The sequence below is a fragment of the Dermacentor andersoni genome, chromosome 7 (assembly GCF_023375885.2).
Source record: "Dermacentor andersoni chromosome 7, qqDerAnde1_hic_scaffold, whole genome shotgun sequence".
NCBI lineage: Eukaryota > Metazoa > Arthropoda > Arachnida > Ixodida > Ixodidae > Dermacentor > Dermacentor andersoni.
This window is the reverse complement of record NC_092820.1, coordinates 53492256-53607432: the sequence shown is the minus strand read 5'-3', so window position 1 is coordinate 53607432 and position 115177 is coordinate 53492256. Positions and strand designations below refer to the sequence as shown.

At 45.9% G+C, this 115177-nt stretch overlaps 1 protein-coding gene across 2 annotated transcripts; it reads right to left on the bottom strand.

Annotated features, from left to right (window-relative positions):
• Positions 1-21501: 21501 nt before the first annotated feature.
• LOC126534889 (glucose dehydrogenase [FAD, quinone]-like) lies at positions 21502-100903 on the bottom strand. Of its 2 annotated transcripts, XM_055072901.2 has the most exons (12): positions 100747-100901; positions 99567-99877; positions 83597-83799; positions 77912-78101; positions 69538-69669; positions 68664-68791; positions 52186-52353; positions 49885-50029; positions 45970-46127; positions 34970-35147; positions 28227-28443; positions 21502-21654 (listed from the first exon to the last, which is right to left on the bottom strand). In XM_055072901.2, the coding sequence occupies exons 2-12, from the start codon at positions 99715-99717 to the stop codon at positions 21519-21521; spliced, it is 1806 nt and encodes a 601-aa protein (XP_054928876.2). In that variant the 5' UTR covers positions 99718-99877; positions 100747-100901; the 3' UTR covers positions 21502-21518. The 2 variants fall into 2 exon arrangements, with proteins under 2 accessions (XP_054928876.2, XP_054928877.2); XM_055072902.2 differs by lacking the exon at positions 28227-28443 and having other exon boundaries at positions 100747-100903.
• Positions 100904-115177: the final 14274 nt, after the last annotated feature.

Sequence of the window (115177 nt, the reverse complement as noted above, 5' to 3'; positions counted from 1 at the left end):
TTTATCCTTCAGTTCAGTAGCGTCCATTGTGTGCAGCCGAACTCAGCTGCCAGGCTTATTCTAAACTTTGTTGGAAAGGAACCATCTCAGCGAAGGTGCTCGGCGAAAGCGAAAGGTTGGGCATTTGAGCTTCAGAAGCTTTTCATTACTTTAATGAGTACAGCTAACACAAATGATGGAAATAAACTTATCTAGCTCTGTTTTCGGCGTCAGTATCGATCAGACACCGTCTTCGTCGGGCCCCTTCGAATGCGTTCAAACTACTGTGGAAGGTGCTTTGGCTTTGTGTAAACGGTACCACAAAGCGTCAAGTTAAAGTTGTCTGTCCCGTAATGACCTACAAACCGCCAAAGACTGCGTTAACATCATCATAGCGACACCTCAGGGATCCGACATTTACATAAGAAGGGTGGTCAACGTGCGCGGAATCAAAGCATACGGTGATTCTGGGTAATAGCTCTCGTTGATGCTGCCTGCATAAAAAATGAAGAAAGAAAAAACTACTAAGCAAGTAGGTACCTGCGTTCGCAAATTGTGGTTAAACAACATAAAAATTCGCAAATTCTGAATGAAAAGCTCACTTCTGTGTTGCTTATGGAAGCATTAACGCGGTCTAGCAGCTCATGCCCCTTCATTCCAAGCTCGGCAATTGAAAAGAGGTTTGTAGCGGTCCAAATACATCTATATTTACGTCAGGAGAATAGAATATCCCAATAATATGGGATCAAGCATTTCCCGTTCAACGACATCGGCTCGTTACGCAGTACCTAAAACAGGAACACGTGCGCGATAATTGCCGCCCGCACGTGTTGCTGTACGCACCAGTCAACCCTAACAAGAACCAGCGCGTTTCCAGAGCCTCGCAGTGCGCCCTCTTCCATTGCAATCCAGCTCTTCTGAGGGGATCGCACCGGTGATCCAATGACTCCCAGCAAGCACCAGTGTCGCTAGGGCAATGCGGTGTCAAAGAGCAGGCTTGCCTCACGCTTGGAGGCGCTGGAACACGCTAGTTTCCGCCATCTGCAGAAGTTTGAAGTAAAGTTTTCATTGGTGCCGGAGCAATCAGTGCTGCCCCTCGAGGCAGTTCGAGCCTTTCTTTGAGAAGGTTGAGTCCTACCACCAAATTTATTTTTTGGCGTGGCGGATCATGGTGGTCTCTCTAGCCTTTTCTCATACAAAATTGTTCTCCCTGCTCACTGGAGATGCACCCCTTCATGAAGGGGTGTCCTTAATGCATCCATGAAGTACTCCAATGGTATGTTCCAACAAAATAGCGCTTTCTTTCTTTGTACGTGACGAGCTACTACACTTTCGTCTCTGTGAAAATTTGGCCGCATAGTTGACAGAGTTTATCCACGTTAGCGATGTTGACAGAGTTTATCCACGTTAGGGATAACGTAGATGAAATGAAAATCAAGACAAACGTCCAATAGTGAGCGATGGTAATCCATCGAGTTAAACGATAGCGCTAGCAGACGAAGCTACGTGAACATTAATTCGCGTAGCAAGTTTTTGAAAATTATCATGTCGCAATAGGACACACTTCTATCTTAAGCTATCACGCTGTAATCGCCGACGACAGCTTACACATGCCCGAAAGTAATGTGGCTTCCTCACACCTCTATGTTACATATACCTCTTTAGGCATGATTTATCTTTGTTTCATTTTTTGCCACGTAATATCGTGCTGGGGATCCTGATCACCAGAAGAAAGGTGACAGAAAATTGGCCGCTTTTGTTGAAAATAAAAGCTCAAAATTGTTGCATTTTGCCGTCGATAGCTTCTGAGGAAACAACCTGGAAGTTCACAGTGAAGATCTAGAACAAGGTAAGGACTGCGAAAAGAGCAATGGAATGCAAAATTCTGGCCGCAACGCTAAGAGACAGGAAACGAGCGCTGAGGTAGAGATACGAATGCGAGAAAGGCAGGGAGGTTAACCCGAGGTAAAACCTCCGGTTTGCTACCCTGCACTAGGAGAAGGGAAAGTAAAGACGGAAAGAACAGCGTGAGAAAAATAAATGCGTGACAAAAGATGAAAAGGGACGAAATGGTCTCATTATAGTCTTTCTAATAGGCCACTGTCACGTAAGAAGGTCAACAAAGCCTTGACCGACTTTCGGTGTGACGACAGTTCATGTCGGCATTAAAAGACTGACTGTTATGAAAGTGGCCTGTCGTCAAGGCGCGCCAACGCGGTCGCTAGTGACAGCCGATGCGCGCTGTATCGAGGACAGTGGCAAAGTACATGTTCTATGGTCGCCTCGCCGCCGCAGTGACTGAAAGCCGAGCGGTGTTGATCAGAGAGCAAGTGTGGATAGCCGACATTCTAGCTGACGTTAAGAGAAATAAATGGAGCCGGGTAGGTAGGCTTGTAATGTGTAGGGCAGACAACCGTGGAGCATTGGAGTTACAGAATAGGTCCAAGGGAGGGATATTGCCTTCGAGGACGGCAGAAAATTAGGCGGGTGATCAAATTGAAAATTTGCACGCGCAAGTTGGAATCAGCCGGCTCTAAGGATAATTGAAGATCGCTGGAGAGGCCTTCATCCTGCAGGGGTCATAAAGATAGGCCGATGATTATTATAAAACTGCAGAGTCATGAGATTTCACTTACACCTAAAAGCTTGCTACCTCGCGTAATCTTTACTTCCTACAGCTATCTAATAATTTGCTATACGGATCGATGTTTTCGTTTTCGGTAAAACTGAAACATGGTTTTCTTTCCTCGCTAGGTTTTATCACCACTTTGCAATCGCCTAATTTCCAACTTTCACTACCAAGAAAGGAGATGTTCGTGACTGAATTTTGAGATTGGGTAATGGCCTATGCGCCGGGTGGGAAATAGAAAAAAAGATGGTTCAACAACTTCAATTTAATTGAGTATTCTTTGAAGCCGCTGCTACATCCTGTCATCAACTTGTTTATTGTCATATTACGAAATTAGCCAAAACCGTACGAGCAATGCCTCGTGATTGCCAATTGCACTCTCTCGTCTCCCTATCTGATCACCGCAGGCAGCTGCTTGCATATATTTTTTTTTTAGTTTGCTGCCCATATCTAAAGATATTATATCTGCGTTGTTGCCTTGATTTAGTGCCACACTGATGAAGGTAAGTTTACTTCACTGCATTATATTGCCGCAATCGCCTTTAGAGATTTTAGCGGCAAAGTGTTCTCTGTGTTTCCAAATAGAAATGCAAAGATACCTCAACGAACCATACCACCGTCAAAAGCAGCCTTAAGTCAGACGGAACTTCAATTTTTACTTAGGTGGTCGATGCCTGTATGGTTTGCAGTTTGTTCTCTTTGTTACCATAAAAGAACAATTTGTACAGCATACAGAGCCATGCGGTTCGACACTCGAAAGCTCAGACTGAGAGCCATGCCAGTGCCGAGTTCGAGTGCTTTCTTTCCGGAGACCTATGACCTATTGCTTACGTTTTTCAGAGTGCAATGCGGCGTTTCACGCATATCTCCTCTCCTAGCTCTATTTTCGAAGACGCAAGACATATCTGAAAGGCTACTGTGAAGTATTCAGCATTTTCGGGATCTCGAAGTGTCTGCAGTATTCCTTACGCGGAAAAAATTCAGGTTGGCCAAAAAGCCGTCGATGTTTGTCGTGCACTATAATATTGCTATGTTGAAAGCTGCAGACAGGAAGCTATACAGAAATACATGTTCAAATAGACAGGCTACACCGACCAGATGACAAATTCCTGGGCTAGCTTTAAGGCATTGTCTGCTGTTTATACATGGCTAGCTTTAGCATGCTTCATGCCACTGGTCTGTAGCATTATCATAGTGCACCATGTGGATTTATTTATTGGCATCCTTAACATATTGAGTCGGCAGCAGGTGTAATAACATCAATCTAAGAGGGACGCTCTATGCAATCTAGGATCCGTGACTGCGTGTATGCATGCGGCTAATAAATCGCTTAATATGCGTGCGATAATAACTCCCTAAATCGGATAATAAATCGCTTGAGAATATATATATATATAGTGAGCTATTTTGCTGGAAACCGGTTTTCCGATATGATAGTGCTTTCTTCAGTATCCATTTTTTTTTTGTTGTTGAGCAAGGCCCAGAATAGATGGTCGAATAGCCGTCACAGCCCGTACGCTAATCAGCAAACATTCAAACCATCTTTTGATTTGCTACCTTTTTATTGCATAAGGATGCCGTAGCAGGCAATAACAACTTGCGTAATTTTAAAATGACCCTCATTGTTCAGCTAACGGCGGACAAAAATTTGCCATATGCCACGCCCATACCAATATAGGGTGCGCCAATCGCACTGGCAAGATTGCCACGATATCCTTGACGCTGTCATAACGTAAAGCAGCTTATTACGATGACCTTGTGAGGCGTTCAAACCGTTATCGCGCCTGTGTACCAAAGTGACGCCAAATCGCCGAGGCAAGGGCTTCGGGAGGAAAGTGACAAGAGCCGCATGCAGTGGTCATCCCGTATAGGTAAAGAAACCTAATGAGGTAGGAAGGACCACCTGGGCAGTTTTCACTGCTGAAGTGGGAAAAAAAATCAAATTTCCTTTACTGATATGTTAACGACGGATGGTTTTTGCAAGGCCGCGTCAAGGACTTTTCTTTCCATTCGCGCGCTCCTCCTACACTCTCATTCTATCGTGGGTGTTACAACCAGCAATTACAAAAGTCAATTACCCATTACTCATTCAGCGAACGGATTGCTACGCTACTGGACCAGCATATCCACTGAGCTGAAGAGCTACTGGTGACCTAAGCTTCATTGAATCTAATAATTACTTGAAAGTAAGTCCCCAATATAATACGTCTCCGGCTGTGCCCTAGAACAGTGAACGCATAGAAAAATATAAAAAAAGGATCTGAATTCAAGACGCCAATAATTCACCTACCGTCGGTCGACATGCATTGCAAGCTAGTTTTGGGGTTACTGCACTCGATTATTCAAGTGTTTGAGAGCGCAAACCTTATGCGCATTCACACTGAAACATCCACGTCTGTAACGTTGCGGAACCCAGTTCGGCGGCGGCGAAGTCCGCAGGAATAAACCTATCTGCGTCGATACTTCCTAGACCCACTCTTGCTGCAGCTGCTGCCGGATTTGGTCACCGGGGACCAATCGGATCGTGATTCAGAAATTTGAAATGTGGCGGGAAAGTGCGACGTGCTCGTCATGTAGCAGTCTTTAAATTTGTCGCGACATCAAAAATGCTCATCCTATTGTTGCGTTACCAACCCGTATTTTTCGACAAGAAGCACGCAAAGCACAAGCAGAAAGTGCTAGAGGTTACCTGTGAAACACGATCGGTCACGAACCTCCACCGCCGCTGGCATTGTCTCTTCGGCGAATGATTCTTCTGAGTGTCAAACATCGCCAGAAAGGTATTTGCCAGCAGTCCTAGCAGTTCTGCCTCCTCTTGCTCAGGGTTTCTCGTCTTCGTTGAACCAGTAATGAAGAGGCGCAAGAAAAAAAACAAAAAAAAACACGCGAGCTCTACACGAGCGGAAATAACTGCGCAGTTTCAAGCCACGGGAACGTCTGGGACATCCTGAGCTTGCTTGGAGGTAGCACTTTAAACTGTAGATGGCGCTGTATGGCGTTGCGCTAGCATGCGGTTCTTTGCTTTAAATCAGGGGTACAATCAGGACTCGATGGGAACCAAAAGTCAGTGGGTCGCCTCGCATTGGGCACTCACGGGAAGACTACGAATGAAGCTGTGCAGGGTGATATAGGCTGGTCTAACTTTCAAGTGAGGAAAGATAGCAGTAAAATTGGGTATGAAGAACGACTGAGGAATATGGAACATTGTAAATGGGCTGGGAGAGTGTTCAGGTGTCTGTATAGGAAAAACAGTGATTCACAGTGGAGGATAAGAACTAGGAAGCTTACCAGCAGACATGCGGCCTGTAGGGTGGGCAACACAGCAACAAAGAAGGTCAAGCTGAAAGTCAGACAGGCTGAAATAATCTCATGGGTGGCGTCAATGGAACAGAAACCTGCAATGAGTAACTACTTAGGAAGAAAAAAACGAAATCAGTAATGAAACAATTTAGGATAGCTCAAAGGGAAGCTCATTACTTTTCGAAGTGAGATCGGGATGCTTTAGAACACGCACATATAAAGCGAGATATAAGACGGCAGAAGAAGCTTGTGCTTGTTGCGGTAAAGCTAGGGAGACTATGGAGCATGTTTTATTAGAATGTGAAGACGTCTACCCAGCGGTCAATTTAGGCACCACCGGCCTCCTTGAAGCCTTTGGGTTCAGCCAGAGCCGTGGAAAAGTAAACATATCCGCAATAAGCATTAGTAAAAGGCTATTGGAGGATTGGTGGAATAAAAGTAGGGAAACGACAAAAGACGGAGACGTACAAAAGCACAGTTCGAAATAGGGGATCAGAAAATTTGGGTGTGGTAGTTCATAGTGTTTCTTTTTCTTTTTTTATTGTTTAACCTATCTAGGACATTAGGCAGTATATTAGCAAGAGCTTTATGGCGCAACCCACCGCCCCGTTCCAAAGGGAACGCTTATAACATCTATCCATCCTAGCGCGGTGGGCAAGCAGTGTGAAGAGCGCGAACTTCGGCGACTTCAGAATTCCGTTTGCCGTAGACGCCAGATTCTCCAATGTGAAAGTTCTCTTGAGCAACCTTTCCTGCAGTGAGGGCCAGCATCGTCCCTCTATTTCTTCGTAACCAAACAAAGAGCACAGCGTAAGGATGAAACAGCGAACAAGGAGCACGAATGAAAGACCGCGATAACGAAAAGAGCGCGAGGTGGAAAGCGGAGGAAGCGGGTATGGCGAAAGCGTGAGAAGAAAAACGTAGTGCCACGCAAGACGGCCTCTGCGGCGACAATGGTTACGGAATGGCGCCAGAATAGCGCACGTTGCCTGTATGGAAACAAAGTGCTGCAGCGGTGATCTGTCTGTGGTGGCTGCTGTGAACTTAGCGCTCTTTCATCGCGCCGTAAACTTGCTTGCATTTCTCTTTATCGCGATTTTTTTTTTACAGCTTACCACCCGACAACGTATTCATCCGCCCATCTCATCATTTATTCCGTCCCTCTCATCCCAACGCCGTCTACCCCCAGCGCGCCCATACCTCAACATTGCAAAAAATAATTTTTATCCGTACTGCCTTGGACTGGAACGAGCTGCCCGGCCACATTGTTTCCCTAACAGATCTTCGACAGTTCAAACCTGCCAACAAAATTCCTTTTTTTTTGTCGTAACTGCAGTGGTCCCAGCCCAACCGTCATTTATTAGCCCTTAAAGGGGAAGACCTAAAAATAACTAAATAAATGGGGGTGTGCAGCACTGGGTATTTGCGCTAACGTAAGGACAAAACGTATGCTAGGAGCTAACTTAAATAGAGTACTTGCTTGTTTCATATATCATTTTCTTTACCAAAGGTAATTAAACCCATTTAGGAGAGAGTACAAGAGCGCCCCCTGAAAGAGTTTAAGTGCTATTTTACAAGAGAGGACCTTAGTGTTCAAGCAATGAACGACAATCTTATGGGCATCATTAAGGAGTGTGCTAGAAGTCAGTGGTATCTTCGTTAGACAAGATACCGGTAAGCTATCGCAGGAGACGAAAGATGTTATTAAGAAACGCCAATGTATGAAAGCCTCTAGCCCTACATCTAGAATATAACTGGTAGAACTTTCCAAATTAATCAACAAGCATAATATATCTCACATAAGGACGTATAGTACGTATAGAATTGATGATGCTTTCAGGAACGGAGGAAGCCTAAAAGCAGTGAAAAAGAAACTAGGAATAGGCAAGGATCAGATGTATGCGTTAAGAGACAAACGCGGCAATGTCATTACTAATATAGATGAGATAGTTCAAGTAGCTGAGGAGTTCTATAGAGATTTATACAGTACCAATGGCACCCACGGCGATAATGGAAGCGGGAATAGTCTAGAGTAATTTGACATCCACCAAGCAACGCCGGAAGAAGTAAAGAAAGCCTTGGGAGCTATGCAAAGGGCGAAGGCAGCTGGGGAGGATCAGGTAGCAGCAGATTTGTTGAAATATGGTGGGCAGATTGTTCGAGAAAAACTGCCCACCCTATATACGCAATGCCTCATGACCTCGAGCGTACGGGAATCTTGGAGTAACGCCAACATAATCATAATCCATAAGAAAGGGGACGCTAAAGACTTGAAAAATTATAGACTGATCAGCTTACTGTCCGTTGCCTGCAAAGTATTTGCTAAGGTAATCGCAAATTGATTCTGCAAGCAAACGACAAAGCAGGATTTCGTAAATGCTAACATATTGACACTATCAATCAGGTTATAGACAAATGTGCCGAATATAACCAACCCTTATACACAGCTTTCTTTGATTACGAGAAAGCGTTTGATTCAGTCGAAATCTCAGCAGTCAGGCAGGCATTACGGAATCAGGGTGTACGTGAGCCATATGTAAAAATACTGAAATATATCTATAACGCCTCCACAGCCAGCGTAGTCCTCCATAAATAAAGCAAGAAAATCTCAATTTAAGAAGGACGTCAGTCAGGCAGATACGACCTCTCCCATTCTATTCACAGCGTGAGGCGTGCGTTGGGCAGAATTGGGGATAAGTGTTCATGGAGAATACCTTAGTAAGTTGCGATTCGCTTATGATATTACCTTGCTTAGTAATTCAGGGGACCAATTGCAATGCATGCTCACTGACCTGGAGAGGCCAAGCAGAAGGGTGGGTCAAAAAATTATTCTGCAGAAAACTAAAACCATGTTTAACGTGCCGGAAGCGAACAGCAGTTTACGATAGGTAGCGAGGCCCTGGAAGTGGCAAAGAAACACATCTACTTAGGGCTGGTGATGACCGCGGATCCGGATCATGAGACTGAAAAAATCAGAAGAATAAGAATGGGCTGTGGTGCTTTTGTCAGGCATTCTCAGATCATGAACTGCCGGCTGCCATTATCCCTCAAGAGAAAAGTGTATAACAGCTAAGTCTTACCAGTAATCACCTACTGGGCAGAAACGTAGAGGCTTACGAAAAGGCTTCTACTTAAATTGAGGAAGACGCAACGAGCTATGGAGAGAGGAATGATGGGTGTAACGTTAAGGGCTAAGAAAAGAGCAGATTTTGTGAGGGAAGAAACGCGAGTTAATGACATCTTAGTGGAAATCAAGAAAAAGAAATGGGCATGGGCAGGACATGTAATGAGGAGGGAGATAACCGATGGGCATTAAGGGACTGACTGGATTCCAAGGGAAGGGAAGCGTAGCAGGGGGCGGCAGAAAGTTAGGTGTGCGGATGAGATTAGGAAGTTTGCAGGGACAACATGGCCACAATTAGCACACGACCTGGGCAGTTGGAGAAGTATGGGAGAGCCCTTTGCGCGTGCACCGGGCGTAGCCAGGCTGATGATGGTGAAAATGATGATGATTACAAGAGAGTGCTAGTAATCTCTTGCAAATGGAATACTACTAAGTCTCCCCTCACCCCCAAATGACTGCTTGTAGTCTCTAAACAGACCGCCTCCTACTCCTTTAGAACAGAGTTGTGGCAGCCCTCCGAATATTGTGAACGCGCTCTCGATCATGTGCAACGGTTAGCTATAGATGGGTGTCGGAGAACTTACATGTCAGTTGTGTTTAATTTCTTTATTCTATTCTTGATTTCGTCTCAACATATAGAATTATAATGGGGGTAGCAATTACGTCTATGGGCACTCCAGGCTCACTTCTGCCATCGGCGTCGCCGTGAGCTTCTTCATGAAGTCCAAGGGTGATAAAATTGCTACCACTTGCCATATGCTGTATGTTCGAGTGAAAGCGTCTGAGGGTGAGCCACCGATCGCGGCTCAATCTCGCGTAAGCCACGGAAAAATGTGGGAGGAAGCGCGCCAAGTCCCGCCGCGCGCAAGGCTTTGGGGTGAGGGTACCGAGGGAGTACTCGTTCTACTCCGGGTGGCCCGCACGGCCGGGCCACTGTATCTTGAAAGCCACCTGCGAGGGCTACAGAGTCCACACTGTGCTGTGTTTTCGCGGCGTAGTTGGCGGTAATGTGAACGGCTCCACGAATGTCAGTTCGCTCGCTGCTGCTGCAGCGTTTCCTCGCAGCATTTTGACAGCCTGTTTACGCGGTCATCGAGTGAGATGTGTTGGAGTTAACTTGTGCGCGCGCGACTCCATGGTTGCTAATTTAGTTAGTATGCCTATGTTGACATGTTTAAATGGCCGATAAAACTACTATCCTTACTTCGTATAGCTGCCCACTAATTGCCTATCACAATCAATACTTCATCTATTGAACTAAACTGCGACTTTCTCGTACACCCGCAGGTGTCGTGTAGCAGAGGATTTCAGCCTGCATGCATGAGTGCAAAAAAAAAATCGTGGTACCTCAGGTCCTGTGACTTTCTCTCACGATTGTACGCTACTTAAGGCGTCACTCATGGGGTCCGTGCTTCGTTCAAACTTTACGTGTTTGTACAGCGAGCCTTCGCGGCTCTCGCGCCCCCTCAAACGCACGCTGGCACTATTGGCTGACACAGTCCATTCAGGTTTCACACAAAAGTACCGATAGCTTGTTATCTAGCTTAGTATCGACAGGTTAGGAGGTCTCCTGAGGTTCGAGCGATGATCAGCTCGCTTGGCCGTAAAAGCGACAAAGGCAAATTGACGCGCATTCAGGCTCCACTCAATGAGCTCTACTGGAACAGCTTTCTGGCTTCCGACACTTACATGGCGGTTGTGCGTGCACACACAAACGTTCCAGCCGACAAGCTGCCACTGCACGATGATGCATGTAATATTGGGAGCGGAACACATAGTAAACGTTGAGTTAAGTCTATCTACCTTTAATGAGGCTGCCACAAACGCGCACGTTTCCTATCGGTCTCACCTCGGCAGAAATCAGTGATTAAATCCTGTAATGGTGCGGACAGTGTCTCTCAGGGCACCGCTGTGATACATCTATTAATCTAGTATCTGCTGGGGCGCTGCACATCCTGCACAGTAGCGGTTTTCTAGCGGGCTGCGTCGCGTCATGTCGGCTAGGATATAAGTAAATACTACGGCAGAAACTACACTGGAGTTCTGCACAATAACCTTTTCTTGGGCGTGTTGGGGTTTCCTGAACGACAAGGTGTTGTAGCGCAAAAATATGAAAAAGAAAAACTGTAGGGACGTACGGAAAGGAAAGAAAGACAGTTGTGAGCGTAGTGGCATCTTTCCCTTCTCTCTGTCCCTTAGAATCTTTCTTTTTCAGGTTTTTGTGCTACAATACGAAGACGCACACTAGAGTTGTCTAAGCGTGCATAATAAGCATTGACCCACTGGCTCATCTCCACGTCCCCAGTGGTATCATCAATGTTATCAAACGAGATCCCATGTGCATTAAGCCTTGTCAACCCTCGTCGGTCATTATCAACTTTATGGGGCTAGATGGGGCCCTCATCAACCTTTATTGGTTGTTAGCCAACTTATCGGACCCGATACGACCCTTATCAAGCTTTCTCAGCTGTTATCAACCTTATCGCAATTGATGCGATCCTTATTAACCCTTATCTGTCCTCATCAACCATATCGAACGTGATCAGACTCTTATCAAATCTTATCGGTCCTTACCAATCTTATCGGACTTCATTTAACCGTTAGCAGCTCTTATTGGTTCTTATCAAGCTTAACAGAACTGGTCCGTCCATAATAAGACATTGTCGCTCTTTAGCGCCTTATCAATCCGAGTACAACCATTATCAAACGTGATGAGGCCCATCTGATCTCTCATCGCCCCTTTTCAACCTCATCAACACAGTGACTGCATATCTGTCTGTGATGCGCGACGCGAAGCTCATGAGCCCTCTAGATCAGCGGTTTTTCATTCGAAGAAAGAACGGCCCAATGGAAGGCGCATCCCCCGACTACCGAAACGAACTGGGTATGTGGTGTGTTTGGCATTAAATTTTCGCAAAAGCGGAATTTTTCTGATGTCTACAACGCTCTAAGACGGGTCTAGATGTGGTCCTAGAAATGGCTGCTATTCAGCCGTCTCCAAGTTTTCCAACACAGTCTCTATAGAAACTGTTATACGTTGGCGTCTTCTTTTTTTTTTTTGTATGGACGGTACAGCACATTTTAGGTGGTTCAAATATATTCACCTTCTGCAAGCGTGGGCGTTCAACCCATGTGAAGCGTAAACACTATGAACATAAGCAACAAGGAAAAGAATAGTACATACGATGCAGACATAAGCAACAGATTCCCTAAAAAGCGCCGGACTGGATGCCCTTATTGGGCCCTTGCACCTGCTTCGTGCCTTGCTGTAAATTCTGCTCCCGTCTAATAAAAACGAACGCGTGTTTAGCCCAGGGGATGAGACACTCGGCTTCTGAGAATGGGAAACTCACTAGAGCCAAAGTCTTTCCTTCCGAATTTCTTGTTTTTGTTATGCATTAATTTTATTAGGGCGATTGTTCTTACGTGACACACGGACGTGCGGGTTTCCTCGTTGGGTATGGATAGAAATGTTACGGTTTTAAAAACTGTGTGAGGCGTGGGATTGCAACTAAGGCGAATAAATGTCTTTAAATCTTCAACATGTTTTGGGGGTGCTGGACCTTTCCCCGCCGGTAGAAAGGCGCCAATGGCATGAGACCGTGCTTTCCTGCAAGCGAGTTGCGGCGAACGTTTGTCGAGGAACGCCATGTACTAGAGCTCCTCGAGACGCACGTACTGGTATGCGAAAGCTTCGGCGCGTCCTAAATTTCTGATGTTGTCGGGAGCACTCCGAAAGAGCAAACTATCTTCTACTACCTCCCTAATCCCCTGTAGAAGCTGGGGAAAACGAAGATGGCTCTCGCCTTCCACGTTGGTGCTCACGCCACCGGGTACAACCTTGGGTACAATGCGCATTTGTTCCAGCACAAGTTTTTTTTTTTTTTTTAAGACGTACTTTCGTCCCTAGTTTCCCTGCTACTTTAGATGTCGTCGCGGTGGTAATTGTCGTCATTGGCTGTCTGGCTTGGTGGAATGCGTCGCTTGCGGAGGTTGAATAGTCTCGAAACGCCTCGTGCGACTCTGTTTACACGACTAATAGCGTTTCTGACATAGTGTAATGAGCTCTCTGCTTGACACAATGTCAGCAACCCTCTTGGACATCTTTGTCAGCGCGTCCCTTGGCCGAATCTATGCAAATCACGAGAATGTCCGAAGTAATTGCTCGAGAATAATTTTTCTGAATAAAACTGACCTATACACTGCAAGGTCGGCCACTGGTACCGGTGAGCGCTACAGAGCACGTTCGGCACATAGAAGTCACAGGCCTGCGCGGCAGTCACAGTGTAAGTTGGAAGCTCTCTTCCATAGGAGATCCACTATCGGCAGCATGCACTAGAGGGTTCGAACATTGCGAAGTGCCGCCATAATGTGTATCGATGGGTAAACGCAGGCATCGAGAAAACGCGGCGCACATGTCACAACCCTTGATATGCGGCACGATACGATGCCGCTGCTACTGGCGATAATGCTCATTTCTTTTCATCCCCTCTGAACCGAGGAGGCGACAAAGAGTCACTTAGCCTGCTTGAGTTGACCAGGTCCAGCTACATGCAACATATAACTGGTACATGCAACTGCTACATGTCCGAACACTTGGTGGAATACAACGCAACTGCAATGCTAAACTTGCACGTCTAGACGCTACGCGGCACGCAGGTCAAGTTGGTAAAATTGATACGATTTGATGCAAATCATGTTGATGATGATTTATTGGCATGGCCTTTGAAGCGGAGTGGGCACACAATCACCTAGCTTGTTTGATTTACTCAGGTATGACGTACATGTTTTTCGTTTCAGCACTTTTTTATGCATCCCCTTAATCTTATTTTTTTTCTGAAATTTTCGCTATCTCCCTTGTACCCCTGCCTATTGAACTCCGGCATGGCGTGCCACCTGGTGTAATAGTGTCAGGCTGTAGTGACCGTCCCGAACGCCGCAGGAAAATTTTTAATGGCGAAACTATATCTTATAGGGCGAACTTGAGCCCTCAAGAGCAAGTGACAACAAAACCAGCACAGAAGCGGTGAACGAACTCGATGTTCGTCGGAAATCTGGTCAGCGGATCAACTGCGTCGGCTTTTATACATGAATCATCGAAGGTTCCAGAGAAATCGCTGGTGCCCGCGTGTCTTCCAGAAAGCACTGGACGTGCCCGCACTTGCGTCTTGCGTCGCCCGTGCACGTGCTTCCTCCCGCACGTGCAATTAGATTACACAAGATCCGGCGGTTAAAGAAAGCGGATAGAACCATCGAAAAATAACTAAATCGTATTCGAGAAAATTCCTATACATGCAGGCGCACCCTGCACTGAGCGATAACATTTGTTATCCGGTGAAAAACTATCACCGGGGAAAGATAAACAAGTACACGGGTCAAAACCGCCCTCTCAAAAAGCACCGTTCCAGTGCTGAAACAAAGTGAAAGTAAAAAAAGAAAAAAAAAAGCACCGGTAGTAAAGAGACAACCAAATGAGAAATGTAAATAATTAAATTATGGGGTTTTATGTGCCAAAACCACGATCTGATTATGAGGCACATCGCAGTAGGAGGCTCCGGAAAGTTGCACCATCTGGGGTTTTTCAACCTGCACCTAAACCTAAGTACACGGGTGTTTTTGCATTTCCCCATAAATATGCGGCCGCTTTCACCGGGATTCGATCCCGCGACCTCGGGATTCGCAGCCAAAATAACAAAGTTCGTCAGCGGCCGTATAACGCCTTAAGACGCGCAACGTGGACCACTTCAGATCACGCATAGCGCCGCTGTCATTGCCTAATGCCGTCCGGTACTACCTCATAGTCAAGTGCGCCAATAGGTCGAATGATCTTGTAGAGCTCGACATAGCGTCGTAATAGTTTCTCGCTGAGCCCTGGTCGGCTTATCGGGGTCCAAACCCAAACACGGTTGCCGGGATCACATTCCAGGCAGCGTCGTCGAAGAATGTGGTGCCGGCTGTCGGTCCGCTGCTAGTTCTTGAAAGGCAGGCGGACGAGCGGTTGGGCTTCTTTGGCGCGCTGGGGATAGGCGGCGACGTCGACATTTTCTTCGTCGGGGACGTGTTGCAGCATGGTGCCGGAAGTAATCGTCGGGTTCCTTCTGTGAACGAGCTTGAACGGCGCGACCTGTGTTGTTTCCTGCACTGCCGTGTTGTATGCAAATGTGACATGAGGAAGCACGGCAACACATGTATTTGACGTCAACGTACATCGCCAACATGTTGGCGAGCGTCTTGTCATAACTTTGATGAGCTGGCAACCAGCCACCTCTCCGGGAGAATACCGGTGCCGCAGATGCTGCTGAAGCACTCTAGGAGGCGCTACAGTACCTGTTCCGAAGCACCACAGACGCACCCAGCAAGGTCACGCCCCACTGTGTCGGATGTAGCAGGCAGGAGTAATTCTTTTACGTTCTTTCTCAAGACCCCATTATCGCAAATGTATCGGGTGGTTCGCCACGATCTCCTCAAGTTTTCGAGCAGCCGCATATAGAACACCAATAATATTGTCACGTAGTTATTGACGGAGAAGAACATAGTGGCAAAACTACGAATGCCTCAACTTTTTATTGCGAGAACCTGTGGCCACGAAAGCAAGTTACATTCAAAGCACAAACACAGTCGGCAATTGTCACAATCCGATCAGCGGGACAAGCGCGTCCTTTTTTATACACGAGTCGTCGGAGGTCGCAGAGTAATCGCTGGTGCGAGCGTGTCATCGAGAAACTACTACTAGCAAAGTCTCGGGGGGCTTACAACAAAGCTTGAATTTATTAATATGCCTTTATCACCGGCAATAGTAACACGTACACTGCGTCATCTTGAGGCCAAATCTAAGAATTACATTTGTATATTTTGGTCATCGCCAGAAGCCTGTAGTTCTCAATAGCATTTACAAAGCACTAGCGTTTCGCTTACGCAGCTACGTAATAGTTCAATCTTCAATGGTAATTTAAACGGTCTCCTTTTTCTTCTAAGCCATAACGCAGGCATCCCCTAGACAACGTTTCCACCATCAAACTTATTGAATAACCATAATGCCTCACTTCATCCTAACCCTACAAGCGATGAGCAAAACGAGAACAAGGTGAAAGCAAGATCCAACGTTTCGAGAAATGGACTTGTCTTCTTCAAGGCGACATATGCTTTCCTCGCCACAGTATATATAGGTGGAGATCTTCTAACACCAGATTCTGGCAGACCGCCAGCCTGTATAACAAAATATTCTAATGCACTTCCAAACATAAGCAACTTCCCACGAAAATACCGCCCAATATTATCAAGTAACGAGCGTCTGAGAAAAGCGTTCCCGAATCTACCAAGGGGTACCTATCGCTGCAACATGAACTATAAGACATGTTAGTGCGCGCAAAAGTCAGCCAACATTATTCCTCCGTAACAAGAGCATGCTGTCGCCCCAGGTGCAAAACCTGCAGGCACCTTCAAAGCGACAAAAAAATTAAAATCATCGCGAATACCTATACACACGAAATCAAATGTAGCTTCACTTGTACATGTTCGGATGTAACTTGTATGCTTGAATGCTCCTTCTGTAAGAAACACTATATCTGTGAAACAGGACAATAAATGAACGTCAGATTAAACTGAAATCGCGCGGACACAGCTAAAAAGCTTCCCAAAGCCGTCGCCGAGCATTTCAACCAACGGGGTCATAAATTTGATGAACTTCAACTCTACTTCTTACAGTCAAATTTCCGTTCTGGACGAGAAAGAAAATGCAGAGAATCATACTTTATGCATAAGTTCAAGACATTGCGACCAATAGGCATAAATGTTTCAAAAGGAGCTTTAGAATCTATTATCTTTGCTAAATTTTAAGCTACAGGCATCAACACTTAGTTTGGTTTCTTAGCGTTTCTTTTTCTGCTTCTTCTTTCCGTTTTTGCCATTTCAATACTGTTTATTCTTGTATTATAATTTCTTTACGAGCACCCGTTTCTGCCGCTCCTTCTATCATCTCTTTCAGAGACACGCTAGCCACCGACCACCAGCGAAACAGGTAATAGAGGGGTGCTGTGCACGCCATTGACACGCCGGCTGACACGCGCGCGTTGACACGTGATTGAGAGATGACTGTGTCCCTGACCTGGTGCGCAGCACTCCTTTATTCTCAGTTCTACACCCTCGCCACTAGCACTCTTTCGCTCGTTGCCGCACCCACCCGCCTTACGCCTTCTCCCCTTCACAAGAACTCCAGCTATATTATACTTTGACGAGAAAACATATGTCGCCTCGAAGACAAGTCCACTTCTCGAAACGTTCGCTCCTGCTTTCACGTTGTTGTCGTTTTGCTAGTTGTCTTGAATTTCCATCTCCCGCCTTCCCCGTGTTAAGCCTACAATGGTCGTTTACAACCAAATCCTAGCGATACTTACGCAGTAGGTCGACCATGCGCTTTGCGACCACGCACAAATAACAGTTAATATAGATTACTATACAGGCAGCTTAGTCGCACTTTACATTTGATCATGAAATAGACGGATTCTTACTCACTAGTGTAATATAATTGTTCATTTTATTATTATACTTATGTTTTTGATGATTTCTCTTGAATACTGTATGATATGTATATTTATGTTAATTTCTATTCAATACTTTTTGCTTTGTATACATGCTAGAAGTTCTGATATTACTCCTACTGCCATCGCTATTTGCAGCTTATTTATTTATTTATTTGTTACCTACATTTCGACTGAAGATATTAAAGTAAGAACAACAATATAAAATATTGCACTAAGTGAGACGAGGCTTTGCATCAAAGTTCTGCAAGTCCAAACACAATGTTCGTAGAACCTTTTACACTGTCTGAATATAACGGTCTCCTGTAAAGAACAAACAAACAAAAAAGTTGCAAAAGAATTGCAGAAAAATTCAACCTCATTTGTGCATAAAGAATACTACCATAACGTAAACAAATGCTCTGGTATGATAATAACTGCTGATGACAATTTAGCGCATGTGTAGTAATACGTAGTCTATTTAGTCATGTGTAGGTTGAAGGACGTCGATAGTAATTTATTCATCATGCAAAAAAGAGGTGAGGCGTGCAGACAGGACACAAGAGTAGAGAAGTGGACAACATGACGACAGGCGTTCGTGTTGTCCACTTCTCTACTCTTGTGTCCTGTCTGCACGCCTCACCTCTTTTTTGCATAATGAATCCTTACCAACTAGCTCAGCTTTCTGTCGTTCTAAGTAATTTATTCCACTAAATTTTATTAAGCGGAAAATGAATTGATAAGCAGAGGCTCGAGACGATATCGTCTTTATCTTTGGGGGGTGGTCACAGCGCAGTGAAACATGCATAGGAGTGTGTATATAATGATTTCTGTGGATCGCACTGCATTTTAAATGTATGTCCCACAAGAAATAAAATCCATGAAAAGGCTATCGCGTGGACAGGTCAGGCGAGTTAATTTGCCCCTTTATCTCGCACACGCTTCTCTGACATCTGCAGGTTGCGTCGTAAAACTTCTGCATTATTCTTTATTACTTCAAGACATTTTATTGCTATAGCAAATATATGTCCACTCCAGGTACATTTCTGCCGACATTGTTCAGTCCATCAAGTCATCAAGTCCAAAGGCGATAACATTGTCACCACGCGTCGTATTCTGTATGTGCGAGCGAATGCGTGCGAGGGTGAGCCGCCGTCGTCGGCTCTCCCTCTATTTTGGCGGCTCCTGCGTATGAGGCGGTCATGCTCCGCCCCGCAGGTCCTATCTTGAAAGCGATCTGCGACGGCGACAGAGTTTGCTGAGTGCTGATAGCTTCGTGTGCACTGTGTTTTCGCCACTTAGCTCGCGTTCAAACGAGAGGCAGCCCAAAGCACAAGTTGCTTGCTTCCGCCCTTGCTGACTCCATCGTCTTGAGAGCGAGTGTCTGCGCTCATCGAACGAGGTTGGTTCGTGTCTGCATCATGCATCATGCTTAATAATTAGGTTAGCAAGCGAATGTTTACAAGTTCAGGCATCCGTCAAATTCTTACTTGGCACAGTTCACTACTAATTTGATATCGCAATTGATGCTGCGGCTTTCGGACGAAATTGCGGCTTTTTTCCGATGTTTGCACAATCGTATAACAAATTATGGACGCATGTTCAAGTATTGGTAGAATATTGGTTTTGCAGAGAGGATTCTACACTTCTTGAGGGAGAATTTTTAAAGTTTGTTTTGATAAAATTGAAGACGTGGCCGGCTTTTAAAATTATATATTCTGTGTGAGAAATCCAGGTTGAATCAGAGGAAAATGTTACGTCTAGATATTTTACTTGGTTTACTTCCGCAATGATTTCATTGTTTATGCAGTAGGTTGAACCACAGGTTTCCGTATGGACGGAAAATGAACGTAGTTACATATAGACGCACTTAGTGACATAAGCTACTTTTGATATCAGGAATGTGTTACATTTTACATCTCTGTGTATCGGTACCCTGTTGACTTCGTGCTTCACTGATCACATATAATATCGCCTGCTTAAAGCCTTATTTTAGAAGTTATGCTTATGCCGATGTCTGCAAAACAAATTAAAAATAAAGGTGGACCCATGAAAGATCTCTGTTGAACACCTCACGGTACTGAAACATGGGCAGATTGATCAGCGTTAACGACTATTTCTGCATATGACGTGTTAGTAATTATACAGCCTCGAATGAACATTAGTAGAGAAACCAATGAAAGACAGCTAGCGCAAAATAACAGAATGACAGACTCTATGAAATGCCTGAAAATCAAGGAGATTTCAGTCGGCGTCCAAACCTTTATTGAATGAGAAATGTACATTGTGAAAAAACACTTTATAATGGTGTCACGCGTAAATGTACTCATCAAAATACTTATTGGTATTCCAAATAAATATATTGATTTCGAGTTTTCGGAATATGCTTGTGTAAATACCGTGTTCAGGGACCTTGCGAAAGACACTAGTTCGATATGGGGCCTGTAATTAGTCACACTATCCCTAGACCTGCTTTTATAATCTTGAACAATGTTAGCAGTATTCCAATCGTCAGGAGGTTCATGACTAGTAAGTGATTTGTTTGGATTACTGATAAGTAATTAGACATGATGTCATCGAAGAATTTCTGGACAAAACTGGAAACACCATCAGACCCGGGTGCTTAGATGTGTTTTACTTTTTGAGGTAAGTACGCTGGTGTGAACAACAGAGAGATCAGTCCTGAAATTGTTAATCCATGCGGTTTGGAAAGACAAGGGGGCTCGTTATTTGCAAAATAGAGTAATACTGACTACAAATACTTGTTTATGCAATGAGCTTTGTGTCTGCACCATTGCTAATAGGATTGTTGTTGCATGTAAGAGGCGGTGTGCCGACGTTATCTTCGCCATTTGTTTTAACCATGTTCCAGAGCTGTCAAGGGATTATTTTTGAGATATGATCTCAGCGAGTCAAAGAAGACTGCCTTGTTTTATTGAAACGTTGTATTCAATTTAGATTTCTATATGACTGTTGCTACTTTCACCAAAATTGCCTCCGTGTACGTATTCTGGACATCATTATTTTCTACAAGGCAATTGATTTCTGAAGACGAGTGCCAGAACAAGGGCGTACTTAAAGGTGTGTGTGCACTCGGACTTCTATTTCGGTTGTACTATGTACACCTAATAGATTTCATTGTGATTCTTGTAAGAAAGAAGAATCGCACTGCGAAGTCCCGTCGCCATGGTGCGTCTCTGAGTCATAATAGGATCGGGCCGCAAGAAAGTGACGTAGCCATCACATGTCGCGCGGCCAGTTCGCCGATCTACCAGAGCTATCAGTGCTGCCGCTGTGGCACTGGCTAACGCTTGACAAGTCCGATAAACTTTGTCACACTCTTTATATCTGCGAGACGAAGGAAAATTGAGTACGGTAGAAATATTTTCGTATCTTACTACCTACGCCTGCTGCCGAATACACATAATCATCGACTATCAAAACAAAATTGCGTGTCTTATGCTGTCACTCGGTTCATTATGACTACTTGAAGGCTGTTCACGTTACCATCACCAAGTGATGAGCTAGCCAAAAAGTATATTGTGACGGGCTACCTGTTATCGGCGCTCTGGAAAAATGGAACCCACGAGCAGAATTTTTATCGGCCACAACTTCGCGACATATGACTTCGTACTCGACGTGACGTCTGGAAGTACGGAGCCATATACGAGGGGTGCTATAGTGGAGCGCTCTGGAATAATTTTTTGCACCTGTGGTTGTTTACCCTGCAACAGAAGCCCCGTACACAAGGGGTCTTTCATTGTGCCGCCCCCCCCCCCCCCCCAGAGTTCGAGAACCGGCACCACGATCAAACCTACGACCTCGTACACAGCAGCGCAACGCCACAGCCATTGGAGGGCCCCAGCGGATTTAAAAGAGCACGCGTTTCGGTAAGGTCGCGAAAAAATGTCGAAAATAAATGTAAAATATCTTTCGAAATGAAACAGACACGCTATGAGACCAGCCGGCTTTATTTGTTGTCCTCCAAAATCATGGCAGCGCCCTTCTCCCCAATCATATAGACGGCTCCGTTCGGATTGCCTGTCACAATGTCGGGCATTACGGAGGCGTCCACTATGCGGAGTCCAGTGATACCACCGTGGACTCTGTAAAGGAAATCGTTGATATCCGTTTTAGAGGAACTGGTAAGCGCTGAATCAACATAGCCACACAACGTATTGCGACCGTCAAAAAGGGCTTATCAGTGCCGCCGCCGTGAGGCCTGGAGTGGCATCCCAAATATCGGGCGCAACTTTGCGCGCGAACGTTAAGAAACGCGTCATGCGAGATACGGGCTTTTCTCTCGCGCTTCTTTCTGGACACGCTGCACCGTCTGGTGGCGTTGCCCAGAAGTCCGCCCGTAGTATCCGAGATATGAAGCGTGGCACGCTAGAGCCTGCGAACGCTTATAATTATTCTCTCGCTTGCCTCACATTGAAGGGCACATACTCAATTACGCAAGTTGGTGAGACGTTTATTGAAGAGCGGCCTTCAAGTGCATTCACAGCACAACTAACTAAAGCATTGGCCTAAAGCGCATTCATTGAAAAGCGGCTCTCATACACGGTGCACTTGGTTCCAAGCCTACAGACGGGTCAGGTTGCTGTCTTCAAGCAACCCTTCTGACCGGGGTTCCATTCCGTTCAGTATAGAAGAAATTTAACGCATCTTGTTTCTCCTTCTAGGGCGTCTAAATGCCAGTGGCCGATAACTAGTTACCCAGCTTGTCGTCAAGGAGATTTATTGAAGAGCGGCGCACTCATACTGGCACATACCTGGGGACCCAAGACAGCATCAACAAGGTTCATTGAAGAACAGCCCAGACAGATTAGCACATACCCAGTGTTCCATATCGACGTCCGCAAGTCTTTTCGAACATCGGTGCCTACCCAGTCCCGTATCTAGTCACCCATATCGGTGTGGAAGAACTTAATTGAAGATATCTACGTATGTACACTTTGGCGCATGCTGAGTGACCCAAATTGATCCGATGCGTGCTTTCCAATTCCATTACCTCAGCACAGCAACCATATGTGCTAACCGTTCGACCCCGGTAGGCGATAAAGCGGTAAGATACAAACATTGATACATGTACATACAGATAGATAGCCCTCGAACGTACGTGTAGTACCCTAATAATGCTAACGATTCAAAAGGCAGCCTTGTTGCATGTTAAAAAAAAGAGGTCCATAACTGTGCAGCTCTTTTAGGGTACTTTAAGCTATTTCTGGGTGCTAGCGATCTGTTTCTCTACATGTAGATATGTTTGTATCTAACCGTTTTGCCGCCTTCATGTGTCACTGGGTAGTCCATGGCCAAATGGGTAGCGCATCAGGTTGCTAAGCTGAGGGAACACGGTTCGAAACCAACCTTCGGACCAACTAGGGTCTCTGATCATATGCCAATGTGCACATATGTGCCACTCTTAAAAGAGCTATAAAAGAGCTTCTGTTGGATTCTATAAACTACAGTTTCGCTCGAAAGGTAAAGGAATGACGGGATGGCAAGCACGCAAGGCATGTGCTGCTGCGCAGCGTTAAAAGCACCCCGACGGTGAGGCGTCATGTGGTACAGACCAGAATTTCTGGCACATATGGACAGCGGTCATGCTTTTGTTATGTCTATAATAATAGTTAGTACACTACAGAAACGGCGCGAGCGGCATTTGCCAACAGCGCATTTGCGTTTGTCATTCGCCTGCGATGGCAGTTCCGAAGACACTGCAGCTATATTGTCGTCTTTAAGGCAGGTTAATGTGCCTTTTTATTTTAATCACATTTCAGGTCACAGAAATATATCGCAGTGACAATTAGGTGGGAACACTCTATGGCACCATCTGCTTCGATGTCTACAGCTTCATCTTCTTCAATGTTATAGCAACGTCGTGCAGTTGGCCAAGCTTTTTTCGGAGAGACCTGCATAACTATACCGCGTAATAGTACAACTAGAGAACTGCGCAACTAGTATGAAAGATACTAGTTGATGTATAGTAGAATATGTTTTTTTTTTAAATACGAGCAACATATTTATGCCGCGCCCTCCCGCCGTACATTGTGCTGCATTCTTACCCTCCTTTGTCATCGCCATCGTAGTGTGCTCTTAGCATATCCCGATCGATATAAGTACAATACAGTTATTAAGGCGAAAGCCCGATACGTCTCATCAGTCAGTCGACCTTCAAAGACTGAGCGAGAACGCGTCCACGACACGAAATGTACGAAAAAGGCTATGATCCTTCGTCTTTAGTTGGAGTCGAACCCACAACCTTTGGTAATACTGAAGACGAAGTGAATTCAGACACAGTTTCATTTCATTTCATTTATTTTCGCTCAGGGCCGAAGCATTACACAGAGAAGTGGGCGGTATAAGAACAACACACATTTTAGCGGCGAAGTAGCCTTAGTAGTTGTTGACGCGGGCTTTTTTGGATTCCTTGGCACTGACGATTTAAACTATTGAAGCAGGCAGGTGGTTCCAGTCGCCGCTTCTTCTGGGAATTAATTAAGACGCAGTTAAGGCAGTCAAACCCATTATCATTGGTGGGAGTCAGGCACGTACGCAGAATTTTTTTTCGAGGGGGGGCCCAACCCAAGGTAAAATTTCTATGCAAATGAGCGAGAGGGTACTTTTACTAGTACAAATGTGAATACTGCCCACCATTCGCCATAAAGACGCGTAAACCCGCAAAAGAGAATTGAAATCACGTGTATCTCACAGGTACACCTGTGAGATACACCTCTCCTTTACTGGGAATTTGGAATTCCAAGTAAAGGCCTGAATTCCAAGTCAAGGCTGCAATTCCAAGATCGGAATTGCAGCGAAAGCTGACGACAGTCAAACCTCTCAAACGAAAAGCAAAGTGTTTCACCTCCGCTGCGGGTCGGCCTGAAGATAATGCAATATCGGGCCGACCCACCGCGGAAGTGAAGCAGGCGTTAAGCACCCTGCATACGTGTGCCGATACCGAAGATAGTGCAAAACCGTAGTGCCATACGTGGGTCGATTCCGGAGGTAGTGCCATGCCGGGCCGACCCCCGGCGGAGGCGAAGCAGGCATTAAGAACTCCCCATACGTAGGCCATTCCAAAGATATTCCAGTACCAGGCCCACCCGCAGCAGAGGTGAAGCAGGCGTCAAGCGCTCGCCATACGTGGGTCGATACTGAAGATAGTGCAATGCCGGAACGACCCACGGGGAAGGTGAAGCAGGCATTAAGAATTCCCCAAGGCCGATCCCGAAGATATAAGCAAGCGTTAAGATCTCCCCATACATGGGCCCGTCCCGAAGACTCCGAAGGGCGCGCTGTAGGTTCCCGAGTCCAAAGGGGTATGTGCCATTGATCTTGGACCCTTTCTTCACTATCACCATGCAGGATCGGCCCACATGAGGATTTTCGCTGTGAATGGACGCCGAAAAAAACTACAGAAGTTAGTCATACACTGCCTTCGCTGCAAAAGGCGGCAAAATGTTGACCGCCAAGTAGATTGATTTGTCGGCGCTTTAGGAATGTGTTTGAGGAGTGGTGGCGTGGGTTGATGGGGGGGGGGGGGGGGAAGGGTATGCCGCCTAATTTCAGGGGGGGGGCCGCCCCCCCCCTTCCGGTACGTGTCTGACCCAGTGACCCACGTAGGTGTGAAAACGGTTAGATACAAATATTACAAATATTACAAATATTCATAGATAGGTACATACATGCAAATAAACAATCAAACACTCAGACGCACACAAACAAACAAACACGCATATATATATATGCGTGTTTGTTTGTATGTATGTATGTGTGTGTGTGTGTGTGTGTGTGTTTGATTGTTTATTTTTTTAATTCTTTTTTTAGGCATTTTTTATGCTGACGAAGGCCGTGCCACGGCCGAAACGTTAAAAACATTAAAGATGCAATTTTCGTAAGTATGCACCTTCGTTTCTACAACTACCCATGTAACGGACCTACAGAACTTCTCATTGAATTATATATATATATATATATATATATATATATATATATATATATATATATATATATATATGTTTGTGTGTGTGTGTGTGTGTGTGTGTGTGTGTGTGTGTGTCGTCGTGCTTAACGGCGGGGTTACACAAATATTGGCGCAGACTCCTAAAGACAAATTGTTGCTGCTATTTGTCTGCACATGGTGTTTCGCCCCCGATAAGTGAGGTTTAGAGGATTGCTTCTCTATTCTGCATTGTCATAGGCACAAGACGGGATATAGCACGAGAGATGAGACCACCGTGAATAAAGCGAATTTCATGATAGCCGCTGTCGTGATTGTTAACAATGGGAAAGTTCAGGGCCCATTTCCTTTCAGAAATAACGTATTCAGCCAGAGAGCATGAAAACTTCCTCCTAAATAAAATATCTTGTAAATTACTTTTACACCAATGCTCCCTGTTGTGGTAACTTGTGGCGTACCAGAATACAACAAACACCGTCCACCCGTTTCACCAGGGGTCCTATAACGTAAATCTATTCCAATATCTCCTGACGTCAAATTTGCGTAACCGCCGACGTAAGCATCGGGAGGTGACCCACAGGGTCGTCTGGACATACCAATCCAACGCTCTCCTCGTTCATAGGAGGTCACTTTTGTTTGCTTGAAAAACGAATAACATTTAATACACTGAGCAGCTTGTCTTGTCTAATTGGCTGACAATAGGCGAGGAGCACGCTCAAGGGGAAAGGGATTCGATGGGGCCGAGCCAGTGCACTGAAAATCGATAAGCGGATGAAGAGGGTGGTGCCGGCGTCGGCGATTGGTCCGCTTTCACTCACTTAGCTTGCGGTGGCTGGTCAAAAATTGCGGCGTCATGCAACGGAAGCTTAAAAATGACGGTAAAACGTATTCTCAGCAAAGAAGAGTTGGAAGAATGAGGTCGTAAACGCGCTGAAAGTGCTCGAAAACGTTACACGGCCACGCAAAAAGTTTCACAATACGCAATAAACGCATGCTTTCCGGCAGGTGCGAGTAGCCAGTGCCTGAACGATTGGCGGCAGCCATCTTTTATTCCTTTATGAACGGGGCAGCATGAGGCTATTTATAAGAAAATTCAGTTTTGTTCGGCATATTAATGCTTCTTTAGCCCATACACATCACTTTGACGCGGGGAGTTGTTGCGGTTTTTGACGCAGCGTGACAGGAAGGTGAAGTGGGTGCAGCCCGAAAGCTTTTGACCAATAGCCGAGGGCTGATCACGAAAAGGTGTCGAATCAGAAGTAACTATATTTCTTTTGTTCGGTAAAATCATGCATAATCAGTGTGTGCACGTCATATCATGTGGGGAGGTATCGCGGTTTCCGTGACGTTGCGTGACGTATAGGGGAAGGGAGGGGGTGGTCCAAAAAAGTTTTTGACCAATCGCGGAGGGTTGATTGCAGAATTGGAATAGAGAAGTTTGGAATAGTTTTACGTTATAGCGCCCCAGGATCATTTCATCAGTAACACCAATAAGCAGACCAATCAGGAAAATATTTGAAATAATAAAACAAAGTAACTCCACTGAAATGTAGAGATTGTTCGTATCATGGTTGCCCCTGTTAGTCTACATATTCGGCCAAAATGTAGCAGTATATATGGTTTGATGTCCCTGGTACTCTTGTATCATATCTGCCTCATGCTACAATAAACAATGACATACGTTATCATATATGGTTTTGTTCAGAACGCCTGCACGGAGTTACGCGATTATATTTACGCAGGCTCGGTAACCACTACAGCTATTATAATGCTGAAAATAACTATTGCGTAATTGTACACTACGTTTGTAATTTCATAAGTCATTTGGCCTTCGATTCTCTGGGGGCGCTCATTCGTTACAGTCTTTCATTACCTCAAGTCGTCCTCAAATCCGGCAACAAGTCAAATAAATGTAGTTTGCTGTGCAATTGATCACCCATCGTACTTTAAATGATTTGTTCACAACAACAGGCACACTTGCAACACAACCAGCTGATGCCATCTCTTGGAGAACACCAAAGAACAATCCCCTAAATTAATGCCGTGAGCCGAGGATAAATTTTACTATTAGAGTCAGAAGGAACCTCTTTTAGGGGTAGGTAGGAGCTTACATGGCAGCCATATTTATATTAATTGTTGAAGCTGGTTCATACACGTGCACTGTAGCTATATTGTCCGTTCATTCTCCTAGTAATTACCTTTAGAGCCCAAACTGGGAGGATGACAAAGCACGACTCATGTAAGAGCCGTGCCATGAGGGATTGGACACAAAACTTGGGGGTTTGACTTCATTATACCGCCAAGTGGGGCCATATAGAATAGAACTCAAGCACGAGTGTTCGATATTCTAGGTAAAGCTAGGAGGAACTAAGTTGGTTCAGGAGATATAGTTGTGCGTATAGGGGAGACAAGTGTCGCTCGTGTAAAGCCTCACGGACCTCTCTCTTTTTCCCTCGTTACTTCCTTTTCATAAAACAATGCAATGTGTGCGAAACGACAGCAAAGCATTCAAAGTCCGCAGAGGCTTAGGTAATGGGAAGTGATAGGAAATATGCATGCGTGGAATGGATCTGAAGGTATACCATCGTTTTCGGAGAATGCTGGTATCCTGGTTATCGGAGACCGGGGAGAGAAGCCGTTGACCAGCATCGGACGCCTGGCTTTGGCGATGATTATGATGACGATGAATAAACACGTAACCACTGTTCTTACCTTAGCCTCGGGTCGACGACGGCTTTGTTGCCAGTGCCCATGGGATTGGTGCAGCACTGATGCCACGACGTTGGCGAGAGATGCCTGGCCATGCATTGCATGTACTCGTTGCTCCACATTGAGTGCATCTTACATGGCGGAAAGTGCACGTCCCAAGGCTTTGTTCCCAGCGCTGCAAAGGCTTTCGTCTTCATCAAGTGAACAACTTGCCCTATCGCTGAAAATAGCATATTTGACTATTAATCCGTTAATAAATTTGCCTCCGATTTGCAGACGCAATCTCGAAAATTATGCAATAAGGTGCATGTAGCACGGAAACTCCTGCAAAAATATTGTGTACAATGTGCATCTCCCTATATTCAATATGGTGCCTTATTTAGGTGGGCAACTTGATTCCGACTTGAATGCCAGAAAGTCTCAATTGAAATACGGAGCATGCGGCTTTACTGTTCAGTCTAGATGTTTTTTATCAGCATTTTCATTGGTCAACCTATTGAATGAAACGTATTTTGGAGCCAGCAATGGTTATGAAAAGCTTATTTACAGTACTGTGAATCAAAAAAGAAATTTGAAAGAGCTGGTTGTCTTCCGAAAGTGCCGAAGAAGGGTATGTAACTATAAACCTCAAAATTATGTTAGTAAAACTTGCAGAAAATAAAAAAATTGCCGGATTAAAGTAGCGAGATTGCTGCAATGCACGAGGCCCCAAATGTTACAGCAAAACAGTAAAGCTAGACATTGGCTGCCTTGCAAACATCATAACATTCCTGCTCTTTCGTTTCGCTTTTCTTTTCTTTGGAGTTCTGCTCAATGGATTACCAAAAAAGCTATTTCGCCTCTAAGGACCGTGGATGTGTAGTTGCGAGAAAACATGACTGCGGCCAATGAAAAGCTGCACTTGTTTTCTGTAGATAAACATAAGGAAAACAGCTACCAGTTCACGTGGTTCAAGAATGGAAAGCTGTTTCTTAGGAAAAGGCATGAAATACCCGCCATTAGGATGGCATCCAACGATGAACTGGCTAATATTTTACAGAGACATAAACACATTTGAATGTTTCAAAAGTGGCTGACAGCAGCCGCGATATTAACCTTCGGTCTAAGACGTTCTTTTCGTTTTTGTACGCTAACTCTGCAGCTATAAAAGATAAGCTATTCCTTTTTCTACTTAACGTTGGAAGTATATGTAATAAATCTGAAGATGGGGGGGGGGGGTGGCGGAATGATGTTTATATGTTTAAGCCATGCCTTTTGTGGTATCGCCTTTAGTGAAAGCAGGCTCACTGCTTCTAGTGACGTCACTGTTATGCACCGATGCCGCTGTGTGTCAATCCATCACGAAAATAGAAAAGCTGGGATGATGTACTAGATTTTGCTCCGCATGTGTCATGCCTTGGCGATTACTGTGCTATTACGCATTATGCTGATTGCATAGCGTTGGGTGTTATTTGTGGCATGACGTGCCTTTTCCCATCGGCTAAAATTTCTGCTTTTCAATACGTTATTAAAAAGCTTGGGGTTTGCTGATTCTATTCACACATCTATTATTGCGCAGGGCGACTTCGAGATAGATTTCTTTTTTTAGAAAACACTAACTGTGCAGAAATCATTGACCTGGTAAATGCTTATCGCTGTGATAACATTAAACGTCTACCGACTAGAATAAACAATGTTGTTCTTACACTGAAGGATATTTGCATTACCAGATTTAAAAAAAAAAATATGCTGTCGATGACATAATATCCCGTGAAGTAATGTCCTGTTTCTGTGACCTCTAGAGTATTATGTATAATAAATAAATGTGTTTTCAGCTTATCTCAATGACTACTTGTCAGCATTTTGATTTCTACTAAGAAAGACGTCAGTGCGGCTAAATCTAAATACAATACACGATAACGTAGGATAGAACATTGAACAATACGAATATGCAGGCTTTTTGTGGTTCGCTGGCGACTACTGACTTGGAGGATTTTTTCGATGGAACTTGCTAGAAAGAAGCCTATGCTTTGTTCTTCCCTAAATTCAGACTCAGTATTTCGAATCGCTTTTTCTTTGATTACGAGCGGAACGCAATAGCATTATAAGATTGCAGACTGCTTCTCACGCTTTCCAGCAACTGCACATTATGCAACCGTTATGTTTACCGGGAAACGCTGGCAACGGACGTTATGCACGAAGGCGAGCCTTCTGGTAGAAATGGCACGTGCTGTGGCGGAGGCGAGGGCCATCTGAAAGTGTTTCAAGGAAATCGGCGCGCCTTCCCATGGCCTCCGAGATTCGCGTAGATGCACGCGTGGGCTGGCGCACACAAATTTGGAGGCCTTGGCCACTCGATGAGAGGTGGAAACGAGGGAACAGGGGTTTGTGCCTAAATTTTTGCGACAAAATTAAGTTTTCCAGTAAGCTAAACCTTTAATGCGACGCAATGCTGCCTGTAGATTGCGTTTAGATTGCACTTTACAATTTTGCTGGTGCATGCTACTTTGAAGAATTCAATTATTTCAGTAACGCCTCTGCGCCACTTGGATGGGTCGCATGGTTGTGGTTCAGAAAGATTTTTCGCCAAGCCCCTTCCAATGCTGACATCGCATCTTTTCTAACAAGGGGGCCGTAAGGCTTGCACGTTAAAATTATGAAAGCCATGGGTTTTGAAAAAAGAAAAAAAATTCGATAGCAGCTATGCCTACTCGCGGTGTTTCTTCGAACTAAGAAACAAGATTCTTTTGGGTAGAAGAAATTGAGAAATAAACTTAACTTCGACTTACGCCAAGCCAGAAAACAACACTGCACACGCACACCTTTACGTTTGCAAACTGCCGTTCCAAGTTATAGAAACAATCAAAAACCTTGACAAAAATTATAATCTCACTGACCTTAAGGAAATGAAGTCGCAAATTAGTCGCTATGTTTATTTCCCATTTTCTTACGTGGGAAACTTCTATATTTTCAAAAAGTTCCGCTAATTATTCCCCGTGCTACATAGAAGAACCTATTACATTAACTATTTTTCAGACCCATGCCCTGCCACTTAAGTAAATGAACAGATTTCAGCTCTTATTCCTAACAAGTCGGCTCAAGGTTATGTTTGTTAAACCGCCAAATTAGCGCACCTTTTGCTCATACTTATCTTTGTTAAAGCAAGATTCCTCCAAGGTTAATAGGGTAGCGCGCATTATCATGCTTCATGAACGCGGGGCACTGAATGAGCGAAGTTTTGCTTTGAAAAATGCATTCGACAGCAATTCGCTTCTGCACACGAAAAAAAAAAAATGCAGAACACGTAAAGAAACAGCTTATACAATCCTGGATCTTTTTATACGTTGAAGGAGATTTTTAATCAATAAATATATACGAGGTCTTGGCTCGTGTGTGTATATATATATATATATATATATATATATATATCCTAGGCTCCACGCACTTCTCCCAGCTGTTCTGCCATTGTTGGGAACATTTCGAGAATGCCTCTTTCGGAATGGAGTTTAGCTCAGCTGTCGTTGCAGCCATAATGTCCCCTCTTCTCTGAAATCACGCTCCATTCAATGGCCTCTTGATTTTGGGACATAGCCAGAATTCGCAGGGGCCCATATCAGGAGAGTAAGGAGACTGGAGACTGTTGAACTACAGGAGTCTGGTCCTTCGCCAAAAAAACGTATGAATCAAGGCGAGGAATCTGCAGGAACATTGTTGTGATGGATGCGCCAATGTCCTGTTGACTACAACTCCGGTCTCTTGCGCCGCACAGCATCACGTAGGCCACAGAGAACATCCCTGTAGTACTCTTTGGTGATTGTTTGACCCTGTGGTGCGTACTCGTGGTATACCGCACCGCGGGAGTCAAACAGTCAGCATCACTTTGACGTTGCTGCGCACTTGGCGGGCCTTCCTTGGTCTTGGTAACGTTGAGTGCTTCCACTATGACAACTGGGATTTGGTTTCCGGGTCGTACCCGTACACCCAAGACTCGTCTCCAGTGATTACGGTCTTCATGAAGTCGGGGTCACTGTATGTGGAATCCAGCACGTCCTGTGAGACTTCAACATGAAGTTCCTTTTGCTCAACCGTGAGCAGCTTCGGCACGAATTTCGCCGCGACTCTTCATGGCCAAATATTCGGTCATAATGGAAAGTGCAGAAAAAGTGCTGATACCCACCTCTTGCGCAATTTCTCGGACAGTCACATGACGGTCCTGCATCACCACAGTGTTCACTTCGGAAATGACCTGGTCATTCCGGCATGTTGATGGCCGACCGGAGCCTGGCTCGCTCTCCACCGGTGTGCGGCCGTCTTTAAGCCGGTGGTACCACTCCTTAATCTGTGTGCTGCTCATAGCATCTTCACCGAAGGGCGTCTGAATCTTCCGAATGGTTTCCACTTGGCTGTCGCCAAGTTTCTGGCAAAATTTGGCACTGCTCAAGTCGCTCCGCCATTTTCCTTGCAATAAAAAACCGACGAGGGCACTGCGCACTACCTCACTCAAACGCTGCGTCCCAGCGCCTGACGCTATCGGCAGGCGGGAAAAAATTCGTGCATGCGCACAAAGGTTCAAGGTCGGCTGATGCAAGCGCGCTTGTTTCATATCCATGAGGTTCTCGCAAAAAAAAAATAATGTCGGATAATTTTTTAACACACCTCGTATTAAGACAACGTAAACTAAAAATACAGTATAAGAGAATTAGTGGCAAGGCTAATTGAAAATTGCTTGTTGAATATGTGCTGGATTTTTAAAGAACAACAGGGTACTCTAGATTGGCGATGCCTAATTTTTAGTATAAATTTATTCCGTTGGTTTTCTCCACCTCTTGAAATGCTCTAATACCAGTACCCCCGAATACCTTACTTTCCAGCAGAACATGAAAGGTCCCTTTGCCAATCCACCTTTCTTTTTGCGTCCTTCTTTTAGCAGTTTTACTTCAGTTATCGTAATATACACGCCACATTATTATCTTTCACCTTCTCCATTTAGGGTGAGGGAGAGTGAGCAACGCGTACGTGATAACAATACTAACAAAGGCAGCTTCTCGCACTGCTGCTGCTCCTCACTTTAACTCTTCCTTTCCGTGTGGGCTTCTCTCTTCCTTATTACAGGACAGGTAACGAAGCCTCATACTCGGATGCGCTAAAGGTACTTTCATACCGTTTGTGCAATTGAATGCTCTAATATTATAGCTTGAACATGCACTGCCTACGTTGGTAAAGCGACATCGTATCACAACATATGCAATCCCGCCTCCCCCCGCCCTCACTCTGACTAAAAATGGGCCTGAATGATTCATCATCATCATCATCATCATCATCATCGTCGTAATCAGCCTGTTTTATGTGCAATGCAGGACGAAGGCCTCTCCTGTGATCTACAAGAACCCCGGTCCTGCGCCAACCGATTCCAACCAGCACCCTATGAATTTCCCGATTTCATCGCTCCGCCTTGTCTTCTGATGTCCTCAACTGCGTTTCCCTTCTATTGGTACCTATTCGGTAACCCTAACGTTACAACGGTTATCTAACCGGCGCATTACATGGCCTGCCCAGCTCCATTTTTTCTCTTATTGTCAATTAGAATATCGCCTATACCCGTTTTCTCTTTGATCGAAACCGCTCTCTTTCTATTTCTTAACGTTATGCCAAGCAATCTTCGTTCCATCACTCTTTGCACAGTCCTTAAGGTGATCTCAAGCTTCTTTGTCAGTCTCCAAGCCTCTGCCCCAAATGTCAGCATTGGTAAAATTCACTGATTGCACACCTTCCTATCAATGATAATGGTAAGCATCCAGTAAGGAGCTGACAATGTCTGCCGTATGCGATTACTAAGCTTCAAAATTGAACAAGAAAGAATACCCAATATGTAAAATAAAATATTGACTGACAAGGATACAAAAAAAAAAACAGATCTAACCCGTCTACTTTTCTATCTTTCCGCAGAAAACGCACCTGGAAGTCCAAAGAAGGCGTCAAATATTGCTCGCAAAGCAAATAATTTTGAAGAAAAAATGCGTTATCGTGGGTCTAGTTTCATACATAGCTAACAAGGCGTGAGCCCAAGGGAAATGCTTTTGGATATCATCCCTGTTATGCTTTTCCTGGGGGGCTAGCTTCGACTGCATCGACGCAAATTGTAATGAATGCACAGTATAATTACACATAAACTAAAAGTGTAGTGAGTTGGCAGTAGTAAATACAGTTTTGAAATCTCCAGAACGTGACACCACTGCTTCGACTGCAGCACACATGCGTGCTCCTTACGGTGTCGATGATCCATGTTAGTGATGTTCGAGGGGGGGGGGGGGGGGTGTTCACAACGGGCACTGAAGGTTGCTGAACGTGTCGTGATGTGGCGTTCACAAATAATTTGAACAATGTTGTGGTATATGTTCGAAGACATTTGGCGTGGCCTGTCAATCGATTATAAGTGGAATGCTTACTTCTGAATACCACCATATAAGTGTTTCTGTTATAAGAATTGAACAAAAACGCTTGAAATTTTGCATAATCGGGCAATAAGTATGTCAGCTATAAAGAGCACAGGGAGACAACCAATACGTCCGAACATATAAAACGTCATTCTGCAGCCATCAAGCCTGCTCAAAAGCTGCTTGCTTCCCGTTTTTTCTCAGGTATCGTTACTAAACACACGCACATTCTTCTACGTCTCACGGATGTCCGTCTCTAATTCTTGAATAGCTCTACATTATAGGCGCCAGAATAGCGAAAGGAAGAAAAGAGCATGCCGTTGCTATTCTCACCTTCTCCTGCCATTTTTACGTCGTCGGGGTGCGTATAGTAGCGTGGGTCCAAGATGGGTGCGTCTTTGTAGTTTCTGCTGCGAAGCTTGATAACACCTCTGCTCTTCAAGCGATTCATTACTACAGCGATATGAAATGCGTTGCTGCCGCGCTTAGGCTTGAAGTATCCATCGTATATCTGCAGGTCGGAAAGAAAACAAACGTTTAAAAAGCAACGTCAATTATGTGTGCGCACTGTCTTCACCCCCCGATATTTATTTGAATCTTAACTATGTAACTTCCATCAGCTTCGGTTCAAGAAAATACTAAATGCTACTAAAACGGCAACTTGAAACACTGTAAACCAAATTTGCAGCGCCACTTATTATGACATACGGTAAGCATTCTTGAACAGTTGCAACGCTCATTTTACAATGAAGTGTTTCGACAGCCACCGTCAAGGTAATTTCTTCCCATTGCTGAAATGGCATCGATCGGTGTCATTTTGTTCATTTACGGTGCAAAAAGAATGTACTGTAACTCCAGAAAGTCGCCAACTGTTTTGCGGGTCTCATTTATTTGGTGGCAGGGGTACTTGCTTGAGACTGAATTGTTAACGTTCATTGTCGGCATCGAGAACCTCTACTCATGATAAGCGCTTCGTGCTGCGAGAAGTGAGCACCTGACGCCCAGTTCACGCCATTTTCTTTGACTCACACCAGTCAATTTACTGCTGTTGTGTCTGCTTCATTAACGGCATCGGGTGGCTACACTAAAGATTTGTGGCAGTGGGACTTGTCTGGAATGGAATCCTTCAAGTTATTTTTCGCCGTGGAGGACCATGAAGGCTCACCGTATATTTCGCTTGTGGTGTGTGGTACTACTGAAGCAACCACAATTTGTTTACTTCCTAAGGCATTTACCTACACCTCTCTTAATGTGTCTCTACATTTCTTTTTGCTTTGACGACTAAGCGAAGAGTTATTAATTTCAATTTTATTCGTCACCATTTATTGAAACTATACAAAATATTCAAATCATTGTTTGGACTCATAAACAGCAATGGTAGTACAAGATCCAACAACAATATGCAAATTCGAAATAACAGTATATTGCAGTATGTTGCATACTGCAACATACTACATACTGCAACATACTACATACTGCATACTGCATATGTTGCAGTATGTTCCATACATATTCTCGAGAACAATTAAACAACAATACTTAGGTTTCACAGTGCTTTTTGTATACGCAATCTTCATTAAAAACCGAAAGGGTGGCCGGACTGTTGCACGGCGTTTCTTGAGGAATATTTGTCATTTTTTACTTCGTGCAATCGTGGTACGTGCGTACTCATGTGCGGAAACGGTTCCAGTACTTCGATAGACGAAGGAGGAGACGCTTCGGGAAATGCGTCAAAATGGAGTTGCTTTAAAGCTTTTAAAAGGGACGTCACAAGGAAGGCCTCTTTTTTGAGCAAGACAATGACATCAAGGTTGTAAAAAATATATGTTGACCCAACGCATGAGTTGCTATGTATGTGAAGCGAAGTATTCGTTATGGTATTAATTAAATCATATGAAACTAAGTGCCATCCGTACAAGTGTTTTTATAGTGATCATGTACGACGTGTATTCAGATATGTGTTTAGGTTTCGCCACCACACAGGCCACAAAATTGGTGTCATTCACAGTTTGTTTATGAACCACATCGTTCACAGAGTATGCCTAACGCAGGTATCATTTAATGGTAATGTACAGTGATAAAATGTTGATGCAGTGGCATGAACAGGAAAAAAGCCATGTTTGATATTGGTACAAGTGGGAAAAATGAGAGGAGGTGAACGCAGAAAGGAGTGTGATGCTACATATATTGCTAAGTTTGATTATAGCAATCGTCCGTTTGATTCCTACATCTTTGGCGTCATTGAAACAGGCACCAGCACATGAACTTTCGCGCGAAGCGCTCTGGCAAGCACATGCTACGCGGTGGGACACACGTCCCAGTGGTCTGGAAGACGCGAGCAAATTCCTCAAAAAGATATTATCTCAAACAGATAGTTAGCATTGGGCAGAGAAAAAGTCTGCGTACGATTTTGACACATTGCTTAAAAAATCGGCCTTCTGTGCTTGGAGTCTGAATTTTCATGCCATTGTCGGACATGTAAATCTTTTATTTTTATCTGTGTCTGAGCTATTCGGCAAAAGAGCAGAACCAGTAGCCATGGTGTACAACGGTCGGTATGGTATGCGAAGAAAGCTTCGTTTTAAAACTGTCTATATCTTATTGAGAAAACTGCCTTGAGCGACGCAGCAACTGAAGCTCGAGATTGTTGAACGAAATGTACGTAGCCAGAAGACAGCATCTAGAAGCGTACTATAACAGACGCTCCACCAGTTTGATTAGAATTAACGGGAGAAACAGATCCAACACGAGAACCACTCCTGCAAAACTGTATGCAATATGGGTCGGGGAAGATCTTATAAATAACCGATAGTGAGTGGAAAACTAAGCCAAAGAAAGTTAAGCGAAATTGTGGGTTTAATGATATGATAAAGACAATAATATAAGTTGACATAAAATTAAAACAAAATTTGACGAAGGTTAGAGCTGAACACACACTTTTTGCATTATGTGTCCCAATGATTTACCGATTGAATATCTGTTGAGGCCGTTTTTCCGCATACTTTCTTTGGTATCATTGTATGTGTGCTAATCCTAGTCCTTGCAGCGCTAATCAGAGCCACCACCCAAGGTTTTGATGTCGGACGCAGAACGTCTTTTCAACCATAGATACATGTAGCACAAGAACTTGGAAGGAGGCCAATGGCCAATAAACCGTCAAATGTTGCCTCATTATATCAGATATGCAAATATCGAGACATAGAATATACGCAATATAGACAAGTGTGTTAAACGCCACTCTGGGTGGCAATTTCTGTATTTACGTATACGCTGCGCCCAAGACCTACCTTCAATAAGTAAATGCTGAGCACTGCTTGTAATATCGTGTTTTAGTGCCAGACAAAGCTTTGTTTCAGTGATGCAAGATTGAGCTTCCATATTATAAATCATCGTCATCATTATCATCACCATCAGCCTATATTTATGTCCACTGCATGGCGAAAGCCTCTCTCTGCGATATCTGATTACCCCTGTCATTTTCAATTTGAAACTCATTGGATATATAAGTACATTTAGGCATAACATATATAAAGAAGGAGGTTTCATAGTCAAATACTGTAAGGACGAGACCTCCTGTAATTACTTACAACTGGAAAATAAGATATTACAGCAAACGGAAAATTGGTGCATGTTTGGTGCCCTCCGCGATCAGTGTGCGCGTTTTCTCAGAACGTGGTATGATATAGAGGTTGTCATTTGCTCCTCAGTTCAAGCATGAACCTTTGTCAGCTCCAGGTGACGTTTTCGTCGATAGCTTTGGAGCTCCGTCTCCGCGGCGCCATTACGTCTTACGCCTATCAAGTGGTAAGTGACAGTTATTGGACTCTGCTTTTATATTCGCAGCCCTGCAACCTTTTCGACTAGTGTGTCGTCCTGTCGGCGCGTTAGTGAATGCCGGGCACCTTACGTCACCATGGTTTGCGACCACGCTAACATTACTCGGCCATTGGCCATACGTTGTGCTCCCGCAGTACTCTGTTTGGTCGCATCGTGTTTCTTTTCTGCTACTTGTAAAGTTAGTGTGCTAAATTGTCTCTGTGCAGTGCTGAGATTCACCGAAAAGAAGTTTCTGAATGCAAAGTTTAAGAACCGCTAACTGCTACCATGTAGCCCACAGGATAGGTCCACGAGAGCTATCGTTGTGTTTGTCGCGAACAATGGCAAAAAATAATAAAATAAGTGTAACTGTTTCATACACACAGTTTCGGGAGTATCCTCGCCTGAGCTTCGTTTGCGTTTTGTTTACGTAACCGCGATTGCGATAGGAATTGTACAAATGTGTAATATTGGCGAAACATAACTTTTGTGGGGATTTGTGTAACAGTCGAAGCACTTGCTCCACATTGGCCCCACCGCGCTGTTGAATGTTACCGCGTCTGTTTTTAGGGCTGGTACATTTCTCTTGCCAAACAATGCCGTGCACGTTTCTTGGAATAATGAAACTTCTGGGTGACTTACTAGACTTCTGAGTACTTACAAGTGATTGGATGCTAGTTTGGTGGTGACATGAAGTGATGTTTACTCCTCCGCTGTATGTGACGATCGAAGCGTTAAGGCTGACTTAATTGCTCGTTCGCATGTGGTCATATTTTTTTCGTACGTAACAGTGAAATTCTTTCTCAAATGAATCTTTCTGACACGCATTCGTAATGGTAAACGTTTCGCTTAAACTTCGTACTTGCGCTGCTGGCGTTTTGTTTGTGCAACCACAATTGCGAAAGTGAACGTACGACGTCCTACGTTTGAAATAACAGAAATTTTGGTGGCGTTTGTATGGCGATTAGAGAAAAATTTCTGCACGTGATGACTGATCGCAGTGCTGAATTTAATCAGGGTGTCGTAAGGGCTGAACGGCTGGTATTTGTTTGTGTCAAAGAGTGTCATGCACGTTGCAAGAACAAAGAAATATTTGTGCGACTTAGTGTTCAACTGATTTACACGCGAACTAGTTCATGTTAGCCTGGCGTTAAGGTCAACTTCGCGTTTCCGCTCTGTAACAGCGAAACGTGTGCACTGTGCACACAAACGTGTGCATTAGCTCGTTCACACATGACCGCATTTTTTAATTTGCAAGTTTGTGTTGACTCTATCACGCGCTCGTAGTGATTAACCGTGTCGCTTGATCTTTGTCTGCCAGAGGCGTTTTGTTTGCATAACGATCATCGATACCAATCGTAAACGGCGTAAGGGTGGAGGAACTAAACTTTTGCAGGCATTCATATCTCACTGGCAGCACCTCTCACACATAGTGATTGGCCAAATGAGCTGCTCCTGTTTTCTTTCCTCTGGCATTGGCTATCATTTGGGCCAGCATATGTTCGACATGCGTGCGCGACGTACTTAAAAATATTAACGAGATTGCTCCATCCCCATATCGTCATTGTATTCTTAATGAAGGTTTAGTCGATATTCACTTGATTTTTTTATTAGTGGCTGATTTCTTTATTATTGTGATAGAAATTTTAAGGATACTTCAGGTGAAATTCCGCTGGCAGCGTACGTTGGTTGTGGCTTCGTAACCGTTGTTCCCGCGCAGTTATAGTGTGGAAGATCGCGTAAACTTCGCTCAGCAAGCTCTGCAAACGCGTTGTGATTCGAAGCAGCAAGAAACGGTCGATTGTTTCTGCTACTTCGCTTCAGAACAGCGGCGTTCTGACATGGAGTTTCCCCTGTCATCGCGTAAGATGTGTTCATGCTTCTCTTGCCGCACGACACGGAGTTTAACGTAATGGGAACCGGAAGTGTACAAGGATTTACTCTGGCAATAACACGGGCAGCTGCTCATATTTATTTACCATAGCTATCTGGTAATTTCCTATCACTATCACTATCACTATCGCTATCACATAGAAAGTTCGATATTATTAATGTTATCAGCACGTTTGATAAAGCAATCCTGACGTAGATACATTTGGGTACTTTATTTTATCTTTACACATTGTTGACATTATCACTTCTTTTCTGGTCACTGTCAGCTCAGCTAGTTCATATAAAAAGAATTAAATTAAATTATGGGGTTTTACGTGCCAAAACCACTTTCTGATTATGAGGCACGCCGTAGTGGAGGACTCCGGAAATTTTGATCACCTGGGGTTCTTTAACGTGCACCTAAATCTAAGTACACGGGTGTTTTCGCATTTCGCCCCAATCGAAATGCGGCCGCCGTGGCCGGGATTCGATCCCGCGACCTAGTGCTCAGCAGCCTAACACCATAGCCACTGAGCAACCACGGCGGGTTAGTTGCTGTCAGAACAAGCAGATTGCTCGCAAATGCGCAGCTCGTTCACATTCACATGACGGACAGTAATGTGTGTACATATTTCTAACACGTCCTTCTTGCATGCTTTACAGCTATAATTCGTACTTTCCATCAGCCACATGTGATTTTGGGTCGACATCATTCTGCGTCGCCGCTCAATACCGAAGCAAGCCCGCGGAAACCTGCTAACTTAGCACCTCTGATCTGAAGAGTGCATTTTCATGCCTGCGACCACTGACATGATCCTGCAGCGAAACCAGTAAACTGTGTAGCCGCGGAAGTACCAGTGATCTCTTCTGTTCTGCATCTGCAACCATAGATGAAAGGCTGCAGCCATCAAGTGGTAACTTCCTTAGGGGGCCGAAGTACCTGTGAACTTTGGCATACCTTTTCTATGTGGCTGTTGAAGCAAGTCCACCGAAATTCCCCACTACATTTCTTAGTACCTGTGAGCTGCAGTGCGTGTTGTGTCTGCGACCGGTGAAGCGAGTCTGCCACAAGCTTTAGCAAATTGTGTAGTCAACAAGGTATCTGCCATCTTTTCAGAAGTATTTATATCTTTAGCCGTGGAAGAACAGCCACAACTAACCTCTGGTCACTTCCTTTGAGGCCGGCTTAAACCGGAAACTTTTTAGAATGAATTTGTGTTTCTGCAATCACTGAGGGCAAGTCCGCACAAATCCTCTTAACTTTGGTACGGGTGAACTCATACAATAGACATTTGTGTCTGTGACCACTGAAGCGAGCATGCGCCAAGCTTTTAGTGAATTCTGTAGCCGCCAACGTACGTGTGACGTCTTCAGCAGTATTTTGGCTGCGACCATGGAATGAAGGCCGCATTCAGCCTCTGTTAATTTGCTTAGAGGCCTTCGAGCCTGCGAACCCTTGAGGTGAATTTGTATCTGTGACCACTCAAGCACAGCAAGGATTTTGCGACTTGTAGTACCTTTGAACTATGTTTAGTTTTGTGCTGAAGCAAACGTATTATAACTGAACTGATACCTGCGAACTCTGAAGTGGTGTTGGTGCCTCTGACTGCTAAATTGAGCCTTCAGTGAGTTTATTATTGACCAATTGTATCTCAAAAATTTTTAGTATTTTTATTCTCTGATCGCTGAAGCAAGCCTTCAGAAAGCCTGAATGTAGTAGCTTCCTTGATTACTAAGACACCTGTTAACTTTTCAACAAATCTCGCATTTATGTGCCCGCAACCGCTCAAGTGAGCGAGCCCGCAGTAACCCACCCTTACAAGAGGATTTCAAAATTCTTTTTCCCAGGGAGACTGCGGGGCGTTCGTAGCTGCCGTCATCGAGGCGTCGTCCGGCGCGACTAGGGCAGCGGCGAGCTTACGGGTCCGTGAGGCGTGTCAGGCGGAGGAGGTGCCCATTGCCATGGCCATTGCCGACCGCGGGTGCCAGACGGTGTTGTGCGATTCGCGAAGTGCAGTGCGGAATTATGCAAAGGGCGAAGTGTGTGGTGAGGCTGTGCGCGTTCTGTGCTCGGCTGACCTGCAACGAGAGAATCGGTATGTTAGAATCAAGCGGTTCCCGGCGCACGCGGGCAATGATGCGTCGGAGAACCACGATAAGCACAACGAGACGGCAGACGCAGTGGTGCGAGCGCTTACCAACTGCACCGCTGCAACCGACCGTCCAACGTGGTGTACTGCCAAGGACCGCATGACGACGTTGAACGAACTTACACAGTTCCACCGCCTGGCTCGAAGGATTTTCCCACCCCCGCACCCGGGGCTGAGCCGAGCGGAGGCGGTGCTGTTCAGACAATTGCAAACCGGTTCCTCACCCACCCCAGTGTTAATGACTCATCTATACCCACAATTATATGCGAGTGATCTGTGCCGCGTGTGCCAGCGGGAGAGGGCCACCCTGACGCACATCCTATGGGATTGCACCAAGTTCCCCGACGAAGCTTCGATAAGTACAACGATTCCGCCGCGACTCGCGGCTGCGGCGGAATCGACGACGACGAAAGCCGAACCTGGGCCGTCCAGCAGGTCCCGGCGGCTCTTGAAAGACAAAGGCCGAGTGAAACCGACGGAACGTTGCCCCTCAGGGCGACCTACCGCGGGAGTAACACGCGCTGGAGTTGAGTAGAGACCACCCGCTGAGAAGACGTCAGGGCCCGCGTCACGGTGCCATATAGTCATGGTGTCGTTCTGCAGGCGACTACATGAAGTTGTTTCTCTCTCTTCTGGCCGAGATGCATCTACAACACATTAGTTCAACTGAAGTGGTCTCATCGCTAATCAAAGATCTTTGCTCTGCCGACCTTCCGCAGAATGTTTCAAAGATGGAGCGTGTATTTGCACTTTAAATTGGTGACCTTACACAAGCTGCTTCGTTAACGTTAACGCATTAACCCACCGTTAACACCTAATGTAGTTGTGACATCTTGAGCATATTTTGTGTTAATGTGTGTAACTACTTAAGACGCCCCGCAGGAAGGCTCTCGTAAGTTCCTTATAGTGGTTGACATATCTTAAATTTTCCAGCAAAGTTTGCGTTGATTTGCCTGCAACGACGGAAGTGAGCCCGCAGCAAGCCTCTTGATAACTTCCGTTGTGCCTCCACTGCAAGTTCTTAAATTTTCTTGCTTGCCAAAGTGCTTTTGCAGACAGTTTAATTCATGCACCCTTTTACTGGCAATGGTGCGTCATAACCTTTATTGGCCGAGCTTGTATGATAAAATTGTTCAGTATTATTTCTTTGCATTGATGTGCTTTACTGAATACTGCTAAGTGCATTTTAGACTTGAACTTGTGATCTTCCTGCCAGGGTTTTATTGAAATAAATGCTGTATTTTTAACGATATTGCTTATGGATTCCGCAGTCTGCTGAACATGGTTCTGTAGCTTCGCTTCTGTAAGCATAAAAAGGTATAGCGTGCATGTCCAGACTGATTGTAGCTGATGCTATATGTTTTGATTCCCTTATTTGAACGCTGGTACGGATCTTCAAGAGCTACGCCGTTCCTTTCATCATTGCCCCACAAGCAAACGCAAAACCAGGCCAAGCTTACTTTGTTACTGGTATGTAAAATACAGCAGGCCTGCTACAATGCTATGGCGCACTCTGAGGAACGTCACTTCTATGTTAATTTATAATGAATATGGACGCCCTGTGGATATCCTCAATCCACAACCAAATGTCCTAGAAACTTCCTTTGGAAGACTGGTCACAGAAAAATGTCCCAGAAGCGTGCTACATGTTGTCAAAAATGTCCTTAGCACGTACTTGGGATTATGCAGTAAGTAGAATCCATATTTAAATATGTCTTGGACGCCTTAACATTCGTTTGTTTCTTTCGTCGGACATTTCTACGAATGTCCATTCGCGCGCAAGGGGAGATCCTGTGGACATCCAAAAATGATGCAGATAATTCTTTCGTATGTCCTAGAGACGTTCGAATGTCCCATTCCCGACATCAATTCGACATCTGTAGGAATTTGCTGATCTAATGGTAACAAGTTATGTCAGAGGTGTACTGCAGCGGGATTCCTCTTTCGGGCTTCGATGCTGATTGATGATCATGATTTAATGGCAACCCATTCGAAATGGGTCGGCGAAATATAGTCACCCAGCCTGCTTGATGTAATCAGGTAAGCTGTACATGTTCTTTATCTAGCATTTTTCTGTACATCTAGTTAATATTTTTTTCTTCAAAATCTAAGTTGTACGGCTAGGTATGAGGGTAAGAGATCGAGTCGTATCAATCTCTTCCCTGTTTTTTTTTTCCACAAACACTCTAAACGTCTCTTGCTTCTCTCGGCTACTGACCGGTTGATGCTCCCGCGCACTTGAAGCCCAAGCGTTTCTGGAATGTTTGCGTTATGGTTCCATCGGGGTGAGTCTCCCCGCATTCCATTACGATGTGCTTTCTTTTACTTCATTACTTTCGATGCAGCATACACATGCCTCATCTTATTCCGAATATTTGCTCTTCTATTTTTTGGTCCTTAGCCAACCCACTCGAACCTCAAATATCAAGGCGCTGTCCCTTCCATTATCAATTACCCTCCCCGAAGCCTGCGCGTGTCGTCCAAAATGCCTGGTGCACCGGTGCATGTGAACGCTGAGAAACTTGCCATGTGCCAACCGATCTCCTCTCTCGCACTTCGATGGATGGATGGATGTTATGAGCGTCCCCTTTGGAACGGGGCGGTGGGTTGCGCCACCAAGCCCTTGTTATTTTACTGCCTAATGTCCTACCTTGGTTAAACAATAAAAAAAGGAAAAAAAATTATGAACTACCCCACCCAAATTTTTTGATCCGCTAGTTCGAACTGTGCTTTTGTACGTCTTCGTTTTTGGCCGTTTCTCTACTTTTCTTCCACCTATCCTCTAATCGCCTCTTACTAATGCCTATTGCGGACCTGTTTACTTTTCCACTGCTTTCGCTGAACCCAAGTCCTTCAAGGAGGCCAGTGGCGCCTTAATCGAGCGCTGGGTAGACGTGTTCACATTCGAATAAAACATGCTCCGTCGTTTCCCTAGCTTTACCGCAGCAAGCATATGCTTCTTACTTCTTATATCTCGCTTTATAGTTGCGTGTTCTAAGGCATCCCGATCTCGCTTCGAAAAGTAATGAGCTTCCCTTTGAGTTACCATAAATTGTTTCTTTCCTGATTTCGTTTTTTCCTCTTAAGTAGTTACTCATGGCAGGTTTCTTTGCCATTGCCGCCACCCATGATTATTTCAGCCTCTCTGACTTTCCGCTTGACCTTCTTTGTTGCTGTTTGTTGCTTAATTCTGGACGTGCTGCGCCATCTAGTGGCGCTGTCTTGAAATCTACGCGGGGCCTCCGACACGTTGAGTAGTTTGCTTACTTCCCGGGCAGGCACGCAATCGCTGCGGTGCTAAAAGCGCTGCAGAACACTCAGGGTTATAAACTATAAATCAGCGCTTCAGAAAAGCTGCGCTTCAAGATCGGCGGATCTGTATAATCTTCCCTATGTGTCGACCTTGAATTCGTCGTCACAATAATACACGATGTTTTTTTCCCCTAGCTCAGTGTCGCTTTCTTCCGCAGCCCCATTTGTGACAATGGTACTCACGTCCTGCCGAATGCCGAGGTCTTTTATGAACCGCTCGCCTTCAACACTCGCACCCGAGATGCTGAGCAGGTACAGTTGAAAATCCGGGTATTCCCGTGACGCGAACGATGTGTTCATGAAGGCGGTAGCCTCAATTCCAGCCGGAAGAGAAAATGGACCTGCGCAAGCGCGCCAACTTTTCACCATGCTATACTTAAGATTAAATGCAGCTCTATTATGAAAAAAGCGCAACCGCTGAAGTGCAACTAAAGAAATCCATTTGGAGTGCCAAAGGAATTCGCTGTTCGCTGTAGGTACCAGTGTTTGTTGATTGTTTTTGACAGCGACTGGCAGTACCGGGCATGTGCCATTTGGTCTGTGCTGATCTTCAATGAATCTCTTTCATGTCAACGTGAGTGATTCGGTATCTGCCTGTGGATCTGTGTTGCTGTTCAAGAAACTCTTTGACACCAAGTTGGGCAACTATATATGTGGCACTGGCAATGCGCTGCACTAGAATGACAAACAAATCTATTAAGTTTGTCCTACGCTCAGCGGAATCAAATTCACGTCATAACAGTTCCCTGAGGACAGCAACCGGATGCAATAGCAGCGATGCAATAGCGATGAATATATACGCCACGTTTCGATAACGCCTTTCACGCTAACGCTTTACCGACCTGCGACAGGAACGCGCTTTGTGTGTGCAGCTTCTTACTGAACCTATCGCCAATTTGAGTCACTGCTGTACTATTGAGTGTGCGGTATGCGGGGGAACAATACTCAGCGGTGCGCTCCAAGTTCATTGTTTTGGAGGCCAGCCTTAAACTCCTCTGCATTGCCACTGATGGCACAGCGCTTCCAGAAATAAGCGCGATAAAGGAGCCTGGTTTACACATGATGCGTTTCTCAGCGTTGTCAAACCCCGGCGCGCTATGCAGACTACGCGCAGGTTTCGCGACGGCGCTGCTAGGTTGCACAGAGTGTTCTTCGGGAGGAGAGAAACGAATCCTGCTGCAGTACACACCTCCTACATAACTCGTTTCGACCGTGGCAGTACGTTGTCTCGCTATATATAGAGTTAACGCTAAATGCATTATAGGCATGGCACTGTCCATGCACGCGGACAGTGATAGGGAGATATGTCCTGACGTTTTTTTTTTTTTCGCGCTTGAGCACGTATATTTGTTTTGCGTAAAATGTTCACCGTGGTTTCACTCCGTAATTTCATGATGAACAGAGCACACCCCCAGTCATCTACAAATCCTAGGGGTAAATACATAACTTGTTTCAACGATGGCAGTACGTTAATTGTGTCGCTATACATCGTTTTTTCATTGGCGCCACCGTATTACTACGCAGTGGTGCCATCTATGGGCAGTCGGCATGCTGGCTCGGGGGAGCGCTCCGTCTTGCAAACTACGCTAGGCGGTAGTTTCAGGCGTTTGCTTTCGCGCTCGTGCGGTCTGTTTAGTATGACGTGACGTCTTCTATGTTGTGAACGGTTCTGTGAGACGTCCTTAATTGGTTTAAGTTCGTATGGCCGGACTTTCTGCTCGCATTGAGGCGGACGGAGCAGGCACCGCGATATGTGCGCGAGTGTCTGCGCTTACAATGAGCCTCGAAGATTATTTTGTATTTACAAGTTTTCCATTCACTAATGTGACCTTATTGCAATATTCTCCTCTAGTCCTAAGCTGCAGTTTAGGAGCAATGAAACATACGCGACGATCGTAACAGCGTGGATGCCGTTCATTTATTTATTCATTGAGTACCTGCATCGCCTTAGGAGGCATTACAGCAGGGGGGTACATACATATCTACATCAGTTGACACTCATTTCAACACACAAAGCGCGGTAAAACGTTTCATTACATTGTATGCCAACACTATTTGACGGGAGAGCATTCCACTCCCTCGTGGTCCTGTAAAAAAATTCATACCCCAAGGTGTCACCCTTAAAAGGAAATTCATGGAGTTTCAAGGCATGGTCTCTTCTACGGGTAATCTACGATGGTAATTTAATATATTTGTTCCTGTCAATGCCTATTTTAGAATAGTAAACACTCTGAAAAAATTTGAGTCTGAGGCACTTTCTTCTATCCTTTAGATCTTGCCAATGAAGTCTGCGCTTGCCTTCGGTAATACTGAGGTTTTTGTCGTAATTACCAAGAACGAATCGAACCGCCCTATTCAGAATTTTTTCAAGTAAATCGACTAGCTGACACGCATAAGGATCCCAGCAGATACAAGCGTACTCAAGTACCGAACGTACGTGAGTAAAACACAGCTGTTCTTTCAATTTACTAGGTAATTGGCCAAAATTTCGACGGAGGAAGCCCAACTTTCGTGCCGCCTTCTTTCTTACCTCCTGTACATGCCTGTTCCACCTTAAATTCGAGGTAAACCAAACTCCCAAGTATTCACATTCCGTAACCCTGCTTAGAGTAACGCTATTTAATTTGTACTCGTATGTATTGTATGAATTTGAACATTTTGAAACGTTAAGTGACATTTCCCATTTCGCACACCAAGTCGAAAATTTGTCTAAATCACTCTGAAGTGCATAAAAATCGGAATCACAATCAATAACCCTATATACTGCGTAGTCGTCTGCAAACATCGTGAAAGATGACGTAGTACCACTAGTGATATCATTTATATATAATAAAAATAAGAGGGGCCCCAACATAGAGCCTTGGGGTACTCCAGAGGTCACTGCAGCAATATCAGAGGAGATGCCATTGAGAACAACAGAGTGTTGTCTATGTGAAAGATATTCAGATATCCATGCAATTACCTTTTTGTGCAACTTGTAGGCGTGTAATTGGCTAATAAGTAGGTCGTGAGCCACAACGTCAAATGCGTTACGAAAACCTAGAAAGATGCAATCAATTATCTGCCTTTTGTCTGTTGCTTGAGCCAAATCGTGAGTGAATTCCACAAGCTGTGTAGTACAAGAAAAACCCTGCCGAGATCCATGTTGGTTTGCATTTAATAGATTATTTTTAGCTAGATGTGACATAATACAACTATATATAACGTGTCCCATTATTTTACATGTAATACTAGTCAAAGACACCGGTCTGTAGTTCTCAATGCAGTTTTTAGGCCCACTTTTGTGTACATACCTACGATAGGAGCTGCTACGATACATGCTACGATAGGAGCTGTGCTTTTATACTTTTACAAGCGTTCAAACAGTTAGCTGCAGGTTACATTGAATGAGTACTAGGTTCGGTGGATAAGGTCTCCGTCCATGAATATAATAGTTTTAGTGAACAATAACAGCATAGCTTACAGTGTGCATTAGGCTTCTCCAGCAAAGTGGCCGTTTAAAAGAAGGCTCGCCTCGCGCCCTTTCCTCTTCGCCCAATGAAAAGGGCTATATTAAGTGAAAACGAATTAATGTCGACAGTGATAGCGAGATGTGTTCTTTCACAATTTTTTCCCTTCTTTGTTTGCTATTTCGTTCACTCTGCGCCTCTTGTTCTGTTAATATGTTCGGGCACACATGTACCTAGTGGCACATGGCCAGTTATACATACTCAATGGCTCATGTGGTCTATTCCTATGTTATCTATGTGGGCAGGAGGTACCCAATGGTACAAATCCAGTGGCTCATACCAGAGGCAAGTTTCTTATGACAGATATCCAAAGGCGGAAATTGGCTTGAATTATGTCAAATATGATCACGACGCCAGTTGTGTGTAGTACTTAAAGATGGTAATAAGAAAAATAAATTTAGTTAGCGAACTTCCTTCTCAAGGAAATTACTCAACAGCATTATCGCACGGCTTCCAAACCCTGACTTATCTCAAAGCTTCTCCTACGCGACACCTGCAGTAGTTCCAAATGTGTGTTACTTAAACCTGATAGCTTCTCACTAATCAGGAGAGTATAATATAACATTCTCACAGTGACGTGCACGCGTACCTCTTTTAAGCAGAGCGTATTCGGTGGCGGCGGCGGCGCTTTGTGGCCACACTTCCACGTTCCTAGTTGTCGTGGCTGCCGTGCCTAAAATGAGGAGGTGGTCCTGGAGGTTCTCGCCCACCGGGAGGTCCGCCACCACTGGGATCTGTGAATATTCTGGGTGTCTGTCTAAATTTGCTAAAAACTACAATCAAAGGCACCCTTTAGTACACTTAGAGATTTTGGCTTTCGTAATCAGTGCGAGATATACAAAAAGAGGCTTTTTTTTCGACCTCTCCTCTGGTTAATCTGTTGCGATGACTAAACGATATTGAGAGACGTTGTGGCCTATCGGTTCGATAATTGAGAATGCTTTACGAATAATATCAACGTGCAAAGCAGGGTGCGCACGTACGGATCCGCAGCCACTATGCTATTTCTCGTGATTTTACAGATACTCGTATTAAAGATTGATTAACTTCCTTCATCTTTGTATGGCTGTTGTATTGCTGCGCCTGCACTGCGTGAGTGTATTGCACTTTTTTGGGTACGAATACGTGGTATTTGCATTTCTCTACAGCGTAAAACCCAAATTCACGAACATCTTGTTCGGAAGAAGTCCTTTTTTATTGGCTCGCCTTTTTCACTAATATATGTCTATCACGATGATCGGTCCCCACCCGATTTTAGAAACAATTCTAGCATTAGAACTTCTTTTGAAATACGCGCCCAGAGAGTTCAATGAAAAAAGAATGAAGAAACGCCACTGACGTTGTCTAAATATTCGTAAGCATACCCCCCAAATTTAAGTAGGCGCGCCCCCCGAATTGCATTATGCGAACCCCTGAATTTCAATCTGACCCGCCCCTAAATTTATGTTTCGTCGCCCCGAATAGAAGCGTGCCCATCACCAAATTTTAGTTCACCCACCCACGTATATCAAGTTGGCCCACCCCCGAATTGAAGCTTGTCCACCCCAAATTTACGTTGACCTACACCCAAATTACAATTTGGCCCACCTGCAAATTTCAAGTTGATCTACCTTCAAATTTCAAGTTGGCCCATCCGCAAGTTTCAGTTGGACCACCCCTACAATACGCTTCCCCCTGCCTTTTCTACGAAACCGTATGTATCCCTATGGGTACCCTCTTCGTTATATTATTTTTTGATTATTTATCATTGAATACAAAGCTGCCAATAATCGACATTTACGTTATGATAATGGTTAAATATCTTATCTTCGCAAATTAGTATCTCTGTTTCACAGATTCCAGGCATTACACGTTTCACATGTCAGGGCTGGTGTACTCGGCGAAGAATGCTTGCGCATTAATATAATAGCACCACAGTGCTCCGTACAAATTATGCTTATTTATCACTTTCCTATTGCGCCATCGGTTTCATTATTTATTTAGTGGCTCAGAGAACTCTCGTAGCCAGGCACAGCTTTTGAAGTTTTTTAATCATGTCCTAATTTTAACAATGTTTTACAGTACTTCAAAAGTAGGCACTTTTATGTGTACCGCGTCCCGTTGTTCACCCGTGGGCAAACGTATATGGACCAGGGTTTGGGTGATGAAACATTTTTTCCTTTGTCAGTGGATGCGACTTCAAATGAAAAAGTTCAGCCCAAACTTGGCATTACGAATTTTATAGTGCACTGATCAGTTTTCGTTTACGCCTGTTACTTACGAAGAAATTCTGTTTTTTCGGTGACCCTGTGGTCCGCCACAGTTTTGCTCAAGGGTATGCTTTCATTCAAGTGTCATGCTGTGCTTGCGGTAACTTCCCAAAATCAGAAGGTGTTTCATTGTCCAATAGCGTGTGGTGGCGATAGTGAAGAAACATATGAATTGATAAATTACGCAAGTAGATTTGGCCCACAAGCATGTTGCCGTCTCTCTCTCTCTTTCTCTCTCTCTCTCTCTCTCTCTCTCTCTCTCTCTCTCTCTCTATATATATATATATATATATATATATATATATATTCTGCGTATATGCGTATCTTGTAACCGTAGCAACTGCGAAAACCTTCTAGACGAAAGCCCGAATTGCATACAATGTCCAAATGTCCCCTGAGTTGTACAAAGGAATAACTTGCATGCATATAGTGCAAACTGCTACAGCCAATTTTGTTACACAAAATAAAAAATAAACTATATAATTTAAATTTAGAAATTGCAATCCACAAGTGAATGTAAGGACAAAAATGTTCGCGTGACTGCCATGTCAGGGTTCTCCATTCCGAAACGCAGCGTTCGGAAAAACCAGGTGGATGCTTCTGTAACTGAAGAGCACAATTTCCTGTAGGTACATACTTACACCGAGTCTGTCGAGGTCTGATCGGGGACCAACTCCCGACAGAAGAAGAAGTTGTGTGCTGCCGATTGTGCCTGCGGAAAGAACCACTTCTCGGCTGGCCCGCACTGTCTTCTCTTTACCATCCTTAACGAATGTCACGGCGACGGCACGTTTGTTATCAAACACAACCTGTAAGGTAACAGGAAATGTACCTTTTAAAGAAACGTGAATCTATGAATATAATGGCATTAAACTTGCAAGCTTTCGAAATAAGTGACTAGGACATAAAACTTCACCGACTACTGAAGTTTAAAAAAATGCTGAGTTCCAGAAGTTTTTCTAAGGTTTTTGTTTTGTTCTTGGACGTGTTTCTTATGCTCTCTATAAGAAGAAGTGGTCGTCACCATAGAAATTAGTGTCGCATGTTGTAATTAAAGCACTAAATCTTTAATTACCTCTTTAATTAACGCAATGTATTTCGTCATGTTCTTTTGCATAACCAAAACCACTAAAATGGATCTTACTTGAACTGTGATTCCTGGAGTTATGCATGTGACAGGAGTTTCGCGATGCGCATCCTACAGGCTGCGCTTCAAGGGAACTTACGGAAAATAGTTCATGTCTGGCATACTCGGGTGAGTGAGAAAAAAATTAATGCTTCTATTCACACCCGGGAAGAAGAAGAAGACCACGGAGTGCGGGCGTGCTTCGTGTCGGCTCCTCTATTTTCTTATGTTTTTTGCGGATTATCGAGCTTCTCGTGGTAATTCTTACCAGCGATCGGCGGACTCGTCACGACTCCCCCGACACCAAATTTCGCCAGGTGGGCCTATTTTCTGGCCGATAAGCAGCGCCTTTTGTCCCGCCACGCAGGCGGGGCAAGCTAATCCTACCTCCACGTAGGCCACTATTGCCCGGCCGCCGCGGCGGCGGGGCGTGCCAAGCCTACCGGACCTCATTGGAGCTATCAGGCTCCGACGGCAAAGTGTCAGGCTTTTCCTGACCTTCAATGGAAGTTGTCCAGGTAGAAGGAACAGAGATTAGGCCGGAAGACTTCGGCGAGGGAGCGGGGTGGTGCGATGTCAAGAGGAAGAAACAGGCCGAAGGTGCGACGGAATCGGTGCATAACCAGCAAATGCACATGCAGCGATGGACGGTAGCCACATCGACTACGGGAGTCACGACAGCGCACTACAAAAGGAAGTACGCCCGTCAAGTGCAGCAGATTGCCATGGCAAGCCGAATGCCAGAGTTACCGCCAGGCGATTACAAAATTGTCGTAAGCCCCCGAGGCGGTTTCAACGTGCGCGATTACGGGACGGATCGCATTTACTGCTGCCCACGTAACGCGGCGGGTGTAGGCAGAGAAACGGCCGGGGAAGATAGCATCTGCCTCAACGTTAAACAGAACGTCGTGGTGCTCAGCACGCCGTCTGAAGACGGAGCCAAACGCTACGGAGCCATTAGCAAGCTTTGTATCGGAGACCGAGTTTGAGGCGAACACCTATCAAGCCGCCCCGGAGAACACCTCCAAGGGCCTGATAAGGAACATTTCCAAGAGCGAGAGCCCGGCAGACATCATCGCTAATCTAGTGACGCAGCGCAACCCCGGAGTGCTGCACCGAAACGCATGAGGAACACGGACAACATAATTGTTTTGTTCGATGGATTCAACGTACTGAGATACGTATATTACGGACCTATGCTCGTCTGATGCTCCCTATACAGGAAGCAGATTGACGTGTGCTACGAGTGCGGAAGGCTGGGACACCGCGCCGACGTGTGCCCCAATCCCAACGACAAGATTTGCCGTGGATGCGGAAGCAACAATCCGTCGCCTGACCATCGATGCGTGCCGCGGTGTCGACTGTGCGGCAAGGGACACTTCACGGGAGACCGCAGGTGCAAGGCGAGATACAAGGCCCCATACATAGTCAAGCGTCGCCAACTGGAGCGAAAATGACAGGAAGAGGAAGAAGCAGCCACAGCGTACGGCAGTGGTTACAGCAGCAGCAGCGACTGTAATGGCAGCGCAGGCTAATACCTCAATTTTCCAGAGATAGACCGTCATTCAGTCACCGACAACCGAAGAGGACGCTCGACTAGCCGCGGCGGGACCTTCCCGCCGCGGCTAGTCGAGCGTCCTCTTCGGTTGTCGGTCCCGCTTGTCGGTTCGGCTTCGGTCCCGCCGCGGCTAGTCCTGATCCCGCTCTCGCAACCGACCACAGAGGCCTGAGAAGCACGTCGATGACGCGTGGTGGCGGCGGTCCGGGCACCGCAGCTGTGGGCCACATCAACCAACAAAGTCAGCAGCAGCAGTCCTGGCAGCAACAACAAGGTCACAGGAGCACTGGGCAACAGGTGAGCTGGGTGGCTGTCGCCGCTTCTCCCGGCGGCGGTGGTGCTCCGGCGTGCCGCCCTGCGGGCCCGCCGTCGGCGGCGGCGGTGGGAACGAGCTCGAGCGAGCGATAGAGCGAGTCCTACAACAACGCCTAGAACCATTAGAAAGAATAATTGCCAAGCTTAAACGCGAAAATGCGCTCCTTAGAGAGGAACATTTGAAAGTGAAAGGCGAGGCTCCACAAACACAGCAACCACAGCAACGTCAAACGACGATGCCGCAGTCCTCGGCGCCTCGATCGCCGACTCCATCAGGGCCTGAGCTGGCCGGGATGGACACGGACGACGAGGGCAGCTCGGGAGTGACGGCGGATGAACGCGATGATCGTCCAGTTACCGCGAAAAGGATCGCACTAGATCCCGCAAGACCCGACACCAAACAGCGATGCGGCCGTTACGAGAAATTAGAGGAACGAGTAGACAGCACCGAGAAGAGCCTCAAGGAACGTTTTGCAAAACAGACGGCATATATGAACGAAATGTTTAATAGCGCGGTAGCTAAGCTCTCAGAGCAAATAACACCAATGTTCGCCGCGCACTTGGAGCGCACAGACGACATAGAAGCGAGGCTGCTGCCAGCTGCGGGTAGACCAATAAGAACGATGAGCAAGCCGTACTCTAGACAGCAACAACACAATCAGCCGCAGCAAAACACGCTCGCAGACGTAGAGACGCAACCGCAGCAGCAACCAAGTCGCCTCGATGGCGACGGGTTAAATTAAACACAGGCATCACTATGGCTACACACGCAACGAACCACACTAACGCTGGGAAACAACAACAATACACAATCTGGCAGTGGAACTGCCGGGGCTACAGGAGGAAGCGGGTAATCTCCGGCAATTCATACGCAGCCGCGAGACGAAACCGGACGTGATCCTTTTAGAGGAGACAAACCATCCGGTTAAACTAGCTGGCTACAAAGCCATAGACGCGACCACGACGGAAAACAGGCAAAGAAGGAAACGGGCTACAGCCCGCGTGGCGGTTGGCACGGGGTCGGGGGTGATGGTGGCGCACCGGCCGTCTCCCCCGCCACGCCCGTTGCCGGTCGCCGCCGTGCTTGTTCGACGTAACGTGACTGTGGCGCAGCGACAACTTGCCGGCGTAAACATACCTCACGTGTTCGCGGAATTAATTCCTAAGAGCGGACGAGGACTCTTCGTCCTTAACGTGTACAGTAAACCCACGCTGCAGCACAGATTCGGGGACCTGCTGTGGGGCGCGCGCGCGGCTTCCAGCGGCGAGCCTATACTTGTTGCGGGCGACTTTAACGCGCCCCACGGAGCCTGGGGCTACACCCGAGAAACACCTTTGGGAAGACTCGCAAGACCAAGGATTTGAACTGATCGCGATTCCCGCCGATCCTACACGCAGAGGGAACAGCGTGAGTACCGATACGTTACCAGACCTTGCGTTTGTTTCAAATGTAACAACATCGCACTGGCAAAATACGCAGCTAAATTTGGGGAGTGACCACGCCCTGATCGAGATCACGATAGGCACGGGCCCGAGCGGTCGTGGTACTAACTCTGAAGGCAAAGGTCGTAAGCTCAAACTCGTGAAGTGGGACACGTTCCGCAAGAAACGAGAAGAAGCGGGGCGAGGCGATGAGCCGATTACGGACATAGACGAGTGGGCCGAGACGCTCAGAAGGGACGTAGGCGCAGCAACGAGCGACGTTCCACCAGAGGCGAACCTCGAAATAATTGACAGCCGGCTCCTACACATGTGGGAAGCAAAGCAAGCCCTCCTAAAGAGATGGAAATGCCAAAGACATAATAAGGCGCTGCGCAAACGCATAGCACAATTAGACAGAGGCATCGAAGAACACGCACTCCAGGTATGCAGGGCACAATGGGAAGACACGTGCAACGGCCTCGAGAGGCAGATGACCGGGGCGAGCGCTTGGCGCCTTTTTAGACAGCTATTAGATCCGGAGGAGACTCGGGCCGCTCAAGGCCACAAGACTCGTAGACTAGTAAGAGATTTTAAAGGCGATAACTTCCTCGACGCAATACGTGACCGTTACATTAAGAAGGCCGAAAGCATCCAGCACACCGAATACGACGGCGTCGCAAACGAGAAACTGGACGCGGAATTTAGCGAATCGGAAATTCCGATAGTCCTGTTCGAACTAAACACTCGATCGGCGCCCGGCCCGGACCGGGTTACCAACAAGGCTCTCCGCAACCTAGACGACGAGTCAATCTCCCGACTCGCGGCCTACGTCAATGAGTGCTGGCGAGGAACGTCTTGCTTCTGCGCACAGGACGTATTGCTTCAGCTTAAACACCAAATCGTAGACGACACTACCAGCTCCACTAAGGTAATTCTAGGCTTAGATATTAAAAAGGCTTTCGACAACGTTAAACACGAAGCGATCTTAAAAACAATTATAACGTTAGGACTAGGCCAAAGAATGTATAATCACGTTAGAGATTTCCTCGCAGGCAGGCGCGCATGCGTCGTCGTCGGCGACGAGGAATCGCCGGAATTTGAGACGGGTCCGTGTGGCACGCCGCAAGGATCCGTCATATCACCATTACTCTTTTATTCAGTTCTACTCGGTCTACCCGAGAAATTAACAGAAGTAGAAGGATTACATCACAGTCTCTACGCGAATGACATCACCCTCTGGGTTCCCGGTGGAGGATGTGACGGTCACATCGAGCGAACGCTACAGGCAGGAGTAAATGCGGTTCAGAATTACTTGCGTGGAACGGGCCTCGAGTGCTCGGCTACCAAGTCCGAACTCTTACTCTACAAACCCACAAGGAGAGGTCGTAAAACCCTGCGCGAAGAGGAACGGGAGTACTCCAAAATACGCATTACTTTGGCAGATGGTACTCCCGTACCGCACGTAGAGAAAATTAGAATCCTAGGGTTACACCTGCAGGCAAACGGCCATATTGGGGAGACGGTGCGAATATTTCGTCGCTCGGTAGATGACACGATCCAACTCTTGCGTCGCATCACGAATAGACGCGATGGTATTGTAGTGGCCGCACGTCTACCGATAACCTACACGTGCGCTACTGCGACACGCCCCTTTGATAAGAGCTTATATACCGCGGCGCCGAGCGTAGCCAGCGCACTTCTTCCCAGCTTATCACAGTCGGCGGCCCAGCTGTGCTGGTGCTCGCCAGTCACCTTGTCAATGGAATAAAGCAATTCCCTTTGCGTACTGTCCCTGCAACCGCCTGGTTCCTGCCTGCCTGGAAGAACACCACATAATGGCGACGAAGATCAACGCATGGACAGCGGGACCCTGCAGCTAAGTTGACAGTCTCTTCTTCGGAACCGACAATACTGCGAAATGGCCTCGCAGCTGGGACAGATGGAACCTTTTGACGACTCGACCAGTGACTGGACGTCGTACGACGAGCGACTCTCATCGTATCTGAGGGCAAACAAGGTTCCAGCCGACCTTCAAGTCGACGTTTTCGTGAGTCTCATCGGTCCGAAAACCTACCAACTGTTAAAGTCTTTGACTGCTCCCGATACGCCTACATCGAAGTCGTTAAGCGAGTTGAGGGAAGTTTTGAGCAAACACCTGTCGCCAAAGCCATCCGTTATTGCCGAGAGAGCCAAGTTTTATCGTGCCGTGCAGGGCGAAACGCAGACGATAGCCCAGTTTGTAGAAGAGATACGCAGGCTAGCTCAAACCTGCGATTTCGGTTCTTTTCTCGACGATGCGCTTCGCGACAAGTTTGTGTGTGGCATGCGGCGAATAGATACCCAGAGACAGCTGTTCGTCGAGGACAAGCACTTAACTTTCCAGAAGGCAGTTGACCGTGCTCTGGCGTCCGAGGCCGCAATGAACAATGCAGTGACAGCCCATGATTTATCAGATAGCGGTGGCCTAATTCACCGAATGCAGAGCGGAAAGCAGAAGAATAAGTACGCAAGTAAACGTGCCAAATCCCAGCAGTGTTATCGCTGTGGTTCTATTAAGCACGATGCGCAACCGTGTCCGCACGTACGAGCTACTTGCTTCGAATGTAACCGGCAGGGGCACATACGCAGAATGTGCAGAGCAAGAGCGGAACCAAAAAACCAGAAGCAGTGTATGCGCACGCTTGAGTGCAAGACCCAGCACGACTTCCCTAAGCTCAACAGTGTCGACGTGTCACAAACGGCACCCATAATGGTAGGCGTAAATGTAGAAGGAACTACCGTAAACATGGAGCTCGACACTGGAGCAGCAGTATCGGTCATGTCGCACCATCAGGCTAAAGTGTACTTTCCTGGTGTTCGTTTGCAACCAACAAAGATGCAACTGAAGACGTACACAGGGGAAACCGTAAAGCCTATAGGAGTAATGGATGTGCTGGTCCGCCACAATAACCAAGAGGCACGATTGCCGCTTTACATTGTTCCGCAAGGCGGCATACCGCTCTTAGGTCGCAACTGGCTACAGCATATCAGGCTAGACTGGGGTGGCATTCGAGGTCTTTGCAAGGTGTCCACTGCGTCAGGCAGTCCACCTGCAGCACTAGAAACTCTGCTACGGAAAAACGAAGACCTGTTTAAGGATGAGTTAGGGACCATACAAGGAGAGCAGGCAAGCCTCAAGTTTAAGGATGACCAAGTGCCTCGTTTTCTAAAAGCACGGAGTGTGCCTTTCGCTCTTGTGAAAAGGGTAGAGGCTGAATTGGAAAAGCTCGAGAAGTTGAGAATCATTTCTCGTGTCGCCAGTAGCAAGTATGCTACGCCAATTGTTCCCGTAGTAAAGAGCGATGGGTCGATTAGAATCTGTGGAGATTACAAACTCCCGCTGAACCCAATCCTAGATGTAGAAACGTACCCGCTTCCAAAGCTCGATGAGCTTTTGGCAGCATTAGCTGGCGGTCAGAAATTCTCCAAAATTGATTTAAGTCGGGCTTATCAGCAAGTCGAGATGGACGAGGAATCCAAAGCCTACCTGACCTTGAACACGTCCAAGGGCTTATATGTTGTTAACCGCTTGCCTTTTGGCATCGCCTCAGCGCCGGCGATCTTTCAGAAGATCATGGATAATATTCTTAAGGGCCTTGACGGTGTTCCTTGTTACATCGATGACATCATGGTCACCGGAAAGACTGAACAGGAGCACCTAAAGAATTTGGAGGCGGTATTGAGACGGTTATCAGACAGGGGCATCCGGGTAAAGAAAGAAAAATGCGAGTTTTTCAAAGACAAGTTGCAGTACTTGGGACATGTCATTAGCGCGCACGGAATTGAACCGGCAACTGACAAGCTAGAAGCCATCGCAAAGGCTCCGCGTCCCACGGACAAGCAGCAATTGCATTCACTGTTGGGCTTGATAAACTACTATGGCAAGTTTGTTCCTAACCTGTCAAACGTCGTTTTACCCCTAAACAGATTGCTGCGACTCGATGTTCCCTGGGCCTGGAGTGACGAGTGCGAAGCAGCCTTCTCGCATATCAAGCAGCTGCTGTCGCAGCCACCGGTTCTCGCTCACTACGACCCCAGTGCGCCCCTGCAACTGTCGTGTGATGCATCAGTATACGGTATAGGAGCTGTCATCTCTCATGTGGAGCCAAATGGTCAGTGCCATCCGGTTGCGTACGCATCACGTACCTTATCCTCAGCGGAGGTGAACTATAGTCAACTGGAAAGAGGCGCTCGCTCTAGTTTTCGGCGTCAAACGTTTCCACTATCTTTTCGGGCATTCATTTGTTCTCGTTACTGACCACAAACCCTTGCAGACAATTTTGGGTCCCAAGACGGGAATACCAACTGTTGCCGCAGCTAGACTGCAACGCTGGGCTTTAGTTCTGTCTGCTTACAATTTTACTCTGAAGTATAAGCCATCGAGTCAAAACGCCGAAGCAGATTGCTTATCTCGATTGCCTCTGCCAAGTGAAAGTGACGAATGCTCGGATGACCAGTTTTATCTCCTACGCATGCAGTCCTTGCCAATTAACTGTCGTGATGTGACACGCGAAACTGCCCGAGATCCGATTCTACAAATAGTCATGCAGCACGTAATGAACCGTTGGCCTGAGACCATCGTGAGTGAAGAAATGAAGCCGTTTTTTCACAGACGCTGTGAACTTTCTGCACAGCTAGGGTGTCTTCTTCTTGGAATGCGTGTCGTTATTCCTCGGAAACAGCAGTCGCAGATGCTCGAAGAATTGCACCAGGGACATCCTGGAATTGTTCGGATGAAAGAACTAGCACGTAGTTACGTGTGGTGGCCAGGCATCGATCGCGACATTGAGACCCAAGTGCGTTCTTGCAACCCCTGTTTAACTCAACGTGCGATGCCTTGCCCGGCCCCTTTGCACCCGTGGGCATGGCCAACCAGACCATGGGAACGTCTGCATATCGATTTTGCAGGACCTTTCAAGGGCGCCATGTTCCTGGTTGTGGTCGCCGCTCACTCCAAGTGGCCGGAGGTGTGCCAAATGCGAGACACGTCCGCCGAAAACACAGTAAACCGTCTCCACGAAATCTTCTGCAGGTTTGGTTATCCTGAAGTTGTGGTATCTGACAATGGACCGCAGTTCATCTCGGCGGTGTTTTCAAACTACCTTAAGAGCATTGGCACGCGCCATGTAAGGACGTCAGCCTACCATCCGAGCAGTAATGGACAAGCTGAACGATTTGTCCAAACTTTGAAAGCGGCACTGCGGAAAAGTACTGCCGCGAGCTTAAGCACCACGTTGGGAGAGTTTTTGTTGTCTTACAGGAACACTCCACATGCCACCACGGGCGAGGGGCCGGCCACTCTCCTGCTACAGCGTAGACTCCGCACCCGTCTAGATGCCGTCAAGCCCTCGCTGCAGCAGAAGGTTTCGACGCGGCAGTTCGTCCAGACAGTGCGTCGCAAGCAGCGCGCGCGTGAATTCGCTGTGGGTGAAAGTGTTCTTGTGCGAAATTTCAGACGCGGTGCAAAGTGGTTGCCTGGGATTGTGTTAGGGCGGACTGGACCTGTTTCATACAGAGTTCGTGTGGAAACCGGTCGAGGTGTGTTTGCCTGGAAGCGCCACCAGAACCACATAATTCAAGCCAGGGATATGGACTTTCCGTACATCCCTGAACAGCGAGACTACCCCGAGCAGCCGCGACCCGACAGCCCCGACCCGGTGCAGCCAGCTTCGTCTTCTCTTCCAGCCACGGCAGAGCGGCGTTATCCTGCAAGGCAGCGGCGCCCTCTAGACCGCTATGTGCCATGAACTACTTTTGTTTCAGTGCATGCGCCCGAACTACAATAATAACGGGGGAGTGTAGTGGCCGCACGTCTACCGATAACCTACACGTGCGCTACTGCGACACGCCCCTTTGATAATAGCTTATATACCGCGGCGCCGAGCGTAGCCGGCGCACTTCTTCCCAGCTTATCACAGTCGGCGGCCCAGCTGTGCTGGTGCTCGCCAGTCACCTTGTCAATGGAATAAAGCAATTCCCTTTGCGTACTGTCCCTGCAACCGCCTGGTTCCTGCCTGCCTGGAAGAACACCACAGGTATGCGTGAAGAGTGCGCGATCCGTCTCGTGCAGGCGTACGCGATAAGCCGCATAACGTATGTTGCCCCCTACTTGAAGTGCATCGGGTCCAAAAAAAAACAAAGTCGAATGCATGATCCGAAAGGCTTTCAAGAGGGCGGTCGGCGTTCCACTCAACGCGAGCACCGACAAGTTTCTGTAGCTCGGAGTTCACAACTCACTTGACGAGTTCATCGAGGCGCACGACGTTGCGCAATACGAACGATTATCGAGGTCAAAGGCAGATTGATGCATCCTCGAGTCGCTCGGCATCACGTGCCACACTCAGCATGGAGAAAACACGGTCGTTCCCGCCTCAGTTCACGACCGCCTGATCATCCCGCCGCTTCCCAAGAACATGCACCCGACGCACCACGCCTGGAGACGCAACAAACGAGCAAGCGCCTTTCAGACGTTTGGTAACAGCAACGAGGCAGTGTACGTAGACGCGGCGCGATATGAAGGAGGGAGGAGCACACACGCGATCGCGGTTGTAGACCGCACGGGTAACTGCCTCGCGAGCGCCACGGTGACCACGGGACACATGGAGGCGGCCGAAGAAGCCGCGATAGCCCTAGCACTCGTCGCGGTGCCGAACGCTGCGATCGTTATCAGCGACTCGCAGATGGCAATCCGCGGCTTTCGCGCGCGGTCGTGTCTCGCGGGAAGCGGCCCGCATACTCCAAATTTCTGACGACGTTGACTCGTCATCGCCCTCGCAACTCCAAAATTCTATGGTCTTCCTCCTCTGGACCCCGGCACACACCGATGTTCCGCTCGCGGGCAACGAGGCGGCCCACGTCACGGCTGGAGGTCTTACACGCCGAGCCGCCGCTGATTATGTGGCAGCCTCCGCCCCCGAGAGCGGAGCATCGGATCTGCCGGATCGGGACACTACAACAGAAGTACAGCAACAAGAAACACACTGGGCGTGGGGTGACCGCCTAACCACGTTCAGAGACCTCACCCAACACTACAGACTCGAAAGACGCACATTCCCGCCACCGCACGATAAATTGAACAGGAACGAGGCCGTAACTTTACGCTTGCTCCAGACACACACCTACCCTAGCCCCGCTATCTTACACCAATGCTATCCGCGTTTATATCCAACAGACGCGTGTAAAACTTGCGCACAAAGAGCAACGCTGCGAACCATGCTCTGGGAATGTGCCAGCAACAACGGTAATCAAACCAGCTGCGTTCGCGACGCGTCCATAATCGCGGCCGTTGCCAGAATACGGGAAGGCTCGAGCTCGCTTCTTCACGACGCCGCCCCGGATGCGGGAGCCGCCGGGGACCATCTCCGTAGGCGTCGCCGCCGCTGGAAGGCGGCTATCAAAAGTTCAGAGCTGGCAGACCAGCTCTGGGCCGTCCGGCAAGCCGAAGATGCCACCCGAGTCCAAGGACTTCGAGCCGCCATCTGAGGCCACCACAGCAAGAACTGCCGGACTATTCTTCAATAAAGTTTCTTCTTCTTCTTCTTGTATTCACACCCGACTATAACATTAATTTTTGCTGGCGGGAAAAGCATATAATTGCTTCTGAGTTTTGTTTTTGTGAATACACTTGCTTTGCCGCTAACATCGTTTCCAGAGCAAATATTTGTCTACGAGGCACGCAAGTACAACTGTGTAGTTTGGCGTCAGCAGCATTCAAAACACACGAAATAAGTACTCAAAATTCTGGAAAAAGAAAAGAAAAATACGTTAGGCTTCTTTTAAGTGACGCCTGTCCACTGAACACAATATTGTGCCATTAATCCGTGACTGAGCTACGCCAACCGACTGGAGTACCAACCATTTTTCGAGTGGGGGGAGGGGGGAGGCCATCTCTTTCTGTATCTTTGTCTCTCTCTCTCTCTCTCTCTCTCTATATATATATATATATATATATATATATATATATAGGAACAAGAAGAAAGAGGGTTAGCCGGGACACCCGGTTTTTTAATCATGTCATAAGGAGAAGGCAAACAAAAACATCAGGGACAACACAAGGAACATTGTACTTACTACTGGAATTAATTGAAAAGTCGCCGCGTCTTCACATCATGCGTATGATGCTCTAACTGTTGAGCTACCGTGGCGCCATTTTCCCTTCAACTTTCTTGGGTATTCATGTGTTACTTCTGGAACAAACGCTGGGAGTGTTAGCCAGCGCCACCCCTCACAAACCTTGGCGGCGGATGTGGAACATCCATGCTGCCGCAGGCGCCACAAAAACGTGATTTTTTTGGCGAAGGCAACTGATCAATAAACCTACATATGCTACCTGAAGGCATCAGCGTCGCAGGATGCCAGTCCTTCGTAATGTTATGAACGTGAAGAAAGGTGGTTAACCGGAGGAACCGATTTGTTAAATCACATAATAAGAAGCCAGCAGACAAAGACAGCAAAAACAACACAAGAGAAATTACTTGTATTTACTAATTGAATTAGAGAAAAGGTGAATTAATTGATTTGAAAGTGGATTAAAAAAGACCTTGCCGCAAGTGGGGAACGTGTCGATGTCTTCGCATTACACGTGCGACGCTCTACCAGTTCAGCTACCCCGGCGCATCTTTTCAAAGGTTTGTTCCTCTAGTAACACATAAGTACCCCAGAAAGTGGATAGGAAAACGGTGCGGTGGTAGCTCAATCGGCAGAGCATTTCATGCGTAATGCCAAGACGTGGGACCTATTCCCCACATACGGCAAGTTGTTTTTTCACTCTCTATCAACTGGATTAAGTTATTTCTTTAATTTAATCGGTAAGTAGAAGTACCTTCCCCTATGTAGTCTTTTGTGGCTCTGGTTTATATTCCCTCGGCTGCATCTTGCACATAAACATAAATGCCCAAGAATTCGTGGACATGGCAACTGCCGTTACAGTAGCCCAATTGGTAGTGCAACGCGCGCGTAATGCGGAGGTCGTGGGTTCGGCTGTCACGGTCAACAAGTTTATTTCTCCTGCCTTTTCCTTTAGCTTCACATTTTTATACTTCAATTAAAAACTAATAATTTCCGGTAGGCTTTCCTTTTCTTCATTATCTGTGGGTTTCATATGGTTTTGACTAACAAATATATGCTAGCGTTCTTACAAAAACGACAGCCTTACAAAACCGCGCGCCCCTTGGTTCCTTTTATTTTCGTCCAATACATGACTACCAGCAATTTTTTTTCTTTGTGGCCTGGCAATTATGTTTTCTTGAAGTACAGTCATGCAGCAGGTTTATATTTTACGTTACAACCAGTAATGTTTTCCTTGTATCGGACCCTTTATTGATCCTAGGGCACATAAATACCTCAATAGCCTTTTCTTTTCCATACCTTCAGATACTTTTTAACAACTGTCTATATTGCGTTTTTGGAAAGTTGGTTATCCAGCTGCCTGTTTTCCTCGCAAAGCTTCTGTGCAACCAGGCTCTAAAGGGGTCAAGCGGCTTTTCGTGCAGTTCTTTTGATGACGGTTGCAATGATCTTGTATTTAAATCGATCCTAATTGTGCGTGATAGTTGACTGTCTGTTACAAGCGTGTTCCTAACTACACCGAAATGAATATTCCTACTTTAAATATGTGCGTGTGCGTTGGTGTATTCGACATTATATTGCATATTCAATACTTATTATTCATATTCGATACATATTAGAAAAAGTGCACTTTCGATTACCTACGTCTAATGTTTACATAAATGATTATGCCACCTATACATTATTCATTACCTTCCGCATGCTCCAGACGGGGTCTTACCCCTCTAGGGGCTTTCTCAACATGCTCCACCCCGACAACGTTCCACTCTGCCCAGATTGTGGCAGTGAATTTTTTTCATTAGATCACAAGCTCTGGAAGTGCCCTGTGTTGCAAGATTTTTAACTAAGGAGAAGACTGGACGAGGTCCATCGCAGAACCCGAGAAGACGTCCAGCTCCTGGCTGTCCACAGGGCCCATGAACAATCGGAGAGGCGTGGCCTACCTGTTCCGACATGGGACTAGCCAACGCCTGGGTAGGGACCTACCTAGTAGACCCCCTGCTTAGCTCGTCAAGAGCTGAATAAAGTCGTTTACTATTACTACCTTCAGTTGGAAGGTTACAAATGTAGCAAGACTCCAATGAGCACAAGCAACGTAGTTTAAGTAGCATGAAAGTGCACTTTGTATGCATATCACCTCTAAATTCTTTGTGCTTCTTAACGTTTGTGGTAGAACTAGATTCCACGTAATGCGTTTGGCCGAATGTTGTTAACACGACGATGACAATTACCCTATTTTCGTGCAAGTCAAATACTACATTTTCGCCTTGGATGCTGCCTTGGAGTACTGATTGTTCCGAATGCCGTGGGAAGCGAAAGCGATTTGTTCAGTCGAGTGTGAACGAGCTCAGCCTTTCCAACATTTACGTCTTTTTCCCACAGTCGATATACTTTATTCGCTTGCTGTATTCTAAATCCTTTACCACAGATTTATTCCACTTAGTATTGGTAAATTTGACACGTTGGCGGACGTCTACAAATTGAACGTAGTTAATGACACCGCTAAGGCCACAGCGTTTAAATTCATCCAGAAAAATCTTATAAATTAGAAAGAAAGTTTACTTTGGTGAGCAAAATGTAAAAGCAGTCTTGGCCACTGTGCTCTGAAGTAAAATCAAAATGTGAAGGCCACCAATTATGAAAGCAACCATTGGTTCGTCATGGTCACGGAGCCTAGCAGTGTATAGCGAGTTTCGGTCATTTACGTGCAGCTGTTCAATATTACAGTACGTTGTGGAAGGCCACTTTGGAGTAACATTTCTAACTTCTAAGTCGTAAAGATATTGTCTGATATTCATTCAAGTCACCAAGAAAAAAGCTGCTCATTTCGACAGAGAAAGCTTTGCAGTAAACAGACAAAAGAGTCACTAATACGAGTGACAAGATCGCTAAATGGCAGCACTAATTGAATACCGGTAAACTACATGAAGCAAGTCTGATATTGTGCGTTAAAAGATGCTTAGGCTAGACGGTCGCAACAAACACGGCATGCTGCAAGGGATGGTAGATTAAACTTTTATTGGACTGCCCAGCGACAGCTTTCTCGGCAATCCAGGCTTGCAAGGCACGCCCCGCAGGCGTCTCTAACCGGAAAGTGCGGTAACACTCAAATGCTTATTGCGGCCGGTTGAGCATCATCTGCTAGAGTACGTGGCGACATCACTCGAAAGGCAATCCTAGCTGCCCAAGAAGGGGATACGTACTAAAGAAATCGTACCTATGCATGTGGGCGCAATTCTGATAGAAATCTTGGCACCTGTTGTTGTTTTGTTGGATTTGTTAGTGTGCACTCGACCGTGGCCGCTTTCAGAAGTGTGTGTGTGCGTGTGTGCGTGTGCGAGTGTGTGCGTGTGCGTGTGCGAGTGTGTGCGTGTGCGTGTGCTTGTGTGCGTGTGCGTGTGCTTGTGTGCGTGTGCTTGTGTGCGTGTGCGCGTGTGCGTGTGCTTGTGTGCGTGTGCTTGTGTGCGTGTGCTTGTGTGCGTGTGTGTGTGCGTGTGTGTGTGCGTGTGTGTGTGTATGTGTGTGTGTGCGTGTGTGTGTGCGTGTGTGTGTGTGTGTGCGCGTGTGTGCGTGTGAGGGGAGGGGTATTCGCCCCCCACTCACACGCCGGTAGATACGCCTACTACAAGCATGGCGTCACGGACGTACAGGCAAATATCTCAATACATATCACTCGATGAACACAAGCAGTAGCTGTCACAACGCTGGCGGGATGAAAAGTGCTCACAGCGAGAAGTGAACGCTTTGTGCTGCCTCTAGTTTCACCCTGAGAAAACCTTGCACTACCAAATAAATGAAGGCAATCTTGAACATACTAAAAACCTCGATTTCACTATTCAGGTTCCAAATATAACAGATCAAGTAGCCCGAATAAATGTTCAGATCGTCTTGAAGTGCCACTCAGACGTGTAGAGCTGGGCGTATTTACCAACTGTAACCTAGTAGACTATGGGCGTTATATACCGGGTGTTTCAGCGAACACCTTGAAAATGTTCTAAAGGTTGCCTGTGGACGATAGCATGATTCGAGTTCATGAGCTGCTCTACTCGAAAAGGCAGACATTACGCGCACAAAGAACTGAAATGCATACTCGACTAATAATTAGAAATATAATAATTAACTTTTTACTACTTCCATTAATGCCCGATATGGCTATTTACAAATTCTAGCCATGGAGGTCGCAATGCCAATTTATTTCGAACGAATTCTCAGGATGACTCCAGTTTCGAGACATGAATATCATTGCGGAGAAATCCATTAACGTTCCAGTGACTTTCTCAACAAAACGTCGTTTTAATCATTCAATTACAAAAGTAACCGGAACGCCAATGCATTTCTCTACAAAATTCAGCATATAATGGGAGAAATGGGCGTAGTTCAGTTACGATTACGGGGCAAACATGGCTTGAAGAGAGAAGTAGACAGTCAGAAACAGCAGCACCACAATGAAAAATATGTCGCGAACGCGTTTTCCCTTACTAGCGCTGTTAGAGTATTAGTGGCCAAATTTTTCTGCAGAAGAGAAATGCAGCTAAGACAATTCCTTTCGCGCTGCTCTTTGGCATACTTTAACGCGACCAATTTACTTTCACCTTTGTAGCTGTGCTGAGGAGAGAGATATGAAGGTTTTTGGCTCTCTCCTTAAACACTGGCCTGATGAAGCTCTTGGCTGAGCTCCAGCGACGACCATCCAACACAGTAGACTGCATGGGTGAGAAACCTGCGGCATAATATATCGGAGCATTTCCATGAAGGTTTCCTTAACTTTGCAGAGGTTGCTAGCAGCACGTTTCTTTTTTCCAGTGCTCGCATGGCTATATATTATGTATTGCTACTGTCATCATATCATTCGGTCTAGTCAGTGCAAAGGATTTTATCTATTAAATAGAATATGATATCTCCCCTCTACTTTAGAAATGACTATAGGAGTGAATAAAAAGCCTACCGGATGTTTCAGCTAAGCCCAAGTTATAAAAAGCAAACGTAGATGCTACGCGTGTCGAATACGTGCAGTGTTGCTCTGAGTCATATGGAGCACGTCATAAGATTTTTCCAAGCCGCCAAGCTTGTTAATTAGCAAATATTTTTCATGACATTTTCAAATTGTAACTCTAGCGAGAAATCCTAAATACAAACGTTGTAGCGCTTCTTCAGAAACATCGGAACATTTTACCTATGATAACTGTCCTGTTTTTGTGAGACTTGGCCTTCTTTAACTCTTTGCGCACCATGGCGGTCATGAAGAAGCCGCAACGATCTATTAGGCAGGAGGCATGAGAGCTTACACGTATTCTGGACAGCTGAAAAGGATTACGTCAGAAAAACGCTCCATTTGCTAGTTAATCTATATGATCTACACCTATCTGATACTGCTATACTTAACCTTTTATTGATTTTGATATCTTATCCGCAAACAAGAAATGATGCAAGACAATTAGTACAAACAACACCAATACGAGCACTTACCTGTCTGCTCTGCGGCGTTATAATCGACGACCTTGAAGCCTAACTCCTCACCGGCTTTCAAGAACGCGGGTTGAAGCTCGGTTTTCGTAACAGGAACGGTCACTGGTAGCTCTCCCTTAAGACCTCGGTACGCTGCAACAAATACCGATGGTTCTGAACAGTCCAGCTAGATTATGTATTGTAACCATTATTTCATCACTGAGTTGCTAAGAGAGGACGAGCATGAAGTCAGTATTTACTTAACAATTAGTTAACTACGGAAAGCATTAGAAGTACTGGTGAGTCCTGCACAGCGATCGGCTAGTGTAAGATATGCTTTCGACTCCGTCCTTCCTTTGAACTAGCACGGCACGGAGACCTATCCTACTTGCGTCGGTGTTGATTTCCGTCTTGGCATCTTCGAAGTCGTCGTTTCACTTCGTCAGTAGAGTTGTCCTTCCGTGCCTCCGATAGAAATTCGACGCGTGATTTCGTGACATGAGTTAATGGCTCCACAATACATGAAAACTACTTTACAAAGCGCCTGTAATAGCACCAAATGCCAATGAAACTGCGCACTACGTTCGAGTCAAGGGGCCATGGGAACTTAGCGATGACAGCTGCCTTCTGAGCGTAGGAAGAACTCCAGACTTGATGATGATGCGGCCTAGGAACAGAAGTTCTTCCTACGCAAAACTACATTTTTGCAGCTTCAGTGTGAGTCGAGATATCTTATCTCTGGTGCTATCTGAAACCGCCTCCGGTAACCGTAAAAACTCGTGGCAGAAACTACAACGGCATTGAAGTTGACGAGATAAATCTGCCTCTTCAGTTCTGCCAAGGCTGTGTCTACCACGAGCTCGAACGTTGTAGGTGTAAAGCCCGAATGAGATGACCTTGAACTCGAAGAGACTGGCTGCCGTGATAAACGTGGTCTTTTCTGGATTCATATCGTCGACTTCAATTTGACAGTAACCGGTGTTGAGGTCGATCGTCCAAAAGTACTTAGCATTGCAGAGTCGATGTAATGCATCCTCTATCCGTGGGCGGGGGCTTATGTACTTCTTAGTGATTTTCTTCAAGTGGCCATAATCGACCCAGAATCGCAGAGTTCCCTCCCCATCTTCTCTGAGACCACAGGAGACGCCTACTGACTCTTCGATGAGTGGATAGTTTGTCGCGCAGCATTTTATCGGCTTCCTCCTTGATGGCTTCTTCTTCAAGTGTCGAAACTCAGTGTGAGCTCTGTCGTATTGGCCGAGAGCAGTCTTGGCGGATTATATGGTGATTTGGAACTGGTGCTTGTCCAATTCTTGATGACGACGAAAAACTGTCCTTGTGTTCCTGGAGCAGACCGTGAGTTGGTCTTGCTTGTCCTCGGGAAGACTTAGAATAATATCTAATGTTGGTTTAGGAACAGGTACCGTAGCTGTAGCTACGGTAGATTCGGACCGACAAATGCATAGCCGACAGTTGAAACTTCCTCAATGTATGCAACCTTGGTGCATTTGTGCAGGCGTGTAAACTCCGGGCTGAAATTCGACATCATTACCTGCGCTTTGCCTCCGTGTAACTGCACCAAACCCGTTGTGATGCCGATTTCGCGGTTAAGTAGCATGTGTTGGTCGTTCTCGCTGATGGCTTCTATGGCTTCGGCCGCTTCTGCTACGACAGAAATGATGATGCTGATGCGAGGCAGAATGCGCATTCGGTCTTCAAGTATTCTCAAGGAACGCTGACAAGAAGTTCTCTCCGGCTGTATCGCTTCGTCTGTGGAAAGCGTTATCGACTTGGACTTTAAGTCAATGACTGTACCGTGTTGATTGAGAATGTCCAAGCCGAGAATTACGTCCCATTAGCAGCCTTGCAGGATAACGAGGGTTGCAGTGTAAATCCTACCATGGACTATAACTCTTGCAGATTCCAGTGGGCGTTTATGGTGTCCTCCAATTTTCTGTTTATGAGGGTGGTCCCATGTAGTCTTGACGACTTTCTACAGCTTGGCGGCGAAGGGTCCACTCATGAAGGAGTAGTCGGCTCATGTGTCTACTATAGCAGTGATGGTGTGGCCGTCGAGAAGCTCGTCGAGGTCTGTGGTTCTTTATCTTGCATTGCACTTGGGTACTGGCGTCGCTTCACAGTTGCATCGCGTTGTTCTGTATCTCGTATGTCCTGCCATCAGGTATTCTTTTATAGGCGTATTCTTCGTTTAGAAGTTTCCTAGGGCTGTCGGCATGTCGTTCCTACGCCTTTGAGATAGAACTTGAAGCGTTGTCGCCTTCGATGGAGTATATGCGGTATTTCGAGGTACAGCAACCGCGCCTCCATCGGTTGCTGCTTTTTAGTTTTCCGGATGTAGACTTACGGACTGGCCAGGGGCTGGTCCTGTGCGCGGTTGGCGCCACGTGGACAGGTAGCTCCTGGTGACGATAAAATCGAAGAACGTCGTTGACTCCCCTGCGTTGCGGCGATGTATCAGCGATATTACGAGGCCATTCGCCTAGCTGTGGACGTGGCGCCACTTGGGCGAGCCCTCGTAGTCCCATTTCGCGATATGGACGTCAGAGCTAGACCTGGACTGCTTCTCCGTGGTTGTAGCACAGCGGGTGGTGGGCGTTGGCACGTCAACGTCAGTCTTCCTTGGGAAAGGACGCGGGCGACGGGTGGGCAAGCTGGTTGTGGCGGCAGACGACAAAACTGCGGGCAATAGCAGCGCAGGTCGTTGCTCCCAGCGCGGGTTGTGACGATGTTAGAAGTTCTGGTCATTCCAGTGACCACTGAAGCTCTTCCTTTACTGTAACTGCGATCGAGGCATCTATGGCTGAGACCTTGGCCACAACATCTGGGGTGCTATAACGTAAAATTATTCCAAACTTTTCTATTCCAATTCTGCTATCAGCCCTCCACGATTGGTCAAAAACTTTTTTCGACCACCCCCACTTCACCTGTTTGTCACGGGACGTCCCGAAAACCGCGATACCTCTCCATCTGATATGACGTGTACACACTGATTATGCATGATTTGACAGAAAAAAGAAAAACTACTATTTCTGATTCGACCCCTTTTCGCCATTAGTCCTCGGCTATCGGTAAAAAGATTTCGGGCTGCACCCACTTCACGTGACTGTCACGCGACATCACAAAACCGCAAGAACTCACCGCGTCAAAGTGACATGTACGCGATAAAGATGCATTAATATGCCGAACAAAACTGAATTTTCTTCGAAATAGCCGCACGCTGCCCCGTTCCGAAAGGAATAAAAGATGGCTGCCGCCGATCGCTCAGACGCTGGCTACTCGCACCTGCCGGAGAGCATGGGTGTATTTGCGTATAATAAACCTTCTTACGTGGCCGTGTAACGTTTTCGAGCACTTTCGGCACGTTTACCCCCTCATTCTGCCAACTCTTCTTTGCTGAGGATCCGTTTTAGTGTCATTCATGCATGCCGCAGAAATTTTCGACTAGCCACCGCAAGCTAAGTAAGGGAAAGCCGACCAATCGCAGACGACGGCACCACCCTCTTCATCCGGTTACCGACTTTGAGTGCAGTGGCTCGGCCCCAACGAATCCCTCTCCACTTGAGCGTTCTCCTCGCCTCTTGTCAGCCAATTAGATAAGACAAGCCGCTCAGTGTAGGCAATGTTATACGTTTTTCAAGCAAACAAAAGTGACCTCCTATGAAGGAGGAGAGCGTTTGATTGGTCTGTTCAGACAACCCTGCGGGTGACCGCCCCGTGCTTGCGTTGGTGGTTACGCAAATTTGACGTCAGGAGATTGGAATAGAAACACATTGGAATAGTTTTACGTTATAGAGCCCCTGCAGCGCTTCCGCTGTGACCGTTCTGATCGTCTCGCGAGGGTATTCAGCGCTTAGCACTTGAACTTCGGCGTAGTTTGTTGTAACTGCGCGGCTGTTGTATTGCCTGGTGCGCATTTCAAGCGTCCTCTCTAGTGTTGTGGCCTCCAAAAAAAACTGTGTGAAAGCCTTAGGTTCCTTGCGTAACAACCCGGCAGAGAGCAGTTCTTTCACACCCCACATCAGGAACACAATGTTCTTTTCTTCAGACATGTCAGAGGTAAATCATCGCCTTCGCGAAGATTGGGATTTTCTCGCTCGTTAGTCTTACTTGGGTTTCCAAGAAAACTTGGGCCCTTTCCTCGCGTAGAAATTTCGTGAAGGTCTTCAAGAAGTTCCCACGAAATAGGTCGCTTGTCGTCAAACCTGGTACGAGCAGCACCACTGAAAGAAAAATAGTCATGGCGCCACTTCTCCTCGCTGAACTAGTTTTGGACATTGCGGTCCTTTCGTAAGAGTCCAGCCAGGTTTCAAAGTACAGATGATAATCTACGGAACGCCGGTGGCTTTCTTGGCTGCCGAAGTAAGACGGCAGCTGATGTTACTGTTTCCGCTATCGTAGATGTCCGCTCGGTCTTGGACTGTCTTTTCGTCAACGATAGTAGTCCATGCTCTGGGCGCAGTGTTTCTACCGTCAGGCTTGCTCAATGACCTGGGACGACGTTGGTGCTGTGTTCGGGTTTCGGGCTTAGATCGTGGCTTTGCGAGGCCATTCGGTACATGAAATCATAAGCCCCTCCGTCAAATATCACGTAGTAGTGACGGTGAACAACACAGTAGCAAAACTGTGAATGGCGAAACTAACCTTTTATTGGGCGAACCTGTGCTCACAAAAGCAAGTAAGGCTCTAAGGACAACGATAGCGATGAAGACAGTTGACGATCGTAGAAAATCTGAGCGGCTCAAGTGCGTGGGCTTTCATACGTCACTCGTCAATGGGTCCAGTGTAATTGCTGGTGTTAGCGTGGTTTGCAGAAACTACTAAACAATTCGTTTCGCGTATAAAATCTTATTGTAGAAGGTTCTGCGAGGACATACACAACCTATAGAATTAACAATAAGATTTGAGGAAGTTCTGAATCCCGCTGGCATGCCTTGAGCTGTGCGATATCTTTAAGTTATAGATGGTGAAATGCACTACCCCAGAAAAGGACAAATAGTTACTCGTGGCAATAAGCACTACAGTGCAAACTGATCCTAAATCTCAACTGGAAGTTTGGATTTGTCCAGCAAGTGTTTACTTCTGTAGCTTGTGTTTATGTGCAAACTGGGCCAAGGTAACCAAACAGTTCTAATTAGTCTTTAAGATAGTCTTGATATTGCTCCTGTGACATATTGTTAAACCAAATAATTTTTGTTCGGATAACCGAACTATTTGCAGTTTAAACCCTATAGAATCTCCCAATCTCACTGACAGCGCTCATCAATATTGAAAATTTTTATATATATTTGAAGCAGAGAATTCCGCAGTCCCGCCATTTTGATTAAGAAGTAGAGTATCCAAGCCTTTCCTAAACTATTCTTGCTAAATATTGTTGTCCTAACTTCTGCAGTTCTCACTACGGTACCTTGCTCGAATCTCCATTAGCAAGTGTATGGACTTTAAGCATCCGCACTTGGATGTGGCACAGTAGAGAAACGAGAAAGCCTTTCCAATAGAGGCTGTCCCCGCTAACTTCAACTATGATGTTGAATAAGCAAGTATATTATACCATTAGAAGATTTATATTCTCTCATCAATATTTTCCCGCCACCGGGATAACTTTTTGTGCTAATAATGTGGTCCCTTTGAAAAGCATAATTTCGGCTATTGCGTAGGTTGCACCTGTCACACGGGGCATGCATATCGCAAGCAGTGGAAGCCAGCACCGAGAATTTCCCTGTTTTCGGTGGTTGCCGAAAAGGGCAGTTTGTGGAGGTAGCTTCTTAAAATAAATTTTTCGACCAATGCCATGGCCCCTCGATCCAAACAATATATAGCGGCCATGCCAACTGCGTCGCAATGCGCGGTGACGCAATCAAGTGGCCGAGTATTGCACGCGGTATGAATGAAAGTAGTACACAGGGCACAGCACAATGAAAGCATATGGATGGGTTACAAGAGAGTGCAGTTCGGTTTTCTATCAATCGCAATGCCTTTAATTCCAGAATTCAGCTTTTCGTAAAGTGGATTTTCTTTAAACGAGACATCATGGGAATAGGTAACTAAGCTCCGTTTATCAGTCGTTCAATATATCGATAGATTCTGCTCTAAAACATCTGTTTCATTTACTTCAGGAGAAGCCAAAGACAGGAATGTCCTTTCCAGCAACATTGCTACTATCACCTACATATCAAGCCTCATGCAAAGCGTAACAAGTCGTCTTTCACATAGAACCACATTGACAATTATGCTTTACTTGGTACAAACCAATCCATTATGTAATGCCTCATCGGTCGCCTTTAAGGAAATAAAAATGGAAGAAATTAGATTGAATAGGGGGCTCTTTTGTAAGGGGCAGATACTTTATTTGCATAAGACAATGTATGTAGCAGATTTCACCACACAGCTTATGACAAGGCTTCCAATTGAACTCAGTAGTTTTCGGGAGAAAGCAGCATAAAACATTATTAAAGAAAAAGACTCAGTTATGCAAGAAATGAAAATACACGTTTTAGTAAATCAGCCATTTTCAACGTCGCCAATAGCCTTGATTTTTTTCTGAAGCGTGATCGCATTGTGTATGCGTTGCATGTGATTTAGGAAACACTAAGCAAACTCACAGCTCACAAGCATTGCTAACTCCAACAAACCAGAGCAACCCACGATGACCATGACCCCGAAACGACAAAATTGCCCACCGGGGCAACAAAAGCTATCAAAAAAGGTCTTGGCGATAGAGTAGAGAACTGGCAACAAAACCCGAAAAGTGAAGGCGCTAACAGGTCTGATTCAGCGAGCACAACTGGCAGCAGCATCCAGTGGAGTCCTGGACTAAGGGCAACCGACCGGTGTGCTAGAAGATGGACGAAGCCATCTGAAGACCGCAGAAGACCAGCGAATCTAGAGCTAATAAAGTTTTTCACTCACTCACTCACTCACTCACTCACTCACTCACTCACTCACTCACTCACTCACTCACTCACTCACTCACTCACTCACTCACTCACTCACTCACTCACTCACTCACTCACTCAAGGCCAACTAAGTTGGACTACACATAAAAATTATCTCATTTCAGATTTAGCAAGTACAGTTCGATGTTTGTATAGGATAACCCACCTTATACCACTCTGGCTAAAGCGAAATCTTTATTATTATCTTTTCTATTCCAAACTTACATTTGGTTTACTTGTCTGGGGTACCACAACAAAAACGAATTGCAACAAGCTTGTTATACTTAAAAAAAGGGAGTTTATGGTCTTTTGAAAGTTATTGTGGTAAACTGCATGATTTAAGAACGGCTCCCTTATTTATAAACATCGTATACTGTGGGGAGACCAGTTATATTATTTTAAGCTGTTGCAGTTAATAAACAAAAACAAACTCTACACGAAAAATGAAATAACTCCTAGCTTTTGTCTCAGATTCCGAAAACGACGCACTCGTGAAATACAAACTGAATACGGACGACAGAAAATGGAATATCAGGTACCTGATGTGTTAAATAAGGTCGAAGAAAAATTGAATTTCCGTACCACTACAAGTACTTTCAACAGTAACATACAAAATTTAATAATCATTTCCGAATTAAAATATTCTGGGCAATAATGTTTGCTGTGGTTCTTTCTACACTTACTATTAGATTTTTTGGTGTGTTTATATGTCCAAACGCCTGCAATATGTGCGTGTATACAAACATCTTCGAATGTTGTATGAATATAGTTGCATAATAAAAAATAACACGCACGTGAAATGTATGTTTAACGTCTATATGTACTTCATACATTATGTTAGTAATATAGATCTGCATAAACATTCATACGGTTCTTATAAAAGTGTAAAATGCTTATATTCTGTCTGTTTTTCCGTGTTTCTTTATTCGTTTGTGATGAAAGCGTGACTGTTATCTTTGCCTAAAACCGCTTGCCAAACTCTGAAGTGTCAGAGGCTTTTGTCAGGCATTTTAAGCATTTAGCCTCTGCCCCTCTAACAGGCTCTGTATTAGGTCTGTTGAAAAATGAAGCATTCATTCATGCAGAGATACACCGATAGCCTGAAGAAAATGCCTGAAGTAGGCAAACAATGATAATCGTATTGATAAAGTTGTAACACTCAAGCCATACAATAGAATGAACTTGAACGTACATTAATGTGATGGCTTTCGGTTTCGCACTGCCAAACCTAAGGCAATATGAACCACACCGGGGGCAAAGTGTTGAAATAAATGTTGCAGGAGGCGCGTCAAGATTTCCGATGCGAAAATGTGATAAAACACATTTCATTCAACTGATGAATTTTACTTACGGGATCTCGTTCTCAACTTTTAAGGCGACCGATATGTGCTATCCGCTTTCAATATTATCAGAAACGCAGCAACAATATCAGCAGTACCTACCGCTATCTGCTTTCGGCTCCCTGTAGCTCTCGAACTTCTTGAAGTAGGGCAGCACGTCTTTGTAAGACCAGCCCTTGGCGCCGTGTCGCTCTTCCCACAGGTCGAAATCTCTCCTGTTACCGCGAACGTACAGCTGGAAGTTGGTAACGCTCGAGCCACCAAGAGCCTTACCACGTGCCCAGTCACACCTCTGCGTTGTGGATGTTGGTATTACGAGTATTTCGCGCAGTCACTAGGAAATATTCGAAGAATCAAATAATAATGGGCAGCAACTTGCATAAGCTATAATGCCTTTCCGTGATGACCAAAGCATCGCATGCCCAGTAATTTTGTGCATTGTCCTTCGGCAATTGATTGAACTTTGGCGCAGTACGCCTGTGTAAATCAAATGGTAGGATTGTCAAAACTATTATATACAAAATTGAAAAGATGCGTAACATGAATAGTGCGCTGAAGTTCAATAGATTGCTGAAAGGGCGATGTCCAAAATTGCTGGTCAGTCCTTGAAAAAGTCTGCTTGCACACCGGCTTCCTTACTGGATATATGGCATTGGGCGGGAGAGTACGAAGTCACGGGTTTGACTCCTGGCCATGGTGACTGTATTTAAATGAAAATAAAATGCGATTGCACATCGGTTTTTGCATTTGGGTGTCCATTAACAAGCCTCAGGTGGTCAACATTAGTCCGCGGCCTTCTACTACGGGACCTATCGCTCGTAAATAATTCTGCAGTTGTGTAACAGTAAAGACCAATTAGAATGGCCTTTAAGACGGCGTAACATGCCTGCATTAAGAAAACGTGGCTAAAGAGGAGCCTCCTGGCAGAATTTAACGACTGAAATACGAGCGCAAGCGTCTCGAAAAGGTCGCCAAATGTGATGCATGACTCGAAATGCGCGATTATTCGGCAGCATGCTGAAAACTCTCGGGGCGACGTGCTGGGACTTTCCTCACATGGGTTGACCGCCAGGTACACATGTCGTCGGCTTAGATGCCGTTTAATGCCTGCTATGCACTTATCAGCTCTGCGGATTGGTCAAAAATGCTTTAGTGGTATATACTTCAATCGTATATATAGCAGATTTAGCGAAAGTGAAACGTTTGTTTATGTGTGTTTTAAACCGTGATATTTAATATTAGCGGAAAATTGCTTGAAAGAAGAAAGTACTGCTTTCAATGACACGTAGGTGGTCACCAATGTAGAACTCTTACAATCCGCCAGAAATGTCTCTCGTTTCTGCGCGGTGTATACGCGCCAGAACAATTCAAATATGCCGTGAGTATTCGCTGTTAGGTTGCGCTAGCGGACAGCATAGATGATGGAACACATTCGCGGTAGCTAATTGAGAAAATGCCATTGAGGAAGTGACGAGGTGCCAATTCAGCACAGACGAGACAACTACTAACTCAGAACTCAGCGAAACAAAATAAAATAGCGCATCAGCAAGCGATGATTTCATTACAAAATCTTATTTAAAGAAATCACATATAGCGTAATTCAATTTGTTAACACTGATTGCCTGAGCAGGTATGCATTCCAAAGATGAACTGAAATTTCCAAGTAACTAAGAACAAAAAATAGTTATTGTCTCTTTAATTATTACCCTTCAAGCGCATGTTGCTATTGTGAAATTGAAGCCTACGCCAAGTTTGGCATTAAACAACAAAGCGAGCAACCCTTTCAAAATGAATTATTATGATGGGGATTTAGCGTGCAAAAACCACGATATGATTATAAGGCACGCTGTAGTAGGGAGCTGTAGAATAATTTTGAACGAATGGGTTTTTAACATGGTGCCACTGCACGGTAGACATGCATTTTCGTACTTCCCTATTATTATGCGGCTGCCGCGGCCCAGATTCAATCCCGCTTCCTCAGGCTTAGCGGTGCAACGTCAAAACCCCTAAACAACCACGGCCGGGGCACTTTCCGATTGTACTTCCTTAACTGGTGCTAATATACGAGGTGACGACGATTGAGCTTCACGGAATTTTTAGTTCGCCTGTGGTAGAGGGGAAACTTCTTGTCTTTGTGATTTATTACTCGAACATAAAGACACAACTAGCACGATATATACAAACGCATATGCAACTATTTAGCGCAATATTCACTAATTACCTTCCTTATTATTTACATTATCGCACAGGTTGCAATTTACAAATAGTAGCCAGTGAGTTTGCAAGACATATCTACTTCAATTAAATTTGCAGGACTACAACAGCTTTGAGATATTATTTCACAAATCGTGGGACAAAGTACGTAGATGTTCCAGTTACTCCAGTGTGTCAACGTATAAAAAAGCAGTTTTTTCAAAAACTAAGTTTAACCACACTGAATTTTTATGGTGAGTTTGATGCCCCATGTCTTGAAATTGGCTTCATTTTGAAAGTTCGATCCAATGAGATAAGCCTTGACACGCTACGATTCGTCATTTTCAAACTGTAGCGTAAAATAAATAATTAGGAAGATAATTAGCACGTTTCTGTAATTAGTAGAATACCGGTTTCGATTTCTCGGGCAAGTAATATGCCCCCCGCTGAATAATCTAGTTCAGGGAGTAGAATTGTTACCTCCAACAGGAGACTTTCAGAATTCCGCAAAACTTGAAATTTATCACAACGCATACACGGATTCTCCGCTATCATGCGCTGAGTACTGAAAAAAATTCAGCCATTAACATTCATATGATAACGGGTTAGCCAGCGAAGTTGTCTATCGCAGACGCAGCAACTATGGCCAAAAATTATGCGTCAAAGAAGATTCTCTTGAACTTGGAATTTTCGCTGTTAAAAAGCTCAAAGAAGGCGCCGATCACGCTTCTGACGCTTGGAGGCAGACTCGAACGACCTCGCTTGACGCTTACGAGCTGCCTCCAGTGCGCCATCTTCATTAGTAGCTTGCGCTCGACGCTGACGATTAGACTTTCGCGTCTGCTCTCGCTGATGTTCGTCGGAGGCAAAGTCACTGGCCGCATTCTCCGCTTTCGCACGGGCACGTTGTCGTTGCTTATAGTGGCGCCTCTGCTGTGAACGCCTCTCTTCGTATTCGGCTTGTTCTCCGGCTGTGCCCACAACGCATGGCCTTCCCAGTTTTCCCATTTTTGCTGCAGTTTCAACTGTTGCAATGGTCTACTTCTGCAATGCCCAATTAATTGCTTACACACCACGGCGGCTTCCGCGGCGCACATCCCCACCACAACTGCTGCGTCGTTGTATTGAGGGCAGACAACAGCAGACGCAGCCGGCAACAGCGGCGGCCAGAGCAGGTGCACTGCCCCACTCCGCAGCGGCGGTGCGCGGTGCAATCACGTGACCTTTCTTTCTTCGCTGCCGTAATATCCTTCGTACTCCCCTATTCGGCGCTCGCGCCGTCATCTTTTCTGTTCCCCTTACGGACGTTAGCCAGTCCAAACACGCCACCCCCCTCTCTACATACAGCATTCGGCTCATTCCTACGAGTCCGTCAGGTAAGCATCTGCGCTGTAAAATATGCATTATGCTCGTATGTCGTAAATGTATTTCGTACTCACGCACTCCGAACATTCTACCAAGGCGGCTTACTTGCGCTCAGATTCACCATTATTCTTGTACGCCAAGCTCATTGGGCCTTAAAGGCGCAGAAATTTAGCTCAGTCGAACTCACGCGCACACAAACTAAGGAAAGTTCAACCCAGCCAGGCCCACACGAACTCCGACTATCCCAAATTCTATTCAGGCCGCATCATTCGAACTCTCTCACTCGCCTCCAGAATCCGATTCAGACAGATCTACCCTATTAAAGGGCATCCGGGACGTCTCAAGAGGGTACGCCGCACTGTTTGCATCCTAATTGGCACCGTACAATTGAAACAGTGCCAGGTTCTGATGGAAAGAACTCCCACTATATCCTTGCATACTGCTTCTACACTTTCAAAAGTCTTGTGCCTATGCAATCTGAAAGAACGCGAGTGTCTGAGGGAGTCAAGCTTATTTTTCACTTAAGGATAAACAGTACCAGGAAACCTCTTGCTTGGGCTAGTTGGTTCTTGCTTGAAATAGTAAAGGCAAGGCGCAGAAGACCACGACTTGAGAAGAAGAACACAAATGACAGGACCGGCGCCACTCACAACTAAGTTTATTTTCGGAACAATTCTGCCTTATGTAGTTTTTTCACGCCGAGTCGCGCACAAAACTTTAGAAGTAAAAAACAGCAATCTATCGACCACTGAGGAATCTTATCTGGCACATATTATCGAATGAGCAAAGAAGAAGCCCTCGTGGATCAGCACAGGAGACAATTGATCTAGTATAATCTTTTTTCCAAGCCAACGGGGACAAAAACCAGACATAAAAAGTACCGTCTACGCTTCACTACCAAACTATCCACAACATACCACACTTCAAACGCCTAAGGCCCAGTCAGTGATAAAACCCGCTCGACTATGGGAATAATGACCAACAAATAACACGGCTTCACTACCAAACTTCCAAACTTCACTACCAAATGCTTCACTACCAAACTATCCACATGTTGTGGATAGTTTGGTAGTGAAGCGTAGACGGTACTTTATATCTCTGGTTTTTGTCCCCGTTGGCTTCGAAAAAAGACTATACTAAATCAATTGCCTCCTGTGCTGATCCACGTGTGGTTTTTGTTTGCTCATTCTATAATATGTGCCAGATAAGATTCCTGAGTGGTCGATAGACTGCTGTTTTCTACTTCTAAAGTTTTGTGCGCGACTCGGCGTGAATAAGCTACATAAGGCAGGCTTGTTGCGAAAATAAACTTAGTTGTGAGTGGCGCCGGTCCTGTCGTTTGTGTTCTTCTTCTGGAGTCCTGGTCTTCTGCGCCTTACCTTGACTACTTCAAGCATAAACAGTACAGTTACTTTTACCATACGAGTGTAAGAGGGCCCTTGTTTTTTTCTCATTCGTTAAATTACGGGGTTTTATGTGCGAAAACCACGATCTGATAATGAGGCACGCCATATTGGGGAACTGCGGAAGTTTGTACCGCCTGGGGTTCCTTAACGTGCACCTAAATCTAAGTATGCGGGTGTTCTCGCACTTCGCCCCCATCGAAATGCGGCCGCTGTGGCCGGGATTTAACCCTGCAGCGCCGTGCTTAGTAGCTCAGCACCATAGCCACTAAGCAACCACGGTGAGTTTTTCCCATATTTTACGTCAACACTCATTCTGAATATATATATTTCATATTTCAGTGCAGTACATTCAGCTGCAAGAAAGTGTTCATTGGGCCTGTTCTTTTTTCTCTAGTAGGCACATGTCTGGGTTTTCTTGCAATTAGTAAGTCATAACGCAAATTTCCTTTAAGTGAGCTCAAGATAGTAAGCTTAGCCTGCATCTGTACGGCCTCAGAAATACTGCATTCAAAAGTAAGGGATGCATATCGCGGCTTTCTAGCTGTATCTAGGAATCGAGCGTTTGATGCCTGCTAAAACGATCTATGGAAGGCTGCTGAAAGATGTAGAAAAATAATTGTAGTAAAAAATTCTAACCAGATTTGCCACTTGGTGTCTGAATAAGTATACTTGCTTAAACAGTAGGACTCGTATGACAGCCCCAGATTTTAATCTTTAATAAATACTGGGCTAAATGATATAACAAACACCAAATACCTAAGTTGATCTTGTCCGGTACTTGAATGCCTCAAAAAAAATTGTGCGCAGCGAACACTCTACTCACGTTGTCCTTCATGCCTAAGCATCCTTGCTGCTGTGGCTCGGTGCGATAGTCCCAATCGTATTCGCCGTGGAAGTGCAGGAGAGCGAACAGCGGTATGTCCGTGGCCGCATTCTCGACGCCACCAGCCTCGATTAAGAGAACGGTCCTACGGCTATCCGCCGACAGCCTATTGGCTAGTACGCAGCCTGCTGTGCCACCGCCCACTGCAACGTACCAGGTAAAGGTGGAACATGAGATGGGAGAAAGCCCGTGCTCAGTATTGCGGAACCATTGCGCAGTGGCGCATCAGCATTCGCGCTTCCAAGTAACAACACTACTTCGACGTTTTCACGCGCAGGTTGCAAAAGACTTTCGGATGAACGCTCTGACATTGTCCACTAAATTAAGCGTGCAAATGGGAGAATATGAGCTGTACTTATCTCTAAATATTCAGGACCCTCCCACTGGTACCAGTATTGTTTTTTTTTAAAGCAGTGATTTCTACTGAAAACGTTGTTACATTAAAAAAAATCTATTTACTCTGGAACCAAAATGCAGGCCACCTAAATAAGCGAGATGTATGGAAGGCGTTTATAACAATTGAACTCATAAGGAATACGTGCTTTTTTAGAGTGCGGGACAAACTACTTTCTTTTTACAGCGAAGCTGTATGTGCGTCAGATCCAAGGTTTGGTGGCGTCTGTGTGCGGAAACTATCGCCATGTACGCTGATCCATGTGAGAGCGCAGAAAGGGTCCAAGTTCAATAGGATCGGGGACCTGTAACGCTCCTTTAAATACCCTTGTCACACCTGGCACATGAAAGGTTCCCATGCAAAGGGCTGCGGAAAAATGTTGTTTTTTTTTTAATGCCTTGTACAACTTTTTCAAAAAGGACTGTTTAAAAAAGTCGGCAGATCCCACGCCCTGTGGGAATTATTATGCAAGTCAATGTGCGGAGGAAGCAGTGTCGCGGTGTGGCGCCGCCGCCGCTCCTGCGCCCGGAGCCGTCGGCTGTGTATATTTGGTTGCGACTGTACGTACCTACATACATACATACATACATACATACATACATACATACATACATACATACATACATACATACATACAGTCAGCCTACGACGTTAACTATATGACCATGAGAGCACCAAGACCTAGGCGGCTGTTTCATGACACATGACTCATATATCATGATATTCATGTCATGACCGTTCATTTATGTTTGTCATACACTCTTGTCATATTACGCCAATTGTGGTACATACCACGGTAACAAAACAACCATGAAGCACCAGAATGTAGGCGGTTGTTTCATGACCTAGCTCAAACACATGTCATGATGTTCTCGTCATGACCACTCATTTACGTTCGTCATACACTCCTCTCATACTATGCCAATTTCGGATCACACCCGTTTCACGAAACGACAATGACCGTACCAAGACGTAGGTGGCTAGATAGGTACTGTTAAAGTGGCAAACGCTCGCCAAGAAATGTTTCGCATTTAAAATTCTCGGCGCCATCAGCGAGAATGCGTTTGTGCCGTTGTTCACGCGCTAGACGTCGTCGTCTTCTTCCACAGCTGGTGCCATTGCCGCTTATCATTCCAACGTAGACTGTCACTTCTTTTCGGTCGTCGTAACGGGGAGGCGGCGTTTACGGGGGAGGGGGGCATGAACCATTGCTTAAGGTAGCACGAGTTATACATTCTCTTACGTTACGGGCACATTTAATCACAGAGGTGATAGGCGATTGCGCGTGCGTACACATGTCGTCACGATGACCACAGATCAGTACAATACGAATGTTCGTGCCTTTGCTCAAAATTAGGTCACCTCTGTGGCCTGCGCTAAAAAGCTTCGCTATAATTTTTTTTATCAAATTGAGGGTGAAAAAAACTTGCCTGCATGTTTTGAAAGAGCATACACATAGTGATGCCACATTTACTACATTGAGAATAATATGGTGCAAAGGCTGTTGCTTTGACGAAAATGTGTGCTGCGCAGTAGAGAGAGAGAGAGAACATTTATTTGGACCATCGAGGTCGTTACTCTTGATGTCGGGTGGGTGGTATCCTCATTCCAGGACTCCACTGGCCATGGCTGCTTGACGTATTGCTGCACGAGAGCTTCTTGTCCCGCCAGGTTATCGCCGGTCAGCTGTACCTGCCACCGCTGAAATGTCGTGCTAGGCGAGACTACTAAATCCAGGATTTGAGAAACATGCTTCACTATTTTACTTTAAGAGGCAAAATTGAACCTAATTTTATAACATTATGTGACCATCCATATACTTGGGTAGTACTAATACTAAACTCGTATTTACTATCATATTGCATTCCGAGCTCGCTGTTTTTGTGGTAGTAAAGGAAAACTTACTCATGTCTCTTTTTTGCCTGTTCTTAGATACTAAACGAGTTGAGCGAACATTTTGGGGGTTGCGGATCCGTATTTTTGCACGGTTCGTTGACGTTCCAAGCATGCCAGAGCACGCACAGCGATCTATTTGAGGCAAGTCTGCAGAAAATATTCCAGGCACTACTGTTGGATTACACTTGCTGCAAAATTTTCAGCGCTTATGTTACCGACGTACCAGCCTAATCTGAAAGCTGGAGGACGCCTCTGCGAATAGTATTCTTTCCCTAGGTGGGCCATTTTGAGCATATCTATCTATCTAGCTATATAGCCTTTTGCGCCGGTCGAGTGGCCCAAGTCACATACCTGCTTGGGCCACTGCCTCTGTGCTTCTGATCGCGATGCTGCCGTGGTCGTTTTATAGTGGTTATTCCAGCTTCGTGACATATCATTGTCGTCATGCCGTCTTAGTCACACCTCCTACCCTGGCATAGGGTGGGAACTTGGTCTGATTGGTACGTGTCGGAAAAAAATACGAGTAACAACTCAAAATACTGGGCGTGCAGATTAAGGCAGACGAAGTGCTCAGTATCAACGAATATTTTATTGCGCACGTATCAGTACATGTATACAGGAGCTTGAACAGGCAGGATGGAGAGGAGAACATATGAAAGCAGGAATATATCGTCGAAACATAGATACAATGAAGAATATAGAAACAGTACAACTAAGTAGTCACCATTTATGTGCAAGATACGTGAGTTTCTTGGTGAGGAGCTATACCGAAGGCACTCACGCACGTATTGCCTTTTTCAACGATGAAAAGCCTCGTACACCTCACCTACGCGCTGGTCACCATAGCGCCTGGGTATTTTCTATTCAATGATTAATGCAGGACCGCCACAACAGCAGCTATGTGAGGCTAGACGACTGCCAACAAGCCGCTTCATTAAAGTGGAATTTGCTCTTAATTTTCTTAAATTGGAATGTTCGCAGGGAAGACACCAATGCCTAATAGCTTGGGTCACTATACCTATTTTCTCGGGGTTGTGATGCCGTCATGATCATTGCGTTCTCCTCATTTCACGTTATCCTGCAACTATCCTCAAGCCTTCGTCATTACGTCATCGTCGTCCCTTAGTCGTCCTGATGCCACGGTCGTTGCGCTCTCATTTTATCATAGTCGTCATTTCATGTAACGTCATCCCACTGTCATCATACCGCCGCCGTCATACTGCCTTCGTCGTTCCATCGACGTCAGTTTATCTTCCTCGCTGTATTGTAATCATACCGTCGTCGTTCGATCGCGGATATGCCATCCTTGTCATGCCGTCATAGCCTGTCAATCTCTGTGATGTCTCCGTTGTCAGGTCATCGTCGTAATGCAGTCATGGCCGTGCCATCGTACTCCAGCTTGATCATCCAACTATCGCCATGCCATCGTCGTCACGGCCTCCTCGTGATGCAGGATTGTGATACAGTCATCCTCACGCATTGTCATCACACACTCGTCGTCATCCCATTGTACTCATGCCGTGGCCATGCCGTCGTGGTCACTGCATCGTTATCATGCATTCTCTGATATATCTCCGTCGGAATGCCGTGGCGGTCAGTTCACCGTCATCATTGTAACTGCGTCATCCGACTATCTTCGTGCTGCCGTCGTCATATTGGCCCGTGGACTTGTTTATCTTTTTCGGGTGAGCGCTTTTCAACATCTAACAAATGCTGTCGCTCAGCGCGGAACGCACCTGCATGTATCGGAACTCTCTCGAATCCTATCGATGGTTCTATCCGCTGTCTGTAGTCACCGAACCTTGTGTTATCTTATTGCATGTATGCGTGACGACAATGGTGTTGAACTTTCTGGAAGACACATGGGCACCAGCGATTACTATGGAACCTTCGATGACTGATGACTTGACCTGCACATCAGATTTCGACGACCGCTGACCGTGTTCGCCGCTCTTGCTGCGCTTTGAGTGTAACTTGGTTTGTGGGCACACGTTTGCCCAACAAAACGCTAGTTTCGCCAATCACAGTTTTCCTTTTTTCACCGTCACTACCACGCGACAATATAGTTGCCATGCCATCGTCGTCACGCTGTCCTTTCACAATCGTCCTCAGTTCGGTAACTTCATCCAATTGCCACAGTGCTGACGTCATCGTCATACCAACTTCGTCGATCCATCAACGTCATTCCTTGTTCGTTAGTCTATCTTGATTATGCTGTCGTGATTCCGTCGTGATTATACCGCCATTGTCATGCCAACATCGTCATTAGGTCATCACACAGACGCTATGCAACCGTTGTGATACCGTCCTCGTCACGTCTTCTTGGTCGTGCCATGGTCGTTATTTCCACTTCTTCCGGCTGTAGCCATACCGCCGTCATCACATCAGCGTCGCCATACAGTCATCTTTTTGTCTTCTTTTCGTCGTTATACTATCGTCATACGCTAGCATCGACATGCCGTTCTCATGATGCCGTCTTCGCTATACCCATTCCTCGTTGTATCGCTATCATTGCTCTTTCGCTATTTCATCTTCACTGCGTCGGCATTATGCAGTTATCGTCATGCCTCCATGCCCATGGGCGACCTTGGCACGGGAGTGCAATAGCAAATTAGAATGCTGTCAAAGTATGTGTTATACCCGAAGCAACGAAATTATGCCCCTGCAAGTCACAGAACACTTCATGACGGCGCGTTGTCCACTGACGGCTCCGCTAACAGCCAGCAATACGGCCGGTAGCCATAGCTAGGCGGACGCTGCGGCCGACGGCGCTTGATCCAGCCCGAGCTCGATGAAGAGGGCTTATTTTCGCCAAAAGGTTTAACACTGTGCACTTAGGTAGCCCGTAATTAAATTCAATAGTTTTACTCGACGCACTCGCTGCGAAGGGCAAACGTGCAAGCGAAGCGAGCAGCCTCGCTCAGACGGTCGGTGTGTGCTGTTTGCCCGCGGAAAGGCCCTCGCGTCGCGACTCCCGATTTCGACAGTAGCTTAGTGCTAGTGTACTAGGCCCTGTTTTGCATAATAAGCACACGTTCGAGATAATTTTATTGAACTGGTAACTATTTCGTGTGGGAAACAAGCAGCAGCAGGCAAGGAAAAAAAAAGAAGGATGGCGAGAAACCGGCCTGCCAGCGCCGCCTCCATGGAGGGAACGTCAGAGAACGTCACACGCCAGCCGTGCTGTCATTGGCTGCTGCCAAACGACGGTGCGGTCAGTGGGGTTGTCGGACGTATCGGACGATGGAAATCTGCCTGGTTTGTCGCACGTCGGACGTCCGATCCGGTGCTTCGGAAACACCTCGTTTCCGGCTGTCATTCAGGCGCGTCGGACGCCGATCGGACACCGAATCGGACCGTGTGTCTCCCGCTTTAGTTGGCGAACACGAGCCCATCAGCGTGCCGTCCGTGCAGCTCCGTCTGCTTGCAATGGTGGATGGCCTACTGGCTTCTTTGACACCTACTGAGCACAAATTCATGATCACCGCTCGTATACACGCTTCCTCCGGCCCTAGCTGTCGTGATTACGAGAACATGTGCCCTCATCTTGAATTGGAGAGACCATATTTCCTCTCAGCGTCCGGTATTAGAAGCAATTTTTTTCTATGAACATTCTACTATCATCTGTTACGAGGAAGTTGATTAAAAATTGGATAAACAGTTACCGTGCAAAAAAAGATGTTTAAAAGCAGCCACTTTTTGCATATTCATTCAGAATAAAGATTATTTCATCCACTCATTTTTCAATAAGTCATTTTTACAAACTTTCTAAAGACCAGTGTTACTAGAAATTTGATTGAAAATGAAGCAAATTTACACTTGTGCATGAAACAAGACTGTCTTGCACCAGCCATATTAATTAAATAATTATAGGCTTATTTAATAATATTCATGCAGGTTCTCTAACTTGGTTTAAGCACCTTAAAAATCATAAATCTTTTTATTGACTTCCTATTGAATGGCGTTTCTAAAAGTTAAAGTAGTGTGTAATAACATTCTAGTGACTTTTCTTTAACATACTGAAGTTCGAAAAAAAGTAACCAACTTTCTTTTGAGAAATGTTACTAGAGAGAGAGAATGAAGAGGAACGGCAGGGAGGTTAACCAGATATGAGTCTCCGGTTTGCTACCCTACACTGGGGATGGGGGATAGGGGTTAGAAAGTTGACAGAGAGAAAAAAAAAAGGAACGCGCACACATGGAGAGACACACACAAAAGGCGTTCCAGTTAAAGTCGTTCACACAGGCCGGTAGATCGCAAGAAGCGCAAAAGCGCTTGCACGGCCTTCTTCTGTGAAGGTAGGTCCTTTCGATGTTGCAGAATTCTTTTTTCGGATAGCGGTTGGTCGTCCAGTTGGTCAAGTTCGTGGCTAAGGCATGCCCTCTGTGGACTGTACTGCGGGCAGGCGCACAAAATATGGCCAATTGATTCTTCATGGCCGCAGTGGTCACAGGTTGGTGTGTCGGTCATCCCTATGCGGAAGGCATAGGCTTTAGTAAAGGCAACGCCCAACCAAAATCGATATAAAAGCGTGGCGTCTCTACGGCGAAGCTGTGATGGTGCTCGAAGACTTAATGTTGGATCAAGTGAGTACAGTCGCGTATTCCTTAAATGTGGCTCATTCCATTGCGACGCGGTGCACTGCCGAGCAAGCAGGCGGAGCTTCCGTGCCGCGTCAGTTCTAGAAACAGGAATTGGGACGTGGCGCTCCTCAGTATGGGCTGAGCGGGCAGCGTGATCAGCCCGTTCATTGCCGATAATCCCGCAGTGACTTAGAAGCCACTGGAAGGTTATTTCATGGCCTGCATCACTTATATGGTGTAACGTCTCTGTAATAAGGAATATTAGCTGTTCGTGCGGTCCGCGTCGTAAAGGTGACAGTAGAGACTGCAGTGCCGCCTTCGAATCGCAGAATATTGTCCATTTGTGTGGTGGTTCATCACCAATGTGATGAAGGGCAGTAAAGAGCGCTGCGAGCTCTGCTGCCGTCGATGTTGTTGCGTGGGTCGTCTTAAATTTAATTGCTGTAGCTTTCGCAGGTATGACGATTGCCGCCGCGGAGCTGCTTGGAAGGACAGATCCATCAGTGTAAATATGCGTAGAGTCACGATAGTTCTCGTGCAAATATAGTAGCGTGAGCTGTCTAAGGGCTGGTGATGACAGATCAGCTTTTTTCGAGATACCAGGTATTGCGAGGTTGATTTTTGGCTGAGCGAGGCACCATGGAGGGATCGAAGGTCTCGCAGCCGGAGTGAAACAAGCTGGCAATGATTCATCATATGCAGTTATCGTTTGGCTGAAAGATGTGTGTGGCCTGAACGCTGGTAGAGAGGCTAAATGTTGGCGAGGAGTCCTGGCTAGATGCCTTATATGCGTCCTGAGTACATCAATTTCAATGTGGGTCTTCACAAGGTGGTCTTTAGCGATTGCTATCACAGCCACTGTTGAAGCACTCTGAGGCAGGCCTAGACAGATCCGGAGCACTTGACCCTGAAGACTTTGTATTGTGCGTAGGTTCGTTTTGCCTATGTTGTTTATTGCTGGCAAGCTGTATCGCAGAAATCCCAGAAAAAGCACCCTGTACAGTTGTAACATGGCACTAGGCGACATTCCCCAGGTCTTGCCAGCGAAAAACTTGAACAGGTGGCAGATGCCTGTCAACCGTTTTTTCACGTGTGATACGTGTGGGCTCCATGAGAAGTCCCTGTCGAATATGACACCTAGAAACTTGTACGATCGGACCCGTCGTATTATTTGGCCATTTATCATTACACTGTAGTTTGCCATGGGTTCGCGCGTAAATGGCACTAGTGCGCATTTCTCGGAGGAAATTTCCAGGCCTCGATTACGGAGGTAGATAGCAGTTTGTGTGGCGGCTCTCTGAATTCTCGCTCGCAACTGTAGGCGTGTTGCTGCAGATGTCCATATGCAGATGTCATCCGCGTACATTGATAGCCTGACTGTGGTTGGTACGTGCTCAAGGAGAGCAATTAGTGTTAGATTAAATAACACGGGGCTAAGTACACCGCCCTGGGGGACGCCGCGGTAGCTATAATGTAGACAAGTATGGCCTTCCTCGGTGCTTATAAAGAAGGATCGCATGAATAGTTAGCTCCGTATCCATTGAAACATCCGACCACCCACTCCCACCACTGCGAGAGCAGAGAGGATGGCTTCATGCGTAACGTTGTCATACGCCCCTTTAACGTCGAGCAATACAGATGCGCAGAGACGCTTACGACATTTCTCATGTTGAATGTAGGTCACCAGGTCGACGACGTTATCGATCGACGATCGACCGCGTCGGAAGCCCGCCATGGCATCTGGGTAGGTGTTGTGGTACTCCAAGTACCACTCCAGGCGTCCTAGGACCATCCTCTCCATTACTTTGCCCACACAGCTCGCCATAGCGATCGGGCGATATGATGAGAGCTCCAACGGCGACTTGCCATGCTTCAGCAGTGGAACAAGGCGACTTGTCTTCCAGGTTGTTGGTAGCGTGCCATTTCTCCAAGATTCATTGTACACCTCAAGAAGAACTCTCGCTCGCTCCCCCAAGTGACACAGAGCTCGGTAGGAAATTCCGTCAGGTCCTTGCGCTGATGTGCGGCTGCACAAAGCTAATACTGCCTTAAGTTCGTGGATCGAGAATGGTAGGTCCAACCGGTGATCGCGTGGTGGCGGACAGCTGCTCGAAGGCGATGGAATGTTGGTAGCTGTGAGTTGGCCGGATAATCTGGCGCAGAAATCCTCTGCCACGTCAATCTCCGATCTCTTTTGAGAGAGGGCAAGCGCCTTGAATGGGAATCGCTGTACGGGAAGTGTCCGCAGTCCGCGCACCGTTCGCCATAGTTGCGATAAAGGCTTGCGTGGATCTAGCGACTCACAGAAGGCAGCCCAACGTTGCGATTCGAGCTTGACTAACCGGCGCTGTATCTTCTTTTGCGTGCGCCTGGCGGTCCGTAGATCGTGCATTGTTTTCGCACGTCGGTATCTTCGTTCAGCACGTCGTGGGATTGCTCGAAGTCGTTCTAGTTCCACATCAAAATCATTAAGTTTCGAGGAGCATGTTAGAGTACGCATAGTGCCTTGCACCACGCTCTTGATTGCCTCTTCCAAGTCGAAAGATGGATTGGCGTCGTAGTGTTCTTCCATAATAGACTGAAATTTAGGCCAGTCCACTCTTTGGATCGTATCCCGTATTTTGGAAGCGGTCAATTCTCTGATCTTAATGTACGTGGGGATATGGTCGCTTCCGTGCGTCTCTATGTCCGCAAACCACCCTGCACGTCTGACTAGGCTACGTGAGACGAAAGCCAAGTCAAGACAGCTGCTGTACGTGGAGCCACGTAAGAACGTAGGACTTCCATCATTCAGCAGCCAAAGTTCATTACTGGAGGCGAAAGATACCAGAGCTCTGCCTCTTGCGTTGATGATCGGACTTCCCCAGAGTGTATGATGGGCGTTGAAATCTCCAATGATGACCCAGGGATTGGAAGTTGAGGAAAGGATGTCTCGTAGTCTTTTGTAATCAAATCGACTTGACGGAGATAGGTAGGCGCCTACAAAAGTAAAGGCCCGATTCTTTTTCCTTACGTTTAGGCATATATATTGATTACTCTCATTAGGTGGTACAGGCTGATGAGTGTAGGTGAGGTCATGGCGAATAAACACCAAAACCTTACTGTTTTCATAAACAGATGACGACATAAATGATTCATATCCAGAAAGCCTGATTTTGTTCGATAAGTTCGGCTCGCAAATGACGATAATGGGAAACATGGGCGTACACGAAGCGACGGAAATCCGAAAGGCGCGCTCTGAGTCCGCGGGCATTCCACTGAAAAATAGTTGCTTGTCGGACCTCTTCCCTAAAAGACCGTGGCTGCGGAGCCATGATCTACTCAAGGGTTGCAAGCACCGGACTCAGAGCGTCCAGTACTTGAAGCGCACTTCTGGCAGACGGTGTGTGCATGTTGCTTAGAAGCACGCGAATGGCATTCATTAAAGGCCTAATAAGTGCTATCACTTGCTCATCTGGTTTCCGCGACTCCTCGGATACAGCACCTTGCTGTACTGGGGGCGGCTTCTTCTGCGGCTCTTCTGGCGGTCGTGTACGCGGAAGTGGCCGCCATTCCTTTGTGGAGAGAGATCTGGCAGTTTTCTCCCTTCCAACATCGGTGTTCGGACTGCTGGAAACGTCCGCTTATGATGATGCTTGACGAGGTGACTTTTCCTGATAGCTTGATGTTTTCCGCCGTGAAGACCTTCGTCGGTGACGTCGTCTTCGCCGTACTTTCACAGCGGCCTCTTTGTGGGTAGAGTTGTCTCTCACTATTTGTTTAAGAATGGTGATCTCTTTCTTGATCTGAGGACAGTCTTTGGAAGAGGCGCAGTGATCACCTTGACAGGACACTTCAACGTGGTTGCGCTGCAGTTGTCTTCTGAGTGGGGTTCGGCACATCGAGGGCACACGGCCGAATTTCTGCAGACAGCCTTCACATGTCTAATCTTCTGACAATTGAAGCATTGCATTGGTCTTGGAATAAATGGTCGAACCTGGTGGCGAAAGTGGCCGACCTTCACGTAGGGTGGAAGGCAGTCGCCTTTGAAGGTTATCCTCACACAACGTGTGTTGCCGAGGCGACCAACATGCACAATCACGTTGTGTTCGCTTGCTGGTTTTATGAGAATTGGGAGGTCTGCATTCGATATTTCATTGTCAATGTCATAGATGACTCCTGTTATTGTGGCACCATTCGTTGGCACGATGTATCGGACCTTGATGTTTCCCAGCTGCGTTACATGTTGTAGTATGGTCAGTGCACTCGGGTTCATCACATCGATCGCCAGGATGTTTCGCCTAGTGTTTATCCTAACATCCTTGATCTCATTTGGCACGGTGTTTTCTAGATACACGGAGAGTGCTTGCCGGTTGAGGACGCGCAGGTTGTCGGTAGCGTTCTGTGGCACAAACAGGATGGAGTGAGGCCATCGCTGAGGAGCTGTTTTCACAGTGTTCGAGCTGGACGCCGAAGATGAGTTGATAATTCTTCGTTTGGCCTTGCGGTACTGGACAAGCTGAAAGCTGTCTTCCGAGGACTCGTAACCTGATGCGCAGTAGAGCTCTGTGTCCTCGCTACCACTCGACGTATTTCCTCGCTTCCTCGAACCGATGTCCGCGGGTGAACGGGAACTGGGAGGATCCTCGGGGTGTTGCACATTCATCACCGCGATGGAGGGGGCGGTGGACCCCACAGGTGCAGTAAGAAGTCCAGAAAAACAGAGACGGGCGAGATGTGTTCCGCAAGAGGAGCACTTCGTCTTCGTCTTCCCGAAAAATGTTACTAAATGTTACTTCCCGAGAAATGTTACTTTTTTGAGAAATGTTACTAAAAAGTAAAAGTATATAGGATGTTGCTGAAGCTGATAGAAAGTTGATAAAAGTTCTTAAGAAAGTAAGCAAGCATTTTTGTATAGGTAAGAATGAGCGTTCCAAGGTGCCTTTTTTTTTCTTTATTATACCAGTGTCACACGGCCACTTTCGATCGCGATCGAGCCCGATCCCGTTCGAAATTCTCGACTGTGATTGGTTTCCTCTCACGGCTTGCTCAAGGGGGGCACAAGCGACCGCGAAATTCGATCCTGATCGGGCTTGACCGCCATGGAGAGTGCGCGGTGTGATACCCGTATTACACTAGTCGAAATACTAACTAGCGCTCGACATAATCGCATCTATTTCTTGTGCGTGAGGCTTTCCATTGACTGTCGCTACAACAAACGAACGTTTTGTTTATTTTGTGCTACAGTGGGCCGTTACGATTCCGTTCATAGCTTCAAAGTAGACAAGAGACAGCCGTTTCCTCGCTCGTAGAAGCATGAGAAAGTGTGCTTGTGCTTCGCAATGAACTTTGACCGACACGCTTGCTTCCGGCCGGAGCAGCAGACGCGACAACTCTCCGTTTGTAGGCTGCCGGCCGATGGCGGTATCTCTCGCGAACGGCAAGATATTTCACTGCCGTAGAGAGGATCGGTCCAGGAACGATTCTTGAGGCGATTTTTGTCGCTGAATGCGAGCATGGCCACGCCGGTTCGCCGTGCAGAGCGGAATCGGAACATTATTTTTCGATGAGTTAGCGCTGACGCAATGCAGGCGATTCGCTCGTCGGTCGTGCAACGCGCGGCGCGCCGGCAGGAAGCCGCGTCCACTTGAGACACCTCTTACGCGACGTACATACGTTCCAAGTTTCCAACGTTCTGCCGTTCCGCTGGTGGATGCACCGCCACGGCATCAATCTTTCCACTTCTGCCGCGGCCGTGCCTATAGCAGAGCACAGGCCCAACTGGATTGGGCGGAGCTTGCAATGATCGAGACCTTGGGGAGTACAGTTGTAGTATTTAATCACGCCCTCTTCAGGTTGGTTCCAGATCACGTGCTTTTAAACTCTCAATAGATGGTTTTTGGTCACGTGATCTAAAACTCTACGTCGTGAAGCCGGCTCATGACATCCTTTTACTACGTTTCTCAGACATGGTAGTAAAACGATGTAATGTAACGGATTTTACTGCCTCATGCCAAAGTAATTTTCTGGTGCAAGGTAGTCTTCAAAGCTCATGAGCCGCAAAAACCCCAATGTCGACTAAGTTTTGCTAACAGTGTAGGGGACTCCGGATTAATCTTCACCACCAAGGGATCTTTAACGTGCCCCGAATGCAGGGCACGCGGGCTTTTTTGCTTTTCGCCTTCGTCAAAATGCGGCTGCCGCGGAGGAATATGATCCCGTGGCTTCGTGCTCAGCAGCGCGACACCAATACCTGCTAACCCAGCGCCGCCGGTAGACACACCTTAAGAAGGCTCCACGCAGCGGGTCGCCATCTTTTGAGGCGACGCAAAACATGCGCAGCGAAACCCGCGGATAGCCGGCGTTCAGCGCCAAAAGATGACAAGCAAGTGTATAGTAACCTGTATCTGCAATTTCAACGTCGCTATTGGAATTGACAAATAGAACTTAAGCGTACCAAAAGTTACAGCTTCAGTAATATTGTGAACAAACATTACGAAGATCAGGTAAGTAGTATTTTTGTAACTTGCTTGAGCAGTAAGTAGCGTATGTAATGCGGTCCTGTGCAAAGGGTTGGGGGCCAGAGTGAGTGAGTGAGGGAGTAAACTTTATTTCGAATCAGAACGCTTCGCGTTCGGCGAGTTGGTGGGCTGGGGCTGCCGCCGAAGTTACGGTCAAGAGTTCTTGTCTGCCGTCAGCTTCCTTGGCCCGCTGGACTGCCCAGAGTTTGTCTTCCAGGTTAGAGCTTAGCAGCGCGGCTGTTGTGTATCTATCTATGGTTGTGTATATTTCTGTACAAATATTGTGCGTTAGTATCGGACTCGCGTATGATTTTATTTGTAGTTCTCTCCACTGGACAGGTTGCACTCTATTGAGTTGTGGATGCGGTGGTGGTGCATCTTTGCATGTTGTAATGGTTGGTAATATGGTTGAACCTGGTCATTCTGTCTTCCCATTCATATACTTCGGAGGGCCCTGTGGAGGGGTCTACGTTCGTCGCAACTCGGAAAGTGAGCCCTCGGGATACGTTGTATGCCGCCGCGTTAGAGTTTTCCTCTCCCGTTGAGTCAGGGGTGTGGGCTGATATCCACAGAGTTTGGACGCATTTGTCTTCGCTTCTTCTGCCTTTTCTGAGTATGCTTAGCGCCTCAGGTGAGATCCGGCCGTTTACGAAGTTCCGTACTGCCATTTGAAAATCGCTGATTATGTAGTATGCGTTGGCTTGTATTATGACTAACGCTATAGCCGCTTCCTCCGCCATTTCGATGCGTGCCGTGTTTATAGTCAAATTGTGCAGCACTGTCTATTTTGGTTAAGTACTGTCTATTATAGTACTTACTTACTGTCGATTATTCTGGTTAGTACAGTCTGTTATGTACTGATTAAGTACACTGTCTATTGTGGTTAAGCCACGAGGAATGAAGGAAAAGCTGCGCGCTCAAGTTATCGCAATTGATTGTAAATGTCACGAAGATTAAGAGGAAGCTTTAGTTCGGGGGCTGCTACCTAAACATGGGGAAAAGGAGAAATAAATTTTGTAGGCAACTAGTGCTTCAAACTTAATCAGGGCTGTTGCATTTAAAGAAACCTTCGTACCTAATACCTGTTGCTAACGAACTTCTGATTTCAGCCATCATTTCTTCGATTAAAACTTTTCAAAGTTGCGAATTTTCAGAAAACGAAGCTAGCAAGATTACAGCTTTTTAACTCGGAAATGAAAAATTGTATCAGAGTTTTGTCACTTTATCTAAAGCTACATGTAAAGCGGACAAACTAGGGTTATCCTACGTAGCTCTTAAGTACACCAAAAATATGTGAGTAAGGATTTTGTAAGAACCTTGTAATCAGCGTAAGCAATTCACATAGGATATTTGCATTCGCGTGGGCTGCACCGTTGAATTGCTTCCAAAACGACGTCCTTGATACATGACTCCGTGGAAAGGCTTGATGGTCAGTGTTGGGAGACGAGTTCCCAAGTTCAGTGACGCCACTGTCGGTGGCGTATTTAGCGTCGTCGAGGAAGGAGTCTGCACCGTGTTGCGGGCGCTGAGCTCTTTGAGTCGGACCCGCAGGCGTGTCAGTGCCTGAAGCGTCTGTTCATCATAACGCGCTTCACACTCGTACTACCTTTCAAAATTCTCGACAGGAACGACCTCCTCGAGTACGACATTGATCTTTCGAACCTAATCACGGCTTGCTATGAGCTTGTCTAGGACCTCGCTGAATGCCATTCGGTCATCGCATCCGCCATCCTACAGCGTCATCGCCTCATTCACGATTTTCGTTGGTTGGCTTGGTCTTGCTCATAATGTAGCCGGCTCCGCGTTTTGCTTCCCTGAGTGCAGTTCCGATGCGTATTAGGTTGCGCCGGTTGCAGTTCTTATAATAAACTCGTCTTTGCCGTCGCTCGTAGTCCACGTCATTGGGAGCCACTCGTTGTCCGTGGGTTGTCCGTGGGTTGTCGGTCCCATATGTCGCCAAATGCTGACCTCTTATAGGTAGCGCCGCCAGAATAGACGTAGTCGCAAGACGTCCACAAAACACTTTCATGACCAGAGAAAAAAACCCAAGAGGTAACATGATAATGATAAAGGTGCGCGCACTTCTTGGCGCCAGCCGCAGAGGCAGCAGCCCACGGTCCATTCTTTTTTTTCGTCGTCTGCTAATCTACGACAACTGTGACGTGGCCTCGTGATAACAGCATGCTGGCCCAAAATTGATGCCTCGGTTGCAGTGCTTTAAATTTTGAAACAAAGTTAGTGAAACTACGCATTTAATGCATCATCAACCGTCCCTGCATGGCGCGAAGTGTAGTTGAATTGTGTTCCCCGGAAAACTTCACTCATAATGAAAGCCAAAACAGGGATTCCAATGTGCCTCTTGAAGCCAACCGTCTATGAGAAATACCAGCTGCATTCAACTAGCAGTAGAACGTATGAGCTTCACATGCTTAACCATGGTCGCATGGGTACAGCAGAGCGCAGGCTGCCACAATATTTTACATTCATGGACAAAACAGTCAGTAATAATTACGCGGGAAAGTACAAAGCATACCTACCTATGATGTAGTCGTAAGAATCGTATAAATCTTTGGTGTCATAGCTGGATAGGTTCGGGCTGAATTCCAGGTGGAGAAGCGAGATGACGGATGCCAACATCAGCACGGGCCACTTGGGAATAAGAAACCGAATGTAGGTCAGCGGCGCCATTTCGTTCACACAGATGCCCAAGCACGTACGGAAACTCCAGGCAGCAACGTATGACGTGAAAACTTGTCTTCGCACTTGCACATATATTATATCGCGGATGGCAGGTGCTTATTCACTCGCCGACTCAGAAAGATGACAAGCGCTGTCGGCCGTACTGTATCTGAAATATGAACAGAGAATTCAGTTTTGATTTACGCAATTGAGCAGGAGGTATGCCTAACTTTTCTTTAGTTGTTTTCAGAGTCGGGCTTCCAGGAAGCTACATTCAGCAACTGTCGCGTTCCGTCGTAAAAATCACCTGCTTTGACAGATGCGACGAAAAAATAAGAAAGTAAGAGCGTGGTCTTGTAACTCGCGTTCTCGCTTCGGCGCATTGAAATGTTTGTAGCACGTTACTTCCACTCACAATAGTCGTTTTTATTCATGTGACCACGCTTCATTTAATGAACTGCATTTGCGAAACCTGTGGAAGTATATACATACAGCCGTTAGAAATCGTGAAGGTTTTCTTCTTCCAAAATGTGTCTTTCTTGTATACGCATGTCGACGCAATTAAATAATGTGTCCAGCACCATCTATAATTCAGGAAGGTCAGGTGCTTTTTCATGCTGAAGACATTTAGCGGGGCCAGTAACTGAGTATAGCTTTTTTTTAGGAAAGATTGCTGCCATTACGAGGTCAATAAGCCAGCTTACTATCTATTGCCATTGGAAACATCGAACCATGAAGCTGAAAGGGCAAAAGTGAGAGGAGCAAGCTAGGAATTCATATTTGAATGGGCAGCACAGTTCTCCGATTCTTTAGGAAGGAAGCAATAAAACGATCAAAGGCAAGAAACACGTCAGAAATGCAACAGCTATGACAGGCCATCCCGGGAATGTTACGCTATTGTCTTGTTTTAAAAAGAAAAAGACACACAATCACTCCGTATGCACGGTTAACCAGCCAAGCTTAAACGTATGGCCCCAGCGTTTATCACCGCGTTAATCCCGACGGTTCGTTAAACGACGGCTTGGTAGCCTGCCGAACCCTGGGTTTGCAGTTGCTGCTTGTGCTCGGCGCCACGAATCTGTTCTTGTGCCCGGCTGCAGTTTTGGCACGGCGCAGATGAGCTCGTTCCCGGTTCTGCTCACGGCTTTGCTTCATCCATAGATACATGCTTCTCAGGAGTACGTACTACGCGCGGCCTACACATTTCGGAGTCGGAGAGAAACTGCTGCGCGCGCGCTCGGCTACGACGGAGAGCAACGACGTCACTACTGGGGCAGCCAATCGCGCCGCTCTTTCTGTCATTTTTACGCGCAACTGCATGGGGTTGCGCCGGAGGAGTTTTCGGCGTACAGGTGACAGATGGGCGGACGGACGGACCAATCGGCTTGGCATATAGAGCTTTGCGGTGAAAAAATGGTTGATATGATTGGTGCGTGTTACACACGAAATGGTAAATGTGCACACAAAAATAAACGACGACACGAAGACTAGTTGCAATGAATGACGCTCGCCTTTTGTTTACGCCAGCAGAACACGGCAGGCTACGATTTTAAACTTCGCTCGAAACTTCTTTATGCGGCGTTGTCCAGCCGTGTCTGTGTACATAACGATAGCAGGATGCTCCGCAACAGTTCCATACATTTTTTTGTTATGGACATGCGACATGCGTTTTTCAGGCAATACTCACTTTCGATGAAAAAAGAAAGTAATGAGCCCACCACGGTAGATACTACCGTGGTGTTATTGCAGACGAGTGCCAAAGCGAGGTGGACATACCTTGGAGCAAATAACTGGAGCTTCAGAAGACGACTTAACAAAAGTCCAATAATTAACTTTTTATGAGTGACTAGGTGACAATTGTCTAAATAGCACATTTGCAGGCAGTGACATTTTCGTGCACAACCATTTCTGGAGACCCTGAAAGCCAAACCTATTTCGAGAAATGAATCATCAAATTCCAAGACTCAGTCGATGAAAGGTCGAAACTGAGCGCGTATTGCTACTCGCCAGAAGGCAACGACCCGTAAAGATGGCGGGAAGTTTGAATTATACAACGCCTCAGCAGGTCCTGACCCAGCACGCAGCCACACATGTGAGCCAGGTAAACAGTGAGTACCGGTAGGTGCCGCGACTGGCCAAGACGTTCGGTTTCCGCCTTCCTCGCGCTAGTCCTCACGGGGCGTTTCGGTCCGATATGACAGCGGAGCAGACTCTTCTCCTCTCCCGCGGCGCGCAGTTTCAATATTGCCTGGATTTACTGTTGAAATTCGATGAAAAATCTAACAAGTTGTGCGCGAATTTCAAGATTTTGTAAAGAAATGGGGTACACGAAAATATGACTGCCTTGAATTTCGTTTATAAATAACTGCCCTTAAGACACTAAAATTAAGTAAAGTAGTGCATTTTTATTCATTAGTCTTCTTACCCACGCGTTATTACTGGCAAAGTAGGTATGTTCGCCTCACCTGTGGACTTGCCTGAATAAACCCCTTATTCGTTGCGCCTAAAGCCTTCTTAGAAAAAAAAAAATCTGTATTGTTGAAAGAAACATTCTGTATCTTCTCGTGTTAGCCCATGATCGTGATTATGACTTGCGCCAGAACATTTTAGTATTAGCAAACCGGAAGCTCTTAGTTCCGCATTTTAATGTAATGTGCCTTTCAGGCTCAGCCATGTCCGATATAATAAAGTATGGCAACGTAAGAAACTTCTGCAACACGTTAAGGCGAAAGCCTGCTCCACACTTGGTAATGCGTCGTCTCGCATCGATGCGTTGCGGTCTTTGCAATTAATCTTCCTCGGCTAGTTTTCAACGCTTAGGTGCGGCTAGGCGCACTCGTGTAGCGTGGTATAGAGAGAATAGTCTAGACGAATTTTACATCCCACAAGTAACGCCGGAAGAAATAAAGAAAGCCTTGGGAGCTATGCAAAGGTGGAAGGCAGCTGGGTCGGATAAGGTAACAGCAGATTTGTCGAAGGATGGTGGGCAGATTATTCTAGAAGAACTGGCCAACCTGTGTACGCAATGCCTCATGACCTCGAGCGTACCGGAATCTTGGAAGAACGCCAACATATTCCTAATCCATGAGAAAGGGGACTGTCCGTTGCCTACAAAGTATTTACTATGGTAATCGCAAATAGCATCAGGAACACCATAGACTTCTGTCAACCAAAGGACCAGGCAGGATTTCGTAAAAGCTACTAGACAAAGACCATATTCACCCTATCACTCAGGTGATTGAGAATTGTGAAGAATATAACCAACCCTTATATATAGCTTTTATTGATTACGAGAAAGCGTTTGAGTCAGTCGAAGCCTCAGCTGTCATGGAGGCATTACGGAATCATGGTGTAGACGAGCCGCACGTAAAAATACTGAAAGGCATCTATAGCGGCTCCACAGGCACCGTAGTCCTCCATAAAGAAAGCAACAAAATCCCAATAAAGAAAGGCGTCAGGCAGGCAGATATGATCTCTCCAATGCTATTCACAGCGTGTTTACAGGAGGTATTCAGAGAGCTGGATTGGGAAGAATTGGGCATAAGAGTTAATGTAGAATACCTTTGTAACTTCCATTCGCTGATGATATTGCCTTGTTTAGTAACTCAAGGGACTAATTGCAATGCATGCTCACTGACCTGGAGATGCAAAGCAGAAGGGGCGCTCTAAAATTTATTCTGCAGGATACTAAAGTAATGTTTAACAGTCTCGGAAGAGAACGGCAGATTACGATAGGTAGCGAGGCACTGGAAGTAGTAAGGGAATACATCTACTTAGAGCAGATAGTGACCGCGGATCCGGATCATGAGACTGAAATAATCAGAATAAGAATGGGCAGGGGTGCGTATGGCAGGCATTCTAGGATCATGAACAGCAGGTTGCCACTATCCCTCAAAAGGAAAGTGTATAACAGCTGTGTGTTACCAGTACTCACGTACGGGGCAGAAACCTGGAGGCTTACGAAAAGGGTTCTACTTAAATTGAGGACGACGCAACGAGCTATTGAAAGATGAATGATAGGTGTAACGTTAAGGGAGAAGAAATGAGCAGATTCTGTAAGAGAACCAACGCGAGTTAATGACATCTTAGTTGAAATCAAGAAAAGGAAATGGGCAAGGGCCGGACGTATAACGAGGAGCGAAGATAACCGATGGTCATTAAGGGTTACGGACTGGATTCCAAGGAAAGGGAAGCGTAGTAGGGGGCGGCAGAAAGTTAGGTGGGCGGATGAGATTAAGAAGGTTACAGGAACAACATGGCCCCAATTAGCAGATGACCGGGGTAGTTGGAGAAATGTGGGAGAGGTATTTGCCCTGCAGTGAGCGTAACCAGGCTGCTGCTGCTGCTGCTGCTGATGATGATGATGATGATGACAGCGTGGTTAGGCTTACGTGAACAACGTTTCTCCCCGAGTTTACGTTGCATCATTTCAGCCGGGGATTAAAATTTATGGTGGTCTGTGTGTTGTACGGTTGAGTTCAATGAATGTACGCCCTCTTTGCTTCACATTACTGAGGGCTTCTGGTCTCTGCATTACGAGAGGGATGAGCAATTGGATTTTTTTTTCTCGATTACGGGGGTATGAGCTTTTGCTGATGATGATGGTTTGTGTACCATTGGACCGGACTGCGCGTTTTTTCAGGGTCATTGAGGGCATCAGCCATTTAAGGTGTTCGCCTTAAAAGCTAAGTATTCATCGGTGTGCCCACCTTCTCTTCGCGAACGCCACCCCTTCTATGCGGTTCTAGTCATTCCTCGTCATTTTTCTCCTTTCACCACAACCCTTTCGCCAGCCATCAAAGTTATTCAACGCTTACGCTTTTGTGTAAAGCAAGTTGCGTCGAAGAGAAACCTAAGTCAGAAACTTGTGCGCACGACACATTTACCTTGACAATGCGAAAGCCTACCACTTAGGCTAGACTGAAAACGATGTTTTTCATTTGCCTTCAGGCGCATGAGACGTCGGCCAGAGGAGCAGCATGGGGTCGGTAATATCAATTAGTGATTAATCACGTAATCGATTCGCTGCATCCCTCAAAACTAGTAATCTTCATCGATGTCGATCTTTGATTTATTCGCCCTAATTGATTAGACCTGGCCGAATAACAGTTTTCTAGAGTTTGAAAGGAGTGGCGCGAAAATTTTGAAACCATACTTCAATAACGGCGCACGAGCTATGACTGTTCGGTTGCAGTAGAGCGACTGCTTTTTCGAGTCACGCGTGATGCCGTGAGGAGCGCTTCCCCTATCTTCCCGCCACGCCGCCCGAAGCCGGAGGAATACTTTCAAGGCATACTTTAGCAACCCAGTCGTTGATAATGGTGCCCCTCCCAGTACTCTAAACATTGGCGCAGCACGTGCGCCAGATGGATGGATGGATGGATGGATGGATGGATGGATGGATGGATGGATGGATGGATGGATGGATGGATGGATGGATGGATGGATGGATAGAAATCAGGATGGATGGATGGATGGATGCATGGAGGGATGGATGGATGGAGGCTATAAGCATCCCCTTCGAAAGAGGGCAGTGGGCTGCGCCACCAAGGTCTTTAGATTAATTTACCAAGGGACGTATCCATCTTCAAAGAACCTAAATAATTCACAGCATCACGCTTTCTTTTACCACTATTGGGAACTTTTTCTTGTATGCCTTTTTGTACGTTTGTCGTCTTCATATTTTCTGCCACAAAATTTCTGATCGCCTCTTAGTAAATTCTATTGGGGACATGTTTACTTTGCCTCTGCTATCGCCAAATTCAATGGCTTCCAGGAGGCCAGAGGGCAGACCGCTGGGCAGATATCTTCACATTCTAATAAAACAGGTTCCATCGTTTCCCTAGTTTACGACAGTAAGCATACTCTTCTTCTTTCTTGTTGTACCTCGCTTTATAAGCACACCTGTTAGGCATTCTTATCTCGTTCGAAAGGTGAAGAGCTTCCTTATGAGTTATCATAAGGTTTCTCTTTGCTGACTTCGTTTTTCCTTCTTGGGTAGTTAGTCATAATAGGTTGAAACTCGAAGTAAATACTAGCTACCTAGCGGCCGCGCTGAGAAACAGTCGATCCATGTTCAGGCTTGAATCGACAGAGGATATGATATCACGACTTCTTCTGAATGCCAATTAGTGGTCAAGTCGTCGTCATGCCGCCGGGCATACGCCCCAAAAAGAACAAAGACGCATGTCGAAGGACTTTTGTTGCGTTTGATTATGCGTGTCAACACGCTGGAAAAACATCATTATGGGGTTTAATCATTTCCAGAAAAAAAAAGAAAACACTACGCGCCCCCGAGAGTGACTTGGACAAGATACATACATACTGGGAAGAAAGTGGCTAATACTGCGCAGGCTTGTTCGACCCACTGTACTCGCAGCGACTTCTTTCTTGGCCATTGCTTTCTTTTTATCTGTTTTAAGAATCTTGCTGGTGTTTCAAACTGCGGAGCGTACTTTGTTTAGTCCGGTGCTTTGATAAATCACAGTGATGCACACTCAAGCTTCACTTCATTTGCTTCGTTTATAATTTTCTGCCACAGTATTAGTGTTACATAATGCCTTAAGCGGCGGCAATGTTCTCGCTAATGTACTTTTGCCTGTAGGCACGCTAGCAAAAATGAGAACTACCTAGGAATATCTGGGGAGGTGTTCCGTAAGAGTCCACCTAGTGGGCATGTCCATTTCCTCTGCTGTTGAAGTTCTGACTGGCTGGGCTGGGCTGCGCGCCCGCAGCAGAGAGACGCTACAGCCAATCAGCACTTCAGCAGCAGACTAAATGAACATGTCCACTAGCTGGACCCTTACAGAATAGCTCCCCTGAACTGGAATCATGACATAAGTTTTGCCGGGAGGCGACAAGCTGTTTTGGCGCTTTAGTTTAGTGGTTAAAGCACCAGATGCTGTTTTCTCATTCAACGTGGCGAGATGCTAATTTATTCGTTCGCTATAAATTTAGAAGCAGCTGCAAACAGCGCTCGTTCTATCCTTGCAGCGTTAGACCTGTGCACAACGCCCTTAATTTGCATTAGGGCACAGGGCACACAGTTAAATTCAATTATGACTGGTTCAATTTGTGTCCGATTCATGCATATACAGTAATACAACTGACTCTGCTGAGACAAAAACTTCGCTAAGTTTTGGAAACCTGTAGGATGGTTGTTCTTTACTTCTCACGTTTCACCAGGTTTGACAACTTCTACGCTGGGCAGGCGTCTTCTGTGTTGCCGAGCCGGAGCCTTAGCTAGAACACTGCGAAATGCGTGCACGAACAAGCGCCAGCCATTAGACCTATACCTTATCACACGGATCAGCATACTATAAAAAGAAAGGTGCACCCCGACTCACTAATGAAACTCTTTTTCGTTTTTATACAGAGACACATTGACCAGGTAACCTAATAGTTTTTTGCCTCGGCCTAGGTGTGCGCAATATCTATATTTAGTTTTTCAAAGCACGACAGGCGTACCTGCCTACTGCCTATATATATATAGCGTGATGCTGCATTATATTCTGCAGGCTGAGTAACGGAGTTCGGAGTGGTCAATGGCGACCGACAATTTATTCTCGCATGGTGGTTGTGTGGATATTCCAAGACGGTGTCGGTTTTACCCAGACATCCCAACCATATAACAATTCTTCGCTCTATGGAAAAGTGAATGTGGCTTAAAAAACTAAATGATTAATTTTCTTTTCCCTGTACATATTGAAATTTCTTGCATGTACAAGTGGTCTTCACTTTTCACTTTTGTAATTTTACTTATTTATAGTTTAACTGTACTTTGTGCTTATTGAATTTTGCAATAAGTGTGATTTTATGACATACGTCGTTTATCTCATCAAAAGCCACTATTGCCAACTATAGTTAGTTTCTAAAAGATTAAAGATTACCTTTATCAAACGTTTAGAAACTTCTGTTTTATACTTGGTTCCAGCGATCAAGCAATAAAGTATGTTTCTACAGAAATAGATAACCGTCTTTCAACCTTTCTAAAAGATCCTGGTGAAAATTTTCATGAATGAATTATTTGACGAAAAAACCTGCATTTATTGCGATTAATTAATTAAAGACAAAAATGATGCACAAATAATTGTTTTTCTAATAAAAAAAACACTAATCCACCATTCCTAGAACAGTAATGAAAGCTTTAAACATGTAAAAAAGCATACCAGCGGGTGTAAAGTTTTGGTCGAGATAAAATCTAGCGCGATCTCATCCGTTAATATAAATAGGCCTGGGTGCACATCTGGAGAAAGCCTTTGCGTACGTATAATGTAAGAAAGCTTGCCGTTCCAATAGGTACATGTGTTGTACTGGCATGTGTGCTTGCGCGCAGGATGGTCAATGCAACTGACATCTTCACGAAAACGTGCCTGGCTGCTACTTTTACGTGTTAGAAGCTGCAGCACATGACCACTTTTCCGATGGGCTTCCGGCAACTGCACAAACTGGTAGCAATACGTTTTTACAACTTGTGTCACGATGTCCGCTTCACGCCTACGTGCTCAAAAATTGAAAGATCAGAACACAAACGGAAGTATTGGCTAGGTGTCACAAGATATCACAAAATCAGTCACCACATAAGTACACTGGTGAACATAAGTCGTGGTAAAGATAAGATAAAAACTGCATAGCTACAGCTCCGCTGGCCCCACCTCACCAATGCATTAGGCAGCAAACATGGAAGCAAAAAAAGGAAGCTACAGAAGTGCAGTATATAGGTATTCTTAAACAATTCAAGAAGGTGCGCACATGCAAAAATATAACAGGCATTATGAAGTTATAATATTGAGACCTATTCAGGTTATCTGCGGCTAGAAAATTTTTCACCGCATTCTTAGCACTTATGTTGTCACAGGAAAACGCATTGTCTACGGCAGAAATGCTTCATCGCCGAAAACTAGCTGTGCTTTTGTTAAACACATAGAAAAAAGACACAAACTTTGCTTCCATTTTTTTCTGTAATCATAAAACATTTGCTAAAAAGGTTGTAGAGCGTTTAGATGGACGCACTTTTCTTTATTTACCGCCCGTGTTGATCTGGACGTCCGAATGACCTGTGTGTAAAAATGGGTATGAAATCTGGATATTTCTGTGTCGGAATTGCCGAAACACAATACAGATTCCAAAAAAGTTTAGAAAAATCTGTCCTTCCACATACACGCGTCAGTGATGAAAACTAGGCTAGCTCATAAAGGTTACACACTCTTATTGCTCCATGGAATACATCATTTCTTAAGCATATCGAATTTCCCTGTTTACTGCAGTTTTTATTCACCGGATAGGTAAATGTAAAAAATAAGTTTCATCTTTCGGATTTCAGTTGGCACTGTTTATGAAGGCAATGCCAACACGTCGAATATTTATTCTGGCAACAGTAGTGATACTGATATATGCAACAGCTTCTTGCTTCTTCTTTTTCGTCTAGCTTTTTACTGTTTCTATTCCATTTCTTTTTAATATATCACCAATGTAAACAAATCTTCTTTTGAACAACATTTACCTTGCTTGTAGAAGGTTAAGCCCAAACAGAAAGCAGATGACGTTGCGCGGGGCATCGAACCTCTTGCCAAATTTCGTAGGATTTCGACAGTACATCGCTTTCATTACACCAGAGGCGACGTTGCGGAACCACGGCCGCAGTAGAGATGTATCCCACCGCCCCCATATATCGTCAACTGCACTGCGTTCGAGACACGCTTGTGGAATTTATGGCATATAATATGTGTGTCTCATTTTTCTTTGTGTACCGACTAGCTTGATGGTAATGTATGCTGTGCCTCTGTAAGAGAGGATTGGCCGTTGCTGAATTATGCTTCAGCCTGGACCAGCGCAACAAAAATCCACTAACATACCTGCAGGACGCCGCGGAGTTTAGCGGATGCCACGAATGTTTGAGCATAGAATACTTAGAATCGAACAGCAGCGAGGTTGTTTTGCCTTCGTACACTTCCCGTTTTTCTTGAACGGTGGCGCATGTCGATAACTTCAAACAATAGGCTCGTTGCCGAGTTCTGTGGGTTCGCCCCGCAGTTCCGCGCTTCCAAGAATCAGCCACCTCCCCCGGAAATGAAACAGACACCCTAAATAGCAGCCGACGTTTACAGCCTCTTTGGACGAAATAGACAGAGTATGGGTTTTGTGATGGTGGTTTTTTTTCTGTCCTAGTAACGGTTAGCTAGATTTCCTGGGCTCATGCAATGCAGCTTCCATCGCGCATCCTGAGCCACGCCCGTTGTTTCTTCTGGCGACCATGGAGAGGTAACATCAAGCCTAAGCCTGTCCTTGGGACTGTGAATACTGGTAGCAATGACACTTGCAAAAGCCATTCAGTGCCAAAAACACACATCTTGTGCGAGTTGACAGCTAACCACAAAGGCGTGCATCGATGGGCATCGGGTTCCCAGAGTAAAACCAAGAATGAAGCTGTGTCAAGTGACATTGATTGCCCTCTTTGGAAGTCAGAATGGTGCCGAGTAAAAAGGGTTTTCAGAAAAGCTCCGGAAGATTACTACAACGAAATGAGTCAATAGCACGAGCAAGTATTTTTTGCCGTGAAAACGTAGAATAGGCTTTTATTGATCTACAGGACAAGTGGACGCACAAGTAGAACGTCCTTGTTCACCACAACTACAGTGCGAGGGAGAGAGAGATTCCAAAACAGCCCCATTGAACATTTGGACATAGAAAGAGTCGACAGATTAGGTTGCTTTAATAGTAACAGAAATAGGCCTACATTTGTTAAATTCGCGTATTTCAAAGTAAAAGAGTGTGTTTTGTCGTGCGCTAAAAAACTAAAAGGGGCTGAATAAAGGATCTAGAAGACTATTATCATAACACGCTAACTGCTACAAGCCATCGAGTTCAGTTTTCCAAAGCACAACAGAGACCCTTCCAACTGCGCCACAACAAATTACTAACCGGAAATACATGTTGCACATACGACCACAGTTCTAACACGCTAATAGCTTGATCACCGGGTTCCTAGCATCCGGCATTGACAATAACCGTCCGAACAACTACCTTTCATTTCATTACACGAATATCCACAGTATTCACAAACTTTATGCCCTCCAAAGCCTGCTCAGTATAACGACATCGAACATCGCCATTCTTACTAAAGCTTCCCTTAACATATCCGTTAAAAAGGCGGAAATTCCTTTACATTTCCCAAATTTTTCCATATTTTCGACATGATGGAACCCACAAAAGGGGTGGCGGCGAACTGACAGAAGAAGAACATAGAATTTATTGACAGGAAATACAGAGAGGTCGACCTCAGCTTGTGCGCTCTAGTCTGCTACTCTGCAGTGGGGAAGAAAGAAGGAACGGGAGTGAGTACTAGGACGGGTGATGATGATAAGAGAAGTGGTGAGTGCTTATGTACATTAGACAGCGGCCCTACCAGATCCGTTCATCTAGCTTGGTGTCATGCAGAAACTTAGATAACGCTGTAGTTGCCCGCATTCAAGTTGCAGTGTCAGGCCCTGGGCCGAGAATAGCGTCCTCCGACAGTGGTTGCTTCCCAACGCTGGCTAGGAAACTTCCCAACGTCTTTCGCTCCAGCATATATAGTATGCTGATATGTGCACACGAAAGTCTTTAGTGCGCTTAAATAGCAGTAACAACGTCCTTGGAAATTGTCTTTGTGATAAGCAACGCTTCCCACCCGACCGCTGTTATCGGTACATTCTATCGTCCACCCCACGCACAGCTCTCTTTCGTAGCTAACTTCCATGAGGTGTTTCACTCGCAAACAAGGCTTTATCCCCAATCTCCTCTCGTACTGTTCGGTGGTTTCAGCTTCCCTGCCATCAATGGGTCTAACGTAGCAGAACCAGCGTCAAAAGAACACTGTTGAAAATGGCTTCAATAATTCATCTCTTACGTTTGGCTCAGCACAAATTGTCAGTAGCCCCATGCCGTGCAATGATAGGTCTTCTAACATATTAGGTCTTATCTTCACTTCGCACTCCGATAATGTTTCGCCACTAATTCATTTACCCCAGCCTTAGCTATCCATCAATTCTACATACCTCATTCCAATGTTGCATTCCTACCTTCAATAAAACTAGAAAAAAAAAAATACTAGGCTTTGCGACAAAGGCACGTTTGCTGATATGGATATTCAATGTGCCGAATTGGCGAGCTCGTTTTTTTGTCTGTTCCTCGGAACGTTCCGCGGAAACTAACTGGCTGACGTTCAAAAATACAACACATGAAGTAATAAAAACTTGCATACCTACTATCACTGTAACCGAAAAGCACTCACCACCGTGGTTAAACGCGGCATTAAAGCGTCTCAACAATAAAAAGAAATGGCTTTACCGCGCTGCTAGGCATTCTGACTCTGAGTGCGCGTCGCATAAATACTAGACCGCTGAAAAACCTCACATGTCTCTTGCTAGTCAAACAAAACAAAACAAAACAAACGAACTAACTCTAAACAATTATGGAATATTATAAATCGAAAGCGTTCGTGACCACTTGCACTGTGTGACGAGCAAAATAAGCCTATTCCCGATCACGAAATCGACGAAATGCTTAAGTGTGTATTCTTTTGCATGTTTGCTAAAGAACCGAAATGTGAACTTGTTCAATCCTTATGTTTAAATTGCCATACTATGCCCGGAATCAACTTTTGTTCTTAGGGCATCAGGAAATGGCAATCCCAGCTGTCATCTTCACCTGGCGTCGATCGTATTAATTTCAAAGACTTAAAGATACTACAAATATTACTAGCCAGATCCTATGTCATATTTTTCAGTAGTCTTTGTGGTCAGGAGTGGTGGCGGATGATTAGAAAGAGGATAAGGTTACACCAGCCTGCAAGAAAGGTCCTTCATGATTATGTATTAATTACCACGCAATTTATCTAACCACCGTCTGTTCGAAATAATGTAACATGTACTTTACTCTCACATTGCTACTTTCCTGATGTCTGCCAATTTCTTCCACCCTAACCAACATGGCTTCCGTAAAGGTCTATCTTGTGATAGCCAATTAGCTCTGTTCTTAAATGACATGAGCTCTAACCTTGATCAAAACACCCCAGTTGATGCCCTCTTTTTACATTTCGAAAAGGCGTTTGACAAAGTTAGGCATCGATGGCTTCTCCACAAATTTTCTCGCTTGCACCTAAATCTTCGTGTTTTAGAGTGCATGCGCAATTTCTTAATTCAGTTTCTGCATGCTAACAACCACTCCTACTCTAAAGGTCTCGTTCTTTACGGAGTACCGCAAGTCCTTGGGCCTCTTCTCTCCCTTACATATTTTGTTACAGTATATTGGTGAGTTACCCACTAAACTTTTTTCTAACATTCGCGTTTGTGCTGAGGATTGTGTCATATATTGCCCAATCCTTACTAGTAACGATATCCGCACATTACAAGATGATCTTGACAATGTTACCATTGGTGCAACAAGTAGCTAATGCTATTGAAGAGTACGAAGACTTGAGTAGTGCTCTTTCATTGGCGGAAGCTTCACGTTCTCTGCAACACGGAAATATAATATCTGGAGTCAAGCTACTACCTTGGCCTTCCTCTTTCAAATAAGGTTTCTTAGTCTTCTCACATTACGAAGAACACTGATGAAGTCAATCGCATACTTGGTTATTTCCGCCCCCCCCCCCCGCCCCCGCAACTTGCTCTTCGTAACCCCACCCTAAAATACTCACATATCTAACTTTTGTCAGACCTCAGCTAGAATACGCATGCTCCATTTCGGACTCATACCAAAGAGCCCTTTCTAACACTCTAGAGGCAGTTGAAAATCGTGTACCTTGTTTTGTTTATTCTGATTATTCATACCACACAAGTCTCTCTCAGCTGAAATTAAAAGCACAAATTTCAGATATAGATAGAAGGCGTCATGTTTTACAGCAAAGCTGCATACCTCTACCGTCGAAGGAAATTTTCATGTCGTTGGCGGGGTAAGCAGAAAACTCCCCAAGCGTGGGCCGATCCCGCAGATGTGCAATGCCGCGCCGACCCACGGTGGAGGTCAAGTAGGCGTGAAGCACTCCCCATACGAGGACCGATCCCGAAGATAGTGCAATACCGACCAGACCTGCGACGGAGGTAGTAGTAGTAGCATAAACTTTATTTTGTCCGAGATGGACTTAAGAGAGGATGGGAGTGGGAGGGCCCGTCCTCTTCTTCCTCAAGCGGCGGCCAGGCCTTGCGCTTTGGCGGCGTCTTCGGCCATCTGGACGACCCGGAGTTGGAGATCCAGGTGTAAGGTGAGCAGTGTAGTCTGCCACTGCTCCAGAGTAGTGACGGAAAGGGGAGGAAATAAGCTAGTGCATTTTCTGGTCGTTATCAGGGGACATGCCCACATGATGTGGTGAAGATCGGCTCTACCTGCGCATAATTTACAATCCGCTGTATATAGCCAGGCATAGAGGTGACTGTACATCATTTGGTTTGGGCACTGTGCGTCTGTAAAGGCTGCCAGGCAAGTGATTGCTTTTTATCAAATTTCTTGTGAGCGGCAGGGTAATTTCCCTGGCCTCACACTGGAATTGTAGAATTTCCTTGTAGGATACCATCTGGTCTCTGCCTGAGCAGTGGAGAAATTCGAACCGCTCATCTCAAGAGGTTGTCGTGTGGCCGCGGAGGGACGCCGCACTGTGAGCAGCTTCGTTTCCCGGAAGACCGGAGTGCGCCGGTGCCCAAACGACTTGCGTCTATCTGTGCCGAGTGTCGGGTACCCTGGCCAGAATGTTGAGGGTTTCAGGCGAAATGCGCCCTTTCGCGAAATTTCGTATAGCTGTCTTTGAGTCGCTGACTATGAATTTGGCTGCGGATGAAGCGTACGCCAATGCGATTGCGACTTCCTCTTCGACCTCCAGCGAGTTTGTAATAACTGAGGTTGCAGCGATCGTTCGATTTTGCTGATCTAGTACCGCCGCTGTCATAGCGTCTCGGTCATGGTACTCGGCGGCGTCTACATAGGCCACGTCCTTAGAATTTGCAAAGCGTTTTGCTTTACGAACTTAATGCTTGATGTCAGCCACGGCAACCTGTTACAATTCCTTAAAAAATAGCTTTCGTGTATCTACTAAACCTCTTAGTGAGCGCTACATTATTGTCTAAATTGAAGACGTATATGTCCTTTGCAGTGGAGTGCCTAATTGTGCAACTTTTATTATCAGATTCGAGTCCACGAAAAGAAATTTATGTAGTCAACCCCAATTGAAAGAAAAAAATATATTTTTGTCAGGCACAAAATTATTTTAACATTGTCTTTCTTCTCACTATGCCCCTCATTTTATTGTAACTTCATTTCTCCACTGTTGGAAAACTGTGAGCTCTTGTACGATATTTGGTGCTGATACTGACAGTGCATGTTCTGTATAAAAAGTGGCAAACACCCACTGTGGGAGATAGACGACATACCTTATGTTATTACGATAGCAAAATATTATCAAATCTAAGAGAGAAACAGAACTTAAATAAAGCAATGC

Bases quoted from the DNA above. Each gene is read 5' to 3' on its own strand.
- LOC126534889 (XM_055072901.2), bottom strand. From the start codon at position 99,717: ATGGCGCCGCTGACCTACATTCGGTTTCTTATTCCCAAGTGGCCCGTG. The intron at 83,800-99,566 runs GTAGGTATGCTT...GGTACGTTGCAG, and splicing joins TTCTTACGACTACATCATAG to TGGGCGGTGGCACAGCAGGC. The intron at 68,792-69,537 runs GTAAGTGCTCGT...ATTATGCCGCAG, and splicing joins TAACGCCGCAGAGCAGACAG to GTTTCTCACCCATGCAGTCT.